Consider the following 144,179-nt stretch of genomic DNA (forward strand, 5'->3'; position numbering starts at 1 on the left):
AAGTCACATACCTGTCCATATACACACATAAGCAGTTTGCAGAATCATTAGCCATTTTTAAGATGAAAACCAACCAGAATTAACTTTCAAATTCAGTATTTGCAGGTATAAACAGTTTACTGACCTTTTACATCATAGCTTCATATAGGGAGTGACATTTCACTCTTGGAGCCAGAACCTGATCAGGTTTTAGCTCCAGGGCAGGTCTTGGGAGTCCCATTCAACAGCATGGGAGATTCCATGCCCTGGCTGGGCCCACAGACCTGTGACCCTGGAAGGGCAGTTACTTTTCCACCGTCCCCCACATTCTGAGCTCCTCGAGGCTCCAGCTGGCTCCTGGCCAGCTCTGCCCCTTGTCCATATGGGAGCCCAGCCAGAACCTGCCAGTCGTGCATACAGCCCGTGCTCACAGCCCGCCCTAGCACACAGCAATGCCTAGTTCCCATGCAGCCAAGCCTCTACTCCATAGCTTTCTGAGTGAGCTGGGGTCCCTGAACTTGCTGCATCCAGGCCCCGTGATGCTTACAGGTTGCCCAGCCCTTTCAGCGGTGTCTTGGGTCCCCGAAGCAGCCGCTCGCTGTGCAGCCACAGCTTGCAGGACCCATTGTAGAGCTTTCTGTTACCTGCTGCCTGCGCTCTGGTCAGAGAGAGGGCAAGGAAGCAATGGGGAAGTTTGGTTAGTGCCCACCCCCGCCCCAAGCAGAAGGGAAAAACCTGTGACACCCCAGTGTCTCTTCCCTCCCCCACCCTATCACGGCGGGAGCCGAGGCGGCTGCTTGGGGGAAGGGAGGGAGTGGGAAACGGTCGGTTGGAGGGCAGCCGGGGCTGAAGGGACAAGGGGAGTAAGGGGAGTTTGAGAAGGAAGAGGTGGGGGTTGGAGCCCCAGAGTTGCTGGGGCAGGCAAAGCAGTGAGGAACGGCTTCACCCAGGCACCTGCGAAATGACATCAATCAATGTTAAAAGTCCCGTCTCCCGGCCAGCCGACCTCAAAGGCCGGCAGTTCCGAGGAACAGAAGGTGATCCATTTCTTTTTCTTGACTTCCAGAGAGGCGTTGTGAGCCCGGGCGAGGACATCTCTCCAGTTATCTAAAGTCAGACTTAGAGGGGTAATTAGTTGTTGCCCCATGGAAAGGAAATTAGAGAGCAGTAAAGAGCAGAAACAGTCAAAGACACAATCCGCGTGGTGGCTGATTTGGCTCCACAGGCCCAAACCGAAAACACAAATTCAAATGGGAGTGGCCGCGAACAGCCTCGCTTCCCCAAGGAAGGAGAGACTCTTCTTCCTCAGATCACTCTGGAGGAGACCTCCAGAGTGGGGGCTGGGGGGCCCTTGAGCACATCTGCTCTCCCACATAAGTCCTAGACACAAGTCCTGCACACTTCTGCAGGCACCAAATACAAATGCCAAATCAACCAGACAAAGGACAAGACATAATAACATAAAACAGATCGAGCTCGTTTTTACCTCCAACTGGCAGAGTGGGGGTCCAGGGGCACCCCAATCTCGGTGGAACCTCCAATTGCTTGACCCCAAAGTTTAGGGTCTCAAGTGGGCGCCCCAAGAACCCAGACTCCAGTCCAGTTGATGCAACAGCACGAGGATTTATTAAGCTTCTATATAGAAGGGCTCCTCGGCTCCCAAGAGCAAGAGTCGCATCTTACTGCAGCCCCATAAGGGCTTTTAAAGGAAAAACCCACAAACCCCACAAGATTACAATTCCCATACAATTTCATGGCCTGATCACAGGATGATCACAGAGTGGGTACAGTCACATCCGCATGCACATTCTTCCTGAAACCTCAAGGGGGGTATCAGGGCTGGAGTGGAGTTTACAAACATCACAGTGGTCCTTCCTGGAACACTTGTAACTATCCCAGTCACAGTTGAGCACATCTCTTAACAGAAATCTTTTTACATTGTTATATTGTTACAGGGGTGATTGAGTAGTAGCTGAGTCAGGTGGCCCTTGGAACTAGATTTTTAGTTTCTCATTTCCTGGTGCTGGAAGTTTCTCTCTTCCTGAGGCTTGGGGGTGTAAGCCTGAAGGGCTAGGGTCTTTCACATACTACATGCCCCCATTTACTCTGTCTCAAACTGGTTGTTTATCTTTTGCTCTTACTATTGCATATATATTTATGTGTCTATGCACAATAAATAAATATGAGCTACTGAGTCCATTTGATATTTCTTCTATTTATATGATTTTAGGACACACCACTTTTTTTTTTAATGACCAAGTAGGAGGCTCATCCTTGGGAAAAAAGATTCTCCCCCTCCATAGCCATTAGTTTCCTGTAGTAACTGGTCCAGGGAGAGAGTCTCATTAGATCCTGCCAAACCTATGTTAGTATGTGTACTGACCATGTTTTCTCTTCCACATGAATTCTTCTTGCAGGGCTCAGGGTTTGCCTACTTTTTCAGCTGTGGCTTTGGGTTTCCAGCTTCTGTATGATTCCAGTTCTGGAGGTCCAGGTCTCCATTTCCAGAACCCAGTGGTTGTAGTGGATGGATTTCCCTGTGGTCTCCACTGGCCTTGTGTCAGGGACAAGGACAAAATCTCTAGTTAGTGGAAAAATACAGACCTCCCCCCCCATAAGACAGGGAACTAGATCATCTTACAGTCAGGTTGCCTAGCAACAGGACATTGAGTCAGAGCCCTGGACCCTTTCACCCTGTAAACATCCTACATAAACATCCTGTTAGCTTGCCCCACCCTATGCAGATAACAGCTTCTTGCTCCCCCCAACCTGCAGGAACTATATAAACCCTCCTGGAGAAAAATAAAGTGGCACCTTGATCAGAATATTGTCTTGGTATATTTCCTTTGTTTCCTGTCCCTATCATTCCATCCTTAGGGTGGTTGAGAACCTGTTGAAGTCCTGCTGGCTGGGGCAGCCTTGATCTTAAAGCAACTGATCACTCCACACTCTGCCTTTTTTCTCAAATCTGAGGTCACCACAGGATTCCCTGGTCCTCTGAGTCAGGCTAATATTAATGTCTGGAAGGGCATTACCAGAGATGGAGAATATCTGTGAGCATGTTCTCTCTCTCTCTCTCTCTCTCTCTCTCTCTCTCTCTCTCTCTGTGTGTGTGTGTGTGTGTGTGTATGTGTGTGTGTGTACTATGTAGACCAAATTCAAAGAGATCTACTTGGCTCTGCTACCATACTCAGCTATACTCATTTCTATGCTGACTCAGATCGCCTTAATCCCAGTCTGTTTCTCTCTATAGCAATGACCTTACTATCCTCTATATTACACCTTCAACATTATTAAATTAAATGATATAGAACTTCAGAGTTTAAAAATTATCTACTTGAGTCATGTAGTCTGCTCTCCATTGCAGTCACAGGAAAAAGATTTGTATGTGATGCTCAGCATCTGCCTTCAAATCAGAATAGGAGGAATAGTTTATTGTATATTTATTATGTCCCCCTGCAGGGGGAAACAGGGTAGGCAATCAACTGCTGGAGTCATCATAAAAATGAACCTGATTGTGGGAGGAGGAATGATAATATAATTTCTCAGCCTATTTTAATCAATGTTACATGAATGAACACAAACCAGGTTGGTGTGTGTACAGTTTATAATTGTTAACTTGAGCCAAAAAAATATTGTATTTTCAATTAGGGAACTCTCCAATGCAGATGTATTCAATCCTGCTTGACACTATTAAGTCAACACAGAAGATTGAGAAATAGCCATTTGACTGTAACTTTTCTTGTGTGTCAGGTTACTGATCTCGGCAGCCAACATGTGCCTTGGGGAAAGGTCAATCCACCTCTCATATATGGCATTCCCTCTAATAAGGTAGGGCCTAGTTTTTTCCAATGTCATTATAGTTACATTTTTTATCTAAAGAATGAATTATTATGTTTTTATTTTATAAAGTGAATTATTGTTATCTTTTTAAAAAAATTCAGTTTATTTAAATGCATTGCTGCTCTAGTTTCTATTTCTTTTCTCCAGTGTTTCTCAGTCATTAAAAATATCATTGCATTTTGTCAAGTTCTGTTGATTATTTATAACTGTGTAATGTCTCCTGTAGCTTAGGCTTGCCTTGTGCTATGTAATTGCGAATAGCTTTGAACACTTAACCATGCCTCTGCTGACCATTGCTGAGAAGACAGTCCTGCAACTCCTTCCAGACTGGTCCTTGACCAGCAGTGAGAAGGAAAAATAGACAAGTTAATGGGTGACTTCCAACCTCTTTGGCTTTTATTGGGGACATGAAAAAGAAGAGAGACCTTTGCAAAAATCCAGTTTATTGAACAACTTTGAATCTGGTGTAGTGTGACAGTGCAGAAATGGAGAGGCAGAAAGAAGGATGAAAGAATGCTTTACTGCTGGTCCTCGACTAGTCAGTGAGAAGGAAAATTGGACCAGTAAATGAATAGTCTCCAATATCTCTGTCTTTTATTGAGCACTTACAAATGAAAAGGGACCTGTGCAAGGATTGAGTTCACTGACCAACACTGAAGCTGAAGCAGTGACAGTGCAGAAAGGGAGGGACATGCAGGAGGGTGAGGTCTTTTCTGATGTGACAGCAGTTGAGATAAGCAATATGAGGTCAGGTAATCAATTTTACATGATTCATAAATGTCCTGACTGGTCACCTGTTAGGATCCATAGACAAGGGAATTAAAAAAATCTGGATAAAGGACTGACTATATTGTGAAACGAAATTACTGCCATTGTATTAGTTCAACCAAAATTGAATATCTGGGTAAAATGTTGTGGCCCTGACTAACAGTACTAATTTTCCTAGTTTAAGATGTATAGCCAGAGAGAAAAGGTGTGTGTAATCCTTGGTGTGCTCTCATACAAATCCCTAGTCTTTTGAGTTCATGGCCATGCATCCTGTTCCAACTTTTCAAAATAATTCTTTGAGATTATAGCTACTTCATGTCCACAGTCTCTTTCCTGTCTTCAAGCCCTTTCTTGATCCCTTGTTATTTTCTTATTGGTGGCCTCTTTTTGCTTTAACAACAATTACACCATAACAACAGTTACTGTATACTGTTTGAATGTGACCTGTGTTTGGCTGCAGGTCTTCCCAGCTATGAGGCAATGAGTTGCAATAGGATGTTCACCTAAAGACCATATTTCTTGGAAGAGGAACAGAAAGTGCTCTGGGAGGTTGGAACTATTTCTACTAAAATACAAATTCTCCAGATTAGGACCCTGTCTGCCTTTAGGGTGGAAGGGCAGAGCTGGAAAGGACTGTGTTGTCTGAGTCATTTGATCACCCAGTAGGGGAGCTGCTAAAGTCCTGATGCTCAGCTGGGTGAGTTTAGCTAATGTGGGATTCTCAGAATTAGCAGTAGCAGTGGGAGGTAGGTTGCAGGTTCTTTCCAGGATTCTCCTCTGGTTCTGATGTAAGTAGCTTTGAGGGAGACCACAAGCCTTCTCAGGGGAAATGTCGGGGCCACTGACTCCAAACATGGAGGAGCACTTCTACTAAGCTGTCAGAGCTGCTGAGATTGGAAGGAACCATGAGTCAGAATGTAATTCTCTTGGTTGATTTGGTTACCTAGGCTATGATCCTTCTCTTCTGAGCCTTCTTGGATGTGGATTCCCTGGGGAGGAGGGGACTCTGTCACCCTGGCTATGGAAGGGCATAATGCTTGTAATACATGTGTCCAGTGTGCACACACAGGCATTATTTTGATGTGCAATGGGAAGACAAATTTGAAAACTGAAGGTCTGGTTTCTGGAAATTCTGTGCATTGCATTTCACTTTCAGGTTTGTCTTATAAATGTTACAAATAGTTTAGAAACTGGTAGAAAAAAAATGGTGGGGATCATCCTTCAGAAATATGTGATTGGAATGTTTTTAAATTTCTAATATAAGGTTGACCTGATTTAGGGAAGTGTAGTTCCAGAGGAGTAAAGAAATTCTGAGCTACCAAATACTTCAGGTATGCATGGTGTTGGGCAGGTGTTGAGCAGACATATTTTCTCTGACAATTGGATATCCCATTTCTTATTTGTAGGAAGCTTGTTCCCTCTAGCAACTATGGTATATGATCTATCATATCCTTAGTTTATGGCAGGAAATATCAGGAACTCATTTATTATGTGGCTCTTAATTTTCTGAGTCTAGGAGTAGCACATCCTCTGGTGGGTTTCCCAGGGCCTGCTAACCCCCAATCTGACCCTTTTCTAAGATAGCTATAGTAGAGTGTCCCAAGAGCAAGGAAAAGAGTCAGAGACACCCCCTTACACACACTGTTAGGAGTCCTATAAAAACACCAAGCTACACAACCATAAAATATATGCACAAGACCTGCCACAGATCTTTGGAGGCACCATAATTGCTGCTTCAGGTTCTGTGAGCCACTATGATGCCTGCTAAGATTCTGTGCGCTATGTTTTTCTTGTGTTCTTGACCCTCCTGGCTCCTACAATACCTCCTCCTCCCATCTTTAGCAGGGTTCCCAGTACTCCAGCTAACATTTTATTAGGATCTTTGCTTCTGTTCCAGTCAGCTGCCCAAAGAAGCTCCTCTGATGACAGTTGGGTAGGCATCATTCTCTGATTATAGGAGAATATAGTTAGGAATCATTTCATTGACTTTTTTCTTTTTGGCAGGTTGTATTTGGTTCTTCCCTAATTCTCTGAGCCATTCAACTTCCAGTTCCTGTTCATCCAGAAAATGTTGGGCATGGGCTCCCTCTTGTGGCCTGAGCCACAAATTACACCAGTCATTGGTTGGCCATTACACAAGCTTTGAGCTGCTATTGCCCCAGCATACCTTGCAGACAGGACCAGTGTAGGTCAAAGATTTTGTTGCTGGGTGGGTGTCCCAGTCCCACCACTGAGATCCTTGTGTGGTTACAGAAGCTGGCCAGTTCAGGTTCTGTATTCTCAGTTTCTTGGATGTTTCTACTTAACTAAATTTCCACATTGGCCCATAAAATCTCCCCTCTTCTAAATAGGTCTCCCTGTATTCTCTTCCTCTGTTCTTCCCTTCCTCACCTGATGATTCCTGCTCCTGCCCCCCATCCACCAACAAAATAAGTTCTATTTCCTCTTTCTAGGGAGATCTGTACATCCCTCTCTACAGCTTTCCTTGTTATGTAGCCTTTGTGGGTTTGTGGATTATACTGTGATTATTATTTACTTAACAGCTAATATCCACATATAAGTGAGTACATATCATGTGTGCCTATGTGGTTCTCAGTTGCTTTGCTCAGGATAATAAAGAACTCAGGAAACTAGATATGAACAAACCAAATAATCCAATATAAATGGGGTACAGATCTAAACACAGAATTCTTAACAGAAGAATCTAAAATGGCTGAGAAACATTTAAAGAAATGTTCAACATCCTTAGCCATCAAGAATGTGCAAATAAAAACTATTTTGAGATTTATCTTATACCTGTCATAATATCTAACATCAATAACACAAGAAACATATCATGCTGGCATGGGTGTAGAGTAAGGAGAACACTCATCCATTGCTTCTGGAAGTGCAAACTTGTACAGCTTTGAAGTCATTATGGTGTTTCCTGAGAGAACGGAGAACTGATCTATCCCCAGATCTATCTATAACACTCTCGGGCATATACCCCAAAGGCACTCCTCCATCTTGCCCCAAGAACAATCACTCAACTATGTTCATAGCTGCTTTATTCATAATAGCCAAAACCTGCTGTGTCTCTGAGAGATTGTTCCTGGTATTGGTTTGCATAATTCCCTTGATGTTGTTTGTTTTTCAGCCTGGCTTGGATATCCATATTTAGTCAGTAATTCATTTGAACCCACAGTCCTTATGTCATCTTCCTGAGTACAAGTCCAATGGTAGATGATGTACCCCCAGTGTGTGCTGTTTTATCAACATGTTTCAACCATGTTGGCATTAAAATGCCTAATAGAAGAAAATATAAGAAACTTTAAATACCTCATGTTTATATTCAAAGCATCATTTTTATCTGTTTTGTAGAGATGTAATAGTGTAGTATAACCAGCAATGAATTGTAAATTTTGCTGGAGATCTGCTTGGGGAGAGGGGGTTCTGATCCTAAAGCTGATTTGTGGATTCAGCAGGGGTGAGAGAGAAGGAGGAGACTGACATGATATGAAGGTGAACCAGATGACTGCCAGCAGTGTTTCATTGAAAAAAGAGACACCTTTTATACTTTCTAGTTTCATGTATGATTAAACAGGAGAAAAAAGGGCTTGTGAGCTTGTGTGTGGTTTGAAATCATGGGTTAAATAAGCTAAACTTGACCTTGACCTTCAGCGCCAGCCATATGTTAATGAAAGTACCCAAGTTTCTCTTGTCATAGTAAGGAAAATGACTGCTTTAGCAACTGGGAACTTTCCTCAAGCCCCAGAGGGAATGGAGACCCTTATCCAAATGACTGATCTTGGGAAAATGACTTCTTCTGCAGAACATACACTATACTACAATTTCATAGTCTTACTATAAGGGCCTGTTCCCCTTGTAATGATCCCCAAAGGCAAGGTCCTGATGTCTTACTCTTTCCCATTAAATCATACCATTCTAATTTCTCTATATTTATTAACTCAATCCTTACCCTTAATTAACTCAGACTCTGGATCTGAGCAGTGGGCATTTCATCTTTGGGATCAAGTGTGTCTAGTAAATCTTTAACTTTCCTGTTCTTGGTGTAACTAGGAGGGCACAATGGAATTCCTGGTTCCAAGGTGACAGGGATTTTTTTTGTTTTGTTTTGTTTTTTTTGAGACAGGGTTATTCTGTGTAGTTTGGTGCCTGTCCTGAATCTTGCTCAGTAGACCAGGCTGGCCTCAAACACACAGAGGTCTGCTTGGCTTTGCTTCCTGAGTGCTGGGATTAAAGGCGTGCACCACCACCACCTGGTGACAGGGATTTTTTTTCCAAAGAATTATTTTGTGTAGAGAGTCTACCAGTGTACACACTTTTATTCTTTACCAAAACCGTCACCAAATATCTTAGAGGGAAAGTCATTAATAATGAATATCACTAAAAATGAAAGTAAAAAGTGCTGGAAAAGTGTGATCAGTCTATAATATCAAAATGCTGGAACTTTGTCAAGCAGCAATGTTCACCATGTTTTCCACACCAATAATTTACAACATAGCTTGATGTGCTATGTATATGTATATAGTATTTGAAGTTCTATGTTTCTTCATGTCCTCATTAATTTCCCATTTGACACTTCATCTTGAAGTACTGCCTTCCAGGGATTATCTAGAGATGCCAGATAATATAATGGCAGTGAGATTTATTAAAAACAAAATAAAACAAACAGAAAACATTTCTGTTGTGTATGTGTAATGTGAATATGGGTTTTTAGGTCATGACAGATATGGGGAGACCAGAAGGCAACTTCGTGGGGTCTTCATATGGTCATCAAGGTCAGGTCCCAGACTTGCACAGACATTTCTCAATTGTCTTACTGGTCCTAAAATAAAATTAGTTGAAATATTACATCAGTAAAATATAACCTTCTTTTCAGATTGTAAACATATTGTCATCTAATAATAGAGGAAAACAGGACAATTTTGAATAATAGATCCTATTTGCAAATGGACATGATATACTGCTATCTCTTTTGTTTCCTTTTTAAGGAATGTATTTTTTCCCTTGAGGATTAAATGCTTGTTCATAACACTTTCACAGAACCACAATCTGATGCCATAGAATTGTCTCAGTGGTATAATTGCTGCTGAGCCTAATGACCCAAGTTCATTCTCTGGAAGACTCAAATTTCTCCAACAAATTGTTTACTTATTTTTATACTCAGGCTATGACATATGTACACTCTCACACCAGCACATACATAAATAATTTTTAAACCCAAATAAGTGTAATTGAGGTCACTTGCAGGCAAATGACTCTCTGGGTTTCATCTTCAGAACTCAAATAAGAGAAGTAGATAGTAGACACCTTTATGTTGTCCTCTCACTGCAACATACACATGATGGCACAGTTATATACACACAAACATGGTTCAGTTATTTTTAAATGGATAAACTTTACAAAATAAATAACCCAGTTATTGAGAATATATGAAATGATATCCAATTTTGTATTATTATTACAAAATTCCAGGAATTATTACTGTTCAACAGAACACCGATGGTGTCTTTTAAAATCTTATTTTGCCCTTTAATTCTCTGATTTGAAGATAGGTCATTTAAAAAACACATCTTAGCTGGGCTTAGAGGTACATGCCTATAATCCCAGAACTTGCAAGACAGTGAGAGTCCAATCTCTTTGAGTTTGAGGTTTGAGGTCAGCTTAGTTCAAACAGTGAGTTCCTGGACAGCCATGGCTATGTAGAGTTACCTGTCTCAAAAAATTCCAAAAAAGAAAAGGCGTATATTGAACTATAGAACTTTTATTTTTTTTTCTTGGTTTTTCTAGACAGGGTTTCTCTGTGTAGCTTTGCGCCTTTCCTGGGACTCACTTGGTAGCCCAGGCTGGCCTCAAACTCACAGAGATCTGCCTGGCTCTGCCTCTCGAGTGCTGGGATTAAAGGCGTGTGCCACCACTGCCCGGCATTAGAACTTTTCTTATATAATCTGACTCGACACTGACTGGTTTCAACAAATCAGGTTTGTTATCTTTACTCACATCAAGAGAATTATGTTAATAATTAAAATAAAAAGCAAAGTAGAGAGTCCATTCACAGAGGGATAGAAAGCCATTGAATCCTTTGACAGCCATCGAGATAGGACTTTCATGACCTTCAAGTGATAGAAGACAGAATGTTTTATTATGATATTTGAGAGCTGGAGAGTTTACTGAATAGTCATTCTCCTCTTGCACACCCAAGTTTGGTTCCTAGTGTCCACATCAGATGCCTCAGTACTATCTGTATTTCTAGGTCCAGGGGGTTTGATGTATCCTTTGGGCTTCCTAATTTAGAAGATATACAAAAGGTAAAAAGGCAGATATACATGTGATTCCATATTTTAAAAATGGTTTTCTTCATGTATGTTATTTTCAAAAGAAATAAAATTTAGCTGTGTAAGTGTAGCCAGTGTATATCAAGTGCATTCCAGGTACCAGTTGAAGTCATAAGAGAGTGTGTGATCCCAGCTGCCTATAGTTACAGACAGTACTGAGCTGTCTTTTGGGGGATGGGAATGAGCAGTCAATATTCTGTGGTGTTGAGCCATCTATTCAGCCCCATGAACATGTCATTACAGCAGTAAGGTGTGAATGGATGATCCTGATTTCATCTTTACCTCAACTCTAATCACCCAAAAGAAATACAAGATTGATGGCTTCCAAAACTAACTTAGACATGGTTCTTAAAGAAGTTTCCAAGCCCAAATCTTCACAAAATGAGAGACAAATACAAAAAATAATCAAGAATGTCATTGACAATACAAGTCTTAAAAAGTGTCTGACTTCTGGATCAAGGCCACAAGACTTGAGTTTATCTCCAATGCCAAAAATAGAGGAGCAATGTGAGCCCACAGGGACAATTGTCAGATGTAGATGTATCCAACCTTCTTATTAAATAATAAACACAGAACCAATGCAAAGAAGAAAGCCAAGAGGTCAGAGCTAAGAGCTAAAACCTTACCCTTCCTCCTGCGGTGGTCCTACCTCTCCGAACCAGAGCTACCCCTGTGTTAAAGTCTTTATATAGAGTTCCTGTCCTGCCTTCTCATTGGTTGTAAACCCAACCACATGACCGCCTCCTCACAGCCTGTCTGTATAGGCCTCCAGGTTTTCCATGATTGGTATTAAGATTAAAAGCATGTGTATCCAATAATGGCTGTATCCCTGAACACACAGAGACTTACCCAGCTCTGCCTACCAAGTGCTGGAATTACAAGCGTACGCTACCACTGGCCTGGTTTCCTATGGCTTGCTAATAGCTCTGACCCCCGGGCAACTTTATTTATTAACATACAAATAATATTTTAATACAAATAAAATATCACCATATTTCCCCTTTTCTATTTTAATAAAAAGGAAAAAAAAGAAAAAGCTTATAACTAATATAAGAAAAACTATATACAAAAGTACAATAACTATATACAATATATACAAGTAATAAATACCTAAACAATGTCTAGCCCATTTGTATTTGACAAATTCAGAGAAAATAATTTCATTATCTATCCTATTTTGGTAAGTCCAAAATGTATCCTAATTAATCTTCAACTATAACTAACTAAACTTCAACTATAACTAACTAATCTTCAACTCCCTCAGAGACCCAAGAAGGAAATAATATTAGCTAACAAAAATAAAAACAGGAAGTGCACATAAGCAACTTCCAAAAAATTTGTGAGTTGACAGAAACAGACAGCTGTCTGGACAGTCACCTGAGGTTTCTCCGAAGTGCTGGGGCATCATCTTCAGCCTATAGGCTTAGCATATCTGACAGACTCATTTGTGAAGTAGGATGTACACAAGGTCAACAGTTCAACCTCACATTGAGTGAGAGTAGTCCATGTACCAGAAACACCTGAATTCCGCTAGTGTCATGTCATGATTCAGGATTTTAAATTCTGGAAATTGTTGATGGTTTTTTAATTCAGCTGTCCATTCTTCTTGGCTGTGTATATATGGCTTCATCTCAGCATCCCATTCTTCTCCATATCCCTCCATCAAATGCCAGTCTACTATTGAGAGGCGTGAGCTTAGTTACTCTTCAAGAATAACTGTTTCAGCTGCTGTTCCATTGCACATCAGAGGCCATTGGCCCACTGCCTGTTCAGCTGCCTTCGAAGAAAAGGGCACTGTACCTTTTTTGAATTGCGAAGGCCACTTCAGGGATGGTGCCATATTGTCCTGGCCTCTGAAGATGCCTTTTGATAAAGCCATAACCACACTTGTTTTGGCAAGAATCAGTAATCCTTTGTTTTATGTCCTGTCTGTCCATTTTGTCCTGTTGATTCGAGGATACTTTGTTGTCCAGTGGCTAACTTTTGTCACAATGAAAGTTAACTCCATATGCAGTTTCTTCAATGCCCATATTTTCTCTGAAGTAGATTGGTACTGCCAGGAGCCGACATGTCTCATAGTCATAACAAAAAAGAAAAATTTTCTAAGTTATTAAAACATTTTAAATGCCATATTCTGTAGATCTCTGAAGGGTTTGAAGATAACCTGTCTATCTAAAATATATCTACTCAATCTTGAAAACATACCTAATATAACTACAAGTTCTATTATAATATCTAACTACTAACTTTCATTTCTTTATATCCTAATAGTTGGTAATAACATTCAAGGATCAGAAAATTGCATTACATTGTTAGATGAAAGGTACAATTAGAAAAATATATATAACATTTTCTAACAATATCAATTTCAATATATATAATTTGTATACAATATAAAACAATCCAATCCAATGTAAAGTATTTACATTTTTCTTTTCTTTCTTTCTTTCTAATAAGAACCTTAAATCTAATCTCCTTTGCTTAGCCTTTTTCCTAACCCTTGACAACAACTTGTAACCAACCCCCCTAATCAATGAAAATTATCCCAGACCCAAAACCCATTAAAAGACCAAAAAAAACCAACCGCCCCACACCACCTCTTTGGGAATGTGGGCGTCGTATTCTTGAAATTGCTTCCTGCTGGGTATGGGCGAAGGTATCTTTATCCTGAAAGAAAAATTTTAGGTTAATTGTCAAATTCTAGGAAAGGTAAATATATCCTTCGTTATCCAGTCTGTGTATAATGCCAAAATTCAGGGTTTATCTCAAATCCTTATTCAAGTAGTCTTTGAGACTGGATCATCTCAGCTAGCTCTTCTCAAAATTGCTCTGAGCACTTTGTAGTTCAAAGCTGATCTGTAGATGATGTCTGTCAGCTTAGTGATGTTATTATTGTCCACGTGGAATTGTTGTTGTTGTGGGGCCCCATCTTCTTCCTGGAGACTTCAGTTGATGTTAGGCCAAACCGTGATTTCCTGCAAAAAGCTGATAAGAGACTCGAACACAAAGACTATATATGCAACTTTTTAGAATTAGTTAGTACTCTATATGACCACTTATATCTTAACAAAGTTTAAAATGTATATATATTTATATATATTGATCTTGTAAATTTTGATATAAAATTCATACTTTAAGAAAAGTTTAAAGAATCAGAATAGAATCAAAAAGTTGAGATTCGTAATAGAATAGTCCCTTAATTAATTTGGCTTTTCTCCTGTCCCATAGCAGAAGATGGCTCTTTTCTTCTGGCATGATACAGGGAGTTTGCATTTTCCTTTTAACAACATGCTTGAGTTTAAAGAAGGAGAGAGCCATTCTCCAACTCCAAAGTCAGCTTTAAATTTTAATTGAACTGGGACTATTAGAAGTTAAATAGTGTTAAATCTTTAAAGAAAAGCAGAAACAAACATTTAGGAAGACATAAAATTTTTTTTAGATAACATACCCATACGCCATTTCACTCTGTTTCTTAGGATAGATGATTTGTTCCTTTTCTTCAGTTGTCTCATTTGTCCAGTGTTCTTCAAATTCGTTAACCTTCATTCTCCTAAAAGACAAAAACAAAAACCTTTCCCCAAGGTTTTTTGGGGATGTTCCTTTTTGACAAGTTATCTGATTAAATGAAAAGGCATGTGTTACTGGTGTAAGTTAGTTTAAATTGGATGTTTACGATAGTTGATGAACTATCACCTCCTCTAATTAAGAGGTCTCTCTTGTTCAAATCGAACCTTTATCAATTTTGATGGTACCCACAGCTTATCTTCTCCTGTAGAAACGAAAGCAAAACCTCGTCCCCAATGTAACACATATCCTGGTTTCCATTCTGAGGTCAGCACATCCTTAAAGTATATAGGTTGATTTAATTCTGTAGTTTTTTCTATTATCCAATGTCTCTCTGCAGCTGTTGTTCCTTTCTCATTGGCATTGAGAAAATTCAAAGTTAATAGAGCATTATGTAGTCTATTTCTGGGGGTTTTTGTTACTCCTTTTTGTTTATTTAGCATATCCTTTAGAGTTCTGTTTGATCTTTCTATAACTGCTTGACCTGTAGGATTATGTGGTATACCTGTATCATGGTTTATATTATAATAAGCAAAAAACTGTTTCATTTTAACAGAGACATATGATGGAGCATTATCAGTTTTGATTTGTGCAGGTATACCCATAATGGCCATAACTTCTAGCAAATGAGTGATTACAGAATCAGCTTTTTCAGAACTCAAAGCAGTTGCCCATTGAAATCCTGAATAAGTATCGATAGTGTGGTATACATATTTCAGTTTTCCAAATTCTGCAAAGTGAAACACGTCCATCTGCCAGAATTCATTCCTCTGAGTACCCTTTGGGTTACATCCTGCTGGTAATGGTGTTTGATTGTAGAAGGAACAAGTAGGACATTTCTTTACTATTTCTTTGGCTTGTTGCCAGGTTATGGAAAAATCCTTTTTTAAACTTTTACTATTTACATGATATTTTTTATGAAATTCTGAGGCCTCCAGCACATTTCCTATCAATAATTTATCAATCTCATCATTGCCTTGTGCTAGAGGGCCTGGCAGACCAGTATGGGATCGGATGTGAGTTATATATAAAGGATGACTCCTTTTTCTGATTGTATCTTGTAATTTGAATAAATAATGAAGTTAATTCTGAAGCATCGTGGATAAATTCTGCAGTCCTCAATATGTAATACTACTCTTTCAGCATACTGAGAGTCAGTTACTATATTGAGAGGTTCTGAAAAAATCCATTAATACCAACAGAATAGCATACAATTCCTGATTTTTGAACTGAATTATAAGGACTTTGAACCACTTTACTTAAATCTTCTGATTTGTAACCTGCCTTTCCTTGTTTGTTGGCATCTGTATAAAATGTGTGAACTCCAGATATGGGTTTTTTCCTCACAATTCGAGGCAAGATCCAATCAGCTCTCTTTATAAGATCAATTCTATTGCTTTTAGGATATTTGCTGTTAATTTCACCCAAAAAATTACTACAAGCTTTTTTGCCAAGCTTCATTTTCTATCCATAATTTTTCAATGTCCTCCTTAGTTAAAGGTATGACAATTTCTGCTGGGTCTATTCCTGCTAATTGACGAAGTCTCAATTTTCCTTTCCAAATCAAGTCAGAGATTTTTTCCACATAAGTTTTTAATTTTTTATTTGGTTTATTTGGTAAAAATATCCATTCCAATATAATATCTTCCCTTTGCATTAATATTCCTGTTGGGGAATGCCTAGAAGGTAAAATAACCAAAATGCAATCCAGCTTTGGATCAATACGATCTATGTGCCCTTCATGTACTTTCTTTTCTACCAAGGTCAATTCTTTCTCAGCTTCAGGTGATAATTCTCTTGGACTATTTAAGTCCTTATCACCTTCTAAGGTTTTGAACAAATTATGCAGTTCATCATTTTTTACCCCAACAATAGTTCTTAGATGAGAAATGTCTCCAAATAATCTTTGAAAGTCATTAAGAGTCTGTAGTCGATCTCTCCTAATTTGCACTTTTTGAGGTCTAATTTTTTGAAGTTCTATTTTATATCCTAAATAATTAATAGAATCTCCTCTTTGTACCTTTTCTAAAGCAATTTGTAATCCCCAGCAAGGCAAAATTTTCTTTACTTTTTCAAACATTCTTTCTAAAGTATCTGCATTTGAATCAGCTAATAAAATGTCATCCATATAATGATAAATTATAGATTTAGGAAATTTTTTACGTACCACTTCTAATGGCTGTTTTACAAAATATTGGCACAAAGTTGGGCTATTCAACATTCCCTGTGGGAGAACCCTCCATTGAAATCTTTTAACCGGTTGAGAATTATTATAAGTAGGCACTGTGAAAGCAAATCTTTCTCTGTCTTTTTCTTGTAAGGGTATTGAAAAGAAACAGTCTTTTAAATCAATAACTATGAGAGGCCAGCCTTTTGGTAACAGAGTAGGTAAAGGAATTCCAGATTGTAAAGAGCCCATTGGCTGAATTACTTTGTTAATTGCTCTAAGGTCTGTTACCATTCTCCATTTACCAGATTTTTTTTTTTATAACAAATACAGGAGAATTCCAAGGGCTGGTTGATTCTTCAATATGATGAGCATTTAACTGTTCTTCCACCAGCTCTTGTAAAGCCTGGAGTTTCTCTGTTGTTAAAGGCCATTGCTGAACCCATACAGGCTTGTCTGTTGACCATTTTAAAGGTAGAGCTGTTAATGTTTTTGGAAGATTATCAGTTGTTGTGCCCTGTTCTTGTATGACATGGATGGCTGGTGAGCACTCATTAGAATAATATCTTTTAATATTTCTCTCAGAAACATGTACTAATTTATGATTTGTTTCTGAGATTGGAGGGATATTAATCTGAGTATTCCATTGTTGTAACAAGTCTCGACCCCACAGGTTCATAGCTATGTTAGCCATATATGGTTTTAATTTTCCTTTCTGTCCTTCTGGACCTATACATTCAAGCCATCTTACACTTTGTTTCACTCTAGATAATGTCCCAATTCCTAAGAGTTGAATGTTTACCTCCTGAAGAGGCCAAGTTGGATGCCAAAATTCTGGTGCAATTATGGTAATGTCAGCACCTGTGTCTACCAGACCAGACAACAAAACACCATTTATTTTTATTGTTAGTTTTGGTCTTTGTTCATTAATAGAAGTTTGCCAAAAAATTTTCTTTATGTTTTTTCCTGTATTTCCTATTTTCTCTGTTTCATCATCTCGACTAACATGATTTATTCCAATAGACATTTGGTTATTTAGTTGCTTTGAGTAGGGGTTTCCTCTACAACTGCAGGAAAGGTTTGAACTGGATTTACTGTGGGGGCCTGCCTGAGGCCCCTCTGGGAGTTTCCCGAAGCTCGAGGCAGAGGGTTTCCCTGTCTGTCCCTTGTTGATCTACATTCGTTGGTCCAGTGTTTTCCCTTACCACACCTTCTGCATACTCCAGAAGGAAGGGGCATTCTGTTGCCAGTGTTCCTTGAAGAAACATTATTTCTAGGAATGACCTGTTTACAATCCCTTTTCAAATGTCCTTGCTTTCCACATCCAAAACATCTAACATTGCTCAAACCTTTTGAAATTGCTTTTCCTACCCACATATCATCATGGTCATAAGCCTCTACATTAACTGTATCTCTAATCCAATCTTCCAAAGGTGCAGATCTTGCCTTTATACGGCCTAATTATTCTTTTGCACGCTGCATTTGCATTCTCAAAGGCTAAAGATTCAATTATTATCTGACTAGCCTCTGAATTCGGGACCATTTTTTGTACTGCTGAAGTCAATCTTTGTAAGAAATCTGTGAAAGATTCTTTGGGGCCCTGTATAACCTTTGTAAATGACTCAGTTTTTTTTTCCTGGTTCTTCAACTCTGTCCCATGCATTCAAAGCTGCCGTTTTACATAGAAGTAGGGTTTGGACATCATATGAACATTGTGTTTGTACTGAAGCATATTGGCCTTCGCCAATAAGCTGATCCTGGCAGACTTGTATCCCGCTATCCCTCCATTGTCTTTCTATATTTTTAGCCTCATTACTGAACCACATTTTCCACTGGAGATTTTGTCCGGGTTCAAGAACAGCCTGTGCCAATTCCCGCCAGTCCTTTGGTAGAATCCTATTACAAGTTGACCAGGTGTTTAACATTTGCTTTACATATGGGGAGTGTATGCCATAAGATGCTATTGCCTCCTTAAATCTTCGTAAGTCTAACATTTCAACTGGAACCCAAGTATTTTGTTCATTCTCTTCATCAGGTAGCTGCTGTATGGCTACTGGATAAATTAAGGGTGATTGTGTGAAAACTGGCTTTCTTTCTGTAACCTTACAATCCAATTTTGAAACAACTTCACTATTTATTTCTTCTGTCTGAATTTGAATTTCTCTATAATTCATTTTTACCGGTTTAACAAGTTTTTCTAAAACTGTTATCCTGGCACTTAAGTTGACGATCTTTTTAAATAGTAAAATGAGGATAAGAAAAGTAATAAACTGAATAATTCGATCAATATTAATCTTTTCATATAGTTGTTCCATTGTCAGAGTGCCTAAAATTTCAAACAAAGCCCAATTTTCTTCCAATGTACACATAAAGCCCATTTTTTTTTTTAATGTAGAAAAAAATTCTCTTTTAAATAGATATGTTAATTGACTTAACAAGTCTGGGTAGAACAGTAGAATCCCAGGGAATTTCACAGCCACCTGGTGTTCGAGGTGTGAATCCAGAGAGAGAGAGAGAGAGAGAGAGAGAGAGAGAAAGTGTAGCCGCTTGAGCCGAGTCAAGCCTTGGCTTTACAGGCAGGGGCCCTGTTCAGCAGGGCAGGTCTGAGTTGTTTGTAGCAGTTGCAAGTAGCTCCAGCTGCGGGTCAGTCAGGCCTGGGCCCAAGCTAGGCAGCTGGGCCGCCCAGGCTGGAAACCGGACCTGCCGCCAAGCCAAGCCAAGCGGTTTTAATGAATTCTTGTCACGTTGGGCGCCAAATGTAGATGTATCCAACCTTCTTATTAAATAATAAACACAGAACCAATGCAAAGAAGAAAGCCAAGAAGTCAGATCTAAGAGCTAAAACCTTACCCTTCCTCCTGCAGTGGTCCTACCTCTGCGAACCAGAGCTACCCCTGTGTTAAAGTCTTTATATAGAGTTCCTGTCCTGCCTTCTCATTGGTTGTAAACCCAACCACATGACCGCCTCCTCACAGCCTGTCTGTATAGGCCTCCAGGTTTTCCATGATTGGTATTAAGATTAAAAGCATGTGTATCCAATAATGGCTGTATCCCTGAACACACAGAGACTTACCCAGCTCTGCCTACCAAGTGCTGGAATTACAAGCGTACGCTACCACTGGCCTGGTTTCCTATGGCTTGCTAATAGCTCTGACCCCCGGGCAACTTTATTTATTAACATACAAATAATATTTTAATACAAATAAAATATCACCATAGTCAGATGTACCCATGCTGGAGTTTATACCTCTTTTTTTTTTTTTTTTTTTTTTGGTTTTTCGAGACAGGGTTTCTCTGTGTAGCTTTGCGCCTTTCCTGGAACTCAGTTGGTAGCCCAGGCTGGCCTCGAACTCACAGAGATCCGCCGGCCTCTGCCTCCCGAGTGCTGGGATTAAAGGCGTGCGCCACCACCGCCCGGTGAGTTTATACCTCTTATAAGAAGAGAAGAGGAAATAGCAGGCATGAAGACTGACATGTCTGAATGGGATGGTATTCTGCTTTCTTGATGCTTGTAAAACTTTCAGTTAGGAGCCCTGAATGGGGGTGACTTCAGATGACATTGTCAGGAGATCCTGAGACTCAAACAGAAGTGACTCTAAGTCTGGGGCAATCAGGTATTTACAAAACACTGTAGAGTATGAAAAAATCATTAGGGAAGGAGTTTTGGGTGTGAAATCTCATGATCAAATGACCAGTGAAGAATGCTTGGGGTGTACCTGAGGACAAGCTAGTTTTTATTTTGCTCTCTGTATCTACTCAGTTGTAGTAAATCAGTGCACTCCAGGTCTTCTACTCTTTCCTGTTTTTTGACAACTACATGTAGCTGTCAGTGACAATTTCCTGTAGGCCCCAACTTTGTGTTCCTCACTTGGGCCTTAAAGCTTCTCATTCCCCCCCCCCGCCCCCGCCCCCCCCCCCCCCCCCCCCCCCCCCCCCGTCAAACCCTGTAAACTATGTTCCTGGTAGAAATAAGAATATTCTAAAAAGACATTTATTTCTCTCCCTTTGGCTAACAGCTAGTGAAATAGTGGACCACATTAAATTCTATTTTCACTTAGCATCACATTGTGGGAAAAGACTTGAATCCTCCAGATGAGAATGTGGGAGGATTTTAAAGATGGGAAGAATTAGTTACCTGGCTTCATTAGATTACTTAGTTTTGCATTTCTTTTGAATTCTAGCTAAGCCTCTTAGGACCCCAATGATGGATTAGTTATCTTATATTTTCTTTTATTGTTCCAAATTTGTCAATTTGAATAAATATCATGTTTTAAATTTTCATTAGTAATTTGCTTTTTCCCTTTTCTCTTTTCTTTTTTTGTAAAGAATAGTATTACTATGATTCCCTGGCTGGCCTGGAACACACACTATAGATTCTGCTGTCCTAGGACATCAGAGAGATCTGTCCACCTTGCTTCCAGAGTGCCTGCAATATAAATGGGCATGTTACTCAATGGATAACTTGGTTCATTTAATTGGCTTACTGAGGAAGATTAGCTGACCCTGGCTAGTTAGAGTAGCCAGGGCATATGTTCTGGCTATCTATCTCCAGTAACAGAAGAAGGTTTCTATCAAATGTAGCCTTTCTGCCTCTTTTCCAACTATGAGAAATTTTGTTATTCTTTATCATTGAGTCTGTTATAACTCATCAATAACCTGGGAAGAGTTCTTTCCTTATTCTGCAGATGATAAAACCCAGGCTCACAGAGATAAGTATTTTTTTTAATATAGTTAAGTATAATTGTTCATGTAACTCATCCCTTCATTCTAATGCCTCACTAAATGGATTTGAAGCAACCTAGGCTAGATATGGTGGCTTAGGGTTGTAATCATAATATGTAGAATGTGGAGGGAGGAATTTCAGGTTTTAAAGTCATCCAAAATGAGAATGGTCAATGGGATCTGGTGGGAAGAACACAGGACCAAATGAGACTGTGATTTGTTCTGGAGAGTGCCCATATTCTTCCCCGTAGCTCCAGAATTTCCGGGCCATGGCACCAGAAATTGTTGACTGAGGTATTTACCACCCCATGTTTTCTATTTTTGATAATGTTTTCTGTCCTCGATAATGTTTCCTATCCAAGGCAGCCTAGATCACTAAGGGTCAGACCTTTGTTGCTCATTAAAAAGTTCTCCTGTAGGTGGGAGAATTAACCTCAGGCAGAGATGAGCTTCCTTATTTCATTTCCAATACAATATGCTCAGCCCTGAAATCCCATAAACAACAAAGAGAAATGGACTCATCAGGTCTTATGAATATGTTTGAGCATACATATTCACACATGATTAACAAGGAAGAAATTGGAAGGGAAGAATTTGAGAAGGGATGGACAGAGGACAAGGAAGGGGGAAGTTGATGTAATGCATTTTAATTAAATTGTACTAAAGTAAATTTTAAATACAGAAGCTGCCTAGAATGACAGCTTAGTAGTTAAGAGCACTGGATATTGTTACAGAAGACACAGGTTCCATTCACAGAAATCATGTGATAGCTAACCATTTCTTGTAACTCCAGTTCCAAGTGATCTCATACCTTCTTCTGTCCTCTGCAGATACTGTGCACAGATGCCTGGAGGCAAACACCTATATAGATAAAATAAAGCTTAAAATGGAATTCTCTACAGTGATGACACAGCCCTTAGGTGGACAGTAGCATGGCTAATTAAAGTGCACTCTTTCTAGTCCTGCATGGAAGCAACTGTGTGGCCTACCTCTGAAACAGCATGCTCAGGGGCAAAAAGCAGCCTTATTCTGAGGTTAAAATAGCTCACCTAAGAGCAGCATTCACAGTGCTGATAGGTGATTTTCCTTGATTTTTTTTTGTATTTGTGTTCTCTGCCTTTTGTATGTGTGAATATTAAAGTAAATTATACATCTTTTGAAATTATTAACATATCTTTTAAGTGTAGATTATAATGTATTATCTATAAAATAGATTTTCTTTGTACTTGCAGTCTCCTGTCCCTATTTAAATTGAACAAACTATAACCTGGGTCTTGTAGCCTAAAAAGACATAATGATGGTATTATATATGGGATGCAAAATATGTTTGAGGCTAGCTCCTGTTTGAGTATTAGTCAGAGCTTGATGCAATGTGTTAATAAAGAAATTTTTGTTTATTAATCATTTAAATGTGTTGAGTGAAATCTCCTTAGGAAGGCATATTAATTCTAGAACAACTGTTATATCCAGCCTTTTAGAAAATGTTTCTGACACAAGTTCTCTTTTCCTATATTGACTCAGTTGGCCTTCATTCTAGCTTATTGGTCTCCAGAGCAATGACCTTACTTTACTCTTGATAAAATCAAGTAAATTCTTAAATTCATGGGCTGTTTCACCACTGAGTTTTAAAATTACCTTTTTGTTTCCTGTAATCAAATATCTATTGCAGTCACAGGAGAAGGATTTGTGTGTAGAACATGGCTTCGGCCTTCATATCAGAATAGAGTGAATTGTTTATTGTGTATATTGCTTGGGGTAAATATTGTAAGGCACTCATATTATACTGGAGGTACAACTATGAAAAGGACCTAATTGTGTCAGGGTTAATTTTTTTTAAATTTTCCAGCATATGTTAATTCATGTCATGTGAATGAAGGCAGACCAGATTGGTAAGTAAACAATTGTGGGAGGTTAGTGAACATTGAATTTCCAAACTGGTGACTCTCATCTGCAGATACAGGTCAGAGGTTGGAGACACAGGACATTAGCTGTAGCTGTGTGTATTAGTTTACAGATCTCAGCAGCTAACATTTCACATGGGTCAAGATCAAACAGTATTTTACTAATGTAATTTGTTCTACCTGAAAATGTCAATTATTGATTTCACCTTTTAAATTATTCTCCAAATGCATCACTGGTCTGATCTCTTATTTGTTTTATTCTCCAGTGTTTTCCAGTCATTAAGAATTTCTTGCCATTTTTCTCAGGTACTATTGGTTATTTTTATGTCTGTTTAGAGCCATTTCTCCTGTAGCTCAGGTTTGCCTCATACCTTGTGATTGGAAATTCCTTTGATCATTTAATCCTTCCTCTGATGTCCAGGGCTGAAAAGACAGTCCTGCCATTCCTTCTTACTTGGGCCTTGACTGGTCTGTTACAAGGAAAATATATATCAGTGGATGAAAATCATCCAATCTCTCTGGCTTTTATTGAGAATATATAAATTAAGAGGGACCTGTGCCAAAATTATATTCACTGTCCAACTTTAAAGCAGGTATAATAACAGCACAGAAAGGGTGGGCAGGGAAGAGAGTGAAAACTTTCCTGCTGTGACAGTAGTTGACAGAAGCAATGAGTACTAAGTTAATCAATCTTAGATGATCAATAACTGTCCTGACTGGCCACAGACCAAGCAATCAAGAATCTGGATAAGGAACTGAATGTTCATGAAATCAAATTGCTGTAGTTACTCTAGTTCGACCAAAATAGAAGATCTGGATAAATTGTCTGGCCATGCATAACAGAACTGCTGTTTTCCAGGTTTAAAATTTGAACAGCCTGAAAGAAATGGTGTGAGTATTTCTTGGTGTACTGTAATGCAAATAGCTAGCATTCTTGAGCACATGGTCATAAAGCCTATTTCAAATTTAAACATACTTTTTGAATTATAATTGCATCATTTCCACCTTCTCTTTCCTGCCTCCAAGTCCAAGTATATCAGTCATTCCAGGCTGGGATTTGACTCAATATTGAGAAAGTAAATGAGACAGGGAGTGAATGCTCTAATGCAGTCCAGGCTTTTATTTTGAGTGGCTATGCAGAAATTCTAGTGTAGGAATGTGAATTCATTTTGCATATCTTACAAGCTGGTCACAGTACATAGAGTGAGGGGTGGGAAAGAGCTTTAAAATTTTCCAGTTTTGTCTACATTTGGGATTGCAAATATGCAATCAGTTAATCACTTATAGGCGACCTATAAATACACCAAGTGGCAATTTCTTGGGATCCACAGATCTGATTCCTTGGCCAGGAGATTGACATGTCCCCATTGAAATGTTAAGTCTGTGCTCAGGACATAGATTCTTTTCTCTTGACCAAGGGCCTATTCCATTAGCAAGCCTTCTTTACTACATTTAACTTTTCTCCTTCCTAGCCACTAGGATCACTTAGAATCAGAAACCAGGACTCCCAAACACTTGAAACCGCTAAGTGTCCCAGTGACACTTCTGGCTTTTAGTTATGAAACTACTGGTTCCATTTTTTTAACCCTATACTGCCTAATTTAATTCTTCCATTCTTATTCCACTTCCCTCTGCAGAGGTAACCTAACTGATATTATGGATTGGAGCAATGACTGAACTGGCTTCCAACTGAATTTGGATTACCAGGTGGCAGTATTGGGATACCCTTGCATTGGTCCACTTGTAAAGTCCAAACTCTCAGATATAGACAGGAAAGTAATTCCTATACTGGTGTCTGGAAATGATTAAACTTTCCAAAGTTCATAAGATATTCTTTTTTTTTTTTTTGTTTTTTTGAGACAGGGTTTCTCTGTGTAATTTTGTGCCTTTCTTGGAACTCACTTTGTAGACCAGGCTGGCCTCAAACTCACAGAGATTTGCCTGCCTCTGCCTCCCGAGTGCTGGGATTAAAGGTGTGTGCCACCACCGCCCGGCCATAAGATATTCTTGATGGGCTTACAGTAGTCCCCATCTCTTAGGTATTTCCATTTGACCTCTAGGTTTGGTCTCCAGAATGATAAAGCCACAACCAGCTTTCATACCCTTTTATAGTTATTTCATCAGCCAAAAGTCTTCATGAGGTCCTTCTCATGTTGCTTCTGTATAGGAAAAGAATAGGCATTTAGCATTATTTGGACACAAGAAAAGTGACTGCAAAACTTTGACAAGACAAGGTAGGAAAGTTCTTTAAAATTTCCTACTTCAAAGGAAACTCTATCAGATATGCTAGGCCTGTAGGCCAAAATTGAACGTCCTGATTTTACAGAGGAAACTTGGATGACTGTACAGGCAGTCAGCTGTTTCTCTTATTTCTTACATTATTTTTTTTTGGAAGTCACTTCCTTATCCTTCCTGCTTCCTCAGGTATTATTTATTCCTTCTCAGGTCTTTGATGAATTTAAAGACAAGATAGTTATAGTTATAGTTCCCTTAGTCATGATGAAGAATAAATTAGATATTAAACTTTAGAGTCACCAAGATAGGATAGATAATTGAATGTTTTCTCTGATTTTCTCAAATACAAAGACTAGATGTTGTAACTGTAATTCTTTCTTGATAACTTCACTATGTTAAAATGAAAATCTTCCCTTTGATTACACAGAAAGTGGAAAATGCTGTGTGAGGATACTTCTGTATGACGTGAATGTGTGTTGCTCTTGTTGGTTGATAGTAAAAGCTGATATGGCCTAAAGCCAGGCAGAATAAGTCTTGGTTGGAAAGACAAGCAGAGAGACAGGGAGAAGGAAGGGCAGAATCAGGAGATGAAAGCCAGCTGCCCATGGCATTAGATTCCAGAGACCTGGTAAGCTATGTTCCATGTGGTAATACATAGATCAATAGAAATGGGTTAATTAAAATGTAAGAGCTAGTTAGTAGTAAGCCTGAGTCATTGTTCAAGGATTTATAATTAATATATGCCTCTGTGTGGTAATTTGAAAAGTGACTGCTGGGTATAATTGGGCAAACAGGACAGAAAGCTCTGCCTACATTTATAATCTATTGGATACCTGAAATTAAAATCCCTGGAGTCTGTCTACCTCCAGATTCTTGCAATCTCCATATTGTTAAGGGTCAGTTCACAAACTCAACTTTCCACTGTGTCTCATCTCAGGTTCAACATATCTGATGTAGCAGCATCTGATATAAATTATTTATGATGATTTAAAAACAAGAGCCCGAATATTTGTGTACCTGTGTAACTGTGGAATAATAAAATAAATAGGGAAATGCTCATTCTGTTTCTATTTCACGGAATAATTTGAATAGTTTTGGGGTAAACATTTGGTGCTAAAACCATCAGGCCCTGGTTATTTTTTTTTCTGTAATGCCTTGTTTTATTGCATTTAGGGTTATAGGTGTATTTAAATTGTTTGTGTGATGTTGATTGAACTTTGGTAAGTAGTATCTACTGAGAAAATTATGCATTTTTTTTAGAATTTCCAATTTGGTGGAGTACGGGTTTTTAATATATTTCCTTATGATTATTTGGCTTTCCTTGTTGTCTGTTGTTATGTCCCTCTCTTCATCTTTAATTTTATTAAATAGGTTCATCTCTCTGTGTGTCTTAGTTTGGACAAAAGTTTGTCTGCCTTGTTGATTTTCTCAAAGAACAAAATCTGTCTTTCATTGATACCTTGTATTTTTCTTTGTTTCTATTTTGCTAATTTTAGCTCTTATTTGATACTTTCTTCCTGTTTATTCCTCTTTGTTATACTTCCTTCTTTTTGGCTCTGTACTTCCTCTTTGTAGTCTTAAATTTTTCATTTCTGGAATTCCCTCAGTTTCTGTTTTCTTTATTGTTTCAATTTCCATTTTCAGGTCTTAAACAGTTTTATTTGTTTTCTTTAATGATTAGTTTGTTTTATCTTGGCTTTATTTAAGTTGTTTATTGGTTTATTCCAATTGTTTGTGTTTTCTTAGCTTTCTTGGAGGAATTTATTGATTTCCTCCAATTGTTTGTTTGTTTGTGTTTTCATGAATTTATTTAAGAGATTTATTCATTTTCTTTTTTAGGGCCTTTATTATCTCCATATATTTGGTCTTAAGGTTTTTTTTTCTCCTAGTATTTCAACTATGTTAGATTCAGGGCCTGCTGTGGTAGGATAGGTCAGCTCTGGTGGTGACATATTGGCCTGGCTGTTATTAATTATGTTTCTATACTAGGCATCTGTGTTTGGTGTAATTATAGGTCTATTGCTGGTTTCTGACTTTATCTTGGTTAGAGAGGAATTTTGTTCCTGGGTTTTTGTTTGTTCTTTGGAGTTTTAGATTGTGTGTTGGCTGAGTGTTTCCTTTTTTCCTGGCCGTATTGGCTGGTGTGTTCAAGGGAGAATGCTTGCTGGTGTTTGAAACTAGGGGAAGGGGAGATGAGAGAGAGATGATCTTAGGGAATCTACAGGAGCCATGGAGAGTAGAGAGGGGGAGCTGCATCTGGGGGTTTATTGCAGTAATAGGGGCAACTGTGAAAATCAGGTCTGGGGTAAGACATAATATGGTAGATCTGTGAAAAGCCTAACTGGTCTTTTGGAAGATGTGACAATGAGTTAATCATGGGGTGTCTGCCCCAGTTGGGTGCTATGACACAGATATGAGGTGAGAAGGGAAGGGCAGATGGGGATAGTCTTTGGGATGATCAGGAATTATGGACATGTGGAGGAGAATCTACAAGTGAAGTTTTGTTTCAGTCCTAGAGGCAACCCTGAGTATTGGGTCTTGGGTAACAGATTGAGGAAGGTCTGTGGACAGCCTACCTGGTCTCATACCCAACATCTTGATACTGATTCATGATGTTCCCAGAGATCATTTCTTTACTTCTTTGCTTATTTAGGTTTTTGTTGTTATTAATCAGTGAAAGACTTTTAGTTTATTGGATAAAAAGTACTCTGTGGCTTGCACCTGACAACCAGAAAATATTCTTTTTGGGGTTGAACTGAGTTCAGATCCCAACACTCAAGTTGAGAGGCTCATAACTACCTGCTATTCCAGATCCAGGGATCTGACACACTCTTTGGCATGTCACCTGAGCACATATGAAAAACCTTCCCTCTCATAAGTACAAACATACACATAAAAATGAGAATATTCTTGTTTTCAAAAGTGCTTCTGACTTATAATGCAAATAGACAAAACTGGTTATTTCAGGTATATAATGCAAATCATACTATATTTACTTAAAATGTGCTATCTTTATTTTGTTTAAAAAATTTAATTTCCTCACTCTGATGAAAATTTACATCCAGTCATCAGTCATAGGAAACAAAAGGGTTTTGAAATGATCTTAGCTAACAGACATTCTTTTCTTTGTCAAAGGAGAATGAGATAATTTTAGTACTCAAAACTATTTTCTACAATGTTGATATATCAGGCATCAAGTGACTCTATCCAATTTTGCTGGAACAGTCTTCCTCAATCAGCTCATTTTCTATTACTGGCAAAGGAGAGAAGTGGGGTGCACAATGTGAGTGGTGGTCAGTGATTTCTTTTGTTTTGAGTTTCATTATAGTCTTATAGTTCTTCTTCAAGAGACCATGTTAACTATGTAGATCTGTCTTTGTGTCTCCTTTTATCAGTGGTATGATCTAGGTTTTGTAATTTTTTATTAGTTATATTGTTTCTCTGGAAAATGATAGACTAACACCTATTTTTATTTTTTGAAAAATAGTATGTTATGTTATGAGTTCTTTGAGTTTGTTGGTTAAGAGACTTTTTGTGGAGAAACAGTATTAGTTTTCTCTTCTTGATCTTAGAAGCTTATTTCTCTTCATTTCTTGGCATATCTGCATTTTCCAGTTGATACTATCAATGTTTGCATTTTTGCTATTTAAGTTATTGACATTGTTCATACATTGGCTTTTAGTTTTTAAAACCTTCACATATATTGTTGTCTCTGTATCCTAGTTAATTCCAGCTGTCAACATGTCAGAGCCTACAGTCAACTGTGGGAACCTTAGTTGAGGATGTGACCCATCAGAATGGCTGGTTGCTATGTCTTTGAAAGATTTTGTTGATTGCTGATTGATGTGTGAAGGCCCTTCCAATGAGGGTACAATATCCCTAAGAAAGTTGAACTGTGCTGGATAAGAGAGTGAGCTAAGCATGAGACAATGACCAAGTAAGAGAGAAAACTACTAAACAAAGGTTTCTCATGGTTTTTGCCTCCAGTTGCTAGCTTGAACTTCTATCCTAAGTTCCCATAATGATGGATTGTGATCTGGCAGAATTAGCCAAATAAGCCTATTTGGGGTAGCTTTTGGGTAGAGAATTTAATCACAGCAAGAAATAAGCAAGTTAGAACATAATGTGATACACCGAAAGTGATTTTGTTGCTGCAAAAAACAAGGGAATGATGACTTTTGGCAGAATATTAAATATATTCATCCAGATTTACATGCCTCAGATTGGACCACTTTGAAGAAGGTGCTTCTACAAGGTCCCTGACATCAGTGATTAATGGCCTCATTCTACTCTGCTATCTATTGGGATTCCTGAAGGGCTCAACAGAACAATTTAGCTTGAATCTTGGAATTGGCTAGTGGCTAGAAGAATCACTACAAAGATGTGATGGTGGAAACTCACACAAACATCACTACTATAGGTAATACTGTGAATTTTCCTTCACATTTTAAAATTAGGTGACAACTGTTTCTTGGTTATTGATACTCTTCTGTAATTTTGATTGATTCTGTGGAATAATGAGGTGAAGACATCAAACATGACTTTAAGGATTATTGAAGGGAGTAACTCTAATTTTGTACAATTTCCAATGATGTTTCATACATTTCCTGGTACTATATTTTAGGCTACAAATGGGAAGATAATATTGAAAAGCATTGTCAAAGTTCTTGAGAACATGGAAAGTAATTTTCAAGTGTAAGCTGATATAAATGTGCCTCTGAAGATATTTTAATGTATCTATAACTTTTAAAGAAAAACATTGGTGTAAATAATCAAAATTTAAAGTACATTAATGATTGCTAAATGCTTTCAAAAGTATATATCTCAATGACAAGTGAATTGTGTTTTCATGTCATTCTTTTAAGAATGAAGACAGCTGGGCGGTGGTGGCACACGCCTTTAATCCCAGCACTTGGGAGGCAGAGGCAGGTGGATCTCTGTGAGCTCGAGGCCAGCCTGGGCTACCAAGTGAGTTCCAGGAAAGGCGCAAAGCTACACAGAGAAACCCTGTCTCGAAAAAAAAAAAAAAGAAGGAAGACAAGGAATCAATGCTTTAAAAGATATCATCATTTGAATAAGAGCTCAATCTGTAGAACTGACAATCCATTTAGTTTCATAGTATTCATATTACAAAAGTTATGCTTATTAAATATGTGGTTAGTATATGTCCAAAACCTTCTAATAAGTAAATAATCCATAATAAAAGTATTGTTATTCATATAGTTGATCTAATTTTGCTAAATTTAGTGAGAAGAGTGGTCACAGTCAAGAGTTAAGGGGAAGTTTATGTGGAGGAACCTTAATCCCCATACCAAATGTGGATGAGGAACATAAAGTCCAACTGTAATGAAATGTAGAAACCTTTTAGTTGTTATTCTTCCTTTAACAGGTATATCATATGTCACTTTGAAAATATGAACATAGGGATATGGAAAGGAACAATATATGTTTCTCCATCTGAGAATAATTAGAATATATGTAGCAGTCCCCATGTTGAGTAGACTTGTCAAATGTGATTCAAGTTTACAAACAATTGGTTTTCCAGTTTCATTGGGAATATATCAACAAACACTACAGAAAAGCCCTATGAGGACCAGAATTATGTAAATGCTTGTGTTTGCCCTGGTTCACTTTGTAAATGTAGCATGACTCACAGTATAGAAATATCTGTCAAGGAAATAAGAGAGGTAAAGATCTGAATTCATCCAGTTCTCTTCAAAGGTATGAAAAATCTTATAGAGAAAACAGATGCCATCAATATGAGCCAGGTAAGAAAGGATCTACCATCACAGGCATCTTCAAATATGCAAAACAATCCTTAATGAAGGGGGAAATCATGAGTGTAAATAATGGGCTAAAATCTTAAGATCTTATTACTCTTTACATTTAGACCAAATTGTAAAATAAATGCATACAGATATATAGACTCAACACTGTAATGAATGTGGTAAAGCTTTTACAAGTACTAATTTTTCTTGCAGGCATGAAAGAAGTCATACTAAAGAGAAACCTTCTGAATATACTCAATGTGGTAAAACCTTCACATGTCAGAGTCTTCTTCCAAAGCATGAAAGAACACATACTGGAGAGAAACCATATAAATGTAATCAATATGTTAAAGCCTTTATATATCACAGTCATCCTCAAAGGCATGAAAGATCACATACTGGAGAAAAAAACCCATGAATGTAATCAATGTGGTAAATCCTTTGCACGTAATAGTAATCTACAAATACATCAAAGAACACATACTGGAGAGAAGCCCTACAAATGTAATCAATGTTGTAAAGCCTTTGCACAACACAGTCATCTTCAACTACATAAAAGAACACATAAGGAGAGAAACCCTATAAATGCAATCTTTGTGGTAAAGCCTTTGCATATCAAAGTAAACTTCAACTGCATAAAAGAAAACATACTGGAGTGGAACCCTATGGATGTAATCAGTGTGGTAAACCTTTGCCTGTCGCAAGACTCTTCAAGTGCATAAAAGGACACATACTGGAGAGAAACCCTATGAATGTGATCAATGTGATAAAGCCTTTGTATAACACAGTCATCTTCAAAGGCATGAAATTACACATAATGGAGAGAAACCCTATGAATGTAATTAATGTGGTAAAGCCTAGTCACAACACATAGTCACTCTATAACTGTAAAACTTTCAGTGTGCAAATACTCTCTTAAATTCTTTTAATATAACATTAGACTTTTAGGATCTGAGAAAACTCATACCAAAGGGAATATGAATATATATGAGTTGGTATGATCTTCAGCCAACATACTTACATGCAATTACACAGGATTATTTATTTTGGAGAAAAGAATCAGATACATGTCAATAATCTGCTTAAGCATTATGATGTTTCTATTTTGTTTACACCCACAAACATATATGGATAAAAGGGCTATGAATTTAAATGATTTAGATAATCCTTGTATATCATACTTCTTTTCAATCACATTAGAAAATGAATCCAGGTGTAAAAGTCTATAGATGTGTATTATTGACTTTTGTCATACTTTGATAAAACATCACATCTAAGTGAACGTATAAAAGGGTTCTTTTTGGCCCTTGGTTCCAGAACAATACATGAACCCTGTGAAAGTGGCTTGGAAACTAGTGTCAGACATGGCAACTAAAGCAGGAGGCTAACAATTCACATCTCCATGCAGCATGAAGCAGAAGGTGTAAATTGGAAATGCTGTACAGATGTAAATTCTCAGGTGAACCCCCAGTGACGTATTTCATCCAACAGGGCAGCATTTGCTACACCTTCCCAAATGATATCACTGACTGAGAATGATTGATTTCCCTGACTTTAAGCCTTCATGCTTGCTTCCTGTTACATGAACCAGTTCATGATGGATAAAATCTGTAAGCTTTGAGATGCCTCAAAAGTCATGTAACAAGAATTACAATAGAGAAACATTCATAATTGAAAATAAGTTTAAAGATTTGTTTTTATTTTAATTATGCAATGTCTGTGTGTCTTTGTGTGGTTATATGTATGTGCGTTCTGGTTCCCAAGCTTAGATCCTCAGAGGTTCTTGTTGGAGGAATTGCTGGAATTCATCAAAAATTAGACCTTGATCCAAGGAATGAACTTGAATTAAAAGCTTGGCCATGTCTCTATCCCTGTCAATATTTTAAATCTTTTTTATATAACCTTGATATCAGGAAATAGGGAGGAACTCATACAAAAGGAAAACCCTATTCATGTAAACAATTTGCTTAAGACTTTACAGATCACAGTTGTTTTCAGTTTCAAGGGAAAAACTTGTTTCATGTCTTGTGGTGACATTTTATTTGTGCTGAAATGTGGTGATATTTTATTTGTGCTTTAATAAATAAAACTTGCCTGGAGATTAGAGAAAAAAGCCAGCCACAACACATAAGTCAATCAATGTTAGCACATGCCTTTAATCCTATCACTTGGCAGGCATGATGTCTGTGTTTTCAAGGCCACACTGGAAACAGAGCCAGGTGTGGTGGCACATGCCTTAAATTCCAACACTAGTTAACCATAGAAATCTGGAGGTCTGTGGAATCAGACAGAAAGTGACAGAGCTGGTCAGAAAGAGGAATTGATATAGCAAGACAGAGAGCAAATCAGATGGCAGAAGAAAGGCATATGTGCATGGGTAGACAGGTAGAAACTCACATTTTGGAAGATGAAGAGTTAGTGAGAAAAAAAGAGGGGAAATGTAATGTTTTATTTGTGTTGAAATGTGGTGATATTTTATTTGTGCTTTAATATATAAAGGTTGCCTGGAGATCAGAGGAAAAAGCCATGTTATGCAATGTTAGCACACGCCTTTAATCCTATCACTTGGCAAGAATGATCTCTGTGTGTTCAAGGGTACAATGGAAACAGAGTCAGGTGTGGTGGCACATGCTTTAAATTCCAACACTAATTAGCCCTGGAGGTCTGTGGAGACAGATAGGAAGTGACAGAGCTGGCTAGGAATACAAAGTAATGTAGCTTGACAGAAAGCAAGTTAGATGGCAGAACAGCAAGGCATATGTGCATGGGTAGACAGGAAATAATTCATATTTTGGAAGCTGCAGATTTAGTGAGGAAAGTTAGCTGTAGCTTTCATATTTCTCTGATCTCTCAAGGCTTTTGCTCCTATATTTGGCTTCATGTTTTTTATTTAATAAGATCACTTAGAAATTCATCTACATTGTCTTTTGCATTGTAGCCTTGAAGTAAGTAAATTATTAACTAAGTTCAATAAAGACTGATGTGAACATGACACTGTGGCTTCTATTTTGAAACATTTGAGGTAGATATTTATGTGTACTATATTTGTGGTAAATCCAATTAGTGAAGTGTACTTTTTGGTCCTTATATTCCTGTGGCTTTTGTTCATCTTTTTTTGTGCTTTCATTTAGTGAGAAGTATTTATCTGCTGTGATGCATAGAATGGGATGGCCATCATGCTGTGGGATGTTCTGTATGGCAAATGTGTTGCTAATTAGTCAATAAATAAAACACTGATTGGTCATTGGCTAGGCAGGAAGTGTAGGCGGGACAAGGAGGAGAATAAAGCTGGGAAGTGGAAGGCTGAGTCAGAGAGACACTGCCAGCCACCATGATGAGAAACAGCATGTGAAGATGCCGGTAAGCCACGAGCCATGTGGCAAGGTATAGATTAATGGAAATGGATTAATTTAAGCTGTAAGAACAGTTAGCAAGAAGCCTGCCACGGCCATACAGTTTGTAACCAATATAAGTCTCTGTGTTTACTTGGTTGGGTCTGAGGGGCTGTGGGCCTGGCAGGTGATAGAGATTTGCCCTGACTGTGGGCCAGGCAGGAAAACTCTAGCAACACCATCATCTAATTGTTTCATTTTTATTTAACTCTCAGGCATTATGTGATCATATTTTTCAAGTAAATGTGTCTGTGAAAGGGTGGCGGGTTTTGTTCCTGATTTTATTTTTCATATTTTTTTCACCAATACCCTTGAAATCTTGTTCATTATCCAGCCTGGCTTGAATGTAAGTAATTAGTCATGGATACATTTGAATTCATGATTCTCATGTGTTAGTCTCCTGAGTACAAAACTAAGGAAAGTAGATATACTTCCAATGATTGTTATTTTGTCAAAATATTTTAATGATGTTAATGTTAAAATACTTAATAGAGAATATAAAAAACATTAAATATGTCATGTGTGCATCCAAAGAAACATTTCATCTTACCGGAAAAGATTTAATAATTTAAGTGAATCAGTAATTGACTGTATATTTGACAATATAACTTGATGTGCTATAGATATGTATATATAATTTGAATTTCCATGCATCTTCATGTACTCATCAGTTATCCATTTGATACCACCTCATCTTGTAGTACTATCTTCTAAGGGAAATATCCAGAGATGTCATATAATGTAATAGCTGTATGATTTTCTTTATAATTTTTCTGTTGTTTGTATGTGTGTAAGAGACTATGGGTTTTTAGTTCATTAAAGATATGTGGAGAACAGAAGACAATTTTATGGGGTCCACTTTTGTCCATCTTCATATGGTGATCAAGATGAGGTAACAGCCTTCCACAATACAGCCATTTCTAGCAGAGCTGTCTCATTGATGCTCAAATAGGATTAGTTGAAACATTAAATCAGTAAAATATTGTCTTTTCAGATTGTAAACATATTTTCCTTGAGAGATAATGGAAAATAGGAGAAATTAAATAATAAATATTATTTGTAAATGAAAGTGAAATGTTGCTATCTCTTTTGTTTTTCCTTTTATTGCATGTGGAATGAGTTAGTTTATTCTCAGGACCAAACATTTATTCATAACACATTCTCTGTATTACAAATGAATTACAGAGAATATTTTCCATGAGTAAAAGCAGTTGCTGCTATGACTGGTGTCCTAAGTTCATTCTCTAGGAAACCCATATCACTCCTAGAAATTTTTCTTATTTTTACACTTGTAGTGTGGCATATGCACACTCATGTACAAGCACATAAATAAATAATTTGAAAACACAAACAAGTGCCATTGAAGTCATGGGCAACCAAATGATTCCCTGATTTTCATCTCTAGAACTCACATAGGATAAGTAGATAACCGACACATATAAGTTGTTTGCTCACTGCCACATATACATTATGGCAAAATGATATACACACAAATATAGTTAAAATATTTTTAAATGGATGAAATAAAAAAGCAAATAAATTAACCCAATTATTTAGAACATATGAAGTTATTTTCCATTTTGAATTATTAGTATAGAATTTCAAGAAGTATTACTGTTCATCAAAGTGTTGATGCTTCCATTTTAAATCTTATTTTACCATTTAATTCTCTGATTACAAAATAGGTCATTTTAAAAGCAAATTTCAGTTGGGCTGAGAGTTGAATAACTGTAATCCTAGCATTTGGGAGATAGTGGAATGTCACTCTCTCTTAGTTTGAGGTCATCTTGGTCAATATGGTAAGTTCCAGGACAGCTAAGGATATGTAGTGATATTTCCAAAAAAATCCAAAAAGAAAGAATATTCTCAAATTATAAAACTTATCCTAATATAACCTCACTAGATTCTGATGGGTTTCAACCAAAACTTTTGTTATCTTTACACACTTTAAGGGAACTTTGTTAACAATCAACATACGACACAATGTGGAGAGTATTTTTACAGAGATATAGAAAACCATTGAATCCATGAAAAACATGTAGTGGGGATGTAGATGTAACCAACGGTCTTATTAAATAAGAAACACAGAGAAGATTCAGAGAAGAAAGCCAAGAGGTCAGAGCTAAGAGCCTCACCCTTCCTGATTCAGGGATCCTCTTCAGCCAAGAGAGCTCTCCGAAAAGGACCTACTTCCTGTGTGTATGTCTTATATACTCTAGGTGTTCTGCCTACTCATTGGTTGTAAACCCAAACATGTGACTGCCTCGTCACTGCCTGTATGTACCGCCCTCCAGGTCCTTAAAGGCATGCGCCACCACCGCCACGCACTTGCTATGGCTCTAATAGCTCTGACCCCCAGACAACTTTATTTATTAACATACAATTAAAATCACATTTTAGTACAAGTAAAATACCACCACATGGGGAAGTTCATAACTTTCAAGTGATAGAAGACAGAAGGAGTAATGGGGGCATTTTCATCTTCGGTATTTTAATGACATGTTTGGGAGCTGGAGAGTTTGTTCAGTATTACTGTTCTTCTTAGGTTCCTAGCACCTACATCAGATGGCTCAGAACTACTTGTATTTCCAAGTCCATGAAATTTGATGTATTCTTCTGGCCTTACAGTGCACCAGATATACAAATGTTGAAATGACAGTTATTTTTGTGATTCTACATTTTATAAAATGTTTTCCTCATGCATATATTATTTTCACAAAGGATGAAATTTAGTTTAGGTGTATAAGTTTTGCAAGTGTGTATATCAATTGCATGCCAGGTACCAGTGGAGGTGACAAGAGTGTCTGATCCCCAGTGCCTGCAGTTACAGACACTTGTGAGCTGTCTCTTGGTTGTTGGAAATCAAAGTCAGGCCCCAGGTGGATGAATAGCCAGTTATCATAAGTGTTGAGCCATCTATTCAGCCACATGTACATTTCATTACAGCAGTAAGGTATGAATGGATGATCCTAAATTCATCTTCACCTGAGCCCTGATGATCCAGATGAGATATATGCTAATAGCACCATTAACTCACTTCCATTGCATGCTTAAATACGTTTGCAAGCCTAAATATCCAAAAATGAGGGAAGAGTACAAAAGTGATCTGGAGTGAAACTGACAATACAAATCTGTAAAAAGTGGCTGACTGCTTAACCAAAGCCAAAAGAATGAGTTTATTGCCAATGTTATAAATGAGCAGCAATGCAAGCTGAAAAGAGCATATGTCAGGTGTACTGTTGCTGGACTTTATACCTCCTGTAAGGAGACAAATGAACTTGCAAACATGAAAACTGATTTGTCTGAAGGGGATCATTATCTGCTTCCCTGATGCCCACAAAACTTTCAGGTAGGATTCTTTTTTTTTTGTTGACTTCAGATGACATCTAGTTGTCAGGAGATTCTGAGATTTAAACATAAGTCCCTCTAAGAGTGGGACACACAGGCATTTACGAAGTGCTGTGAAGTATGGAAGGACTGATAGGGAGGGAACTTTTGGTGTAAAAGCCCAAAGATCAAATGCTCAGAGAGCAATTCTTGGTGTGTGTCAGAGGACATGTTGGTTTCTATTTATTTATCCACTCACCTGTGGTGGGCTAGCCACCTCCAGGTCTTCTACTCTTTCCTTTTTTTTTGGACAACTACCTGTACCTGTCAGTGACAATACCCCACAGCCCCCAGTTTTTATTTCTCCTTGCTCCTTAATGTGACTCAGTTTCCACCCTGACATCCCTGTAATCTGTCTGCATAGCAGGAATAATCATGTTCTAAGGAGTCATTTATATCACATTTTTGGACTAACAACTAGTGTAACAGTGGGCCCCATGAACTTGTAATTTTCCTGGGAAGCTTGTTGTGGGAAAAGACTGAGTACTCAAGATGAAAATGTCTCCACTGAAGAAACATTCATGCCTTAGCTGACCACATGGCTGTAGAGATAGGACCTGAAAATGGGGGAGGGTTTTAGAGATAAGAAAATTCAGTATATGACTTCATTAGATTACTTATTTTTGTTTATCTTTTGCCTTCTCTCTAAACCTTTTATGACCTCAAGGATGGATTAATTACCTTATATATTCATTAACAAATTAGTAAAACTGAATAAATTTCATGTTTTCATTGTTGATTAATAATGTGTTTTTTTCTCTTTGATTTTTTTTTCTTTCTTTATTTTTTTTTGAGACGTAGTTTTTGGTGTCTGTCCTGGATCTTGCTCTCTGTAGACCACGCTGGCCTCAAACTCACAGAGATCTGCCTCTCTCTGCTTCCTGAGTACTGGGATCAAAGGCATGTGCCACCACTGCCCGGCTCTTCTTTTTGTTATAAAGTATAGTCTTACTATAAATCCTTGTCTGACCTGGGACTTACTCTATAGATTAAACTGTCCTAGAACATCAGAGAGATCTGCCCACCTTGCTTCCAAAGTCCCTGCATTAAAGGTGGGCACATCACAATTGGATAACTTGGTTCACTTAAACGGCTTAATAAGTATGAGTGACTGAGCCTGGCTGGTTAGGGTAGCAAGGGTACAGGCTTTGGCCCTAACTACAGTAACAGCAGGAGGCTCCCATCAAATTCAGCCCTCCTGCTTTAAAGTCCACTGTCTTCCAATTATGAAAAATATTGTGTTACTTTATCATTGATTCTGTGATAACTCACCAAGGGAGTACGATAGGGGTCTGGTCTTTTTCTCCAGATGATGAAACCCAGATTCAAAAAAATATTTGATTTTGAATATGGTTAAGTGTAACTACTCATCTCACTTATCCTGTCATTCTAATTTCTCACTACATGAAGTTGAAGCCACCCATGTGAGGCATGGTGGCACAGATATGTAATCATAGTATTTAGAAATTAGAGGCAGAAATTTCAGGGTTTCCAAAGTCATCCAAAAGTGAACATGGTCAGTTGAGTTTGTCATGGACAATGGAACTAAGAGAGACTGTGACTGGTTCAGGGCAGTGTCCTTAGTCTTATCTGCAGCTCTAGAGCCACAGAACCATATCTCCAGCAAGTGTATGCTGAGGTATCCATATCCCAGGTTTTCTATTCTTGGTAATGTATCCTGATTAAGGCAGCCTAGGTCACTTTGGGGCAGACTCCTGATACTCATTAAAGAATAGAATACACCTGCAGTTGAGAGAATTAGTCTCAGGTAAGGATAAGCTTCCTAGATGCTTATCTAATGCTGTGTGTTCAGCTCTTTAATCATATACACACAACCAGCAGAAATGGATTTAGCAGGTTTTGTTCATTTTTTATACATACATAATCGCCCTTGCTTAACAAGGAAGAAATTAGAAGGGAATAATTTGTAAAGAATGGAGAGATGACAAAGAAGATAGAAAGTGATGTAATACATTTTAATTAAAATATATGAAAATAATTTTTAAATAAAAAAGCATGTAGTGAGCAGGCTTAGAAGAGCACTGGGTGCTTATACAGAGGACAGAGGTTCCATTGCTATAAACCACCTGGTAGCTAACTAGCTCTTGTAACACCAGTTCCAAGGGATCTGATGCCCTCTTTGGTCATCTGCAGGTACTGCACATAGACACTTGGCAAGTAAATAGCAATATTCATAAAATAAAAATAAAGCTTAAAATAGAGAATTCTCTACAGTGATGTCACAGCCCTGAGACAAGCAGCACTCAGGGCTAGTTAAGATGAATGCCTTCTGTTCCTGAATGGAAGCAACTGTGTGCTTCCTCTGAGGCAGCATGCTCACAGCAAAAAGCAGCCTTATTCTGAGGTTAAAATGGCTCATCAGGACAGTTCATGTAAAAACAGCATCCACAATACTGATAGTTGACTTTTCCTAGATGATTTTTGTATTTGTGTTCTCTGCCCTTTGTATGTGTGAGAATTAAAGACAATGATACATATTTTTAATGTATTGATACATACTTTAAATACAGATTATGATTTATGATCTAAAAGATAGATTTTTCTTTGTAAATCTTCATCTGCCTAAGTAGCAACACTTGCAGTTTTCTGACCCTATTTTAATTTTTCATAGTATAACTCAGGGTCTTATCCTAAAGATATATAAGGATGATATCATATATGGAATACAAAATGTGTTCTAGTCTGACTCCTTTTGTAGCATTAGCCAGAGATTGATGCATTCTGTTACTAAATAGATTTTTGTTTATTAATAATTTAAGTATATGGAGTGGTGTTTTTCTAAAAAGACATTAATTGTACAACAGCTATACCTCCTGACATTAAAAAATGTTTCTGAGACAAGCTCTATTATGTTGATTCAGGTAACCTTGATCTGAGTCTGTTGCTTCTCAGGGCAATGACCATATTGTCCTCTTGTTCAAACAAACTAAATTCTTAAGGGGCTCTATCTCCAGTGAGTTTTAAAATTACCCATTTGAGTCATGGAGTCAATTGTCTATTGCAGTAATTGGTAAAAGATTTACATGTGAAGCATGGCTTCTGCTTTCAGAACAAAAAAGGAAGAATAATTTCTTGTGTACACTGCAGGAGAAAATAGCATAAGCATTCAGCTGCTGGAGTTACCATTATGAAATAGGAACTGATTATGGCAAGGTTAGTCATTTGTACTTTCCTACCATGCATTATTTCATGTCATGTGAATAAGGGCAGATCAGGTTGGTGGGTGTATAATTTGGGGAGGTTATTTTGAGCCAAGGAAGACTGAATTTCCAACTAATGGACTCTCCTTTGCAAATGTGCTCAATCCAGTTTTGCACCAAGACAGCAAAAAGGGTTCAGACATAGGTCATTGACTGTAGATTTGTGTGTCAGTTTACAAAGCTCAGCACCTGACATAGCACATAGTGGCAAGTTCAAGCAGTAGTATATTAATGCCAGTCCCCTACCAGCAAATGACCTGCTCTTTTTCAAAGTATTGATAGCTATGTGTTTTTCAATCATATTTATATTTTTAAAATATCAATTATTAGTTTACTTTTTTTGAGACAGGGTTTCTCTGTGTAGCGTTGGAGCCTGTTCCTGGAACTTGCTCTGTAGACCAAGTTGGTCTTGAGCTCACAGAGATCCACCTGCCTCTTGCTACCAAGTGCTGGGATTAAAGGTGTGCACCACCACTGCCTGTCTTAGTTTTACTTTTTAAATTTGATTTTCTTTAATTATATCACTGCTCTAATCTATTGTTTCTTTTATTCTATGTATTTCACAGTCATTAAGGGTTTCTTTACATTTTTCTCTGGTGTTGGTTTTTTTTAAATTTTTTTTTTATTTAGAGAACATTCTTCTGTAGCTTGGGCTTTCCTCACACAATATAATTGAGAATTGCTTTGATCATTTAATCCTGAAAGTGCTGCTGTGGGCTGGGAAAACAGTCTTGCCACTCCTTCTGGTTTAGGTCTTGACTGGTCAGTGAGAAAGAAAAATAGACCAGTAAATGAGTATCCTCCAAACTCTCTGTCCTTTATTGGGAACTTACAAATGAAGAGAGACCTGTTCAATAATTGAGTTCACACACCAACTTTAATCAGATTTAGACAAAGCAAAGAAATGGGTGTACAAGAAAGTTGGTGAAAGCTTTCCTGCTGTGACAGTAGATGACATTAGCAATTGAGTACTGAAGTTATCAATGTTAGATCATCAGTAAGTGTCCTGACTGCCCACAGACCAGGCAATCAAGAATCTGAACTTTCATGAAACCAAATTAGTATAGTTACTTCAGTTGAAACAAAATAGATCTGGATATAATTGTGTGATCCTGACCAACAAGACTGTTATTTTCCAGGTTTAAGATGTTTAGCCTTAGAGAACAGGTGTGAGTAGTCTTTGTTGTGCTCTAATACAAATCTGTAGTCTCTGGAGCATATGGCCATAAAGCCTGTTTCAACTTCTTACCATAATTTTGGGAATCATCATTACTCATTTCCACCATTTATTTCCTGCCTCTAAGTTCAAGTTTGTCAGGCATTCCTGGATGGACCTTGCCTGCTTGGTGAGAGGACAAAAAAAAAAACAAAAAAAAAACAAAACAGGGCAATGAACATCCTAGTGCAGCCCCAGATTTTTATTGTTGAGTGGTGTTGCAGAGATGCTTACGTACGAATTAGAATTTATTGTCCATGTTACAAGTAGTTATGGTAAAAGTACAGAAAGGGAGGAGTGGGAAGGAGCCTTAAAATTTTCCAGTTTTTTTCTGCAGTTTGGGTTGCCAATGTACAATCAATTGATTATAGGTGATTGATAAATGTCCTAGGTTCCTTGGCCAGGAGATTGACCTGTTCCCATTGAAATGTTAGCTCTGAACTCAGGACAGAGATTCTATTCTCTTGACCAAGGGCCTTTTTCTTGTAACAGGCCTTCATAACCACTTTTAACTTTCCTCCTTCCCAAGGTCCCTAGAATCACTTAGCATCAAAGATCAGAGCTTCCATAAATATTTTTTTCATCTTTGGCCTCTGTCAAGAACAATACTGCTGAGAGTCCCAGTGAAACTTCTGACCTTTAGTCAAGAAAGCAACTGTTTACTCTTCTGTGAATGTTTTTACCCCAAACTGCTTAGTCAATTTCTATGTCCAGTTCTTATCCCACCTCCTTAGAAGATGTAAATCTAACTGCCATGCTGCAATTGTAACAATGACTGATCTAGCTTCTCTCAGCTGAATTTGGGATATGAAGGAGGCAGTATTAGGATAACTTTACAGAGAACCTCTTTTTTTTTTCCTGGAGCTGAGGACCAAACCCAGGGCCTTGCACTTGATAGGCAAGTGCTCTACCACTGAGCTAAATCCCCAAACTTTGTTTTTGGTCTTTCGAGACAGGGTTTCTCTATGTAGTTTTGCACCTTTCCTGGAACTCACTCTGTAGCCCAGGCTGGCCTCAAACTCATGGAGATCTGCCTGGCTCTGCCTCCCAAGTGCACCACCACTGCCCGGCCAGAGGACCTCTTGTAAAGACCAAACATTCAGATATTGACAAGAAAGGAATTCCTTTACTCCTTTATTGGTGTCTGGCAAGGACTAAAATGTTCAAATTCCACAAGACATTATGGATGGGCCCACAATGGCCCCCATCTATTGGATGTTAAATTTTGACATCTATACTTGGCCTTCAGAATGATGAGCCCACAATAATATTTCACACACTTTTATAGGTGTTCCATCAGCCAAAAGTCAGCATGAAGCCCTTCCTACTTTGCTTCTGGATAGGGAGATAAATGATATTTAGCATTATTAAATTAGGGGATTAAAACAACCATGGACTTGTCTTCCTTGGTTATGGGCAAGTGCTCACTGAGCCAATATCTGATGTCTAGGAAGGTTCAAATTGTTTGTGTTAAGATAGTGCTGAGCAATAAGAATTAAGCAAAAGAAAACTGAATAAAAACTGTGTATAAGATAATGGAATAAAACATTATTTTCTTGTTAAAATCTGTTAAACTAAACCTTAGAGAAAACATAAGACAGTTTTCATATAATATATGGCCTCACTACTATAACCATGCATTTGTTTTTAATGGGTATATGATTGAAATAAAAAGAAATAGCAAATACATAACCAAATTTCATTGAATTGATATATACACCCTCTAGTACAACGCAACTAAAAATGCTTCTTTAAAGTACAATGCTCTAGCTTATTATAGAGAGATCTTTACATAGAGGGTCTCTTTGTCTTCTTCATGAATGAGCATCCCATTACCTGTTTTTATTATAGATATCTGATCAATAAAAGTATACAAAAAATGTGAATGAATATTCATATTCTACCAATCTAATTATTAACAGCCCTGGCTAACATACTGCTTATCTTTGGGTTATTTTAGAAGCATCCCACCCTTAGCTAAATTCTACTTCCTGTGACTATTTGCTAATCATTGGTAAATTCTTTATATCACCAATTCAACCCTTGTATATTACAGCTTAGTAATAGAGTAATATCTAGTATATGAGATGAGTATTTAACTCCAAGTGAATCTTACATATAACTGTCAAATTCAATGTACATACCTTCTAAAAAAGACTAGAAACTGGGCCTTTTTGAGACTGGCAACCTGTATAGGCTGTGGAAGTTTTCTCTAAGTCCTGATATATTGAGAAAGAAACAGAGCTCCTTCTCTAAATCAGGGAATTATAGCTGAAGTTTTCCTGTGTCCCAACCCACCAGTACTGCAGACACTTGGACCAAAGTAAACACACTGAGGCTCATATTAATTAAAACTATTCCACCTTTAGCTCAGGCTAACTATTGACTAGCTCTTACACTTAAATTAACCCATAATTCTTATTTATGCTTAGTCATGTGGCTTAGTACCTATTCTCAGTTCTGCCTTCACACCTTGCTTCCTCTATGTCTGGCTAGTGACTCCGACTCAGCCTTCCTATTCCCAGAATTCTCCTCTCTGCTTGTCCTGTCTATACTTCCTGCCTGGTTACTGGCCAATCAGCATCTTATTTATTAACCAATCAGAGCACCACATTCACATCATACAGAGCAATATCCACAGCACTTTCCCTTTTCTTTTTTTCAAAAAGTAAGATTTTAACTTTAACATAGTAAAGTTACATGTAACAAAGCAATTATCAAGCAAAAATTACAGTTACAATATCTAGTGTATTTATAATATCTAGTCTATTTGTATTTGGCAAATTTAAAGAAGATATCCTATCTATCCTATATTTGTAAGTCTAAGGTTTCATATCAAACTTATCTTTTATCATAACTAAGGTAATTATATCTAGTCTTTAAATACATCAAAGTCCTCAGAAGGGTATAATATTACCAAAGTAAACAGGAAGTGAATTATAAGCAACTTTCAAAAATCTAGAATGACAGAGACAGCTGGCTACCTGGACAGTCATCCACAGTTTTTTTTGTAAAGTTGGGGCATCTGTTTTCAGCCCACAGGCCTAGAATCTCTCAGTCACTTCTCTCTGTGTCCTGTAGAATGTCTGGTAGTTTCCTCCATGAAGCAGGAACCTGAAGGACCACTTCGCCAAACAAAGTTTAGTGGTCCCCTTCCTATGGTCCTGCATGTCCAGTCAATACATCATTTTGTCAAGCAGTCCAGGCAAGAACAGTTTCTTGCGCAAATGGCTATTTTTGCCAAGAAGAAGATAAACTCCATATAGAGTGTCTTCAATGCCTGTCTGGTGATATTTTATTTGTATTAAAATGTTATTTGTATGTTAATAAATAAAGTTGCCCGGGGGTCAGAGCTATTAGCAAGCCATAGGAAACCAGGGCAGTGGTAGCGTACGCTTGTAATTCCAGCACTTGGTAGGCAGAGCTGGGTAAGTCTCTGTGTGTTCAGGGATACAGCCATTATTGGATACACATGCCTTTAATCTTAATACCAATCATGGGAAACCTGGAGGCCTATACAGACAGGCTGTGAGGAGGCGGTCATGTGGTTGGGTTTACAACCAATGAGAAGGCAGAACAGGAACTCTATATAAAGACTTTAACACAGGGATAGCTCTGGTTCTGAGAGGTAGGACCACTGCAAAAGGAAGGGTAAGGTTTTAGCTCTTAGCTCTGACCTCTTGGCTTTCTTCTTTGCATTGGTTCTGTGTTTCTTATTTAATAAGAAGGTTGGTTACATCTACAAATGGCGCCCAACGTGGTGGCAAGAGTTTCCATCTAAAAACTGAGAAAAAAGATTCTAAAACGGAGCTAAAAACAGTTCCTAATTGTCTCTCTCAAATGAGCGGCAGCTGCCAGTTTGAGCTACTGGTGGGTTCCTGGAGTGTGCGCTCAACCTGCAGTATGGCGGGAATAAGATCTCTGCAAGTGGCACATTAAGCTGCATGGTGGATTTAGACTTTGCTAGTACAAAACAAAAAAAGAGGTTTCTGGGCTACACACTGCTTGGCTAAAAGCATAGACCCACGATAGCTCCCAGAGCTGGTGGTAAACCACCGCCATGTTGGGAAGCTGAGGTGGGCAGAGCCAGCAGCCACAGCTGCTGCAGTTTAAGGCAATAGATTCACAATAAGACAGATTCAGATGCAATAGTTTACAATGTGTGTAAAAGATACGTAGGCTTGAAAGAGACAAAAAAGGTGATATGTAGAGTTATAGAAACAAATACATAGTTTTAAAAAAATAAAGTCTTTAAAGAGACAGTAAAATTAATATAGAAAATAAGCCATGTAAAGATGAATATTACACAGAGAATCTGGATTGTGTTGTCTTTGGGATTTTTAACTGCAGAAAAACATTTGATTGTAAAAGCTGTTGAGTTATGCTGAAATGTATATTTTAAAGGTACCTTGACTTCAAAATTTGGATATAAGGATATGTTGCTTTGGAAAAGAGTCTCTGCTTTTGTTCCCACAGAAAGCCAAAGGCTATGGATTTGTTCCAGATTAAGATGCATCAGGTTTGACCAGCCAAGACCCCCTGAAATGTCTCCGATGACACCATGGCCCAGATGACCCAACATCCGGAATGGTTTCAAGGCAACTGGCTCAGACGATACACCCTCATGAACTATTCCATAATCCTAAAATTTTCTTTATGTCCCCATAAGATACAGCGCTCCCCTCCAGCAGGAAGTAGTAAGAGACGCTACGCCCAAATTCCCAAATTACATGTAATTTTACTTTGTTAAGGTTAAAACCTTCCTTTTTGAAAAAAAAATGGGGGAAGTGCTGTGGGATATTCTGTATGGCAAATGTGTTGCTGATTAGTCAATAAATAAAATACTGATTGGCCATTGGCTAGTCAGGAAGTGTAGGCGGGACAAGGAGGAGAATAAAGCTGGGAAGTGGAAGGCTGAGTCAGAGAGACACTGCCAGCCGCCATCAGGACAAGGAAGATGTAAAGTACCGGTAAGCCACAAGCCACGTGGCAAGGTATAGATTAATGGAAATGGATTCATTTAAGCTGTAGGAACAGTTAGCAAGAAGCCTGCCATGGCCATACAGTTTGTAACCAATATAAGTCTCTGTGTTTACTTGGTTGGGTCTGAGGGGCTGTGGGACTGGCAGGTGATAGAGATTTGTCCTGACTGTGGGCCAGGCAGGAAAACTCTAGCTACACCTGTCCTCCTCTCTAAAGTAAATCAGTGCTGCTGGGAGCAGACACGTATCACCTTCCAGAAAGCCTACATTTTTAAAACATTTTAAATGCCATATTCTATAAGCCTTTGAAGATTACCCACCTAATTGAATTATATCTATGTTTATCTAGAAAACTTAACATGACTATAAGTTTGACGATCATAGAAGACTAATTATTAATCTGTATTTTTAATTATCCATTACAATCTAAATGATTTACATAAACATAATACCTCAAATGAGAGTAGAGATATATATATATTATACATATATATATATATATATACACAGTATAACAATATTAAGTTTAAACTTGTATCAATAAAGCAAAATCCATAGCAATGTAAAACATTTTTAAACAAGTTGTTGCTCTTTAAAAGTAGGTTCATTAATCTACCCTTATATCCCATCATATTTATACTATCCCCTTTTCTTCGTTAGAAAGAGATTGTACTTATCATCAACCTGTTTTAAATAAAAATATTGGTTTTCCTCTGTCTCACACCAAAGGACTCTTCAGATATGGGACAGAAGAATCTCTCAACCTTTCCTTTTAGAAATATACTTAGGTTTAGAGAAGGAGTGAGCCAGCTTGGTATATTTGGGAATTTGGGCATAGCTTCTCATACTACTTCCTGCTGCATGAGGGCACTGTATTCTTATGGAGACACATAGAACAATTTTACGATTATGGAGTAGTCTGTGATGCTGTATTGTCTGAGCCAGTAGCCTTAAAACCATTCTGGATTTTGGCTCATCTGGGCCATGGTGTCATTGGAGACCTTTCAGGGGGTCTTGGCTGGTCAATCCTGATGTATCTTAATCTGGAACAAATCCATAGCCTCTTGCTTATTGTGGAAACAAAAGCAGAGCCTCCTTTCAAAAGCAACATATCCTTAGATCCAAATTTTGAAGTCAAGGTGCCTTTAAAATATACATATTGGTTTAACTGAGTAGCCCTTACTATCAAATGTCTTTCTGCAGTTAAAAATCCCAAAGACAACTCAATCTAGAGTCTCTGTGTGATATCCATCTTTACATGGCTTATTTTTTATATTACTTTTACTTTCTCTTTAAAGACTTTATTTTTTAAAACTATTTTTCTTTATATAACTGCATATATTAATATTTTCCTTTCTTCCAAGCCTACATATATTTTTATGCATATTGTAAACCGTTTGGAGGTTTATCTCATCTGAATCTGTCTTATTGTGAATCTATTGCTTTAAACTGTAGCATTTTCTGTCCACCTCAGCTTCCCAACATGGTGGTGGTATGTTTACTGCCAGCTCTCCATCTGGGAGCTATTTGTACCATCAACATTCAGAAGCAGTGCGTCTATGCTTCTATCAAAGCAGCATGTAGCCCAGAAACCTCTTTTTTTTAGTAGAAAAAGCTATATTCACCATGCACCATGTTGTGCAGCTTGCAGAAACCTCTGTTTAACTTGGTGGTAATGTGCCATGGTTTAGCTTCAGCCTGTATGCCACAAACCTACCACATGTTGTAGCGGCTCGCTGCCCACATTATACATGAAGCAGGAACCTGGCTGCATTTAGAATTGCTTATTAAATATTCCCAGGTTTCAGGTGGAAACTCGAGCTGTTGGGCACCACTGTAAGTGAAGTTTTCCTGTGTCCCACCTGGCCTGTGGTCTGGATAAATCTCTCTTACCTGCCAGTCCTGCAGCCACTTGGACCCAAGTAAACACACAGGGGCTCATATTAATTAAAACTATTCCACCTTTAGCTCAGGCTAACTATTGAGTAGCTCTTACACTTAAATTAACCCATAATTCTTATTTATGTTTAGTTATGTGGCTTAGTATCTTTTCTCAGTTCTGCTTTCACATCTTGCTTCCTCTGTGTCTGGCTGGCAATACCTGACTCAGCCTTCCTATTCCCAGAATTCTTCTCTCTGCTTTTCCCACCTATACTTCCTGCCTGGCTACTAGCCAATCAGCATTTTATTTATTAATCAATCAGAGCAACACATTCACAGCACACAGAGCAATATCCATAGCAGGGAATATTCCGTGTAGAGCTGGTAAATGTCTGGGACAAAGGTCTTTGGGGAAAGGGGTAGCTTCTGATAATGAGAACCCACTACTTTCTACACATGGGACTGTGGTTATCAGTCCCAAGGCTATGGTGGATTTTTTATATAGTGTCCTTGAGTTATCCTGTATTCCTCTTGTGCAATATTATCTGATTTGCCTCCTTCTGAATTTATATACTTCCTTTTAAAACTGAACCCATTGTTTTACATTAACAAGTAACTTGCTGTTGAATTTGGCACAAACTTCCAGCCAAGGTTATATCTGTCCTTAGATTGAAAGCAAGGGCTAGGTACTAGTGTGCTTCGTGATTTCAGCTCACTGGTTCTGTCACTCAGGCCTCACTATCCAATCAGAGCCTCCAGGAGACCCACCAGTGAGATGGGAGGACACTTCCAGGAGCCATGCTTCTGACTCAGCTCATCACCTGAGGAAGTCAGAAGTTGTCCTGTGTGTTGTGCCTTGTCATCCACTGTGGGGAGAGTGCAAGTCAGCTTTCCAGCTGCACTATGGTGGGTGAAGACCTGCATTCCATAGACAGGGAGGTGGGGTTGTCATTAGGGAGTGAGATACCACTGTCCTCATGTCAGGAGGAGTGGCTGGCCATGGTGAGTGAGGGGCTGCTGTCTTCAGACTGGGTGGGCCAGTTGAGCATTTAGAGCTGATATGGTTATTCCATCCCTGGTTAGGTGGGAGTCGGTGGCTAGAAAAAAATTGGCATGTTCCTGCTGGTCCTGTATGGTTCTTGCAACTCCCTTGGACAGGGTGACAGCCTCTGAATAACCTCACTCTGCTGGCTGTGTTTGTGCAGAGCAGTGGGAGCAGGACTGTGCTTAGAAATATTCTTGTTTTTGACATCACTGTGAAATGATGTTGCCTATAGTGCTTGTACTGTCACTATGGAAGGCAGATTTACCAAACTCAGAGATCCCTGGTCTCTCTAGTATCTTCCAAAAGTTCTGCAGTTTTAACATTAAACATTTAGGTTTAGGGTCAATTCAGAGTTAATTTTGTGGAGCTTGTAAATGGTATCTTGGGTTTACTTTAGCACTCCCTGTTAAACTGTGATGTAGAAGAGTAGAATAGATCATAATAGAATTGATAAGAATAGGATTTACTCATTCTGTAAAGACATTAAGTCACAAAGTAAAATTTAGGTAAGGCAGGGCTCCATCTCAAATATCCCAAAGATAAGTAATATGCTAATCATGCCTGTTAGAGAATAGTATGATAAAATGGAAATGTTCATTAACCAGGATTAACCAGGATTAATGCTTCATTCCCATAACAAAGAAGATACAAACTATCTGAGCATTTACATTTAGACATGTAGAAAACAGCTTAGTCATGAACCCTACTACACTAAAGCTGTATCTGATAACAAGAACCCAGCTATATCACTCACATAAAATAACCGGACACAGTCCTAGAACCCCATGATGCCCAGTAGACATTATATAAGCAAAGACCAAAACAACGCTCTGTTCTGCACATGTAGAAAGATCACCATGATCAGCAACTGTGTCTAGAGCAACTCCCCCAGGATCCTGACCCTTAAATTAGAGACTTCTGTTAGTGACTAGGCTTGAACTTCAGCTAACATGCATTGCACAAGTGAGCAGACTTAGGACAATACTGGGGAATTTACATTGTGAACCTTATGTGATGACTATTAGAATAATAAAATATAAGTTTTGTTGTACTAACTATGCAACTATATCTATCTCCTTGCTCACAAAGTTAGGATCACTTTTCTATGATTGATGATTAGATATAAGTCTGCATCAGAGTGAACAAAGGAAAACTTCTACAAACCAAGTGCAACATAACAGAGCTTTAGAGAAAAACAATGTATGATATGTATTATATACCTAAAGCAACTTTTTTTGCTCTAGTTGCTTTATAAGTCATAAGAAAAAATTTTAAAAAATTATCCCAATTTTTCTGTGTATGTTTGTATGTTCAAAAGAATGTCTTCCATATGTTTAGAGGTGACACACCAGAAAAGAGGTTATTAGATCCCCTGATCCTAGAGTAGCAAGTAGTTATGAGCCTCCTGATTTGGATGCTGGGATTAGATCTGAATTTAAGCCATCCCCAAGAAGAATATGTGCTGAGTCTCCTGCCAAACTTAATAATACTTTTTACCCAATAATCTAGAAGACTTTCACAGATTAACAACAACAAAATCTAAATAAAGCATATAAATGATCCTATGGAACATGATTCATCAATATTAAGATTATTGTATGGTCAATTTGCACCATAAATCAAATACAATCCAAAGACAATGTCCAACAATTTATAACAGAAAAACTGATTACAATGCTACATGCAAAATGGAAACACCCAGAATGCTCAATGGGATTATGAAAAAACAGTACACATACTGACACAGTGTGACTACTATGTTTACCACAAAAAATACAATAATGAAGATTGTGTACAATATTTGTGAAAGAATATAAAGGAAGGAGAGAAAGGCCAAAAACAAAAGCAGGAAAATATACCTAACTTTTAATCAAAAGAACAAAGGAAACTCAGCCACGAAAACTGTCATCTTGACCAATGTTACCCAGCTACCTTTCATTCTATGTCTATAGATACAAAATAAACACAGATTTCCCAATTCCCTCAAAATTAACTCAAAGTGACCCTTAAACTGTTGGTTGGTTTTTGCGCACCAATGTTGGTTTTATGTGGTGGCGCAATGTTATTCATTAAGTGGCGCTATTACTGTGTGAGAAAAGCCACAAGGCATAACAAAACCCACTACCAGAGTTTTATTAGGAGAAGGGAGGGACAGAAGAGAATGTGATCAGGCCTGTGAAAGACAAGTACAGGGATGAGGTAGAAGAAGAAGAAGGGAGAGGAGTCTGTGACTCCCTTTTTATGCATTCTCATGCATATGTGCATATGGGTTTATGGAGCTACACCACACATGTGCATAGATTGTGAGATTATGCTGGATGCAAATTATGCAACCACACAGCGCATGGATTATGTAGGATGTAAAGCCCTGGAATGACTAAACATCTAAACAGCAAATGTGTGGCCATGTACCTGGGGGAGTGGCCAGGAATTCCAACATTCCACATTCTTCACTTATTATTAAAAAAAAAGGTGGGTGAACAAGAGTGGGGGGACCGTGTCTCCCAAAAACTGCTTCCAGCTGATTTGGTGGGTGTCAGTTAACCCCTGGGAAGGTAGAGGAGGGCGCTTCTGAGGTAGCCAGGCATCCTGGGATGGTGGATTGTTATCTTCTGCTTTGGAGCCATCTATCATCTTTCTTGGCTTGGGACTCTGGCTGCTTGTGTCTGAGAGGGTGCTGGTAAGACAGAGAAAAGCTTAGAAAAAAAAGAATTTTTTCCTTTGGGGGGTGCCAGAATGAGGGAGGGGTTCCCATGACCAGGAAAGTTTGGGTTATATTTATCTGAAGCAGATCTGACCTGTCCAGATTGATTCAAGTTGGTTCTGGAGCTTGGAAGAATTTTTAAACATATTAAGAAGCAGTCATGGGAAATTTAAAATCTTGTGCTGGTGACCATGATATTGTAATATTATAGGACTCTGCTGTATTGGTTACTGTTAGTGAGAGAAAGGGGGAGGGAGAGGAGGATATTTGGAACCTGATTTTAATTTTTACCTGAGATCAGCCTTATTTGAGAGAGATTATTTTAAGTCACCTGTTTCCATTATTAGTTTAGCATTCAGGAGATACAGACAATCAATTGCTGAGGGCTAACAGTAATAAATTGTTATATTAAAGTCCCTTTTTTGCAGAGCCCAGACCGCTGTGGGTCTAGGGGTATAAATTCCTTTGGACTCTTACTGTTCCTTATCACCTGGATATACTTGATGATCTTTGTCATCTGTCTCTATGGTGGTCCTATAACAATTAGCTGAGTAGTTAATTAGAAGAGGGAACAAGGAAGGAAGACCTTGTAGTGTGAGACTTCATTCTTCTGGAATTGGTGACAAAGCAGTGGATCCTGGTGTCCTCTGGAACTTGAGAGAAAGAAGGGTCATGTCTGTTTCACTATGCATGAGGAGGAGAAGAGGCACTGTTGACAGGTCTGGAGTGAGGCAAATGTGGGGAGCAAATAAAATAAAACTCCTACCTCAGCTAGAAAATCTCTTCATTAGGTACCCCTGAAAGTACAATTATGTGGTGGGGTCTGGTGAGGTAGGTAAGTCTGTCCCCCTATCCTGACAATAGGGAAATGAGGAGAGGTAGGAACCCAAAACTCCCTAAGGATTAAGTGGCTCAGTGTCCAAAAGGAAAAAAAATGGACCACCCCAATATTGCAATGGCTATCCTGAGTTCCCTGTGAGAGATGGTATCTTTAATCTTTGGCTATGCCCAAGCCTAGTAGGTCTTCTGGGGGTCTTTGTTTGATGTTCCCATTCCATGAGGTACACATGGGGCAGTCAGCTGACCAATGGCACTTCAGACAAGGCACAATTGATGGCCCACATGGGGCAGGGCACACACAAACCGAGTGGCCTTTTCTACCACACTTTAAAATGGGCACCTAAAAGACTTTTTTCTGCATTTGAGATGATTCTTTTTTTCCTTTCAGTTTGTTTCTATGGTGGATTACATTGACAGATCTTTGTATGTGGAACAATCCCTGCATCTCAAGAATCAAGGCTACTTGATCATGGTGGATGAATTTTTTCATGTGTTCTTGGATTTGGTTTGCAGGTATTTTATTATCTTTGCATCAATGTTTATGAGGGAGATTGGTCTGTAATTCTCTTTCTTTGTTGCATCCTTGTGTGATTTGGGTACCAGGGTAACCAAAGCTTCATAAAAAGAAGTTGGCACTGTTCCTTTGGTTTCTGTTGTGTGAAACATTTGAGGAGTATTGGCATTAGATAATTCTTTGAAATTTTGGTAGAATTCTACACTGAAACCATCTGGCCCTAGGCTTTTATTGGTTGGGAGACTTTTAAGTACTGCTTCTATTTCCTCAGAGGATATAGGTCTATTTAAATTGCTTATTTGGTCTTTATTTAATTTTGGTATGTGATGCCTATCAAGAAAATTGTCTGTTTATTTTAGATTTTTCAATTTTGTGGAGTACAAGTTTTTGAAATATGATCTAAATAATGTCTTGATATCTTCAGTGTCTGTTGTTATAACCCCCTTTTGTTAATTTGGATATTCTGACTGCCTTTTGGTTAGTTTACATAAGGATTCATCTCCTTTTTTATTTTCTCACATCTAAATATCCTACTAATTAAATCAAAGAGAATTTTTAAGCTTGCTCACTTTTGGGGTATAGGCAATAATGTTTCTGATTTGAGTATAGCTGATAATGTTGGACTCCATCTATCTGTACTCCTAGGGTCTCAATATCCCTAGTAATGTCACAATCCATTGCATTTAAATGTGGCATGTTAAAGGAAAGAACAGTGGAAATGTCATCAATAGCTTCCTAATCTTTCCTAGCAAGTCATCTTCTGGTTAATTATTATATGCAGTACCTGAGTCAAAATCTTCTCTCTGTTCAAGGGTTAGACTGGAGATCCTGGATATGTTTTCCTGCTCTGAGAAAAGAGCTGTAACTTAGAATTTTTGACTGGACACTTTGGCTTAGTGACGGTTTAGTTACTTATATTTTTGTATTTTTTTCTTAATTTTTGTTTTTCTTCATAAATGAACTAACCCATAACTACTTCTTGGCCTTGTTTCCTTTTCATGTGTATTCTTGTTGATTACTTCCATTTGCAAGCAGTTTGTTAGTCATTTTCAACCATAGTCATTTGCTAAATTGTACCTTGCTTTGTAATTAATTTCCACTATTTATTTGTCTTTTCCTGGAATATAACAGATACCAAAATTCCATTCTTTCAAAGTCCTTCATAACAGGAATGAAACATACCATAAAATATTTTTTATTCAAAATTTCATTCTTAGTATAGAACTGGCTGGAATGGATCTTGATATTTTTAGAAAAGTCTGGCCCAAACCCACAAAGACCCACCTGCTTCTCATAAAATTACTCTTTATTCTAGAACTAAGTATATCTTTGAAGGTTAGTATACATTTATATGTAATGTATATATTTTTTGTCTTTCATTGAGACAGAGCTTTATTATGATTACTCCACTGCCTCAGCGTACTTAACTTAGAAGAACAGTTCATGGTTTCTGTATCTGTTTTTATTTTCATTGTGTTCAAAAGTAAAAGAAAAGATAATCTTTACAGTATCCTTGCAATTTTCAAAAACTTAAATAAGAACTCAAAAATGGTACAGATATAATAGGAAAAAAGTCTGTGATGCCTTTGTAGGAATTCCATGGAACCATTGACAGAACATCAGTCTTAGAATATCCATTCTTATCCTCCAGGAATTAGTGTGAAAAGTTATCTTTAGAGTTTGTGGTAGATGCCATTTTTTATATTGAACAATGGCACAATTGATTATTGAAGATTCCTAAATTTGTGAGAATTCAGAAAATTCCAAAAATTAATTCATTACTTAAATTTGAAATTGTTTTATTAGATAGGTTTCAGACAAGTATTGCTTCTAAGATCGTGAAGTTTCTAGGTACATGTTTTTTTTATCCCATTTTTCCCCTGGAAATGTGTTCTCATCCTCTTTTATATTAAATTGATATGTAGAGCATGCCTCATCAGAAAATCTGAAATCTTGTTAGAATATTTAAAACCGTATGGATGATAGAAGTTTAGCTGGTAAAGTCTAAAGACACCCCAAATATCAAAAAGTACTGAAAACTCCCATGTTATACACTAACATCTTTGTAAATTATTCATTACTGATCATTAGAAGTAATTTGTTATATAGATATAATTGAATAATACCTGAGTCTTTTTATTATAATATTCAGTGTGACCTTATGCTCATCGAGGTACATTTAAATATGGTTTTGAATGAACAATAGAAACTGCTGAGATACATTTGACATTCTTGTTGACATTTGAAAGTAGCCTAAATAGTATATTATTACAGTTTTACAAAGAAGGAAATAAAATGGAAAGTATTGATAGGAGGATCAAAAAATTCTCTCTATGCTGGTAAGTTCTAAACTCAGAAGTGAGACAAACTGAACACATATTTGGTAGTGTTTGCTATGTAATAAATTAGATTAAAACTTGTCTTTGATCTTTATAATACCTTCATTATTTTTCCCTCAGTGTTTAGTTTTTATCTACTTAATTTGAAATGTCAAATTTAGGACTGTAGGCATTATAGTATAATATACATGTATAGGCCAAGTTGTTACATGCCTGTGGGTGCTAATATTTTGTTTGTGCTCTAACAAGTTAAGCCTGCCTGAAGATCAGAGATTGGATCTAGGCACTAGTTAACCATAGAGGTCTGGAGATCTGTTCAGACAGGAGTGAAGAAGTAATATAGCTGGGCAGAGAGAGGAAGTAATATGGCAGAATGGAGACAGGAGTTCCCCTCTTTTTGACTGAGGTGTTGGTGGGGAAAGAGGTGGCTGTAGCTTACTCCTATGTCTCCTCTGATCTTTCAGCATTTACCTCAATATCTGGCTCTGGGTTTTTACTATTAAGACTAATTAGAATTCATGTTACATCTGGCATCCAACTTGTGGGGCACCAATTCACAAAAATGCCATTTTCCTGTGGCTCTGCAGCTACCAGCCCAGGCCATAGCTACATGGAACCAGAGTCACTACCCCACAAACAAGGTTTTCCTCTCTTCATCTGAATCATCATCATCATTGGCAGATTTGGTGAAACAGTTGGGAATTTTTAAAGGGAGCAATTAGTTAAAAGAGAAAGTTTTTTCCTCACTTTAAAAATTGGAAAAACTATTACAATGGAGAGAGTTAGGTCTCTGTATGATAATATGCTGGAGAGTTTGAAAATGGAGCATTTAAATATGAGGATAATGAATTTAGATGGTATTTATATAATGCCAATTATAAATATTATCTGTTTGATCATTTTGTTTTATCACTAAAAAAGTTGGTTAATGTGAGTGCCAAGATACAAGTCTTAGAAAAACTTATTAAAACAGATCATAGAGATACTCAGACCTAGAAGGAGGAATTTTTTTAAGTGACAATATGGTTATATTCTGTTTCCAAGTGAATTATTACAATTAATACAAGTAAAAAGCAGCATGTTTTCCATATCCCCTACATGATTAAACAGTTTACATATTACAGGTGAAAAACAAATTATACCAAGAACCCACATACATTCATACCCAAGCAACTTGTTTTAGACTAACAGAGTGTAAGCAAGCAAGACATTCTTTTACTGTCAGGCTGCATTTTGCAGTTACAAAGAAAGGACCAATCACTTTATCACTTATCTTGAAAGATATTCTTAAAAGAAATCTTAAAAGAATCACAAATTTAAACTTTTACTTATGAAAAAGAATCAGTCAGTTCTACTTGAAATCTTTAGTGTATGTACCCACTCATCAATGGTTTTTTACATCAGGAGATTGAGAGCATAAATGGGTATAAGTAATTAATCATCACCTTTGGTTATCAACCAAGTAAAGTAAGCAAGAAAGGCACATCAGCTAATGATAATTGGGCTGCTTTGTTCTTGTTCCCTGACCTTTATGAGTTCCTCTTTCAACTATATGCCTTTCTAAAACTTGATATTGTCTTCTTGGGTTTTTCACCTCGAAGCTATTTGAGAAAAACATTTTAGTCTAACTTTAAGTTATTTTCAAAGCTTTGTTTCAGCTATGATGCCCCCCCCAAAAAACCTATGAACACATCTCCCAATATTAAGATTAATAGAGTTTAAGCTAGTTGGGCTACTGGGACTCAATTATTTTTCTTTCTTTTTTTTGTTCGTCATTTTATTTTTTTTCATCTTTTTATTAAAAATTTTTCAACTCACTCCACATGCTATCCACAGACCCCTCTCCCTCATCCCACCGCCATCCCTCTTTCCCAATCCACCCTGCATCTCCACATCCCCCAAAATGAGGTCTCCCATGGGGAGTCTGCAGAGCCCAGCACACTGATCCTAGGCAGGTCCAAGTCTTATAAGGAGGAATTTAAAGGAGAACCAATCTCAACATTGCATTATAATGTTACAGAAGAACACCCTAAGTTTTTCAAATAGCCAACTATAGTTTATCCAGTAACTTTACAGAAACTGCCAGAGGACAGATATCCCCAAAGCTGTGAAAGAGCTGAATGGACTCAAAACCCATCCTGCACCAATTAGGAAAAGGTAAGACTCCACCTTTGGACTTGGCAGACCAGGTCTCTAGCTCCCAGGCCACAGAGGCACATTCCATGGCCCTTCACCAGCCATTGGAGCCCCAGCCCCCTTACCAAAAAACCATCCCCTGTGACACCAGTGACCACCAGACTCATAAGTCCACACTGCACCTATTGGAAACAGTTAAGACCCCATCTCTGGACTGGGCAGACAAGGTCTTTAACCCCCTAAGCCCTGAAGGCACATTCTGTGCCCATCACCCCACACCCCAGCCAGTGCAGCCCTAGAGACTTTGCAGCAGATTCTTCCCCTATCCCATTCACCATACCAACCATCCACTATGGCACCAGTGACAACAGGACCCATAAACTCATCCTGCACTGATTGGGAAATGTGGTTCCCTGAGACAAAGCCCACTAGTGCTGACTAGACTAAGAACTGCTCACTGAGACACAGAGTCCATCAGCACCTATTGGGCCAAGAGCCTTAATTAGACCAAGAGCTCCCATTGGACCAAGAGTATCAATTGGACCAAGAGAAGCTTCCTCAGACCCAGACACCACTTGCAGATGATATAATAGTATACACAAATGACCCCCAATATTCTGCTAGGGAACTCCTATAGCTGATAAACACCTTCAGTAATGTGGCAGGATATAAGATTAAATAAAAAAAATCAGTAGCCCTCTTATATAAGTGATAAAAGGGCTGAGAAAGAAATCAGAGACACATTACAATTTTCAGTAGCCACAAATAATATAAAATACCTCAGGGCAACTCAAGCTAAGCAAGTGAAAGACCTGAATGACAAGAACTTTAAGTCTCTAAAGAAAGAAATTGAAGAAGATATCAGAAAATGGAAAAATATCCCATGATCATGGGTAGGTAGGATTAACATAGTGAAAATGGCAATCTTACCAAAAGCAATCTACAGATTCAATGCAATCCCCATTAAAATCTGAACGCAATTCTTCACAGACCTGGAAAAGAACAATACTCAACTTCATTTGAAAAAAACAAAAAACCCAAGATTGTTAAAAGAATCCTGTACAATAAAGCCACTCCTGAGACATCACCATCCTTGACCTCAAGATATATTCTAGAGGTATAGTAATAAAAACAGCTTGGTACTGGCATAAAAACTGATGTATGGACCAATGGAATCGAATTGAAGACCCTGACATTAACCCACACACCCATGAACATCTGATATTTAAAAAAGAAGCCAAAATTGTACAATGGAAAAAAACTTCAACAAATAGTGCTGGCATAACTGGTCATAAACATGGAGAAAATTTAAAATAGATCCATATCTATCACCATGCAGAAAACTCAAGTGCAAGTGTATCAAAGACCTCAACATAAATCTAGCTACATTGAACTTAATAGAAGAGAAAGTAGAAAGTAGTCTTGAACATATTGGTACAGACAACCACTTCCTAAATATAACACCAGTAGCAAGACACTGAGATCAACAATTAATAAATGGGACCTTCTGAAATTGAGAAGCTTCTATAAGGCAAATGGCACAGTAAATAAGACAAAACAGTAGCCTATAGAAGGGGAAGAGATATTCACCAACTCCACATGTGACGGAGGGCAGTTCTCCAAAATATATAAATAACTCAAGAAACAAGACATCAAAATACTGAACTATCCAATTGAAAAATGGGCTACATAGCTTAACAGAGAATTCTCAATGGAAGGATCTCAAATGGCTGAAAGATGCTTAAGGAATTGCTCAACATCTTTAGTCATTAGGGAAATGCAAATCAAAACAACTCTGAGAAACCATCTTACACCTGTCAGAATGGCTAAGGTCATAAACACTGAAGACAGCTTATTTTGGAGAGGATGTGGAGCAAAGGGAACACTCCTCCACTGTTGGTGGGAATGCAAACTTCTACAGTCACTTTGGAAATCAGTATGGAGGTTTCTCAAAAAATTGGCAATCAGTCTTCCTCAAGACCCAGCTATACCACTCTTGGGCATATGCTCAAGTAATGCTCAATCTTACCACAAGGACACATGTTCAACTATGTTCATAGTAGCATTACTCATAATAGCCAGAACCTGGAAACAACCTAGATGCATGCCAACTGAAGAATGGACTAAGAAAATGTGGTACATATATATGGTGATATTTTGTTTGTATTAAAATGTTATTTGTAGGTTAATAAATAAAGTTGCCTGGGGGTCAGAGCTATTAGCAAGCCATAGGAAAGCAGGGCAGTGGTGGTGTACTCTTGTAATCTCAGCACTTGGTAGGCAGAGCTGGCTAAGCCTCTGTATGTTCAGGGATACAGCCATTATTGGATACACATGCCTATAATCAATACCAATCATGGAAAACCTGGAGGCCTATACAGACAGGCCATGAGGAGGCAGTCATGTGGTTGGGTTTACAACCAATGAGAAGGCAGAACAGGAACTCTATATAAAGATTTTAACACAGGGGCAGCTCTGGTTCGGAGAGGTAGGACCACCGCAGGAGGAAGGGTAAGGTTCTAGCTCTTAGCTCTGACCTCTTGGCTTTCTTCTTTGCATTGGTTCTGTGTTTCTTATTTAATAAGAAGGTTGGTTACATCTACAAATGGCGCCCAATGTGGTGGCAAGAGTTTCCATCTAAAAACTGAGAAAAAAGGTTCTAAAATGGAGCTAAAAACAGTTCCTAATTGTCTCTCTCAAATGAGCGGCAGCTGCCAGTTTGAGCTACTGGTGGGTTCCTGGAGTGTGCGCTCAACCTGCAGTATGGCGGGAATAAGATCTCTGCAAGTGGCACATTAAGCTGCATGGTGGATTTAGACTTTGCTAGTACAAAACAAAAAAAGAGGTTTCTGGGCTACACACTGCTTGGCTAAAAGCATAGACCCACGATAGCTCCCAGAGCTGGTGGTAAACCACCGCCATGTTGGGAAGCTGAGGTGGGCGGAGCCAGCAACCACAGCTGCTGCAGTTTAAAGCAATAGATTCACAATAAGACAGATTCAGATGTAATAGTTTAAAATGTGTGTAAAAGATACGTAGGCTTGAAAGAGACAAAAAAGGTGATATATACAGTTATAGAAACAAATACATAGTTTTAAAAAGTAAAGTCTTTAAAGAGACAGTAAAATTAATATAAAAAATAAGTCACGTAAAGATAAATATTACACAGAGAATCTGGATTGTGTTGTCTTTGGGATTCTTAACTGCAGAGAGATATTTGATTGCAAAGGAAGCTGAGTTAAACCAATATGTATATTTTAAAGGTACCTTGACTTCAAAATTTGGATATAAGGATATGTTGCTTTGGAAAAGAGTCTCTGCTTTTGTTTCCACAGAAAGCCAGAGGCTATGGATTTGTTCCAGATTAAGATACATCAGGTTTGACCAGCCAAGACCCCCTGAAAGGTCTCTGATGACACCATGGCCCAGATGATCCAACATCCACAATCCTTTCAAGGCAACTGACTCAGACGATGCAGCCTCATGGACTACTCCATGATCCTTAAATTTTCTTTGTGTCCCCATAAGATACAGAGCCCCCCTCCAGCAGGAAGTAGTAAGAGAAGCTATGCCCAAATTCCCAAATTATATGTAATTTTACTTTGTTAAGGTTAAAACCCTCCTTTTTGAAAAAAAAAAGGGGAAGTGCTGTGGGATGTTCTGTATGGCAAATGTGTTGCTGATTAGTCAATAAATAAAACACTGATTGGCCATTGGCTAGGCAGGAAGTGTAGGCGGGACAAGGAGGAGAATAAAGCTGGGAAGTGGAAGGCTGAGTCAGAGAGACACTGCCAGCCACCATGATGAGAAACAGCATGTGAAGATGCCGGTAAGCCATGAGCCATGTGGCAAGGTATAGATTTATAGAAATGGATTAATTTAAGCTGTAAGAACAGTTAGCAAGAAGCCTGCCATGGCCATACAGTTTGTAACCAATATAAGTCTCTGTGTTTACTTGGTTGGGTCTGAGTGGCTGTGGGACTAACAGGTGAGAGAGATTTACCCTGACTGTGGGCCAGGCAGGAAAACTCAAACTACACATATACACATTACTTCTCAGCAGGGAAAAACAATGACATCATGAAATTTGCAGGCAAATGGATAAAACTAGAAAATATCATCCTGAGTGAGGAAACCCAGACTCAGCGGGACAAACATGGTATGTATTTACTCATAAGTGGATACTACATGTAAAGCAAAGGATAATCAGAATAAAACCCACAGCTCCAGAGAATCTAGCTAACAAGGAGGACCATAAGAGGAACATAGATAGCCCAGTGAAGGAGAAATATATGAGATCTGTATGAGCAAACTGGGAGTTAGCGGGAGTAATGGAGGGCAAAGAATGGGCGATGAGAACATAAAGAAATGAGAGGTTTGAGATGAAACAGGGACAGAGTGGGAGAGCAAGAAAAGAGATACCCTGATAAATGAAGATATCATGGGAATAGGAAGAAACAGGGTACTGGGGAAGTTCCCAGGAATCCACAAGGGTGACCTCACCTTAGACTACTGGCAATATTTGAGAAGGTGCCTGAACTTGTCTACTCTGGTAACTAGATTAGTGAATACCCTGTCATCATAGAACCTTCAACCAGTTACAGATGAAAGCAGATGCAGAGATCCACAGCCAGGCACTAGACTGAGCTCTAGGAGTTCAATCGATGAGAAAGAGGAGGGATTCTATAAGCAAGGGACATTGAGATCATGATGGGAAAACATACAGAGATGACCAGCCATACTAGTGGAAACACATGAACTGTGGACAAATAGCTGTGTAGCCCCCATGGGGCTGGATTAGGCCCTCTGTATAAGTGAGACAGTTGTTTAGCTTGAACTGTTGGGGAGGGGAGGTGGCTCCAGGCAGTGAGATCAGGATCCATCCCTGGTGCATTGTCAGGCTTTTTGGATCCTAGTGCCTAAGGTGTGACACTTTGTGCAGCCTTGGTGCAGGGGCGGGGGCTTCAACATGCTTCAAATGAATGTACCAGGCTCTGCTGACTCCCCATGGGAGACCTTGACCAGGAGGAGGTGGGAATGGGGGGTGGTTTGGGGTGAAGGCTTGGGGGAGGGAAGAGAGAGGACAGGGTATCTGTGGTTGGTATGTAAAATGAATAGAAATTTTCTTAATTAAAGAAAAAGAAAAAGATCAGTCCATTTCCTGGTAGAGGACTGGCATTAATAAAATACTGTTTGATATTGCCTATATGTTCAATGTTAGCTGCTGAAATCTGTAACCTGACACACACTGCTACAGCCAGTGACCTGTGTCTCAACTTTGTGAGATGACTTAACTATGCTGAACTGGATTGAACATATCTGCAAAGGAGAACCCCCTAGTTGGGAATTTATTATTCATTGGCTCAATTTACATGCCCCCCTACCCACAAAGTTGTACAGCCACCAATCTGGCTTGCCTTCATTCACATGACATCTATTAATACATGATGGGAAATTACAAAATGACTAACCCTGCTACAGTCAGGTGATATTTCATAATGGTAACTTCAGCAGCTGATTGCCTATGCTGTTTCCCTCTGCAGTGTACACAAGAAATTATTCCTCCTATTCTGGTCTGAAGTAGAGGACATGCTCCATATGTAAATTCTTTAACTGTTACAGCAGTGGACATTTGACTACATGACTCAAATGAGTAATTTTAAAACTCAGTGGTGGTACAGCCCTTTGATTTAAGAATTTAGTTGGTTTAATCAAGAGGACAATAAGGTCATTTCTCTAGGAGGCAACTGACTGGAATCAAGGCCACCTGAGTCCATATAAGAATGCTTGTCTTAGAAACATTTTCTTAATTTTTGGAGGTACAACTGCTTAAGAATTAATATGTCTTCTCAGGACTAAGTCACTCCACATACTTAAATGATGAATAGGCAAAAATCTCTTCAGTAACGGCATGCACCCATCTCTGGCTAATGCTAAAAGAGAAGCCAGCCAAAACAGATTTTGCATTCCATATGTGATATCATCCTTAAGTCCCTCTTAGGATCAAATCACAAGTTAACTTTAAACAATTTAAACAGTGTCAAGAGACTTCAAGTGTTGACAATTATGGTGATGAAGATTTAGAGAGAAAATCTATCTTTTAGATCATACATTATAACCTATGTTTAAATGATATTCAAATCAATACATTTACAAGATGTATCATTACCTTTAATTCTCATACATACAAAGGGCAGAAAACCAAATACAAAAATCATCAAAGAAAAGTCACCTATCGGTACTGTGGATGCTGTTGTTAGATGAGCAGTTCTAACCTCAAATAAGGCTGTTTTTTGCCACTGAGCATGTTGGCTCAGAAAAAGCAGGCAGTTGCTTCTATGCAGGATGGGAAGGAGTTCATTTTAACTAGCTCTGCCTGCACTTGTCTCAGGGCTGTGATATCACTGTAGAGAATTCTATATTTTTTAAACTTTATTTTCATTTTATGAATACGGTATTTGCCTGCAAGTGTCTGTGTGCAGTACCCTCAGAGGCCAGAAGAGGGCATCAGACCTTTTCAGACTGGTGCTATAGAAAATGGTTAGCTACCAGGTAGTTTCTGGGAATGAAAACTGTGTTCTCAAGAATAGCACAAAATGCTTTTTACTTCTAAGCCATCACTCTAGCTGCTTTTTTATTTAAAATTTATTTTTATATATTTTAATAAAAAAATTTTACATCACTTTCCTTCTGCCTTCCTTGTCCTCTACACTGTACTTGCTGGGAACAGACGCGAGTGCTATTTGCACTGTGTATGGCAATGGGAGCGCACTAGTGATTCTCCTTACCAGAAAACAACTCTTGGTGCTAGGACCAGAAACTGCATGTGATTCAACTCCGTTTATGAAGGGGGAAACAAACACTAGCTCGCCTTACAAGAAACACACTCTGCTTTTGAGAAAGGAGCACTCTTCTACTCTACTGTGTTTCCTATAGGGCCAGAACAGTGAGCTTGCTCAGAACAAAAGAACTGTGCTTCCTACACACACCGGCCATATCTACTTCAACTCTGCTTAGGAAACTGACAAGAAGGAATTTGTGAAATTCCTTCACAAATTCTTCCCTTCCAATATCTTCCTTGTTAAGCATGTGTGATTAAGTATGCACAAATAGATGAATAAAACGTGCTGAGTCCATTTCTGCTGGTTGGTGCCTTACAGCCTGGCTCGCCCTCTCTGGTGGCAATTCCTTCTGGGTACCATAAAATTGTTATTGATCTCAAAGATTGTTTTTTTTACTATTCCCCTACACCCTGAGGATAAATCACATTTCGCTTTTAGTGTCCCCCAAATTAATTTCCAGGGACCAATGCCACATTTCCAATGGAGGGTCCTACCCCAAGGAATGGCAAATAGTCCCACTCTATGCCAAAAATTTGTGGCTCAAGCAATAGATCCCATCAGAGTAAAGTGGCCTTCCATCTATATTCTCCATTATATGGATGATATTCTTTTGGCAGGTCAACATCAAGACCAACTCTTCCAGTGCTATCAGGAGCTAACCTATAGCCTTTCAACAAGGGGACTTCAAATTGCCCCTGGCAAAGTCCAATTAGCAGATCCCTATCTTTACCTGGGTTTTGAGCTTTATCAACAACGAGTCTTAACCCCAAAGATTCAATTACGAACTTCCCATCTTCAAACCCTAAACGATTTCCAAAAATTATAAGGCGATATTCAATGGCTCAGACCTTACTTAAAACTTACCACTGATGAACTGGTCCCCCTTAATGAGATTCTAAAAGGAGACTCAAACCCTTCATCCACCAGAAAGCTTATGCCTGAGGCCCAGGCCTCTCTGGCTCTAGTCAATAAAGCTATTCAAAACCAAACTGTTTTCCAGATATCCTATTCTGACCCCCTGTTATACATTGCTTTTGCAACATCCCATGTACCCACAGGAGTCTTCTGGGAACAAATAACCATCAGAAAAGAAAAAAGAGGTAATCCCCTACTCTGGGTCTACCTATCCACCTCTCCCTCAAAGTCCTAGCCACTTGTCCATCTTTAATGGCCAAGCTAATTATTAAGGGCAGAGAAACAAGTCGCCAATACTTTGGAAAAGATCCTGATTCCATAGTTGTCCCCTATACTCGAGAACAATTAGATTGGCTGCTTCAAACAAATGATGAATGGCCCATTGCCTGCTCATCCTTCCTTGGTACTATCGATAACCATTATCCTAGTGATCCTTTGTTACAGTTTGCCAGAATTCATTCCTTTGTTTTCCCCAAATTAACTGCCTCACAACCTATAAGGGAGGTTCCCTTGATATTTACAGATGGCTCAGCTAATGGAGTTGCTGCCTATGTTGTGGATGGAAAGGCTACCTCCTGCCTCTCCCCATATTCCTCAGCACAGCTTGTTGAACTTTATGCAGTCATTCAAGTTTTTCAATTATTTCATTCTCAACCCTTTAATTTGTATACTGATAGTGCTTATGTTGCCCATTCTGTTCCCTTATTGGAAACTGTTCCCTTTATTAAACCCTCTACCAATGCAGCTCCACTTTTTCTTCAGCTGCACTCCTTGATTATGGCTAGACAGTGCCCCTTTTTTATTGGCCATCTATGGGCCCATTTAAAATTGCCTTGTCCTTTATCTGAAGGAAATGTCTTGACTGATGCAGCCACACAATTAATTTTTCCTGTTCTTTCAGGATCCCTTTCTCAGGCTGCCCAAGCACACTCTCTTCACCATTTAAATGCTCATTCCCTTCGTTTGTTGTTTAAGCTTACCCGAGAACAGGCCCAAGAAATTGTTAAAAATTGCACTGACTGTGCTGTCTCCCTCCCTGTTCAACATCTGGGAGTTAACCCCCGGGACTTGGCTCCCAATGAAATTTGGCAAATGGATGTTACTCATTTAATTGAATTTGGCAAACTTAAATACATACATGTTACAGTTGATACCTTTAGTGGTTTTATATTTGCCTCTCTCCAGGCCGGAGAGGCCTCCAAAAATGTTATTTCCCATATTTTACAATGCTTTTCTGTCCTAGGAAAGCCTAAAGTTATAAAAACTGATAATGGCCCAGGATATACTGGAAAAAATTTTCAATCTTTTTGCCAGCAACTTCAGATTAAGCATGTCACTGGCATTCCTTACAACCCCCAGGGCCAGGGCATCATTGAACGTGCTCATCAGACTCTAAAATCCATGCTTCATAAATTAAAGAAGGGAAGCCTGTATGATACACAAGGCAACCCCCGAAATCTTTTACATCATGCACTTTTTGTCCTTAATTTCCTTACCTTGGACAAGAATGAAAGGTCTGCAGCGGATCGCTTTTGGCATCCACAAACTCAAAGCCACCAAGCATTGGTCATGTGGCGAGACCCTTTAACTGCCCAGTGGAAAGGGCCTGACCCAGTCCTGATTTGGGGTTGAGGGTCAGCATGCATCTATGACCAAACAGAGGGAGGCCCTCATTGGCTCCCTGAGAGATTAGTTAAACAAGTCAACTCTAACCAATCACCCAGGGAAAAGGATAGCCCCTGAGGTCATTTTTCCCTTTCCTTCTTCTTTCTAGATGCTGATGAAGAAAAAACTGGGAGAATTTCCCTGGATATTCTGGATCTTGCTGCTGCCTGTACCTTCTTATCAGGACCAGAGACCGGTCGACACATCCCCATTTGCATGGCATTTTTATTTGACTGAAAATTATACTAATTATGCTAAAACACAGACCTTTGGTTACCTATTGGTTACCACTGATTGCTCCTTGCAAGGATGTCAGAATCCCATTTTACTCAACTTTACTGATTTTCATAATTCCCCTGGCAAGGTGGTTCCTGCTATCTGTTTTTTGTATGATCAGACTGTTCACAATTGCAAAACTTATTTGAAAGAGAAAAGTGTAGGATGCCCCTATTCTTACTGCAAAATTCATGATGCCATTCCTCCTGCTAAGGGACAGGTAATTGAGAGAGAATGGAGTGGCCCTAAAATTTATAAGACATCTACAGGATATTCCCTAGTGGTTTGGGATCCATGGGACTCACGATGGACTAGTCCAATAGATGGAGCCATGTACACGGCCCAAACGGCCACATGGCCTAGCTCCAGACTTTACATTTGGCGCTCTTATGTACAAGTACAATTTACGGTCCATCATAATATTCTTATACAAGAAAAAATTTAATGACACAAATATCATCCCCCTCCTCTCCATTTTCTTGGCTTTCCCTCCTCCAAGAAGGTCTTATGCTTGCCAATGTTACCGGCATTGGGAATCTCTCATCATGCTTCCTATGTGCAGCCTTGGGACGTCCTCCCCTGATAGCAGCACCCCTGCCTCAGATCCCTAATTGCACCACCACTGATAATTTCCATGGCTTCCACCCCATCCCTGAAGTACCCTTGTTTCTTGATCCAGGCTGCTCCAAGTTTGATTTTTGCTTTTCTAGTGTTTCCCTTCCCTTTTGCAACCAGACTGTATTACCCAATCATCCTTTTGCACCTCCTGGATTTTTCTTTTGGTGCAATGGCACTCTATCAAAAAATTTGACCATCCCTATCCCACAGGACATGCTCTGTCTACCTGTTACTCTGGTCCCACAACTTATGCTCAGGACCCCTGCGGAGTTCTTGGGATGGGACTCCCCCAAGCCCAAGCAAAAAAGAGCTGTCTTCTTGCCCCTTGTGGGTGGAATTTCCCTCGCCACCTCACTGGTCTCTGCAGGCTTGGCGGGAAGAGTTCTTGGTCATTCCCTCATAACAACAGATTACCTATCCAAGCAACTTCAGGTAGCAATTGAGGCTTCTGCAGCATCCTTATCCTCCCTCCAGAGGCAGTTAACCTCTCTTGCACAGGTTGCCCTACAAAACCGACAGGCCTTGGACCTGCTGACAGCAGAAAAGGGTGGGACATGCCTTTTTCTGAGGGAAGAATGTTGTTATTATATTAATGAGTCTGGAATGGTAGAAACCCAGATAAATAAGCTACATAAACTTAGCCTAGAGCTACATAAGCAGCAATTCTCTGCTGCAGCAGATGATTGGTGGAAATCATCCATGTTCTCCCTTTTGATGCCTTTTGCAGGACCGTTAGTCAGCATCTTGTTATTTGTAACTTTGGGTCCTTTTATAACTGGCAGGCTAATCTGATTCATCAAAAAACAAATAGACTCCCTGACATCAACACCTATACAGGTTCATTACCATCGGCTCGAAATGTTGGATCAAGGATGTGATCCCTATGATATTTCTCAGTCCTCTTCTCCTTTAGGAGCAGCATAAAGTCTGAACCTATGCTTATTGGCATCAGCTATTATGGACACCGCTGGGTGCAAGGCCAAGCACTGCAGGGGAAGGCTGATTTAATAGTCCTTGGTTCAGATTCCCTGAGAGACAAACTTGACTTGCATAGAGGTTGGTATCTAGAGGCACCAAAAATGCCTAAGCCCTCTCCTCCCCAAAAGGTACCCTTTTTCTCAAGCCCGCAGCGACTCTAGGAGGATTCAGGTCAATGTCTCCCCCAGCTGGTTAAGGTCCACCACCGTTCAGGTGGGCACACTCCCTCATAAAATAAAATAAAGGGAGGAGATGCCGAGGACAATTTCAAGAGCCATGCCATATTGCCTGCCTGAGTTAAGTTTCTGTTGTCCAGAATTGAGCCACTAATCAGAAACTTTTGACATGCCTGAACAAGTCCTGAGCTATTAGAAAATAACTTAACATTTCCTTATCTTTCTGCTACAGTGACCATTAGTAACAATGTTTTGTGGTTTGGTTGCTTGGTTGGGTTGCTTGCCAACTCAACAGTCCCCTGATCTTTTCCCAAAGAAAGTTTCCTGGTCTGCTTACTATAAAACCCACCTGAGAAAAATAAAATTTTGCAGCTTGATCAGAATACTGTCTTGCTGTCAATTCTTTGTGTCTCTTGTCCCGTCATTCGCCATTCCCTCTTCTAGGGTCTCTGCTGAAGATTCCGCTGGTTGGGACAAGAAAATATATTCAACAGTATAGAAGAAAACTTTCCCAACCTAAAGAAGGAAATGCCTATAAAAAATACAAGAAGGTTACAGAACATCAAATAGACTGGATCCAAAAAAAAGTCCCTTCACCACATAATAATCAAATCACTAAACATAAAGAATAAAGAAAAAAATATTAAGAGCTGCAAAGGAAAAAGGCCAAGTAACATATAAAGGCAGACACATAAGTATAACTCCTGACTTCTCAATGGAGACTCTAAAAGTCAGAATGTCCTAGACAGACGTTATACAGATACTGAGAGACCATGGATGCCAACCTGGACTATTATACTCAGCAAAAATCTCAATCAACATAGATGGAGTAAACAAAATATTCCATGATAAAACCAGATTTAAACAATATCTCTCCACAAATCCAGTCCTACAGAAAGCACTTGAAGGAAAAATCAAACATAAAGAAGTTAGATACACCCATGAAAACATAGGCAATCAATAGTCCCATACCAACAAATACCAAAGAAGGGAAATCTACAACACTACCACCAAAAAATAACAGGAATTAACAATAACTGATCATTAATATCCATCAATATCAATGGTCTCAATTCACCTATAAAAAGACACAGGCTAACAGAATGGATACGAAAACAAGATCCATCCATTTGCTGCATACAAGAAACACATCTTTATGTGAAAGACAGACACCACCTCAGAATAAATGGCTGGGAAAAGACTTTCCAATCAAATGGATTTTAAGAAGCAAGCTGGTGTAGCTATTCTAATATGTAATAAAATAGGCTTCAAACTAAAATCAACTGGCAGAGATCGGGAAGGAGGCTATATATTTATCACAGGGAAAATCCAGCAAGATGAAGTTTCAATTCTGAATATTTATGCCCCAAATACAAGGGCACCGACATTCATAAAAACATTATTAAAGCTTAAATCGCACATCAAACCCCATACACTAGTAGTGGGAGACTTCAATACCCCACTCTCACCAATGGACAGGTCTGCAAGAGAGAAACTTAACAGAGAAATAAGGGAACTAACAGACATTATGACTCAAATAGACTTAATAGATATCTACAGAATATTCCATCCTAACACAAAAGAATATACCTTCTTTTCAGCACCCCATGGAACCTTCTCCAAAATCAACCACATACTTGTTCACAAAGCAAATCTCAACAGATACAAAAAAATTGAAATAACCTCCTGTGTCTTATCAGACCACCATGGCTTAAAGTTAAATTTCCACAACAACAAAAATTACAGAAAGCCTACAATCTCATGGAAACTGAATAATGCCCAGTTGAATCACCAATGGGTAAAGGAAGAAATAAAGAAAGAAATTAAAGATTTCCTAGAATTCAATGAAAACAAATATACAACATAACCAAACTTATGGTACTCCATGAAAGCAGTGCTAAGAGGAAAATTCATAGCTCTAAATACCCACATAAAGAAGTTGGAGAAATCTCACAGTAGTTACTTAATAGCACAATGGAAAGCTCTAGAACATGAAGAAGCAAACTCACTCAGGAGAAACAGATGCCAGGAAATAATCAAATTGATGGCTGAAATCAATGAAATAGAAACAAAGAGAACAATACAAAGAATCAATGAAACAAAGAGTAGGTTCTTTGAGAAAATCAGCAAGATAGATAAGCCCTTATCCAAATTAACCAAAAAGCAGAGAGAGAGCATCCAAATTAACAAAATCAGAAATGAAAAGGGGGACACAACAACAGACAATGAGGAAATCCAGAGAATCATCAGATCATACTTCAAAAACCTGTACTCCACAAAATTGGAAAATCTGAAAGAAATGGATGATTTCCTAGATAGGTGCCCCATCCCTAAGTTAAATCCAGACCCAATAAACTATTAAAATAGACTAATAACCCCTAAGGAAATAGAAATGGTCATTAAGTCTTCCAACTACAAAAAGCCCAGGACCAATGGTTTCAGTGCAGAATTCTACCAGATTTTTAAAGAAGAGCTAATACCAATACTCTTCAAATTGTTCCACACCATACAAACAGAAGGAACATTACCAAATTCTTTTTATTTTGTTTTGTTTTTTCGAGACAGGGGTTCTCTGTGTAGTATTGCGCCTTTCCTGGAAGTCACTTGGTAGTCGAGGCTGGCCTCGAACTCATAGAGATCCGCCTGGCTCTGCCTCCTGAGTGCTGGGATTAAAGGCATGTGCCACCACTGCCCTGCACCAAATTCTTTTTATGAGGCTACAGTTACCCTGATACCCAAACCACACAAAGATGCAAGAAAAAAAGAATTACAGACCAATCTCCCTCATGAACATTGGTGCAAAAATACTCAATAAAATACTGGCTAACTGAATCCAGGAACACACCAAAAAAAATTATCCACCATAACCAAGTAGGCTTCATCCCAGGGATGCAAGGATGATTCAACATATGAAAATCTGTCAATGTAATACACCATATAAACAAACTGAAAGAAAAAAAAACACATGATCATCTCATTGGATGCTGAAAAAGCCTTTGACAAAATTCAGCACCCCTTCATAATAAAGGTTCTAGAGAGATCAGGAATACAAAGAACATACCTAAACATTATAAAGGCAATTTACAACAAGTCGACAGCCAACATCAAATTAAATGGAGAGAAACTCAAAATGATTCCACTAAAATCAGGAACAAGACAAGGCTGTCCACTCTCCCCATACTTATTCAATGTAGTACTTGAAGTTCTAGCCAGAGCAATAAGACAACAAAAGGAGATCAAGGGGATAAAAATTGGAAAGGAAGAAGTCAAACTTTCATTATTTGCAGACAATATGATAGTATACATAAGTGACCCCAAAAATTTTACTAGAAAACTCCTACAGCTGATAAACACCTTCTGTAAGGTGGCAGGATACAAGATTAACTCAAAAAATCAGTAGCCCTCCTATATACAAATGAAAATATGGCTGAGAAAGAAATCAAAGAAACATCACCCTTTATAATAGCCATAAATAATATAAAATACCTTGGGGTAACTCTACCTAAGCAAGTGAGATACCTGTATGACAAGAATTTTAAGTCTCTGAAGAAAGAAATTGAAGAAGATATCAGAAAATGAAAAGATCTCCCATGCTCATGGATAGGTATAATCAACATAGTAAAAATGGCAATCCTACCAAAGGCAATCTACAGACTCAATGCAATCCCCATCAAAATCCCAACACAATTCTTCACAGACTTGGAAAGACCAATACTTAACTTTATATGGAAAAACAAAAAACCTAGGATAGGTAAAAGAATCCTGTATAATAAAGCAACCTCTGGGGGCATCATGATCCCTGACCTCAAGCTCTACTATAGAGCTATAGTAATAAAAACAGCTTGGTACTGGCGTAAAAACTGACATGTGGACCAATGCAATCGAATTGAAGACAGTGATGTTAATCCACACACCTATGTGTAGTGGATGACCATTCCAGCTTTGATCTAGAAGTTCCAACCCCCATCAAGGCTTTGGTAACTGTAACATGAATCTTAAAGAGTCTTATTAATAAAATCAAACCTGAGGCCAGTTATTGGGGTGAATGCTGGAAGATCAGAGAAGCAGAACAAGCCACAGCTACCTCACCTTGCCAGTTCCTCAGCTGGTCCTGTTTCCTCAGACTAGAAGCCTCTGAGTCCTCATCCAAATGGATCTCAGCTGAACTGCTGTTGCTCAAAAGCCTGAAAGCTTAACCAGCCAAATACTTCTAGTTTCTGGTCTTCATGCCTTGTATATCTTTCCTTTCTACCATCACTCCCTGGGATTAAAGGCTCACTTTCTGGGATTAAAGGCATGAGTCACCATGCTTGGATGTATCCTTGAACAGATGGATTTCTTCCTCTGGAATGCTAGGATTAAAGGCGTGTGCTACCACTGCCTATCCTCTATGTTTAATATTGTGGCTGTCCTGTTCTCTGATCCCAGGTAACTTTACTAGGGTGTACAATATTTGGGGGAACACAATACCACCACAGATAACTGTCATGCCTACAAGGTGGGGCTGAGAGAGGACCCTGAATACCCGAGATCTGGATGTGCCAGCTCTCTTGGGTTCTGGACCCTGAAGGTAGACTGAGCATAGTTCTCCAGAGAACACTGTGCAACTGCGCCACACTTTTCCCAGACCCTATTACATATCCCTTCACTTGTAAGTTGTCCCACAAAATAAACCTCCCTTTTAACTATGTGGAGTGGCCTTAATAATTTCACCAATATCTGATGCCCAACATGGGGTATGAACCAACGACTCTGAGATTAAGAGTCTCACACCTGTGAACATATGATTTTCGATAAAGAAGCTAAAACTGAAGCATGGAAAAAAGAAAGCATCTTCAACAAATGGTGCTGGCATAACTGGATGTCAACATATAAAAGATTGCAAATAGGTCCATATCTGTAGCCATGCACAAAACTCAAGTCCAAGTGGTTCAAAGACCTCAACATATATCCAGTTACACTGAACTTGATAGAAGAAAAAGTAGGAAGTAGTCTGGAATGCATTGGCCCAGGAGACCACTACCTAAATATAACACCAGTAGCACAGACACTGAGAGAAACAATTAATAAATGGGACCTCCTGAAACTGAGAAGCTTTTGTAGAGCAAAGGACATGGTCAATAAGACCAAACAACAGCCTACAGAATGGAAAAAGATCTTCACCAACTCCACATCTGACAGAGGGCTGATCTCCAAAATATATAAAGAACTCAAAAAGCTAGACATCAAAATACTGAATAATCTAATTAAAAAATGGGCTACATAACTTAACAGAAAATTCTCAACAGACAAATTTCAAATGGCTGAAAGGCATTAAAGGAATTACTCAACATCCTTAGTCATCAGGGAAATGCAGATCCAAACAACTCTGAGATACCATCTTACACCTGTCAGAATGGCTAAGATCAAAAACACTAAGGACAGCTTATGTTGGAGAGGATGTGGAGCAAGGGGAACACTCCTCCACTGTTGTTGGGAATGCAAACTTGTATAGCCACTCTGTAAATCAGTATGGTGGTTTCTCAGAAAATTGGGAATAAGTCTTCCTCAAGACCCAGTTATACCACTCTTGGGCATATACCGAAGGAATGCTCAATCTTACCACAAAGACCCCTGCTCAACTATGTTCATATCAGCATTATTCATAATAGCAAGAACCTGGAAACAACCTAGATGCCCCTCAACTGAAGAATGGATAAAGAAAATATGGCACATATACACAATGGAGTACTACTCAGCAGTAAATAACAATGATATCATGAAAGTTGGAGGCAAATGGATGGTTCCAGAAAATATCATCTTGAGTGAGGTAACCCAGACTCAGAAGGACAAACATAGTATGTACTCACTCATAAGTGGATACTAAATGTGAGGGAATGGACGGCCAGACTACAAACTGTAGCTAGAGTTTTCTCCTCCTTGTCCCGCCTATACTTGCTGCCTGGCCACGGGCCAATCAGTGATTTATTTATTGACCAATCAGCAACACATTTGACATACAGACCATCCCATAGCACTTCCCCTTTTCTTTTCTTAAAAAGGAAGGTTTTAACCTTTACACATCTCCAAAGTCAGCTTGGTATATTTGGGAATTTGGGCATAGCTTCTCTTACTACTTCCTGCTGGAGGGGGGTGCTGTATCTTATGGGGAAACAGAATATTTTAGGATTATGGAGTAGTCCATGAGGGTGTATCGTCTGAGCCAGTTGCCTTGAAACAATTCTGGATGTTGGATCATCTGGGCCATGGTGTCAGCAGAGACCTTTCAGGTGGTCTTGGCTGGTCAAACCTGATGTATCTTAATCTGGAACAAACCAATAGCCTCTGGCTTTCTGTGGAAACAAAAGCAGAGCCTCCTTTCCAAAGCAACATATCCTTATATCCAAATTTTGAAGTCAAGGTACCTTTAAAATATACATTTTGGCATAACTCAACAGCTTTTGTAATCAAATGTTTTTCTTCAGTTACGAATATCAAAGAGAACATAATCCAGATTCTCTGTGTGGTAGCCATCTTTACGTGGCTTATTTTTTTATATTAGCTTGAGCCTATTGCTTTAAACTGCAGCCTTCTAAGCCTGAAACGGCGCTGGCGCTGTGGCTGCTGGCTCCGCCCACTTCAGCTTCACAACATGTTGGTCATACGTTTTCCGCCAGCTCTGGGAGCCATCAACTCTCAGAAATAGTGGGTCTATGCTTCTATCAAAGCAGCGTGTAGCCCAGAAATCTCTCTCTTTTTTTTTTGTACTAGCAAAGGCTAAATCCACCACACAGTTTAATGTGCCACTTGCAGAGGCCTCATTCCCGCCATACTGCAGGTCGAGCATGCACGCCAGGAACCCGCCAGTAGCTCAAACCGGCAGGCTGCCGCTCATTTGAGAGAGACAATTAGGAAGCTGTTTTTAGCTCCGTTTTAGAATCTTTTTTCTCAGTTTTTAGGTGGAAACTCTTGCCACCACGTTGGATGCCATTTGTAGCTAGAGTTTTTTTGCCTGGCCCACAGTCAGGACAAATCTCTGACACCTGCCAGTCCCACAGCCACTCAAACCCGACCAAGTAAACACAGAGACTTATATTGGTTACAAACTGTATGGCCGTGGCAGGCTTCTTGCTAACTGTTCTTACAGCTTAAATTAATCCATTTCCATTAATCTATACCTTGCCACATGGCTCATGGCTTACCGGCACTTTACATCTTCCTTGTCCTGATGGCGGCTGGCAGTGTCTCTCTGACTCAGCCTTCCACTTCCCAGCTCTATTCTCCTCCTTGTCCCGCCTATACTTGCTGCCTGGCCACGGGCCAATCAGTGATTTATTTATTGACCAATCAGCAACACATTTGACATACAGACCATCCCATAGCAACAACCCACAACTCCAGAGAGGCTAGCTAACAAGGAAAGACCCTAGGAGGGACGCATGGATGACACTGTGAAAGAGAAGTGGATGATATCTTCATGAGTGGACTGGGTGTGGGGGGGGGTGGCAGAGGGTGAGGAGTGTGGTATGAGAATATAGGGAAATAGGAGGGTCAAGCAGAAACAAGGACAGAGTGGGAGAGCAGGGAAGAAGATACCATGATAGATGAGGACATCATGGGAATAGGAAGAGGCAGGATGCTGGGGAGACTCTCAGGAATCCACAAGGTTGACCCCACCTTGGTCTGCTGGCAATGGTCCAGAGGGTGCCTGGAGCAGTCTACTCTGGTGACCAGCCTGGCAAATAACCTAGCTGTCATCAGCCTTTGTCCAGTGACTTATAGAGGCAGATATAGAGATCCACAACCAGGCACCAGACTGAGCTCCAGGAACCCAATTAATGAGAGAGAGGAGAGATACTGCAGTTGAGGAATGTCAAGATCACAATGGGAGGACATGCAGAGATGACCTGCCATGCTAGTGGAAGCCCATGAACTGTGTACTGGTGGCTGTGGAGCCCCCATGGGCCTGGACTAGGCCCTCTGGATACGGAAGACAGTTGTTTGGCTTGATCTGCTTGGGGGGCACCCAGGCAGGGGGATCGGGATCTGTCGCTGGTCTATGGGCAGGCTTCTGGAATCCAATGCCTGTGGTGTGACACCTTGCATAGCCTTGGTGCAGTGGGAAGGGGCTTAGTCCTGCCTAGGCTCAGTGTTCTGGGATCTGCTGACTCCCCTTGGGATACCTCAATTTAGGGGATGTGGGGATGTGGGGTGGCTTGGGAAAGAGGCCTGGGGCATGGGAGGAGGGAGGAGTGGGGATCTGTGGATAGTATGTGGAGTGAGAAGAAAATTTCATAATAAGAAAAAATGAAAAAAAAAGAAGTAACAAGACTGAAAGCATTCAAGAGGGGAGGCCCATTTGTAGCACTCATGTTTGCAAAGTGAGGGAAATAAAGAGTGGCATTCTTCCCCTTCCCCAGCCTCCTGTTTTAGATGACACTAGAGTGGCTTCCACTCAGTTCCAGAAGGGTAGTGTGGGGGCTAGGAAGAAAAACAGCAGAGAGGAAGATTCTCTCTAGAAAAGAACTTGACAAGCATATGTAGTGAAACTTAATGGGAGAAAATTAAGTATGCCTAAGATATCAAACTTGACCAAAAGTACAGTATAGCCACATTAAAACCTTATACCACTGCCACAACTTGGGCTGGAAACAGAATCAGAATGAGAAACAGGCTTGGAAAAGCTGCAGGCCTCCTGAAGCACTATCACCAGCATCCACCACAGCTGTGGCATGAAGAAAACTTCCTAGAGAAGGCAGAGGAGAATGGAGGCCACACAGTGCCTGCCTCCTGGAGTGCAGTGTCCTGAGGCCAGCTGGGGGGTGGTTCTGTGCTCTCAGAGCTGGAAGCTTTTCAGTTGACACATGAGGAAGGTAAAAAAGACAGAACCTGCTCTGAGTTAGTGAATCTCAGAGCAAAGGAGACACATCTGGGCATATTGGAAGAGATGGTATGAATTGAAGGAAGTCTGGATGGCCCTACAGCAGATTTATAATGATTAAAAGAACACTGAAAAGGCAAAAAAAAAAAAAAAAAAGAATTTTGTGATATCCAAAGGCCTTACCACATTGATTACATTCTTAGGATTTCTGTCTAGTATTTGTTCTTTCATGCAGTTGAAGAGTACTACGACATGAAAAGGCTTTAGCACATTAAGAATTTACATATTTCTCTTCAGGTTGACTTCTATCTCTGCAAGGATAATGGCACATGAAAAAGGATTATCACATTTGTTCTGCTGGAAGGACAAAGGTGGTGGTTTAATCATTTCCCTGCTTTCCCTAGCCTTGTCAGTACATCCATTCCTTCACTGGCATTGAAGCCTATTTCTTTGGGATTCCAACATATACAAAGAAAAATGGTGAAGACACACCGACTTGTGGGACTGAGTAGCTAATAGATTCTTGGACATTCCATTTACAGCTAGCTATTGTTGGAATGAAGCCTATAAGGCATTCCAATAAATCCCATATATATATACATATATATATATATATATGTATATATGTATATATGTATATATGTATATATGGAGAGAGAGAGAGAGAGAAGAGAGAGAGAGAGAGAGAGAGAGAGAGAGAGAGAGAGAGAGAGAGGATCTCTAATACACTGGGATTTCCAGTCAATTAAATTTCTATACATTTAGTTCCAAATTTTCAATTATAGTCTAACTTCACATCTGAAACACTCTTAGCAAATACCTCAACACCACATTGCATACATTTGCAGAAAATATCTTTTCTTATTGTATAAAGCTATAGAATATGGGAAACTGAAACATAGGGTTCTGTGTTATTTCTGATAAAAAAAATTATAAAATAGTATAAGCCATTAGATCCATGAATAGACTTGGTTATTTGTTTTGACCAAGTTGATAGCTACTTGTTACTTAGAAGAAAGCTACTTATTTATTAATTCAGTCTTGTAGTCACTCATGCTTTAAACCTATTAAAATTCAAAAATTAAGTAACCAACAAAGGGGAAAGTAAACCCTATCTTCAGTTCTAAAGCTGTAGAATTTAGAATTGTAGTTAAAAGAGTGCATTATGGAGTGGAGATATATCTCTGTGGTTATGAGCACTGACTTTTCTTCCAGAGGATTCAGGTTCAATTCTCTGCACCCACATGGTGACTCATAACTATCTGTAGCTCCAGTTGTAGGGGACCTGACACCCTCACACAGACATACATACAGACAAACCCCAATGCACATAAAATGAAAAAAAATTTAAATGACTGACTGAAATTTAACGTCACTTTCTAAGTGGAGCTATCTTATTCTAGTATCATCCTGAATTAACACCTTTCCCAGAGGTATGTTTATATGGTTCAGTTGCTAGGCGTGAAGATATAAAATTGGAACATAAAAGTGTTAAAACTATGGGATAGTAGTGCAGTTGGATTCTATAAACAATATGCACAAGAAAGTTTTTGGGTTGTTTTGGAAGTAAATCATGAAATTTATTTCACATGTTATTTTACTTTGGAAATGTAAAATAACTTTGACATCTTCAACACAAAATCTCTACTATGCTCTCTCACATACACAAAGTTTGTCATTTAATGGGTATTTGCTGACACTTGCTTTTGCTTTATGTTTGAAATATTTGCTATGTTTCAGGGATTTCTCTATGTGCATAAATTTGTAGTTGGTTGTTTTTCTTTTGTGGACCTGCCACCCAGCTCCAAAATAAATACACAGAGATTTAGACTTAATTGTGCCTGGCCTTAGCTTGACTTGTTACTAGCCAGCTTTTCAAACTTAAATTATCCCATTTCTCTTTAACTACATTTTGTTGCTGGGTTTTTGCCTTTTCTTAATCTATGTTTCTTTTTCTCTTTTTTACTCTGTAGCTGTCTGGGTGTCAGGGTGGTGGGGTGGCTGGGTGGCCAGCCTCTGGAGTCCTCCTTTCCTTCTTTTCTCACTACTCTTCTTTTGAGGTATCTCCTCCTCTTTATTTTCTTTGCCCACCATCCTCACCAGTTTCTTCCTAACTATTGTCTCTTCCACTCTTTATTAGACCAATCAGCTGCTTTCAGCAGGCAAATTAACACAGCTTTATAGAGTTAAACAAATGCAAGATAAAAGAATGCAACATATCTTTGCATCATTATACAAATTTTCCACAGCATAAACACATGTAACACATCTTAAACTAATATTCCACAATATAAATTAGTCCATATCTTACTATAGACAAGACCTGGGGTTTATGTGAAATTTATAGTCACTGAGCTATGCCTGTATTAAGATAGATGTTACTGTGTGAGTTGTAAATCACAGTCTCAGGAGGAAGAACTGCATATAACTTAGTACTATGACTGATAAACTATAATTGAACTAAAAAAATAAATAATTTTAATGGCATCTTGCTGTTAAATCAAATGTGTTTCTGTTTATGTTTTAAGTGGAATTCTAATGTCTTATAGCAATAGGTAGTAAGTACTGTAGAAGTGCTGTTTTACATGACCAGATTCAGCAGGTGAAATGGTGCTGGCTCTCTGTGTATGAGTACAACCTTTGACAAGCTTGGGTTTATCTCTGTAGTTATTTAATTAGAATAAGTTAAAGTATTAGGTATGTACACACTAATAAGTGCATGGGCACCTACTGCAATCCCAGGACACATTTAAGGAGCAGGGACAATTATTCAGGACTGCCAACACCCACTGAGGTCATGGTGACACATACACAAAGACAGAAGACACCCAAAGAGGGACAAGGGCATCTGCTAAGGACAAATAGCACATTCTAAGAGGCAGAGGTACCTGATGAGGACCAGGGCAAACTGGAGAGAAAAATGGGGACATTTATAGAAGATATGGGAATATGCAGATGTTCTGGGACACTTACTGAAGTCACAGTACACATTTAAGGAGTAGAGATAATTATTAAGCAATGGGAACACCTGCTGAGATCATGGGGACTTACATAAAGACAGAAGACACAAGAAGAAAAAAATGCCATCTGGTGAGGACCTGATGAGGTCATGGGGACACTTACAATGGACACAAGGCATGCTGAGTACCTGGGATACCTGCTGAAGGCACAGGACACCTGAAGAGAGGCAAAGGTACATGCAGAGTGGCAGGGCCACCTGCTGAGGGAATGGGAACACCTGTCAATAGCTTGGCGACATCTGAAAACAGAAGCACCTGCTGACCTCAGAGGGCACCTGCAGGAAGTCAGGCACACCTGCTGAGGGACAAGGCTACCTGTACAGGCACAGGAAAACTACAGAGGGCACAGGATACCTCTGTAGGGGCAGTGGAACCTGCAGAGGACACAGGACAGGTTTAGAAACCTGAGGTGTAGGGGAACCTGAAGAGGACACAGGACATCTGCAGAGGACAAAGGAAACCTTCAGAGGTCACAGGACACAGGTCACCTGAAGATGGACAGAAAAACCTATGAGGAGACAAGAAGTGTGAAGAAGGGCAGGGTCACCTGCTGAGGTTGCAGGACATGTCTAATGATCAGGGATGCTTATTCAGGTTGAGCAAAACCCACTGGGGTCATGTAGACACTTACATGAAGACAGAATACACCAAAAGAGGGCTAAGGGCATCTGCTGAATGCAAAGGACACATTCTAAGAGGCAGGGACACCTGTTGAGGACCAGGGCAAACTGGTGATGGCATGGGGACATCTACAGAGGATACAGAAAAAAATCAGAGGTTTTGGGCAGCTGCAGAAGTCACAGGAAACCATCTGAAGTCACAGGACACCTGATAAGATGGAAGTCCACCTGTTGAGATTCTGGGCCACCTTATGAGAACATGAGGGCATACACAGAGAACCCAAGATATCCAGAGTGCCTGGGACATCTACTCAGGTCAAAGGACACCTGATAAGATCACAGGACACTTGAAGAGAGGGGAAATCACATTCAGTGTGTCACAGCTAACTTCTGAGGGTATAAGAACACCTACAAATGGCTTGGGGACATCTTCAGACCACATAAGACCCCTGCTGACTGCACAGGACAACTGCAGAAGGTCAGAGCCACCTTCTGAGGACAAATGACACCTGCCAAGATGCAGGGCCACTGCTGAAGGCACATGGGCACCTGCAAAAGAGCAGAGCCAACTTCTGAGGGCACAGGACACCTGCAGAGGGCAAGTGTCACCTGCTGAGGGCACAGGACTCCTAAAGAGTATGCAGGACACCTGCAAAGAGGAGAGGCCAACTCATTAGAGCATCAGACACCTGAAGAAGATCAGGGTTAACTCTTAAGGGAATAGGACACATGTTAAGGAACAGGATTCACTGCTAAGGGCACAGGACACTTGGTAATTAACAAGGCCACATGCTAAGGGCACAGAACACCTATAGAGGACTCAAAATACCTGAAGACAGGCTGTTGTATGGATGAAAGAGCTTGTTGTACTTAGATTATTTTCTGTCAGATTATTCTCAAACTTGGTAACATCTTTTCTGGAGACCTGGGGAAGGAGACTATTAGAGGTTGGATTCCTAAGAGTTTCCATCAATGAGGCCTTTAATGCTTCTTATATTCTCTTCTATTAAGAATTTTAACATTAACATTGTTAAACTGTGTTGGAAAAAAAATACACACAATGGGAGTATACCCTCTACAGTTAGACTTGTACTCTGCAGGACACATGAGGATCATGAGTTCAAATGTACCCCTAAATCATTACTGACATCCAAGCCAGGCTCAATAACAAACAACAAAATCTCAAGGGAATTTGTGAAATACGAGAAACAAAACCAGGAAGAACAACACAACATCCTTTCACAGACACCTTTACTTGAAATGTATGATCACAGGCTGCCTGATATTTAAATAAGCAATGGACAAACTTAGGTGATGGGAATCTCATTCTATATATTACATCAGAAAAATACCTATCACTATGCAAAAGCACAATGAAAGATGAACAAAAGCCACAGAAGAATTATAAGGACCACAAAATAAACTTCACTAAACAGATTTGTCAAACACATACCACATCTTAACATCAACATCACGTTTCAAAATAAAAACCACAATACAATGGTCTCCACTATTAGTTTTGAGTGAACATGTTAATTTAATTCCTTCAAGGCAATGGTGAAATGTGATTTTTTTCCTTGAAGCTGAAGACAACTATGATGTCTAAAGTCTTTATCAAATCATTTACATAAGTAGGGTTTTTCTCTTGTACATGCTTCTCCCTATTTCCTGACTTCAAAATGATTTAAACAGGCTTTAAAATATTTACAGTACTAGAGACATCACTTGGAAGTTAAGAAATAGTCATTCCCAGTACCAAGGTCTGAGTTTTGACAACTCCCTGTAATCCCTGCTACAAGATACAAGGGTCTAATATTCCCAGGAAGCAGAATGCATAATCACATACCCACACAAAAACACAGTGATATCACATAATTACAACTATACACATAATGTACAAATAACTGTACATGAAAGTTTTTCTGTTGTAAGCATTAATTCTTGTAACAGGTGTTGAGGCATCTAAAGGCTTGCAGAGTTTTTCTTCATCATGAATTGGACCATGTAACAGAAAGCTAACATGTAGGATTAAAGCCAGAAAAGTCAATCCTTCTAAGTTGGTGGTATCATTTGTGAAGATGTAGGAAATGCTGTCCTGCTGATGAAATATGTCACTGGGGGTAGGCTTTCAGAAATTATATCCACACACTACTTCTAGTTCCCACTCTCTGATTCATGCTGCAGTTTAAGTATGTAAGTTCCTAACTTCCTGCTTTAGCTGCCCTGTCTCACACTTGTGGCCATGCCACTTTCATGTTGGTGCTGTATCACTATGGAACCAAGGGCCAAATTAAACTCTTTTATAAATTGACCTAGACAATATATCACAACAGAAAGGGAACTAATGCAAATCCATAAAGTTTTATACCTGAATTAGCTATTTCATGCAATTGAATAGTAGTATAAAATCTCAAAGGGTTGCATTATTGTTTAACTTCACAGTGCAAGTGTTATAGCTCTGGAGATAAATGTACATGGACTTAGAAGTCAGGATATAGCTGCAGCTATGAAGAGAAGGTATCCTGGATACCTATATCTGTGAGGAGAAAGGAATTTTTGACAATCAGTAAGTGAAATTATACTTGAAGCTGTGTTCCAGTGAGGGATTATCTCTCCACAGGATGTAGCAATACTTCTTCTCTCTGAGAGAGAGCCCTTACAACTGGATTCTCCAATGACCTAATGAACTTTCCCAGGAGAGTTGTCCATTGCTTCTCTGCTGCAATCCACTAGGGAGTTTCTGATCTGTTCCAGCAAAAATAGGTCTTCACTAAAACTCATTCAAGACATTTATTTGGGAGAGAGACTGTCTCTGCAAAGGTAGAAAAGGGCAGCTGCAAACTGAACATGCATAGGGCTTATATCCAGCACTTAAGGGGTAAAGTTATTCCACGGAGAAGAGTTCCAGGTTGAGCAATGGTCTGATTTCAATCCTGGAGTTTGAAGAACCTCAGATATTAGCTTGACTTCATGCTCAAGGATTAGTTGGATTTGGGCTTAGTCAAGTGCTTCTTTGGTTTTAGATTCAGGGAAAAAGTATGGTGATATTTTATTTGTACTGAAATGTGATTTTATTTGTATGTTAATAAATAAAGTTGCCTGGGGGTCACAGCTAATAGCAAGCCATCGCAGAAGCTAGGCAGTGGTGGTACATGCCTTTATTCCCAGCTCTTGGGAGGCAGAGCTAGGCGGATCTCTGTGTGTTCAAGGATACAGCCAGCATGGAGACACACGCCTTTAATCTCAATACCAACCATAGAAGACCTGGAGGTCTGTACAGAAAGGCAGTGATGAGGCAGTCATGTGGTTGGGTTTACAACCAATGAGAAGGCAGAACAGAAAGTCTATGTAAAGACAAACACACAGGAAGTAGGTCTCTTGGCTGAAAAGGATAGCTGCAGCAAGTGAAGGGTAAGGCTCTTAGCTCTGACCTCTTGGGCTTTCATCTTTGCATTGGCTCTGTGTTTCTTATTTAATAAGACGGTTACCTCTACAAAAAAGTGTGTTTCTTTCACTGGCCCCTTTTAACATTTTGGGCCTTGTTTGAGAGTCAGTGTGTTTCCCTACTGATTCTGAATTCAGAGACAGTGAATTTTTTTTTATTCTGGTTACCAGGTCAGGGTGTGTTTTTCTCTCTGATTTCATGGCCAAATGATGCATCTTTCACTGGCTATGTTTTCTGGGTCAGAGTGGGTTTTTGTAGCTGGCACTTTTAACCTATACATAAGCTGTCATCATAAATTCATTTTTTCAATGAGTTTGTTGGTGCAAAAAAACATGAAAATGGACATTATAATGCTTGAACAGTTTGTAGACACTGTCAAATATTTTCCTACAGAATACATACTCTTGTGTAATTGACAATAAGTGTTTGATTAAAGATCTTACCAAATGCTTAATAATAAGCCCTCTTTTTCAGATAGACAAAGATTATTGTAGTATGAAAAGGCTTGAACACATTGATTGCACACAAAAAGTTTTATTCCTAAATAAATTTCAAAACTTTACCACACTGACAATATTTACAGATTTTCTCTACAGTATGTTTTTTTCTTTCATGATTTTGAAGATTACTGATATATACAAAGGCTTTAACAAACTGATTACATTCATAGGGTTACTCCCCAGTATGTGTTCTTTTATGCATTTTAAGATGACTGTGACACCCAAAGGGTTTATTACACTCACTACATTCATAGTGTCTCTCTCCAGTATGTGTTCTTTTATGCTTTTGAAGAATACTATGACGTGCAAAGGCTTTACCACACTGATTACAATTATAGGGTTTCTCTCCAGTATGTGTTCTTGTATGTCTTTGAAGATGACTGTATTGTGCAAAGCCTTTAGAACATTGATTACATGCATAGGGTTTTTCTCCAGTATGTGTTTTTTCATGCCTTTGAAGATGACTAAGATATGGAAAGACTTTACCACACTGGTTACATTCACAGGGTTTCTCTCCAGTATGTGTTCTTTTATGCAGTTGAAGATGACTATGATATGCAAAGGCTTTACCACAATGATTACATTTATAGGATTTCTCTCCAGTATGTATTTTTTTATGCCTTTGAAGAGCACCATGACACACAAAAGCTTTACCACATTGATTACATTCATATGGTTTCTCTCCAGTATGTGTTCTTTTATGCTTTTGAAGTTTACTGTGACATGCAAAGGCTTTACCACAATGATTACATTCATAGGGTTTCTCTCCAGTATGTGTTCTTTTATGCATTTGAAGATTACTGTGTTGTGCAAAGGCTTTACCACATTGATTACATTCATAGGGTTTCTCTCCAGTATGAGTTCTTTTATGCATTTGAAGATGACTATTATATCCAAAGGCTTTTCCACACTGGTTACATTTATAGTATTTCTCTCCATTATGTGTTCTTTTGTACATTTGAAGATGAATGTGTTGTGCAAAGGCTTTACCAGACTGATTACATTCATAGGATTTCTCTCCAGTATGTTTTCTTTTATGTATTTGAAGTGTACTATGTTGGACAAAGGCTTTAACACATTGAGTATATGTAGAAGTTTTCTCTGCAGTTTGACTTCTTTCATACCTGAAAAAATAACGGAACATGTAAATGCTTTACCATATTCAATACACTGTTTGATCTTTATATCTGTATGAAGTAATTTTACATTTAATTATAAAGAGGAATTAGATCTTAACCTTTTATCGCTGTGTTTTCAATCATCTTCCCCTTCATGAAGAGTTGTTCTGCACCTTTTATGATGCCTTTGGTGGTAATATTCTTTATTACATCATCCACATTTACAGAATCTTTTTTTCTATATGAGAATTTCTACATATTTGAAGAGAACTGGAAAAACTTAGAGCTTTACCATGCTATTACATTCATAAATTTTCCTGCACTGTGAGTCATACTGCATTTGCTAAGTTAACTAGTACAAACAAAGGTAGTTATGCAGTCCTCATACTCATAAAGCTTGTCTGCCATGTGGGTTTATTGATGTTTTAACAATTAAACCAATTACTTGTATACTTGAATCAAATCCAACAAGAATACTCAACATGGGGACTGCTATGTATCTTCTAATTGTTCTGAGACATGGAAATGTTATATCTTTAATATCCCTATGCTGATATGGCTTGTATCCAGAGTGACATATGATATACCTAGTAAAGGAAAAATGACAAAAAAAAGGTTTCCACACTGAATTCAGTTTGACTTTATGTCCTCATAGACTTGTGGTATAGGGATTAAGGTTTCTCCCTAACAATGCCCCTTGACTCTGACTCTAACTTGCTCTCTCACTAAAAGCAAGTCACAACAAGTTTATGAGTTACACTAGCATTACTATGGACTATTTGCATATTAAAAGGTTTTGGAGATATACTTATCATCTCTTCAATGTGAATGCCTTTTGTAATATGAGTAGTGTGAAATAAATACACTGACAGTTCTACAGCACAGCTCTAATGTTGCTACAATTCAAAATGTGATAAATGTTAAGGCCCTGCTTCCTAGTCTTCTTTCTTAAAAGAATGCCTTGGAAATGCTATTCACCTACCTGAAATTGAAGTATATGGTTCTGTGAGAATTTAACAATTATCAATGAAGTTTAAGCTATGCTCATTTACACTGTTGCTTCTGTTTAAAATTCCAGGACACATTACAATTTCTTTACAGGTACATTTTTATCAGCTTGCACAAGATAATTACCTTTCTTGTCTTTTAGAACTTTGACAATGTTCTTCAATATTATGGTCTTCCCAACTGTATCCTAAAATATAGTACCAAAAATTATGTTATAATATTGAAAACTGTGCAAAATTTAAGTCATTATCTTCAGTGAATCTAAGAACCATGACTGATTCCTTCACCCCATTCTTCTTTCTCAATCAAATTACAGATGAGCATCAATAATCATGGAGTTGTTATCCCCTTTTACTAAAACAAGAAGGAAAATTCAGTATTACCTATAATAGTGAGATTCCTGTAGGTCTCCAGCATCACATCTTTGTAGAGATTCTTCTGGGAATTATCCAGCAAAGTCCACTCTTCCCAAGTAAAGTCAACATGCAAATCATCATAGGTCACTGCATTCTAAAATATCCCATACATGTATACAACAGAAAGCATGATATTGACAACATTGTAAATGTGTACTTCTTTGACAGTATAGTCATATAATACTGGTGGTCCCTATACTTGTTTCATGACATAGACATGATAATGTAATCAACAATTCACTTTAGAAGGAAACTGAATGGGGACATTCATCGATGTCATTTCTGTATCCTTTGACTAGAACAACAAACACACAGAGAAGCAAACAGATCAACAGTACAGAGTACACATGGGAGAAATTGTATGAATAATTACTAACTATAGAGAAGAAAAATAAGATGGACAAACTATGTATATTGGCTCATGCTTTTAACCCAGCCCTCAAAAGGCAGAGGCAGGTATATCTGACTCTGAGTTGAATGCCAGGTTATTCTATGCAATCAGGTCTAGGAGAGCCTAGAAAGACATATTAAGAACCTTGCTCCCAAGCAATGTCAGTAGAACAAAAAAAGATAGAAAGAACTCAGGTTTTTACTGAAGTTTCTACAAAGAGTTATGCATTCACTCCAGTTCTGTATTCATCTTCAAGAAACCTGAAGTGATGAAATTCAAACTGTAAAATCAATAAGATTTTACTAAAAGGCACTGCATTTTAAACAGTTATACATGAACAAATGAAAATATTAGCCATATAAATGCTGATCATAAACAATCAACACAGAGCAAGAGAGGTGGCTAAGTATTAAAGAGCTCTTGCTGGTCTTGCATAGAAGTAGGCTCAATTACCAGTACTTATATGGGAGATATGAACTATCCATTATTACAAGTTCAAGGTTATTGAGACCATCTTTTGATCACTGTGAGGACCTGGAACCAACATAGTGCATATCCATGCATTCAGGTAAAATACTCATATTCATTTAAAAATTCTAAAAAAATGCAATGGGCAGGAAGAAGTTCATGCACCTGCAAACCAATGACTCAGAAGGCTCAGGCATGATTAATATTATGAATACATGTCATTCTGGAAAGCGGAATGATTCTCTCTGCCAAATTTTAAAATTCAAGATTTGTGTGAAGCTCAGTACAACAGCATAAGCTTGACTTGCACAATAACCTACATCCTAGGCCCATCACCCAATAATATAAAAACAAAACAGTCAGGAATGTTGGCCCACTTTAATTCCTGGACTTGGGAGCCAGAGTCAGGAGGAACTCTGAATTCCAGGCCAGCCTAGTATACACATCTCCTTTCAGGACACCTAGGGCTACACAGACAAACCTTGTATTCAAAAACAACCAAAAAATAAATAAATAAAAGAGCAGGTTAACAAACTGCCTTAGCACCGAATAGCATTTGCTTCTACTGTATCTTATGTGATTTAGAGATAGAGTCTATAATGGTGGTGAAGGCATGACAATACAAGGAAGCTATCTGATTAGTTTCAACCACAATACAGTAAACACAAAGAACAAGAAATTGGTTGAGGCTATAGACATTCATATCACACACCTAGTGAGGAATATCATCCCAAAAGGCTCTCCCTACTAAAGCTGCAATCAAAAGAAAGTCACCAAGGAGAGACACATGTTCACATACATCATTGTATCTGGGAGGTTTTTCATTCAGTCAACAACATTCTGACTATAGGCTCATGGTCATCTATGAAGAAAATATATTTACTCACTTCAATTATTCTCATAGTCTGCAATAGCCCCTACACTGTTTCAAAAGTCCAAAGTCTCTTCTGAAAGTCAAGACAAACTCTTGACAGTGACATCTTGTAAAATCAGAAACTGAGTTATATCTTTCCAACATACAATGGCACAGAATACCATTCACATTCCAAAACAGAGAAGTGGATACATAGTAAGGGAAGATTGGACCAGGGCAGGACAGAAGCACAGGAGGACAGACATCAAATAACTCTGTCTCTGTCTCATATGCATGGGAATTCAGTTTCAAATGGCTCAGATGGTCCTATCCATTCAACTTCTTATACATCTCTCTATTTGGTTACTTCCACTTCCTATATGCAGCTAGGTCTCCATGGGAGATGTCTCATACCTTAGGAATCCCAACATCATCTGGTCACAAAATGCAATCCAGGCTGTTATGGAATATTATTTTAAGATGTGTTACATTTTTCTATGCTGTGGAACAATTGTTTTTAATTATGAAAAGGTGTGTTTCATTCTTTTATGTTGCATTTTTTAACTCTGTGATGCTATGATACTTTGCCTGTCTAAAATACTTGATTGGTCTAATAAAGAGTTGACTAGTCAATAGCATGGCAGGAAAGGATAGGCAGGGCTGGCAGACAGAGGGAATAAATGGGAGGAGAAAAGTGAAAAGAAAAAAGGAAGAAGGAGCAAGGAAAGGAGAGGACACCAGGGGCCAGCCACACTGCTACACAGCAAACCATGGAGTAAGAAGTAAAGAAAGATATACAGAATAGAACAAAGGTAAAAGCCCAGAGGCATAAAGTAGATGAGATAATTTAAGCTTAGAAAAGCTGGCTAGAAACCACCCAAACTAAGGTCAGGCACTTATAAGAAAGAATAAGCCTCCCTATGTGTGATTTATTTGAGAGCTGAGTAGCAGCCCCCCAAAAGAATAAGGAGTTAAAAAACTAAAACCAACAACACCAGGCCACATCCTCATAGCTTCATGCAATGAACTCTCACAGTCTCCTCACTGGGTTTCTGACTCTGCCAAACATAGATGCCTGCAACAATGCTGAACCAAACCCCCAGACCAAGAATCCATAGCTTAAATTTTGATTTCTTCTTGTTTCCAGGACCAGTAGATGATGGGTGATCCTCCAAAATTTGACTTAATTGGGATGGAATCTAACATGCTTGGACCACAGGTGCAACAGGTTTTGTATGAAATTGCTCCCTAGGACTAAGAATTACTTTGCTTACTCCTTCTATGAATTGAAGGTGTAGCTGGATGCAGTCTTACCCTTAGAACACCTTGCTAGGCTTCCATTCCATAGCAAGGGCCTTCTCTGTAATAGCCATAAATTCCTAGAAAATTCCCACCTATTTCAGCACTGGACTGCCATCTGAAACTACCTTTTCATTTTCGTTTATTTCTACCACACTTGTTTTTTTTAACCACTGTAGACCTGAATGTCTCATCAGTAATAAACATCTAGCAGATTCTATTTAAGAAACTAGTCCATTAATTTTTAATCATGCATTACTAAATTTTCAGGGTATGGGCCAAATAAGATTTTTGAGCCAAAAATATTACACAAATGACCTCTAGTTTAATTTTTATTGATTCTAATTTTAACTGAAATTCTATAATCTCAATATCTTCCTGGTCATACAAGACAGGCCGATAAAGTTCTTTGTGCAACTTTCTATGATTTTTGCCACCTAAAGTCCTGATATTTTTCACATTCTTTCAAAAGAAAACATTCCCAGGTCCTACCTAGGAACACCTTTGGTGTTCCGTTTTGTTCTAACTTGCTTTTTATGCTGCTGTGATTAGATCTTCTAACCAAAAACATCTCAGGCAATGAATGTGTTTGTTTGGCTGACTGTGTCAGATCACACTCCATCATTCTGGGAGCTTAGGATAGAAACTCAAGCTAACAATGAAGGCAAAACCCATGGGCAAAGCTTGCTTCCTGGTGCTCTCTTGCCTGTCTAGCCCAGGTCTTTCTTTTTTCTTTTTCTTTTTTTTTTTTTGATTTTTCCAGACAGGGTTTCTCTGTGTAGTTTTGGTGCCTGTCCTGGATCTCACTCTGTAGACCAAGCTGGCCTCAAACTCACAGAGCTTTGCCTGCTTCTGTCCCCTGAGTGCTGGGATTAAAGGTATGCACCACCACTGCCTGGGTCCAGGTCCACTTTCTTAAGGATATTGCCACCCCAGGTGGAGTAGCCATCCCTGCTACCCTAGGTAGAGGAGCCTTCTCATTTCAATCATCAATCAGCAAAATCTCTCAGACAAAACAGTTTTTGGCTATTATGAATAAAACTACTATGAATCTAGTTAAGCAGTTTTCCTTGTGGTAGGACCATCATATGGGTATATGCTCAAGAGTGGTATAGCTGGGTCTTTTTTGCTTGTTTGTTTTTTGACACAGGGTTTCTCTGTGTAGTTTTGGTGTCTGGCCTGGCTCTTGTTCTTTAGACTAGGCTGGCCTTGAACTCACAGAGGTCCACTTGGCTCTGCCTCCTGAGTGCTGGGATTAAAGGTGTGCACCACCACTGCCTGGCATAGCTGGGTCTTGGTGTAGACTGACTCCCAATTTTCTGAGGATTGCATATTGATTTTAACAGTGACTATACAAGTTTTCACTTGCAACAGCAATAAATCCCCTTGCCAGCATTAGCTGTCAGTTGTATTGTTGATCTTAACCATTCTGACAGGTGTAAGACAAAAGCTCAAAGTACTCTTGATATGTATTTTATGATGGCTAAGAATGCTGAACATTTCTTCAAGTGTTTCTCAGCTTCTTTATACTCCTCTACTGAGAATTCTGTTTAGAGGTATACCCCACTATCATTGGATTATTTGGTTTGTTGCTATCTAGTTTCTTGACTTCTTTATTATCCTGAGTGAGGCAACCAAAAAGTACATAAAGAAACATCGTATACTCATTTATATGTGGGCTTTAGCAGTTAATTAAAGTCCAATCACAGTAAACACAGTTAATCACAGTACAATCCATAGATGCAGAGAGGCTAAATCATGAGAATGGCTCTAAGAGGGATGCATCGATCTCCCTGAGAAGAGGAAATAGAATATATTTTGTGGGTGCACTTGAGACAGGGGGGAATGGGAACACATAAGGTCAGGTGAGTAAGGAAGGGGCAAAGCGGGAAAAGACATGGAAAAATGACTGGAAAAGTGTATATTTTAGCAGGGGACATGGAATCAGTACAGTGGAAAGTTCCTGGAAACTATCAGGGTGACCCCAGTGAGGACTACTAGTAATTTAGAAAACAGAGACTGAAAACAGAGACTGAGCCGGACAGTGGTGGAGCACGCCTTTAATCCCAGCACTCGGGAGGCAGAGTCAGGTGGATCTCTGTGAGTTGAGGCCAGCCTGGTGTACAAAGCAAGTTCCACAAAAGGCTCAAATCTACACAGAGAAACCTTGTCTCGGAAAACTAAAAAAGGGAAAACAAAAAGAGAAAGAAAACAGACTGAACCAGCAATTTTCTAAAACCACATAAGGCTCCTAGTTGTGGGGCTGGCACACCAAGCCAGACACAAAACATTCAGCTGATACTTGTCTTCCCTATAAGATATGCTGGGGCAATGGTGGCTCAGAAATTCTATAGTGCCCAACCAATGACTGGTCTAACTTCAAGCCCAAGCTGTGAGAGGCTCCAGGTCTTCTTGGATAATCAGAAGCTTACACACAGCCCCTTGCTTGCTCATGAGAGGTTACTTAGATATGTTGCCTGAGAGTTGTCAGGATGTCTCTGTTTTCACTTATGCCTTGATTTAGGAAATAAATAAATAAAATGACTTTTATTTCCTAAGTTTGTTGAATATAAGAAGTGTAAAAAGACATGATATGACAGAATAATGAAAGAGAACAACATGGTAGAGATCAGCATGATCAGAACAAAAAAGAAACCATCAGGATAATACATGAGTGTTTTTACTTTCCCTAATAACCCTCAGATAGAAAAGTCATAGTTTCACCTTGCTGTGGATTTCCCTTTTAGCCCTTAATGCTGTTCTAAAGGTGAGACCTTTGGGGCAGTTCCAGAAAAATATACTTGGAATGTATTGTATGAAAGAAGAAGAAATTCTCAAATAAAGGAAAAGATGTGGGCACAGTGAGGGAGGATTGAATGAAGGCAAGACTAAAACTCATCAGGGCAAACAAATCCTGTATGTAGCTCTGTCTCATATAAGTGTGGCTTCATTATCAATGGGTTTAGATAACTCTATCCCTGAAATTTTCAATACATGTCTCTTCTTTGCTACTTCCACTCCCTGTATGCAGCTCTCCTTGGCAGATGTCTCATAGCATGGGTATTACAACATCCTATCATCTCAAAATACAACACTTGTTTCATCTTCACAGCTTCATGCAATGATGTCTTTTCACTGGGTTTCTGACTCTGTCAAACATAGATGGATACAACAGTGCTTAACTGAAACCACAGAGGAAGAATCTATGACCTATAAATTTTGTATATTTCTGGTTTCCAGAACCAGTACAACATGGGTTAACTCCCCAAATTTGGCTTCTAAGTTGTGATGGATTCTACCATGCTTGGACTGAGTCACAAAATGTTCCATATGAAGTTCTTTTTGGGGGTTAGAAATCATGTTGCCTATTCTTTCCATAAATAGAAAGCTTAGATGGATGGAGTCTTACCCTTACAGTACCTTTCTAGATGTCAAATGCTGAGAAGAACCTTCTCTTCAATAATGCTATATTACTAAGAGGGATACACAGATCACCTTGGGAAGGGAAAACAGAGATCTCCATGAATAAACTGAGAATGGGGTGGAAACAGAGGGGAGGGGATGGGGGATGACAATATGAGAGAATGGGATGGTCGAGCTAGGGCAAGGATGAAGTGGGAAAGCAATGAAAGAGATATCTTAATAGAAGAAGACATTATGGGATAAGGGAGAAACCTCTTGCTAGGAAAATTCCCAGGAACCCACAAAGATGACACCAGATTAGACTACTATCAATAATGGAGAAGGTGCCTGAACTGGCCCACCCTGCTAAGCATATTGATGTATACCCTAACTGTCATCATAGAACCTTCATCCATATCTGATGGGAACAGATGTAGAGATCTATATAACCAAGCACCAGGCCAAGCCCCAGGAGTCCAGTTGAAGAGAGAGAAGAGGGATTCTATGATCTATGGGCATCACGATCATGATGGGAAAATCTACAGAGACAACCAAACCAAACTAGTGGAAACTCATGAACTTTACACCAATAGCTGTGTAGCCTACATGACACTGGATTAGGCCCTCTGCATAAGTGAGACAGTTGTGTAGCTTGATCTGTTTAAGGGGCCGCAGGCAGTCGGATCAGAATCTATCCCTGGTGCATGAGCTGGGTTTTTGGAGATTATTATCTATGGCAGGACACCTTGCACAGTCTTGATTAATGGGGGAGGGGCTTGGAACTGCCTCAACTGAATGTACCAAGCTTTAGTGACTCCTCATGTTAAGCCTTACTTTTTGGAGAAGGGAATGAAGGGTCAGTTGGGGGGAAAGGCCGGGGATAGCGGGAGGAAGGAGGAGAGGGGCATCTGAGCTTGGTATGTAAAATTTATAAAAAAAATTACTAAATAAAGAAAAAAAAGCAAAAAAGTAATAAAATTAAATAAAATAATTGCTGGCACCTAAAGTCAGTGCAAATATACTGTGTTGTGTAATTGCTTTTCGAACATACAAGAACCAACTCAGGTTTACTACTGAAACATTTTAGGTCAACTTCATGAGTAGGGAGATTTTGTTGCTTAAAATAATTTTGTCTAAAGCAAATTCACTATATCCACTGGTCTATGTAGCTGCTAACAACAGTTTGAAACTTATTTAGTACTAAACATTAGATAGATGCCTTTGTTGCAGGACAAAGTTGGCAACTGAAGATGCATACAAATTATAATACCACCCATTAGTATAAGCAGGTGACAGGGAAGTCCTTATATTTTAAAATACACAAATTACATGTACTAGCAAATGATCATGCTAGTGTGGAGATTTCACATGGTGCCATATTGAGAGTTCCTCCTTTTGTGAAGCTCTCTAGAACTGCAAATTACAAATACCTACATTATATCATTTTTATTTAAAATTCCATTTTCTAGGATTCATCTCCTAACTGCTATGATTTGGAGTAACTCAGATGGTGTTGAGTAAGCTGGAGTAAGCTCCTCTTGCAATCCTGACAAGCAGCCAAACTTGATTATCATTACTCCACACTTATTGAGTATTGAAATCCCATATATTATCCACCCTCAATACTGTGAATGGCACAATGGATGTGAACAAATGCCCTCAGTCTCTGCAGATTCTGTTATATAGCTTGCATTGGCTGAACCACTTTCATTTCTAACTCTACAAAATGCAGTAAACCTAGTTCTTCTGATCTAACACTAACTTTTTATGATTTGTAGGAGTACATGGCATATAACCACATCACTCAGAAGCTAGGAGGAAAGATGCCATGAATCAGTGGCCACCCTGGGCTAGATTTAAAAAAAAAAAGACAAAACAATTCCATTCAGGATACTGAGGTTAGGCCTAAAAATTTCAAGTCCTTTGCAGTAAGAAAATCACATTTCAGGTAATATTATTGCTCCAACTTTCTTCTCTATTGCTGTGATTAAATTCTCTAACCAAACACAACTCAGGTAATGAACAGGAGTATCTGCTTAATATACATAGGTCAAAGTCACTCCTTGTGGGAGCTTAGGATAGAAACTCAAGCTAATACCTAAAGGCAAAACACAGAGAAACATTGTTTCCTGCTTTCTCTCTTACTTTCTTACTGTCTCCTGCTCAGCTCACTCTCTTATACAGCCCAAGCCAACATGCTTATAGATGTTGACAACTCAGTGAAAGAGACTTCAATCATAACCACCTCAATCTATCTGAGAAACAGCAATCAGATAATCTGATCTAGGCACACCCTCAATTGATGTAACCTTAGATGACTCTATGCTATGTCATGCTGACAGCTGAGGCTAATTAGGAAAAAGAGACAAAAATATTCAAGAATGTTTTAAAGATCCAAAGCCAATGTATTAATCCTATCAATCACTAAGCAGCAAAAACACAAACAAGAAGATAGCAACAACTTCAAAACACAGATATGCCAGGAAAGGGGAAGAGACAAGCATCTAAGATCAAAAAGAGAAAACTAAAACTGTCTCTCCACAGAAACTTCCCAAACCAACAAAACTCAAGGAACTCAAAACGTAAGAAATTTTCTGAATATAAAATTGGTGAAACTCCACCATTTTTTAAAAAATGAACAATATAATTTAATTATAATTACTAAAATCAACAACATAGATGGCACCACTGACCATATAAGATACAAAGACAGACCTACAAATATATATTATGGTCCCTTAAACAAGAACAGCAAGATTCTAATACAAATTAAACCACAAGAAGTTACTGGCCAGCACTCAGCCTCTGCATTTCTTTTTTGTCCTTTGTCAATAATAGAAAATGGATAGGGCAATAAGAGCTGTTCCACCAAAGTTGGAGAGATTTGCTTGAAGATTTCTGACATTTTAACTTTGTAAAAAATAATTCTCATTATTAAAAGAGTCTCATTCTCTTATAATAAAGAAAAAGATACTTTGTTAGGATCACTTGGACAACATTGTGTTTCCTATGACTAATGATTGGTGGTAAGCCTGCATCAGAGTGAGGAAATAAAATCTTTTCCAAACCAAATACAAGATAACAAATTTTTAAGATTCAGTGTATGCCTACAGCAACATGGTTTACCCTATTTGCTTTTTAAGTCATAAGTACTTCTGATAGCACATTGTTTGTCACTATTTTTGTATATGTTTGTGCATGAGAGAGAATGTCTTCCATAGGTATACAGGTGACATACAAAATAAGAGGTATCAGAACCCATAGATCTGGACTAGGAAAGTTATGAGCCTCCCAACTCGAGTGTGGATATCTGAACCCAGGTCATCCCCAAGAAGAAGATGTGCTGAGCTGCCTGCCAAGACACATATGACTTTTTATCCAATAAACCAAAAGTCTTTCACAGATTAACAACAATGAGAACAACAAACCCTAAATAAATAAAGAAGCAACTAAATGATCCTTGGGAACATGATGCATCAAAATTAAGATGTTGCTTATGGTAAAACTCTAGCATAAAATGAACACAATCCAATAACAATGCCCAACAATTTATTGCAGGAAAGCTGATTACAAAGCTATATTCATAATGGAAACACTCAGAACAATCAATGGAGTTATGAAAAAATAGTACACATATTGATATAATATGACTTCTATCCTTACCACAAAGCTACAACAATCAATAATGTGTTACTATATTTGTAAAATAATAAAGAGGATAGAGAGAAAAAGCCAAGAAGAAAGGAAGGAAAATATAGTCAACTATTAATCAAAAGACCAAAGGAAACTTATCCAAGAAAAGTGTGATATTGACCAATGTTACCGAGCTACCTATGATTCTGTGTGCATAGATATTAAATAAGCACAGTCTTTGCAACTACCACAAAATTAACCTAAAGTGACTCTTGAGCAATTGTTTCTGACCCTCAAGCTACTGATATTTCTTACAAAGACAGAAGCCCCATGCTCTAGAGCTCTAGCTGCAAAAGGAGGTGATCTCTTGCTGCCTCCTTGTGGTTTCAGGTAAACCCAGCCCCACTGATGCTCAATTTCAAAACAACATAGAAGAATAATTTCAAATCTGCTTTCTGTTACATGAATTATGACACAAAATGTGGATTCTACCCTATCTATCTGGCCAACACCATGCACACTGGAGAAACCTCTGCAGCTCAGAAACATCTGTTATCCTTGGAACTAAACTTTACTAAATCAAACCATTGCAGCAGGTGGTAGCAAAAAACTAGAAGCATTCTAATCACTAATTGCTGAAAGACAATTCACATCACCATCTTTTTATCATTTTCTAAACTACTGGAAATGTTTATAAAGTCAAACTTGAAAGTGGGATGCAATATTCAGAACTTTGAGAAACCAGACATGCAGTTTTCCAATCTGTCTTCCAACTGCGCACCATAAACAGTGCCCATGTGTGCACACTGGACAATGATATTACAAGCATCATATCCTCCCATGCCAGAACTGCAGTCTCTACCCACCCATGAAATTCACTCACATTGAGGCTCAAAGTATGAGGACCACTGCCCAGTTCATCACATTGACCAACAGAACCACAGTCTGGTTCATGGTCCATCCAAATACCAACAGAAATAACAGCTCAGCACACCTTCTCTGAATACCCTATACTCACCATGGCATAGCTTGTGGACTTCCTTACAACTCATTACTAGAGAAGCAGAGGATAATCTAGGAAAGAATCTGCAAATTACTGGCCACTCTTACTACTGATTGCAAAGCACTCTTAGAGTTCCTCATTGGCTAGGGCCACCCAGCTGGGCCTCAGAATATTAACAGCTCACCTACTGTGTGATCAGAGATCAAATGAATCAGAGAGCAGAGTCCTTCCAGCTTTGCCCTTCCAGCCCAGCAGACAGGGACCTAGTCTAGAGAGTATCTATTTTTTGTAGACATTTTTTTACTCTCTTAGAGCATATCCTGTTCCTCATTCAAAGCACAGGCTTCTTTGTGTGCACAATCCATTATACACTCAATGTGCAATGCTGCCAGCCCATTAACTAATATCTGGGAAATTGTGTAGTCAAACAAAGGTTACATTCACCCAGTAACTGTTGTTAATGAATAAGTTTTGTTAAAGAAAAGCAGACAAAACAACAACAAAACAAAAAAACAAAAACAAAAGCAAAAACAGGCCATGAATTAGAAAACAATGAGTAGTCAAGGTATGGCTAAAAGACATGAAAGAGAATGTGGATATGAAGCAGTTATGACCTCAAAACATTAATTTGAAAAGTTGAAACAAACTTTATGGCCATGTGCTCCACAGTATAAAGATTTGCATTAGAGCACATGAAAGACTTCTCAAACATTTTATCTCTGGCTGTACATCTAAATCCTGAAAAATAACAGCCCTGTTATATGGTGATATTTTATTTGTATTAAAATGTTATTTGTATGTTAATAAATAAAGTTGCCCGGGGGTCAGAGCTATTAGCAAGCCATAGGAAAGCAGGGCAGTGGTACGTACGCTTGTAATTCCACCACTTGGTAGGCAGAGCTGGGTAAGTCTCTGTGTGTTCAGGGATACAGCCATTATTGGATACACATGCCTTTAATCTTAATACCAATCATGGAAAACCTGGAGGCCTATACAGACAGGCCGTGAGGAGGCGGTCATGTGGTTGGGTTTACAACCAATGAGAAGGCAGGACAGGAACTCTATATAAAGACTTTAACACAGGGGTAGCTCTGGTTCAGAGAGGTAGGACCACCTCAGGAGGAAGGGTAAGGTTTTAGCTCTTAGATCTGACCTCTTGGCTTTCTTCTTTGCATTGGTTCTGTGTTTCTTATTTAATAAGAAGGTTGGATACATCTACATTTGGCACCCAACGTGACAAGAATTCATTAAAAACCACTTGGCTTGGCTGGGAGGCAGGTCCGGTTTCCGGCCTGGGCGGCCTGGCTACCTAGCTTGGGCCCAGGCCTGACTGACCCGCAGCTGGAGCTACTTGCAACTGCTACAAACAACTCAGGCCTGCCCTGCCGAACAGGGCCCCTGCCTGTAAAGCCAAGGCTTGACTCGGCTCAAACGGCTACTCTCTCTCTCTCTCTCTCTCTCTCTCTCTCTCTCTCTCTCGCTGGATTCACACCTCGAACACCAGGTGGCTGTGAAATTCCCTGGGATTCTACTGTTCTACCCAGACTTGGTAAGTCAATTAACATATCTATTTAAAAGAGAAATTTTTTCTACATTAAAAAAAATGGGCTTTATGTGTACATTGGAAGAAAATTGGGCTTTGTTTGAAATTTTAGGCACTCTGAAAATGGAACAACTACATGAAAAGATTAATATTGAACGAATTATTCAGTTTATTACTTTTCTTATCCTCATTTTACTATTTAAAAAGATCGTCAACTTAAGTGCCAGGATAACAGTCTTAGAAAAACTTGTTAAAGCGGTAAAAATGAATTATAGAGAAATTCAAATTCAGACAGAAGAAATAAATAGTGAAGTTGTTTCAAAATTGGATCATAAGGTTACAGAAAGAAAGCCAGTTTTCACACAATCACCCTTAATTTATCCAGTAGCCGTACAGCAGCTACCTGATGAAGAGAATGAACAAAATACTTGGGTTCCAGTTGAAATGTTAGACTTACGAAGATTTAAGGAGGCAATAGCATCTTATGGCATGCACTCCCCATATGTAAAGCAAATGTTAAACACCTGGTCAACTTCTAATAGGATTCTACCAAAGGACTGGTGGGAATTGGCACAGGCTGTTCTTGAACCCGGACAAAATCTCCAGTGGAAAATGTGGTTCAGTAATGAGGCTAAAAATATAGAAAGACAATGGAGGGATAGTGGAATACAAGTCTGCCAGGATCAGCTTATTGGAGAAGGCCAATATGCTTCAGTACAAACACAATGTTCATATGATGTCCAAACCCTACTTCTATGTAAAACGGCAGCTTTGAATGCATGGGACAGAGTTGAAGAACCAGGAAAAAAAAACTGAGTCATTTACAAAGGTTATATAGGGCCCCAAAGAATCTTTCACAGATTTCTTACAAAGATTGACTTCAGTAGTACAAAAAATGGTCCCGAATTCAGAGGCTAGTCAGATAATAATTGAATCTTTAGCCTTTGAGAATGCAAATGCAGCGTGCAAAAGAATAATCAGGCCGTTAAAGGCAAGATCTGCACCTTTGGAAGATTGGATTAGAGATACAGTTAATGTACAGGCTTATGACCATGATGATATGTGGGTAGGAAAAGCAATTTCAAAAGGTTTGAGCAATGTTAGATGTTTTGGATGTGGAAAGCAAGGACATTTGCAAAGGGATTGTAAACAGGTCATTCCTAGAAATAATGTTTCTTCAAGGAACACTGGCAACAGAATGCCCCTTCCTTCTGGAGTATGCAGAAGGTGTGGTAAGGGAAAACACTGGACCAACGAATGTAGATCAACAAGGGACAGACAGGGTAACCCTCTGCCTCGAGCTTCGGGAAACTCCCAGAGGGGCCTCAGGCAGGCCCCCACAGTAAATCCAGTTCAAACCTTTCCTGCAGTTGTAGAGGAAACCCCTACTCAAAGCAACTAAATAACCAAATGTCTATTGGAATAAATCATGTTAGTCGAGATGATGAAACAGAGAAAATAGGAAATACAGGAAAAAACATAAAGAAAATTTTTTGGCAAACTTCTATTAATGAACAAAGACCAAAACTAACAATAAAAATAAATGGTGTTTCGTTGTCTGGTCTGGTAGACACAGGTGCTGACATTACCATAATTGCACCAGAATTTTGGCATCCAACTTGGCCTCTTCAGGAGGTAAACATTCAACTCTTAGGAATTGGGACATTATCTAGAGTGAAACAAAGTGCAAGATGGCTTGAATGTATAGGTCCAGAAGGACAGAAAGGAAAATGAAAACCATATATGGCTAACATAGCTATGAACCTGTGGGGTCGAGACTTGTTACAACAATGGAATACTCAGATTAATATCCCTCCAATCTCAGAAACAAATCATAAATTAGTACATGTTTCTGAGAGAAATATTAAAAGATATTATTCTAATGAGTGCTCACCAGCCATCCATGTCATACAAGAACAGGGCACAACAACTGATAATCTTCCAAAAACACTAACAGCTCCACCTTTAAAATGGTCAACAGATAAGCCTGTATGGGTTCAGCAATGGCCTTTAACAACAGAGAAACTCCAGGCTTTACAAGAGCTGGTGGAAGAACAGTTAAATGCTCATCATATTGAAGAATCAACCAGCCCTTGGAATTCTCCTGTATTTGTTATAAAAAAAAATCTGGTAAATGGAGAATGGTAACAGACCTTAGAGCAATTAACAAAGTAATTCAGCCAATGGGCTCTTTACAATCTGGAATTCCTTTGCCTACTCTGTTACCAAAAGGATGGCCTCTCATAGTTATTGATTTAAAAGACTGTTTCTTTTCAATACCCTTACAAGAAAAAGACAGAGAAAGATTTGCTTTCACAGTGCCTACTTATAATAATTCTCAACCGGTTAAAAGATTTCAATGGAGGGTTCTCCCACAGGGAATGTTGAATAGCCCAACTTTGTGCCAATATTTTGTAAAACAGCCATTAGAAGTGGTACGTAAAAAATTTCCTAAATCTATAATTTATCATTATATGGATGACATTTTATTAGCTGATTCAAATGCAGATACTTTAGAAAGAATGTTTGAAAAAGTAAAGAAAATTTTGCCTTGATGGGGATTACAAATTGCTTCAGAAAAGGTACAAAGAGTAGATTCTATTAGTTATTTAGGATATAAAATAGAACTTCAAAAAATTAGACCTCAAAAAGTGCAAATTAGGAGAGATCGACTACAGACTCTTAATGACTTTCAAAGATTATTTGGAGACATTTCTCATCTAAGAACTATTGTTGGGGTAAAAAATGATGAACTGAATAATTTGTTTAAAACCTTAGAAGGTGATAAGGACTTAAATAGTCCAAGAGAATTATCACCTGAAGCTGAGAAAGAATTGGCCTTGGTAGAAAAGAAAGTACATGAAGGGCACGTGGATCGTATTGATCCAAAACTGGATTGCATTTTGGTTATTTTACCTTCTAGGCATTCCCCAACAGGAATATTGATGCAAAGGGAAGATATTATATTGGAATGGATATTTTTACCAAATAAACCAAATAAAAAATTAAAAACTTATGTGGAAAAAATCTCTGACTTGATTTGGAAAGGAAAATTGAGACTTCGTCAATTAGCAGGAATAGACCCAGCAGAAATTGTCGTACCTTTAACTAAGGAGGACACTGAAAAATTATGGATAGAAAATGAAGCTTGGCAAAAAGCTTGTAGTAATTTTTTGGGAGAAATTAACAGCAAATATCCCAAAAGTAATAGAATTGATCTTATAAAGAGAGCTGATTGGATCTTGCCTCAAATTGTGAGGAAAAAACCCATATCTGGTGTTCGTACATTTTATACAGATGCCAACAAACAAGGAAAGACAGGTTACAAATCAGAAAATTTAAGTAAAGTGGTTCAAAGTCCTTATAATTCAGTTCAAAAATCAGAATTGTATGCTATTCTGTTGGTATTAATGGATTTTTCAGAACCTCTCAATATAGTAACTGACTCTCAGTATGCTGAAAGAGTAGTATTACATATTGAGACTGCAGAATTTATCCACGATGCTTCAGAATTAACTTCATTATTTATTCAATTACAAGATACAATCAGAAAAAGGAGTCATCCTTTATATATAACTCACATTCGATCCCATACTGGTCTGCCAGGCCCTCTAGCACAAGGCAATGATGAGATTGATAAATTATTGATAGGAAATGTGCTGGAGGCCTCAGAATTTCATAAAAAACATCATGTAAATAGTAAAGGTTTAAAAAAGGATTTTTCCATAACCTAGCAAAAAGCCAAAGAAATAGTAAAGAAATGTCCTACTTGTTCCTTCTACAATCAAACACCATTACCAGCAGGATGTAACCCAAAGGGTACTCAGAGGAATGAAATCTGGCAGATGGACGTGTTTCACTTTGCAGAATTTGGAAAACTGAAATATGTACACCACACTATCGATACTTATTCAGGATTTCAATGGGCAACTGCTTTGAGTTCTGAAAAAGCTGATTCTGTAATCACTCATTTGCTAGAAGTTATGGCCATTATGGGTATACCTGCACAAATCAAAACTGATAATGCTCCATCATATGTCTCTGCTAAAATGAAACAGTTTTTTGCTTATTATAATATAAACCATGTTACAGGTATACCACATAATCCTACAGGTCAAGCAGTTATAGAAAGATCAAACAGAACTCTAAAGGATATGCTAAATAAACAAAAAGGAGTAACAAAACCCCCCAGAAATAGACTACATAATGCTCTATTAACTTTGAATTTTCTCAATGCCAATGAGAAAGGAACAACAGCTGCAGAGAGACATTGGATAATAGAAAAAACTACAGAATTAAATCAACCTATATACTTTAAGGATGTGCTGACCTCAGAATGGAAACCAGGATATGTGTTACATTGGGGACGAGGTTTTGCTTTTATTTCTACAGGAGAAGATAAGCTGTGGGTACCATCAAAATTGATAAAGGTTCGATTTGAACAAGAGAGACCTCTTAATTAGAGGAGGTGATAGTTCATCAACTATCGTAAACATCCAATTTAAACTAACTTATACCAGTAACACATGCCTTTTCATTTAATCAGATAACTTGTCAAAAAGGAACATCCCCAAAAAAACTTGGGGAAAGGTTTTTGTTTTTGTCTTTTAGGAGAATGAAGGTTAAGGAATTTGAAGAACACTGGACAAATGAGACAACTGAAGAAAAGGGACAAATCATCTATCCTAAGAAACAGAGTGAAATGGCGTATGGGTATGTTATCTAAAAAAAAATTTTATGTCTTCCTAAATGTTTGTTTCTGCTTTTCTTTAAAGATTTAACACTATTTAATTTCTAATAGTCCCAGTTCAATTAAAATTTAAAGCTGACTTTGGAGTTGGAGAATGGCTCTCTCCTTCTTTAAACTCAAGCATGTTGTTAAAAGGAAAATGCAAACTCCCTGTATCATGCCAGAAGAAAAGAGCCATCTTCTGCTATGGGACAGGAGAAAAGCCAAATTAATTAAGGGACTATTCTATTACGAATCTCAACTCTTTGATTCTATTCTGATTCTTTAAACTTTTCTTAAAGTATGAATTTTATATCAAAATTTACAAGATCAATATATATAGATATATATACATTTTAAACTTTGTTAAGATATAAGTGGTCATATAGAGTACTAACTAATTCTAAAAAGTCGCATATATAGTCTTTGTGTTCGAGTCTCTTATCAGTTTTTTGCAGGAAATCACGGTTAGGCCTAACATCAACTGAAGTCTCCAGGAAGAAGATGGGGCCCCACAACAACAACAATTCCACGTGGACAATAATAACATCAATAAGCTGACAAACATCATCTACAGATCAGCTTTGAACTACAAAGTGTTCAGAGCAATTTTGAGAGAGCTAGCTGAGATGATCCAGTCTCAAAGACTACTTGAATAAGGATTTGAGATAAACCCTGAATTTTGGCATTATACACAGACTGGATAACGAAGGATATATTTACCTTTCCTAGAATTTGACAATTAACCTAAAATTTTTCTTTCAGGATAAAGATACCTTCGCCCATACCCAGCAGGAAGCAATTTCAAGAATACGACGCCCACATTCCCAAAGAGGTGGTGTGGGGCGGTTGGGTTTTTTTTGGTTTTTTAATGGGTTTTGGGTCTGGGATAATTTTCATTGATTAGGAGGGTTGGTTACAAGTTGTTGTCAAGGGTTAGGAAAAAGGCTAAGCAAAGGAGATTAGATTTAAGGTTCTTATTAAAAAAAAAAGAAAGAAAAGAAAAATGTAAATACATTGGATTGGATTGTTTTATATTGTATATAAATTATATGTATTGAAATTGATATTGTTAGAAAATGTTATATATATTTTTTAATTGTACCGTTCATCTAACAATGTAATGCAATTTTCTGATCCTTGAATGTTATTACCAACTATTAGTATATAAAGACATGAAAGTTAGTAGTTAGACATTATAATAGAACTTGTAGCTATATTAGGTATGTTTTCAAGATTGAGTAGATATATTTTAGATAGACAGGTTATCTTCAAACCCTTCAGAGATCTACAGAATATGGCATTTAAAATGTTTTAATAACTTAGAAAATTTTTCTTTTTTGTTATGACTATGAGACATGTCGGCTCCTGGCAGTACCAATCTACTTCAGAGAAAATATGGGCATTGAAGAAACTGTATATGGAGTTAGCTTTCATTGTGGCAAAAGTTAGCCACTGGACAACAAAGTATCCTCGAATCAACTGCTGATAAAATGAACAGACAGGACATGAAACAAAGGACTACTGATTCTTGCCAAAACAAGTGTGGTTATGGCTTTATCAAAAGGCATCTTCTGAGGCCAGGACAATATGGCACCATCCCTGAGGTGGCCTTCACAATTCGGAAAAGGTACAGTGCCCTTTTCTTCGAAGGCAGCTGAACAGGCAGTGGGCCGATGGCCTCTGATGTGCAATGGAATAGCAGCTGAAACAGTTATTCTTGAAGAGTAACTAAGCTCACGCCTCTCAATAGTAGACTGGCATTTGATAGAGGGATATGGAGAAGAATGGGATGCTGAGATGAAGCCATATATACACAGCCAGGAAGAATGGACAGCTGAATTAAAAAACCATCAACAATTTCCAGAATTTAAAATCCTGAATCATGACATGAATCATGACACGACACTAGTGGAATTCAGGTGTTTCTGGTACATGGACTACTCTCACTCAATGTGAGGTTGAACTGTTGAACTTGTGTACATCCTACTTCACAAATGAGTCTGTCAGATATGCTAAGCCTATAGGCTGAAGATGATGCCCCAGCACTTCGGAGAAACCTCAGGTGACTGTCCAGACAGCTGTCTGTTTCTGTCAACTCACAAATTTTTTGGAAGTTGCTTGTATGCACTTCCTGTTTTTATTTTTGTTAGCTAATATTATTTCCTTCTTGGGTCTCTGAGGGAGTTGAAGATTAGTTAGTTATAGTTGAAGGTTAGTTAGTTATAGTTGAAGATTAATTAGGATACATTTTGGACTTACCAAAATAGGATAGATAATGAAATTATTTTCTCTGAATTTGTCAAATACAAATGGACTAGACATTGCTTAGGTATTTATTACTTGTATATATTGTATATAGTTATTGTACTTTTGTATATAGTTTTTCTTATATTAGTTATAAGCTTTTTCTTTTTTTTCCTTTTTATTAAAATAGAAAAGGGGAAATATGGTGATATTTTATTTGTATTAAAATGTTATTTGTATGTTAATAAATAAAGTTGCCCGGGGGTCAGAGCTATTAGCAAGCCATAGGAAAGCAGGGCAGTGGTAGCGTACGCTTGTAATTCCACCACTTGGTAGGCAGAGCTGGGTAAGTCTCTGTGTGTTCAGGAATACAGCCATTATTGGATACACATGCCTTTAATCTTAATACCAATCATGGAAAACCTGGAGGCCTATACAGACAGGCCGTGAGGAGGCGGTCATGTGGTTGGGTTTACAACCAATGAGAAGGCAGGACAGGAACTCTATATAAAGACTTTAACACAGGGGTAGCTCTGGTTTGGAGAGGTAGGACCACCGCAGGAGGAAGGGTAAGGTTTTAGCTCTTAGATCTGACCTCTTGGCTTTCTTCTTTGCATTGGTTCTGTGTTTCTTATTTAATAAGAAGGTTGGATACATCTACACTGTTAGGCATGGCCACAACATTTTGTCCATATCTATTTTGATTGAACTACTATAACTATAGCAATTTGTTTTTAAGACAAAGTCAGTCCTTTATCCAGATTCTTGATTACCCTTGTCTGTGGAACGTAAGAAATGGCCAATCAGGATATTTATGAAATATCTAAAATTGATTACCTAATTCCACATTGCTATTCTCAAGTACTGTTGAAGTAGGAAATCTGTAAACCCCCATCCTGCCTCTCCCTTTAGGAATTATGACTCCACCAGCTTCAAAGTTGGTCAATGAACTCCATTCTTGCACTCTTCATTTATAAGTTTCCACTAAAAGCCAGAGAGATGGGGGTCACTCATTAGATGACTTATTTTTCCATCTCACTGACCAGTCAAGGCGCAGAATGGAAGAAGTTGCAGTACTTTTTTCCCAAGCACTGGGCAGCAGAGCCAGGTATAGGTATTCAAACCAATTCTCACTTACATACAATAAGGCAAACCTAAACTAAAGGAGACATTACTCTACACAGAAATCAGTAATCAACATCACTTGAGAGAAAAGAATTAAAACTATTGATTACCTAGAGACATTGGAGAACAGAAACAAGTAGAGAAACGAGCAGTAATGCACTAAAAAGGGTGTTAAAAATGATACTAATAAGTGATATTTAAAATGATAAAAATCATGTATTTTTAAGATAAAAAAATTCAGCCATATTGATTTTGAAAGAGAATAGGTCCTTCCCTAATAGAGGGAATACCATTAATATGAGATAGATTGATGTTGCCCATATGAATATGTTGACTGCTGAGATTTATAACTTGACACATACAGTTACAGTCAATGGCCTGTTTTTCAAACCTCAGAGCTGACATAACTGTGTCAAACAGGATTGAACATATCTGAATAGAAGAGTTGCCTAATTGCAAATTCAATATTCATTGGCTCAAGATAACCTTCCCAAACTTTCCACTCTTACAATTTGGTCTGTGATCATACCTGACATGAATTAAAACATGCTTGGAAGTTACAAAATAACTGCTGCTACCACAGTCAGATCCTTTTTCATAATAGTGACCCCAGTAGATGAATGCATACCCTGCTTCCCCCTACAGTGTACACAATTCTTTCTATTTGGTCTGAAGTCAAAAGCAATGCTCCATATGTGAAACCTTTTCCTGTCATTGCATTGAATAGTTAACTACATGACTCAAATGGATAATTTTAAAACTCTGAGGTGGTACAGTCAATTAATTTAAGAATTTGAAGGTGTAGTATAGAGGACAGTGAGATCATTGGCCCAGAGAGGAAGAGAATAGAAGCAAGGCCACTGGAGTCAGCATAAGACAGCTTGTCTCAGAAACATTTTATTGACAGGATGGAAAAGCAGCTGTTCTAGAATTAATATGATTTCCCAGGCACAAATCACACTTAGGGTATTAATAAAGAAAAATACCATTAATAACAGTATGCATCAATCTCTGGCAAATGCTCAGAAAGGAGACAGTCTAGACACATTTTGCATTCAGCATATGCATGTACTGTCATCATTGTGTCTTTTAGCTTCATGATCCAGGTTGTACTTTGAACAATTTAAATAGAGAAAGGCAATGTGTAGGTCTAATCATATGGGCAGATGGGTGAGTTAGACAGCAAAAATATTCCCAGGATTGTTTCTTAAATATACCAGTGATCTGAAAGAGCAGATCATTCTTTAGTGACATTGTGTGGGGGTGAAGCTAAAAGGGGTTGAGAATGATGGGAAAAGTGGAAGTAGTAAAGATAACAGCCAGACTAGGGAGGTCTTGCCTAAGCTATGTTGTTATGTCATGTAAGCTTCTGAAGAAGAATAACATCTTGTACAGTAATTCCAGGGGGAAAATGGAAGAGAACGGATGACTTCCATGAAGTTAGCAGAAAGTATCATACAATGGGACAGACTCAGGAGGAGGCTAATCAAACAATGCTATAAAAGGGAACACAGGGCATTTCAAGATTATTGAGTAAGCCCACCTGTATTCTTGGGACTGATAACCATAGCTATATGTGGGATGTGAAGCAACCCCACCATATAAGTCCTGGTTCCAGACCATTACAAATTCACCCAAACATATTCCTGATTTTAGGGAAGGAGCTCTGTATTATTGTCAAAAAATCAGGTACTTAGGGAAAGCTCCCAAGGCCTGGGCCCTGACCTATTACCAGCTCTCCCAAGAATGTTTCTCCTCCTTGACTGAGGGCCTAAATGAAAGCCTTGCTTGATCAGGCCAGTCCTTAACACACAGTGTTTTTCAAAGAAAACTGGAACTTTAAGGCACACCAGGCCTTTCGGTGGTTTGTGACCCTGTAATGCCTCAATAAGCAGCTTGTTAGAACTCATGGTAAAGGTTTGGGCCTAGTGTCTGGTTATACATAAGCGTTGGCTTCTTTGTGGTGTTTTGGAGCCAAATGTCTGGACAATCCTGATGAACAAATGTGTATCCTACTGTCCTAATCTCTAACATGCCTGGCTAGAATATATTTATTTCTGGGGTATTTTAGAGGGAGTCCTCCCTCTGCTAAGTTCTATTTTGTGAGACTTTCTATCTCCTAAGCATTAATAAATCTTTTAAATCACTAATTCTACTCATCTATATCACACCTTAGTAGTGGAGTGCTACCCAATGCATGAGATGCTTTTTACAACCCCTCACAAATTTAACTATGAATGGATCTTATGTAAAAATTAAATGCAAAATACTGAACCTCTATATGGTACTAGAAGGTACCCTCCAAGTTTAGCAACCTGCTTTCCATGGGTGCACCAAAAGTATATTGAAGTTCAAAGATTTTTGAGGGGAGGGGGTTAGGCTTTTTTGAGACAGGCTTTTCTCTGTCCAGTTTTAGTGCCTGTACTGGATCTCACTCTGTAGACCAGGCTGGCCTTGAACTCTCACAGAGATCCACATGGCTCTGCCTCCTGAGTGCTGGGATTAAAGGTGTGCACTACCACTGCCCAGCTCATGCACCACCACTGCCCAGCTTCAAGGATGTTTTTAAGCACAGCTCCCTATTTTCAATTCTGTGAGCAGATTCAGCCCACAAATCAAAGTTATTCAGAGGCCTGCCCCTGGGTCCAGGGAGTTTCAAGTATCACATGGAACCTCATAGGACAGAGATTGTGCAGGCAAGTTCCAAACCAGATCCAGGGAGAACCCAACACACTGGATCCTACACCTAACCATCTGCTCTACCTCATCTGGAAACAGCAGCCCCTCACTCACCATGTCATGGTTTCCCAGGTCAGCCATGCTCTCTTCTCAGCTCCCTGTAGCAGCATTCACAGCACAGCACACAAAACCAATAGCACCAGATCCTGTTGAAAGCCAAGTATGAAGCCTGTGGCATCAGGAAAGACCCTGTAACACTTTTGACTGGCAGATCACCTCTGGACCTGATTGGCTAGTGAGACCTGAGTAACAAGAGCAACTCCCATAGGGTTACAAAGTGAATAAAAACACAGCACAATGTTTTCTGTTCCTCCCTTCCACCCCTGACAAAGACTTTTTTTAGATCAGCAGAAATATGCATATCAATAGCACTTGCTCCTGGCTGCAAAAGCAGACCTTTCTCTTTTTCTGCTCTCCATAGGCACTTCTCCTTCTTCCTCCTGGACAGAATGTGGCTAGCTAGCTTGTACAGACCACTATACAATGTGGGCTGGAGTGATTCCCTGCCACAAAGGTAGAAGGGTGCCTGGAATATTAACAACTAAAGAAAGATTTAAACACACACAAGGATAGTATTTGTTGTGTGACAACACTGACATCAGGTGAACTGAAGGTATTTTTTACCTAGTTGTCACAGGGACTTCAGACAACCAGCAAAGAAAAGCAGGAACTAGATCACAAACAAGATAATATGCCTTTCTCTCATCAGAAAGCTGGATGATGCCTCCATTGCTTTAGGAATTTTATTCCTGAAATTCAGAGCACACTGTGGGCAAATTAAATAATAAAGAGTAGTTTACATGGAAAGATGAATACTTAGAGAATAATGGAGCTAGGAAGAATGTATTTATGAGCACCATTGTTAGCCAGTACATCTTCCTCCATAGGTAGGTGAAAAAAGAACAAAATTCAACTGTCTTATTCAAGCTTCTGCACAGGATCAGGACTGGTAGAATGAATCTCTCCATGTATGCAGAAAATTTATTTCATAGAATGAATTTGCTACAAGCATGCAGGATGTGAAGGGGATAATTTTAACTAGCCCTGCCTGCTGTCTGTTTCAGGGCTGTGACATCATTGCAGATAATTTCATTTTTAATTATTTTATTTTATGTATAAGGGTGTTTGCCTATAGGCATTTGTGCAGAGTACTTGCATAGGCCAGAAAAGAGTTATAGGAGATGGTCAGGTATAATGGAACCTGTGTCCTATGTAACAACACCTGGTGTTACTTTTAATTGTTAAGCTATCTCCCTAGGCTACATCTTTATTTCAAATTTGTTTCCATACATTTTATTTAATATGTATTAATCAATTCCCCCCTCCTTGTCCTTTCTCCATCACTTCCCTAATTCTTCCCTTCCAATTTCTTACTTGTTAGGCATATGAGAATATGTTTGCACAAATAACATGAATAAAACCTGCTGAGTCCATTTCTTTGGGTTATGTTTATAGGGATTCAAGGATGAACACATTGCATTGAATATTCAATTAGGGAGCTCATCCCAGTCTGAGGCTAATTCTCCCACCTGCAGGAGAATTCCACTATTTAATGAGCAACAAGAGTCTTTTCCCCAAGTGATCTATGTGCCTTGGCCAGGAAACATTATCAAGAATAGAAAATATTATCAAGAATAGTAAACTTGAGGTGGTGAATACCTCAGTGAACAATTGCTGGTGCCAAGGCCCTGAATTTCTGGAACTGCAGGGAAAACTATGAACATTGTCCTGAGCCAATCACATTCTCCCTTTGTTCTATGGTCCTTACCCCATACCCCAAAAAGCATTCTTATTTGCATGACTTTGAAATCCAGTAATTTCTACCTCCAAATTCTAAGTACCATGATTACAGGCCTGTGCCACCGTGCCTGGGTTAGATGGCTTCAACTGCATTTAGTGAGGAATTACACTGATGTATTAGTAACAAAAGTAGTTATACTTAACTATATTAAAAGCTACTTATCTCTGTGAGCCTGAGTTTCACTACCTGCAAAATAAGGAAAGAGCTCTTCCTAGGTCATTGATGAGTTATAACAGACTCAATAATAAATAAAAACAAAATTTCTCATAGTTGGAAGACTGGGCAATAAGGCGGGAAGGCTACATCTGATGGGAACCTTCTTCGGTTACTGGAGATAGGACCAGAACCTCTCCCCTGGCTACTCTAACTAGGCAAGCTCAGCCATTCATCCTCAGTAAGCCAATTAAATGAACCAAGTTATTCAGTGAGTGACATGTCCACCTATAATGGAGGCACTCTGGAGGCAAGGTGGACAGATCTCTCTGATGGCCTAGGACAGCATAATCTATAGTGCAAGTTCCAGGCCAGCCAGGGAATCATAGTAATACTATTCTTTACAAATAATAAAAAAGAGAAAATGGAATAAAGCAAACTTTAATGAAAATTTAAAACATGATATTCAATCAAATTGACTAAGTTGGAACAATAAAGAAAATATAATTAATACATCCTTGGGGTTCTAAGCAGTTTAGATAGAAGGCAAAAGATATGCAAAACTAAGTTACTTAATGAAGACATGTAATTTTTTCCATCTTTAAATCCCTCCCACATCCTCATATGGAGGATTCAAGTCCTTTTTCACAATGAGATTTCCAGTGAAATTAGAATTTCATGTGGTCCACTGTTTCACTAGTTGTTAGCCAACGGGAGAGATATAAATGTCTCTTTAGAATATTCTTATTTCTACCAGGAATGCAGGTTACAGGGACTGACAGGGTGGGGATGGATGGGCTTTAAGGCCCAAGTGTGGACCACACAGTTGGGACCTGCAGGAACTTGTCACTGACAGCTACATGTACTTGTCTAAAACAGGAAAGAGTGAAAGACCTGGAGGGTAGTGATCCACCACAGCTGAGAGGATATAGAGAGCACAATAGAAGCCATCTTGTTCTCAGGTACCTCAGGTACACCCAAAGCATTCTTCTCTGGTCATTTAATCCTGAGCTTTCACACCCAAAACTCCTTCCCTAATGATTTTTTCATACTCTATACCTCTTTGTAAATGCCCGATTTCCCCAGACATAGAGTCACTTCTGTTTGAGTCTCAGGATCTCCTGACAATGTCATGTGGACTCACCACCATTCAGGGCTTAACTGAAAGTTTTATAAGCATCAAGAAAGCAGAATACCATCCTATTCAGAAAAGTCAGTCTTCATGCCTGCAAGTTCCTCTTCTCTCTTTACAGGAAGTAAAAACTCTAGCATGGATTCACCTGACAATTGTTCTTGTGGGCTCACATTGCTGCTCATTTTTTTGGCATTGAAGATAAATTTAATCTTCTGGCTTTGATCAAGCCATGAGACACTTTAAAGGCTTGTAAGTTTCTTTCATGATCATTTTTTGTTCTCTTCCCTCATTTTCTGGAGATTTGGGCTTGGGAACTTCTTTAAAAACCATGTCTATATTAGGTTTTGGATGTTGTCAAACTTGTATTTCTTTTGGGTGATCAGGGCTGAGGTAAAGATGAAATCAGGATCATCCCTCACACCTTACTGTTGTCATGACATGTTCATGGGGCTGAGTAGAATGTTCAACATGACAGCCCTTGCTACTCATCCACAGGGCCTGACTTTGTTTCTCAGCACCTAAAAGACAACTCACAACTCTCTGTAACTACAGGCACTGGGGATCAGACACTCCCTTTTGACACCCACTGGTACCAGGCATTCACTTGGTATACACACAGGCAAAACTCATACACCTAAATTAAATTTCACACATTTTGAAAATAGCATATACAGTATCCAGTACAGCCAACACTTTACTTCATAGCTGGGAAGTCCTACAACCAAAGTCAAGTCACATTCAAATGGTAACTGTTGTAAAACAAAAAGAGGCCATGGATTAGAATACAATGAAGGGTCCATGGGAGGTTTAGAGGCAGGAGAGAGAGTGGAAATAATGTAATTATAATGCCAAAACATCCTGTTAAAAAGTTGAAACAGGGTATGGCCATTGCTTCAGAGACTAGTGATTTGTATTAGAGCACACCAAGTTCTATTCACATCATTTCTCTTGGGGTATACATTATACATCTTAAACCTGAAAAACACAGTCATATTAGACAAGGTTACACCATTTTATCCCATTTCTTCTATTAACTTTGTACTGGTGTAACTACAGAAATTTGGTTTAATAAAAATTCAGTTCATTTTCCAGATTCTTGATTGCCTTATCTGTGGACCCAAGAAATGGCCAGCAGAATATTTATTTATGGTCTAAAACTGATTACCTTAGTACCCATATCTCATAGCAACTACTGTCACATCAGGAAAGCTTTCACCCTCTTTCTTGTTCCTCCTTTTCTGTGCTGTGACTATACCTGCTTTAAAGTTAGCAAGTGAACTCAATTTTTACACAGGACCCAATTCATTCATATATTCACAATAAAATCTAGAGAAGTTGGAGGATACTCATTCACTGATCTATTTTTCCTTCCCACAGTCCAGTCAAGCCCCAGCCAAGGAGTTTCAGGACTGTCTTCCCAGCACTGGGGCCCAGAGGCAGGATTTAGTGTTCAAAGCAATTCTCTTTTTTTTTTTTTGGTTTTTTGAGACAGGGTTTCTCTGTGTAGTTTTGCACCTCTCCTGGAACTCACTTGGTAGCCCAGGCTGGCCCCAAAATCACAGAGATCTGCCTGGCTCTGCCTCCCGAATGCTGGGATTAAAAGCGTGCACCACCACCACCCAGTAAAAGCAATTCTTAATTTTATGGTGTGAGACAATACTGAGCTACAGGAATCAGTGATCTAAACCAGTGGTTCTCAACTTTCCAAATGTGTGACTCTTTAATACAGTTCCTAATGATGCAGTTGTTCCCCTAACTATAAAATTATTTTCACTGCCACTTTATAACTATATTTTGCCACTGTTATGAATTATATAAATATCTGTGTTTCCCAATCATCTCAGGCCAGTCCTGTGATATGATCATTTGATGCCCCAAATGGAGCCATGACCAAGGTTGAGAATCACTGCTCTAAACTGATATAAATACATAAATAAATAAACAGCATTTAAGAAAAAAATGGAATGAAATTCTTAAATGGAGAAACATTGAAAATAGGAAAAAAGCAGTAATGCATTTAAGAAAAATGAATTTTTAAAATGATATCAATAATTGATGTTTTTAAATGATAAAAATATTTGGAATAAAACTTAGCTATACTGACTTTGAAATGGAGTAGGCACCTCCATGATAAAGTAAATACCATTAATACAAGACTGTGTAACTTTGTACCATGTAAAGTATTAGCCTCTGATTGTTATAAGCTAATACATAGAGTTACAGCCTTTGGCTTGTGTCTCAAACCTCTGAGCTGACTTAACTGTGTCAACCAGGATTACACATATCTGCACAGGAGAGTTCGCTAACTGGAAATTGAATACTTTATAGTTTAAGATATTCTCCCTAAACTGTACACCCACCAACTCTATCTGTTTTTATTCACATAAAAGGAATTAATAATGCAGGAAAATTACAGAGAAAGTCACTCTCCCTGCCCCATCAGTCCTTCTATGTAATGGAGAACCCTGAAGCACACTGTCTTTAACTTCAGTTTGTGATCTAGCTATTGTCTAGTCTGTTTCCTCCTGCAGTGTACACAGTATACTGTTCCTCCTCTTCTGGTCTGAAGGGAAAAGCCATGGTCCACATGCAAATACTTTCCATGTTCTGCAATGGATATTGTACTTTGTGACTCACATGGGTCATTTTAGAACTTTGTGGTGCTGCAGACATGTAATCCAAGAATTTAGGATCATTTTAGAACTTTGTGGTGCTGCAGACATGTAATCCAATAACCTCTTGGTTATTCAAGAGGATAGCAATGGCAATGTTCTGTCAGGCTACAGAGAGGGTTCAAGTCCACCTCAACCAATGTAGGAGACCTTGACTCCAAACTGCTTTTCAAAAGACTAGAGACACCCTTGTTCTAAAATTAATATACCTCTGTGGCACACCAGGGCTTAATGTTTGTTGTGACCTTGTAATGGTCATTTGAGCAGCATTTATAAGCCAGTTTTTTAATGGAGGGATGGGCCTTTCTGCTGGTTATAAATCAGGGTTGTCTCCTTTGTTATGGGAATGTAGCTGGTTAATTTTGGGGAAAACATATTTACATCTTATCATATTAATCTCTAACAGGCATGGTTAGCATACTACTTATTTTGGGGGTATTTTTTATGCACCCCTCCCTTACCTAAATTCTACTTTGTGAATTAATGTCTTCTAAGAACTGGTAAGACCTTTATCTATCAATTCTACTTTTCTACATCATAGTTTAGCAGTGGATTGCTACTTTACACAGGAGATACTGTTTATGAGCTCCACAGAATTAAGTCCAGATGAATCCTAAACCTAAATGTGGAAGGTTCAAAGTGCAGTACTTCTGGAAGATACCAGACCATGGTTCTCTGAATGTGGCAAACCTGGGTTCCATAGTGACAACATAAACACTAAGGGTGCCGGCACTTTCACAGCGGTTATTTCAAAGCACAGTCCCACTGCCAATGCTCTGCACGGATACAGCCAGTGGAGTGAAGTGACATAGAGGCTGCCAGCCAGTCCAGGAATTGCAAACACTACAGAGAACCACAAAGAAGCACACTGGCACATGCAGGACAAGCTGAACCATGCTGGATCACGCAGGACCAGGCAAGAACATGCGGAACTCCATATTCAGCCACTGGCTCCCCACCCAGCTAGGGAAGGACTCACCAGGCTGGCTCCCATGACCGAAATGACCACTCCTCCCAGTTTGGGGACAGCAGTCCCTCGCTCACCATGTTGTGGTTTTCCAGCTTGTTCAAACTCTCTGCTCAGTTTCCTGCAGCAGCTCTCACAGCACAGCAAACAAAACCACTAACACCAGATCCTCTTCAAAGCCAAGCCTGAAGCTGGTGACCGGAAGGAACCTGAACCACTCTGACTGGCAGGTCACCTGGAGCGCCTGATTGGCTAGTGAGGCATGAGTGACAAGAGCACCTCCCATAGGGTTACAGTGTGCTTAAAGACACAGCACAATGATTGCTGACCCTGTCTTCCACCCTAGACCAAGACTGTTCTGAGCTATCAGAGATTTGCATTTCAATAGCACCTGCCCCTGGTTCAAATAGCAGACCCTGCTCTCTTCCTGCCCTCCATTGGCACTTCCCCTTCATCCTCCTGGACACAATGTGGCTAGCTAGCTTGTACAGCCCACTATACTATGTGGGGTGGAGTGATTCTCTGTCATGCAGGTGGAAGGGTACCAGAAATATTAACAACTAAAGAGAGATTTAAAGACACAAAAGAAGGTGTTTGTTAGGAGTCTTCACAATGAGGTCAGGTGAATTGAAGGTACTTATTACCTGCTTGTCACAGGGACTTCAAACAACCAGGAAAGAAAATCAGGAACAAGATTAGAAGCAAGATAATAAATAGGTCTTTCTCCCATCAGAAAGCTGGATGATGGCTCCATTGCTTAAGGAATTTTATTCCTGAAATTTAGGAAAAAGTGTTGGCAAATTAAATAATAATAAAGAGTAGTCTTAATGGAAAGTTGAATAATAGAGAATAATGGAGCTAGCAAGAATGTCTTTTTGCGTACAATTGTTAGCTAGCACATCTTCCTCAGTAGGCAGGTGAAAAAAACACAACTGTAATATTCAAGGTTCTCTACATGAAGAGTACTGGTAGAATGAATCTCTCCATGTGTGTAAAAAGTAAATTTAATACAACATCTCACAATCTGGGGTTCAGGTAGTACAATTTTGCCTATCAATGGAAATTTGAAGAGTCTAGTAGTTGTTCAGTTCATGGGGTTAGATATCTCAGCTGGTCTTCAGAATACAACAAAATAACATGAAAGTAGGCTCTAATGTTAGTAAATGAATGAGCTTGGTGTCCAGTACTAACGCAAGCAGGGACAGAGCTTCCTTCTTTAATATACTTTATATATGTAGGCTGCTTACTGAGGTACAATCCAGATTAAAGATGGATCTTAAAATTTCTTTTTTTTTGGTGGTTTCAAGACAACATTTATCTGTGTAGCCTAGGAATTCATTTTGTAAACCAGGCCAGCCTCAAACACAGAAAAATCTAATTGTTTCTGCCTCCTGAATGCTTGAGTTAAAGGTGTACACCGCCACCAAGCAGCTGTAATTGAATTTTACCTTAAATGATCCAAATAAAAGATGTGTCTTTAGGCTGGGTGGTGGTGGCGCATGCCTTTAATCCCAGCACTCGGGAGGCAGAGACAGGTGGATCTCTGTGAGTTCGAGGCCAGCCTGGACTACCAAGTGAGTTCCAGGAAAGGGGCAAAGCTACACAGAGAAACCCTGTCTTGAAAAAAAAAAAAAGATGTGTCTTTAATTTCAAAACATTAAAAGAAAATCCTTCACAGATATACCCAAATCTTTGGATTTTTAGTTTATACCAGCAGTAGTCAGTTTGACTGCCAGGAATAATCATCAAAACAGCTAAGAATGAAGAAATGTGAACAATTTCTTACCAGCAGGGGCACGGAAAGCATGCTGTTCCTAAACAAAAGAAGGATTTTACTTAGGAAGTCTGGACAGGTTCATGTAGAATTCTCCCTATTCCTAAACAGGCAAGTAAACAAATCCACTTCTGAACATTATCACAATGTAAAAGCAGAGACATTTAGGGGTATTATTACTGCAATGCATGTAAGAATGTCATGAAGAAACTAATGTAAATTACAAAAATGATGAAAAGAAATGCTACTGGCATGTTCATCTTGTACCAATAGTTCTTAGCTGAAAATCAATAAATGACAGAGTGAAAAAATATTGCTTTGAAGCCTATGTAACCTGTCAACATTGATGTTCAATCTATCAGATAACTGCACAAATACCATTCTCACAGATGGAAAAGATAAATAGCACAAGGACAGAAAACTTCAAGGAAATGTCACTTAACAGCACTGTACACTCTGCTCTTAGAAGAATGTTTACGATGACCTATGTTGACCTCAGAATGAAGCTGCTTTTCCTCTGAGAAGGCTGGATCAGTAGACAACCACTACTCCTTACATGCAAGACCATAGGGACATCATTATAACTAGCCTTGGCAGGTGTCTGTCTCCAGACTGTGATATCACTGTAAAAAATTCCATTATTTCCTTTTTCTAACTTTAAAAAAATGTATATTTTATGGGTGTTTTCCATGAATGTTACAATGCACAGTAATTACTGGGGTCAGAGGAAGCCAGGAGACACTTGGGACTATGGTTACAGCAAATGGTTAGCTACCATGTAGGTTCTAGAAATGAAACCTCAGTCCTCTGTAACAACAGCCAGTGCTCTTAATTGCTGAGCCACCTCTCTAGCCCCTCTTTTTATTAAAAAAATATTTCCATAAATTGTTAATTAAAAGCTATTACATCCCTTTTTCCTTTTATCTCTTCATGTAGTCCCTTCGCCAATCCCTTCTCAATTCTTCATTAAGTGTGGGAAAATAAGCATGCTGACATACATGAATGCAACCTGCTGCATCCATTATTGTTGGTTGTATATATATGGATAATTGGATGACCATGTTGTATTGGACAGATAATTAGGGAGCTAATCCCTGCCTTATTATCTCAAATGGAGGAGACTTCTACTTTTTAATCAGTATCATATGTATGATCCTGTCTAGACTGCCTTGGACAGGAAACATAATCAAGAACAGAAAACTTAGGGTAGAAAATGCCTTGCGATATAAGAGCACTGAAGATTCTTTCAAAGCATCCAGCTTCCATTCCTAGTACATGTAGAAGATCACTATTAGGCAGAGGCAGGCAGATCTCTTTGAGTTCAAGGCCAGCCTGGGCTACAGTGTGAGTTCCAGGACAGGCTTCAAAGCTACGCAGAGAAACCCTGTCTCGAAAAACCAAAAAAAAAAAAAAATCACTATTATTTGTAACTCTAATATCAGGGGTTATGACACAATCTCCTGGTCTCTCTGGCAACCTTAAGAAGAGGAGACTTAGACCACAAAAGCTATTTATCAAGCTGTATGTGGTAGTACATTTTTTTAGTACCTGCACTCCAGAAACAGAAGTAGGAAGATCACAGTGAGTTTTACAGCCTGTGCTACATACTCTAAACACACACACACACACACACACACACACACACACACACACACACACACACTAAAAGTACAAACTTTAATAAAATACAAGAATAGGAGCATTGGAAAATTGGAACATTACAATACCTATTAAAGTCATTTCAAGTGTCTGCCACTGGTAACCACATAATCATTTATAAAAATAAATATGGCCTACCATATAAACACATGCCATCAATTCTAGCCACTGAGAAAAACTGAACATTTCAAGATGGGCCACCACCTTACCATGTGAACTAAACTGCTCATCATGAGCTGGGTGTTTTCAGACCCACCAACTCATAAATTAGGGCATGCACAGCTGCAATCTGTTATCAAACCAAGTGGGTCCTTAAGGCACAAGCAAGCTACATGAAGAAGGTGCCCAAATGCCTATGGGTTCTATTCCTGGTACAGTGCCTTCTGCTGCCAAGCATGCACCTATAGGCTCACGGGGGTATTCCCCATGATTGGTTAATGGAGTAAGAGAAGACTAGTGTCAGTTGATGGTTCTGTACATCACAGACACCATCCAGAAGTGGAGAGCTGCAGTATTTCAACCCTATTTGGCAACAAGCCTGAAAGATATTAGGCAAGGGTGTAGGGCGCCCAAAACAGCTTGGCCACACTGCTGCCTACAGGATTAGGGATCAAGGGATCCAGACACAGCTGCCATGACAGGCTTATTGGTAGACAACATTTGGATCTATAAACTGATACCACACAGACAACCACCCAAGGATGGGCCAGCAACTAAGGAAAAGTACCTGACATTCCAAACATTCCAACTATTACATAAGAATAGATCAAGATTGCCAGATTTCTGTGTGAGGGTGTCTTGCCCACTAGAACTGGTGCTATAGATAGTAGTGATCTATAATAAGGGTGTTGAGATTTGAATCCAGATCTTCTAGAGGAGTTAGTCAGTGCTCTTTAACCACTGAGCCATCTCCCTGCTCCCTCATTCAGTCTGTTAACTACAATTCTATTTTTTAAAATATTTTTATTTTATAATTAATTTAATTTTATATATCAGCCAGGGATTTTCCTGTCCTCCCTCCTCCCACCCCAAATTTCCCCCCAAGCCTGCCCTCCCATTCCCACCTCCTCCAAGGCAAGGTCTCCCCTGGGGAGACAGCCCAGCCTGGTAAATTTAGTTGAGGTTAGTCCAGTCTCCCTCTCTCTACACCAAGGCTGAGCAAAATGTCTCAGCATAGGCCCTAGGTTCCAAAAAGCCATCTTATGTACCAAGGACAGGTCCTAGTCCCTCTGCCTGGGGGCCTTCTAAAGAGTTCAAGCTAATCAACTGTCTCACTTATCCAAAGGGCCTGGTCCAGTTGGGGGCTCTTCAACTATTGGTTCACAGTTCATGTGTTTCCACTAGTTTGGCTTTTTATCCCCGTGCTTTTTCCAAACATGGTCTCAATATCTCTTGCTCATATAATTCCTCCTCTCTCTTGCTGATTGGACTCCTGGAGCTTCACCTGGGGCTTGGCTGTGGATCTCTGCATCTGCTTCCATCAGTTACTGGATGAGAGTTCTATCATGACAGTTAGGGTGTTTGGCCATCCAATCACCAGAGTAGGTCAGTTCAGGCATTCTCTTGACCATTGTCAGTAGTCTATAGTGGAGGTATCTTTGTGGATTTCTATGCACCTCTCTAGCACACTGCTTCTTCCTATTCCCATGGGGTCTTCCTTTATCATGGTATCTCTTTCCTTGTTCTCCCACTCTGTTCCTGATCTAGCTGGGACCCCGCTCCCCTAAGCTCTCTTTCCCTCGACCCTTGCCCTCCATTACCCTCCTCACCCCCAGTTTGCTCATGTAGATCTTATCCATTTCTCTGTCATTGGGCAATCCCTGTGTCTTTCTTAGGTTCCTCTTTACTAGGTAACCTCCATGGAGTTGTGGACTGCAGTCTGGTTATTCTTTGCATCTAGTATCCACTTATGTGTGAGCATGTAGCACAAATCTTAGAAGGTCTTATTAATAAAATCAAACCTAAGGCCAGTTATTGGGTGAATGCTGGAAGATCAGAGAAGCAGAACAAGCCACAGCTACCACACCTCGCCAGTTCCTCAGCTGATCCTGTTTCCTCAGACTGGAAGCTTCTGTGTCATCCCAATGGCTCTCAGCTGAACTGCTGCTCAAAAGCCTGAATGCTTAACCAGTGGAAAGCTTCTAGTTCCTGGTCTTCATTCCTTATATATCTTTTTGCTTTCTGCAATCACTCCCTGGGATTAAAGGCTCACTTCTTGGGATTAAAAGCATGAGTCACCATGCCTGGCTATTTCCAGTGTGGCCTTGAACTCACAGAGATCCATGCCTCCAGAAGGCTAGGTTTAAAGGTGTGAGTGCCACCATTTTCTAGCCTCTGTATCTAGTGGCTGTTCTGTTCTCTGACCCCAGGTAAGTTTACTAGGGTGTACAATATTTTGGGGAACATAATATCACCACATGAGTACATACCATATTTGTCCTTCTGAGTATGGGTTACCTTACTCAGGATGATATTTTCTAGTTCCATCCATTTGCCTGCAAACCTCATGATGCCATTGTTTTTCTCTGCTGAGTAGTACTCCATTGTGTATATGTACCATGTTTTCTTTATTCATTGTTCAGTTGAAGGGCATCTAGGATGTTTCCAGGTTCTGGCTATTACAAATAATGCTCCCACGAACATAGTTCCCCAGGAACACCTGCCCAACTCGGCCCCAGTTGCCAGTATAACTACAATTCTAAATGGTGGCTTTAGAACTGGTGACAGAATTTACATTCGCCTCTTTGGTGACTGGAGCATTGATGTTGATGTTTCCCTTTAAGCATCATTTTATTTAATATTTAAATTTTAATAGATTACAGAATAAATGCATACTAGATTAAATTAAATATTGCTTTCCACTAAGTAACAAGTGCCTATCAACTTGATCAAAACCAATAACCTAATCTTGCCATGTATCTAAGGGCTCATACTATTTCATAAAATTTTCATCAGAAATAACATCCAACCCTATGCTTTACTGTTTTCCATGTTCTTTAGCTTTATACAATAGGAGAGATATTTTCTCCAAATGTATATAAATTACTACTGAAGTATTTGCTAAGAGTGTTTCACATATGTGGTTAGAGTATAAATCAAAAATTAGAACTTAAAAGTATAAATTTTTAATTGAATGGGAATCCCAGTGCATTAATCAGGGTTCTCTAGAATCACAGAACTCATGGAATAAGTGATATGGATTCACAACACACCCCCATGGTTGGGCGTGGTTGTGCATGCCCGGCAGGACCTAGTCTCTTCCGCCTAGTCATTTCTGGGTCAAAACATTTCACATGACCAGGACCCCGTGGTTTTGTGTGGTTGCTTAAAGCACGCAGTGCAACCATGTGATCTATGCACATGCATAGAATAGCCACATGGGACTGTGTGCACTAGTGCGGCCCAGCCTTTATAAGCCAGTGCCATGATTCCCGGCCCCATCTTTACTCATGTGTTTTTCCACAGGCCTGTGCACATCTGTGTCTTTCCCTTATCTTAATAAAACTCTTGTTAGTGGATTCTGTCGTGTTCTGTGATGTTTCTTCGAAGGATAAGAGTGTCGCAAATAAACCAACATCTGGTGCCGTGACCAAACGGGCCCTTCTGGGTGCTCTGTGCCTGGAAACCTGTAAACTGGGGAGTCTGCTCCATCCATGACAGACCAGTGTCCATTTGCCTGGCCTCAGGAATCTGCATGCAACACCACTGCTTCGATGGGTGAGTCCCCCACTTTTCAGCCAGCAAAATCAGTTTCCTGAATCTGTGGGAATGACCATTGAGTGTCTGGCATCTCACTGAGTATTTTTGAAACTGGGGGAACCCCCAACTATGGTCTTTATTGGCTATGGTCAGTCCCTATCTCAGGCTTAGATTTCTAGCCATCTCCTACATCAGCAGTTTGAGATATTCCTCACTGTTGGACCACTGCCATTGGGTGCGTCCTGAGGCTGTGGGAGGCGGCACGTTTTTCCGGCTTGATGAAGTGGTAGATGCTGTTCCGGATTCCCAGGGAATCCTTGCTTTACACAGCATAGGCCCCTGTGTTATGAGCCATCTGATGAGCCATCTGCCAGCCTGTTCCTGGTGAAGATCTGTCCTTGGCCTTAGGGATGCCTGGGGCCTTAGCTCCAGATCACTTTTGTTTTTTTAAATTTTTTTATCTTTCTGGATTTTTTTTTATTTCCAGACATGGGAAATAAGGCTTCCAACCCCATCAGTCCTACATCTCCCCTAGGCTGTCTTCTTGAGACTTTAAAACCTCTCAGCTTAATGCCTTACTTAAAGATTCTTAAGCTTATCCATCTCTATACTAAGAGATGGCACAAATATGCTTTAGAAAATAACAAAAAATGGATGCTGAGTGGCTCCTTAGATCCTGATATTTTACAGGAATTATCTAATTTCTGCTAGTGAACAGGCAAATGGAAAGTGTTGCCCTATATCATAGCTTTCTTCTTTCTCAGTGCTAAGCTGTCTCTTCTGGATTCCTTCTCTCCTGCTCATATGCTCCTAGCTATGCCTAAACTGGAGGATTCTCTGACTCCAGAATCTCTGACTCTAGATCCTGCTAACAAACCTCCACCTATCTGACCTTCTGCTCCCACCCCTACTCCTAGTGTGTCTGTTCCTTCAGCTCCTCTTCCGGATTCCTCTTCTTCTAAATCCGTTTCTTCCCCGACAGTGGCTGTTTCCAAAGACCCTGCCCTGGCTCCAACCTTCACTCCTCCTGCCACTCGTCTCAGACTGCAAAAGGGCCTGACTCCAGCCATTCAAACTCATCAGCCATTTTCCCTTTGTGAGAGGTGGCCAGTGTGGATAGACTGATTAAGGTCCATGTTCCATTCTGTCTGGCAGAACTCTCTCAGATAGAAAGCAAGCTGGGTTATTATACCTCTAATTCTGCTTCCTTTATTAAACAGTTTTAATATATAACTCAATCTTATAGTCTCACCTTTCATGATATATACATGATACTTTCTAATAATTTACTTCCTGAGGAGCATAGGCATGTGTGGGAACTAGCTAGGACTCATGTAGATGAGGTTTACCAGACTAATCCCTCATACCCTCCAGGGCCTGAGGCAGTTCCTGACCAAGAACCACACTGGGACTGACTATAACACCCAGGGTGGCTCTTTAGCCAGAGATAGGTTTATTACCTTTCTCCTGACAGGCCTCTGTAAGGCTGCCCTAAAACCAGTAAACTATAAAAAAACTAAAAATGATAATTCAAGATAAGGATGAAAATCCGTCTCACTTCTTAGAGTGGCTCACCAAGGCTCTACTTAAATTCACTAGCTTAGACCCAGAAAGCCCTGAGGGCAGGCAGCTCCTAATGACCCACTTTGCCTCACAGAGCTTCCCCAACATTAGGGCTAAACTTCAACGTTTAGAGAATGGCTCTCTGACCCCACAAGCAGATGTGCTAGCAATATCATTTAAGGTATACAATGGGAGAAATGAGAAGTGCTCCCCCCAAAAAAAATAAAAACTGCCAGATGCTAGCAAACACTATCTGACCGGCTCCCTGAAAGCCATTTGGTCCCTGTTTCAAGTGTGGGAAAGAAGGCCATAGGGCCCAGGCTTGCACCAGCACCCCAGGAAGGGCACCGATAGGGCCTTGTCCAAAATATTGCCAAAAGGGTCACTGTTCAACTGACTGTCCTAATGACCCAAGTGACACAGGAATGCCATATGAAGACCATCCTCTGGCTGACTTTCTAGGCTTGGCCTACAGCGATGACTGAAACTGCCCAGTTTCCACCCCGGCCACTCCCATCTCACACAGGGAACCTAGGGTAGTGGTAAAAGTAAATGGGCACCCCATCTTGTTCCTTTTGGACACTGGAGCTATTTACTCTGTCCTGAGAGAGTTTTGGGGGCCTACCTCTCCTTCTCGTCTCCCTATTGTCAAGGTTGGGGCACAGCCTTATCTACCTCATCAGGAACCACCACCACTTAACTGTATTTTCAGAGGTATCCCTCTCACACACATATTTTTAGTAGAGCCAAGCTGCCCTATACCTTTAATGGGAAGGGACCTTCTAGCTAAGGTAGGAGCATCCATTTCTTTTGCTCCCTGCATTTGCCTCACCCCAGATGTGCCAGCAGCTCTTCTTCTCCTAGCCACTCACTCTACTGACTAACAATTCTTTTCCCTTGCCAGCCTCTCATGTAGACCCCAAAGTCTGGGGTACCCAGTATCCCTCTATTGCTAGACACCATCAGCCTATTACTATCCAGTTATAGGGCCCTACCAGATATACCACTCAAGTTCAGTACCCTCTCTTACTCCAGAGCCTAAGAGGACTTAAGCCTATCATTTCTGACCTTCTCAGGAAAAAGCTGCTCCACCCAACCTCTTCACCTTTTAACACTCCCATACTTGCAGTTAAAAAGTATAATGGAACCTACCACCTGGTTCAAGACCTCTGGCTCATTAACTCTGCATTTAGTCCCCCTCCATTCTGTAGTGCCAAACCCTTATACTCTCCTATCCACTATCCTTTCCGGAACCTCTCACTTCTCAGTTCTAGATCTCAAAGATGCCTTCATTTCTATTCCCCTCAGTCCTCAGTCTCAAAATATCTTTGCTTTCACCTGGACTGACCCTGACACACACCTGTCCACACAGCTAACCTGGACTGTTCTGACACAGGAGTTCAGGGATAATCCACACCTATTTGGTCAGGCTCTAGCCTCTGATCTGCTTTCTCTGTCTCTCCCTGGCTCTAAACTAATACAGTATGTTGATGATATTTTACTCTGCAGCCCATAATTACAGGTTAGCCAAACTAACACCTCTGTTCTAAATTTCTTATCCAGCTGAGGTTACTGGGTATCTCCTTCTAAAGTTCAGCTGTCCACTCCCCAGGTCACCTATTTGGGTCTATCCATTACTCCAACCCACAAGGCTGTTGCTGTAGACAGAAAGCATCTAATCCAGCCTCTTACAGTCCCTTCTACTAAACAGGAGAGTCTGTCTTTCCTAGGAATAGCTGGCTTCCTACGGTCTTGGGTTCCAACTTTTTCTCTCCTTCCTTGCCCCTTATACGAGGCAGCTCAGAGCTTGCCACATGAGCCCCTCCTCCATCCTGTCACTAAACCTTTCTAGAAGCTCCAACAGGTTCTTCTCCAGGCTCCAGTGCTTCATCTTTCAGACTTAACCCATCCCTTCTCCATCTATGTAGCAGAGGAGAGATTTGCCCTGGAACTCTAGGGCATCAGCTGGGACCCTCCTTTGCACCTGTAGCCTATCTGTCAAAGAAGTTAGACCTTACCAATCAGGGCTGGGCACCTTGCATCTGTTCCTTAGCAGCTGCAGAGCTCCTTATTCAGGAATCAAAGAAGTTAAGCTTTGGGTTACCTATTACTGTCTTCTCTCACCATAACCTGCCCCATCTCTTAGCTTATAAAGGCTTACACATTTTACCTCCATCCTGGGTTCTTTCTCTCCAGGTGGCATTACTAGAGGATGCCACACTTACTTTCCAGACCTGTCCACCTCTTAATATTTCAAGCCTCCTCCCTCAACCTAATGCTGACTATTCTCCTTCTCATTCCTGCACTGACACCTAAGAGGAACTGTTACCTAACCCTTCACACATACAGGAGGGTACATTGCCTCAGGCTACTTATATCTGGTACACAGATGGCAGCTCCTTTTTATATGAAGGGACCTGTAAAGCGGGTTATGCCGTAGTGTCAGATACTGAGATAGAGGCACAGGCATTACCCACACATACCACTAACCAACAGGCTGAGCTGATAACTCTCACCTGTGCCTTCCAATTGGCACAGGGATAATCTCTAAATGTTTACACAGACTCCAAATATGCTTTTTATATCCTCCTGTCCCATGCCACTATTTGGAGGGAGCGTGGCTTTCTCACAGCAAAAGGGGGATCCATATCTAACTCAGGCCAAATAATGGTCATGCTGGAGGCTTCCCACCTCCCCAACACTATAGGAATTGTCCACTGTTGGTCTCATCAGACCGATAACTCTATCATCTCTAAGGAAACAACCAGGCTCTATTATCTCAGTTAGAAGAATTTATCATTTTTATTAGAAAAACTAGCCCTTGTTTACCTAATAAAGGAATTCTAGATTCTAAATTGTGGAAAAAGGTAGGAAATGATATAAGAAACTGGCTGGCTGAGCACAAATGGGAGATTGTATATATGTATGTATATATATATATATATATATATATATATATATATATATATATAGAGAGAGAGAGAGAGAGAGAGAGAGAGAGTGTTTGTGTGCATTTGTGATTGTGTGTTTGCATGTGTGTTATATATGTGTGTGTGCATATATGTGTGAGGGAATTTATTGGAATACCTTACATGCTGCAGTCCAAAGTGACTAGCTGTGAATGTAAAGTCTAAGAATCTAGTAGCTGCTCAGTCCCACCAGGTTGAGTATCTCAGTTGTTTGTTTGTTTGTTTATATGCTGGAATTCCAACAAAGTAGGCTTAAATGCCAGTGAAGAAATGGATGTGCTGACAAGGTAAAGGAAAGTAGACAGAGAACTAACACACAACCTTCCTTCTTCCATTGTCCTTCCAGCAGAAGGTGTGACCCAGATTAAAGGTGTGCCTTCCAGCCTCAAGGTCTGGATTGAAGGCGTGTGTCATCCAACCTCAGGATCTGGATCAAAGGCATGTTATCTTCTTGCCTCAAGATCCAGATCACAACAGTGCCTCCATTTCTGAATTATAGTTCATTCCAGATATAGTCAAGTTGACAACCAAGGATATCCATTACAATCTACCCCCTTCTCATCTTGACACACAATAAATATCTCTTTATGTCATGATTAATTTCCAAATAAAAACAATAATCAGGTCATGATTATGCATAAATATAACATAACTATCCAACATACAATCACAAATGCATTATATATTTAGAACAGTGGCAATATCCATTTTGGGACATCTTTCTAGTATCTCAAACTTACATCTGATAACCACTGATATTCTCTTAATTGATGTTGCAATGTATGATAAGGAAACTGAAAGAACATACAAGTATCTGTACAAAGTACAAATGCATTATTAACAAAATACAACAGGAGCACTCATGTCAGTTATAATCCTCATTTCCACAACTAGTCACATTGCCTTAGATGGTATTTAGAATTACCTTCCTCTACTATCCATTCTGTATTTCTTCCACCCTCTGCAAGCACTTCTGTGGATCTTGGTTCTTTTCCTGGAGAAGTGAGCACACCTCCATTCCCTATAAGTCTGTGCCCTTTGTCATCCTTCTTGGATCAAATTGTTGTAATTTTCCATTAACTTTAATCACAGGTCACAGTAGCACCAAGAGATGCCCTAAAAGATCTTTTGCATTCCAGACATAATCCTTCCTTCCTCCATTGTGGAGAGACAATCCAATTTCCCTATGGTAATCTGAATATATTACCCCTCCTAAAGGTGTTATTACTTTCTTTGTTTTTTTTAAGGGTATTTGAAGCCCAAAATGACCACGGGGAAGTCTGAGTTTCCAGTTCAATGGAAAGTTTGTTATGCCTCTGGCAGGAGCACAAGGGCCTCTGAACAAAAACTTCTAAGGCAGCAAAACTTAGTGTTGCAGAAAGAGGAAGCAAAACTGTCCTAGTCAGTCACTAGGGCAGCTAGTGAATGAAACTATTCCCTTTTCCACCCCTTGATTCCTGGACCCATGGATCCTGGCTGTAGGGGAAAGTGTACCGTATATTGGATGCTGACTCAGAGCGTATACTGCCTTCTGTAGAGCCATGACCCTGCCCTCAAGATGTTGCCACCTAATTGGTGCTATAACAAGGTCTTCAACAGGCCAAAATCAATTCCATCTTTCTATCAGCCCAGTTTCTTCAGGATGCTGTGGGATAAGATACGTGGATTCCATGATGGGCCCACTGTCCTGCTTCTCTGACTGTAAAGTGATTTCTCTGGTCAGAAGCAATTCTATATACAATACCATGTTGTTGGTTAAGATATTCTGTGAAGGCATTGATGGTGTTTGTGACAGAAGCATTACAGTAGTGTGGGGGACCCAAAAGAGCTTGACTGCAGAGCTGATATGACAGGATTAAAGGCACATACACAGCTTCTTCTTTTTTTCAGGCAACACCCAGACACAGGAAATGCCATAAGTTGACCACACCCAATGGGGCCTGCCTCTGAGGGGAAATACCTGAGGCCCAGACACAGTTTCTGACAGACAACACCTGGACCTAGGAAAAGCCATAAGCTGATCCCACCCCATGAACCTGCATCTAAGAGGAAGTACTGGACATTCCAAATATTCCTTATACCCCAAGACAAGTGTCAGCCAATCAGGGTCCCAAACCCTGGAAATTCCCTCATCCCATCCTCTGCTATGATAAAAATCTCCCCTGCCTGGGCCCAGGGCTCTCTGCTCTTACTATTGCATCCTACAGACAGAGAGATCAAGCTCTGAGATTTCTTGACCCCTGGAGACAGCATATGAAAAGCCTGATGTCTTGCCAGTGGAATCTATGCTGGAGGTACCTGAGAATGAGGACATCAATCTTTCTGGGCCTGCCCCACTGGATATTCTACTAATCCTGCCTTCTGTGGGCCAGGGAGAAAACAATTCTTGTGTCACAAGAGCAGACTTTATGGTGCATACATATCATGTTCTCACCCATCCAACTGTTACTGGTTCTTGAAATCCTCCTACTCTATTTGTTCTTTATGATTTTCTTTCTCTCTCCTGTGGTGGTTTCTGTGAAATTAGAAACAATATTGAGATTTGATAATGGCAGCAGTTAAAGCTGTTCTGCAGGTCATTGGAAAAACCCAGAAGGCTGGTGGCAGAAAACTGTAGATGGAGTGACATATAGATGGAACAAAAGACAAGAGTTGTCCAGAACCAGTTAGAAGACAACTTGACAAATTACAGAGTGACGAAGAAGGACTTAGACTGAGAGGAAGCTGGCAGTCTGGCACCTTAAATTACTGCTTGTGCTTTTGTGCTTTCTGAGAAACCACAAGTAGATGGCCTCTGGGGCCATAACCTCAGATTTTTCTAATAATTATTAACCTGCAAAAGAATAACCTGGCATGCTTTGACTTTCTTGCTGGGAACTTCTATGTGCAATCAAGGGCATGGGGTACATTTTGATGATTTCCAAAAACAACTTTTGAAACTATTGTGAAAAACCCAATCACCTGTTGAATTTTCTCATCCCCTATTTCCTTCATTATCACAATAAAAGACTGGGGTTGAGTCAGATCAGGAGAAGGCAGAGAAGACTCATATCTCCAGATCTGACAAGACTTGTCAGCTTGCACCAACTTAGTTCTTTTTGTGTCTTAGTTCTTTTTTGCACCTGCCAGACATCCTTGCCCTTCGAGACACTTGAAACTGCTGAGGCTGGTCCCTGGCAACTGGTGCCTAAAAACGTAGGGCTTGAAGGGAAGACTCTAGGGTAAATATTGTGATTCCAGTCTGGTAAGGAACCCGTGTGGTAAGGAAACTGTCTGGTAAGGACCTGTTGGTGGAACCGTGGACACCTCAGTCAAAGAATAAGGCTGAGGAAGATGAACAGGAATTTAATAAAAATGGGATAGGTATAATCTACTGAAGATCACATGTAGAAGAAAATACTAAAAAAGACTGTTATTTAAAAAGGGAATTCAGTTTGAAAAGGACAGTTTAGAAGAATTTATCATTTTTATTAGAAAAACTAGCCCTTGTTTACCTGATAAAGGAACTCTAGATTCTAAATTGTGGAAAAAGGTAGGAAATGATATAAGAAACTGGCTGGCTGAGCACAAATGGGAGACTGGTGGTTCTGGTATGCCAGAAAATGCTTTATTTTACTGATTCATTGTTAAACAAACAATGACTCATGCTGAGTTGCCTGAACTACCCATGTGAGGGTGAACTTCAGCAGTAGGGGGAAAGTTAGCTTCTCTTACTAATTGCATTTGTATGCTTCTGCCGGGGAGACCCCACCAGTGAAAGGAAAAAAAGAAAAATGAGGTTGTATTGTTGAGGTTTCAAGCTCTGACTCAGAATCTGACTCCACAAATGATGATGATGAGCCATTAGATCCTGGGGATGCATTTGATTTAAAGGAAAAAGTGGCCAAGTATTTTAATCCTGACTGGCCTCCTTTGAGACAGCCCCCCAAAATAAAAACCACTAATAAAAGAGGCCTTAAAAAGGCCTCACTTATGGCTCACTGGTAAAGAAGCTCGAGCAGGAGGAGAGAAGCTGCTGGCCTCCCCTATGACAGTCATGGATAGGGAGTTCCAATGGGAGGCTATTCCCTACAAATTGGTAAAAGACCTGAAGGAAGGTTGTTCAAAATATGGGCCAACAGCACCATCTGTCCTCCCCTTAATAGAAAATGTCTCAGGAAGCCACGGGCTACCCACAGATTGGACTGTTTTGGCCAGGTCATGCTTAACAGGGACACAATTTCTTCTGTGGAGGTCTGCTTATGATGATGAGATAAGGGCCTTGCTTGCCACCAAAGATATTAATCCTGATTAGGTGGAAGACTTGGACTTTCCCTTGTATATGGGACAAGAAAAGTTGGCTTCAGTAGACCAACAGATTAAAATCCCATTGCCCAAACTGAAGGAAGTTGCTTCTGTTGCTATTCAAGCATTGTGCTCATTGCCCTCCAAAGATTCCTGACCCAAGCTGTGGTCTGCTGTTAAGCAAGGAGCTGATGAACCATATTCAGATTTGGGGGCTAGACTCATCGATGTTGTGGAGAAATCAGTGCGCATGCAGGTGCCATTGATATAGTACTGAAACAGTTAGTGTATGAAAATGCTAACTGAACTTGTCAAGCTCTACTTAAACCTAAAAGAAAGAGAGGGATGGTAGATGACTTTATTAGGGTCTGCTCTGATTTTTCTCCCTCTATGGTACAGAAATGACTTTTGCAGCTGCAATCCAGGGAAGGGTACCTGGAATGCCACTCCAACTAAAATAAAAAGGTGGACTCCCTGGACTATGTGGAGCTTGCTTCAAGTGTAGAACAACTGGACATATTAGTAGAATCTGTCCTCAAGGACAGCGGACTCAGTTTGCTACCACCAGTATGGGAAAAGTTCCTGCTACACTTTGCCCATGTTGTCAGAAGGGGGTTCATTGGCAAAGAGATTGTAAATCTAAATTTCATAAGAATGGGCAGCCACTGGGAACAGCTCCTGTGCCTTACCAGGGAAACCAGAAAGGGGTGCTGTCCCATGGCCCCCAAATAATGGAGACATCAGTCAACAATCTATTTCTCCCACAAGGACCATTGACTTCTTGTATAGAGCCTCACCAGGGAGCACAGGATTGGACCTCAGTTCCTCCACCACATTCATATTAACCCCTGATTCTGGGACTGTGGTGGTATTTTACTTGTACTGAAATGTGATTTTAATTGTATGTTAATAAATAAAGATGCCTGGGGGTCAGAGCTATTAGAGCCATAGCAAGTGCATGACGGCGGTGGCGCACGCCTTTAAGGACCTGGAGGGCGGTACATTCAGGCAGTGACGAGGCAGTCACATGTTTGGGTTTACAACCAATGAGAAGGCAGAACAGCTAGAGTATATAAAGACATACACACAGGAAGTAGGCCCCTTTTTGGAGAGCTCTCTTGGCTGAAGAGGATCCCTGAATCAGGAAGGGTGAGGCTCTTAGCTCTGACCTCTTGGCTTTCTTCTCTGAATCTTCTCTGTGTTTCTTATTTAATAAGACCATTGGTTACATCTACATTTGGCGCCCAACATGACAAGAATCCATTAAAAACAGCTTAACTTGGCTTGGCAGCAGGTCCGGTTTCCCGCCAGGGCGGCCAACTCCCTAGCCCGGCCGGGCCCAGGTCGGCTTGGCCTCAGGCTGGACTAACCTTGAGCTACTTGCTTAAAGCCGGTGCTACAGACAACTCAGGCTTGCCCTGCCGAACAGGGCCCCTGCCTGTAAAGTCAATGCACGTGGTTGGAGCTTAAGGTAGCCAGAGCCAAGGCTTGACTAGGCTCAAGCGGGAACACATGGCTGGATTCAAGCTCTTAGGCAGAACTTGCGGCTACGGTTCCTGCATTTTCTCTGTCTCTCTGTCCCTCTGTCTCTCTGTCTCTCTCTCTCTCTCTTTCTCTCTCTCTCTCTGGATTCACACCTTGGACACTAGGTGGCTGTTTTGAAATTCCCTCAGATTGGTACTGCTCTATGAGGACTTGGTAAGTCACTTAACATATCAGATATTTTAAAGGAAACTATTAAAAAGAGAAATTTTTTTCCACATTAAAAAAAAATGGGTTTTCTGTGTACATTGGAAGAAAATTGGGCTTTGTTTGCAATTTTAAGCAGTCTGACAATGGAACAGCTATATGAGAAGATTAATGTTGATCGAATTATGCATTTTATTACTATGCTTATCCTCATTTTACTATTTAAAAAGAGAGTCAATTTAAGTGCCAGGGTGACAGCTTGATAAACTTGAAAAACTTGATAAACCTGTAAAAACTCAGACAGAAGAAACTAACAGTGAAGTTGCTTCAAGATTGGATCATAGGGTTACAGAAAGAAAGCCTGTTTTCACACAGTCACCCTTAGTTTGTCCAGTAACCATACAGCAGTTGCCTGATCAAATGACTACACAAAATATTTGGGCTCCAATTGAAATGTTAGATTTATGAAGATTTAAGGAGGCAATAGTATCTTATGGCATGCATTCCCCATATGTAAAGCAAATGTTAAACTCTTGGTCAACATATAATAGGATTGTACCACAGGACTGGCGGGAGCTGGCACAAGCTGTTCTTGAACCCAGTCAAAGACTTCAGTGGCTAAATTGGTTCAAGGATGAAGCTAAAAACATAGAAAAACAGTGGAGGGATAAAGGAATACAAGTCTGCCAGGATCAGCTTATTGGAGAAGGTCAATATGCTTCAGCACAAACACAATGTTTATATGATGTCCAAACCCTAATTTTATGTCGAACAGCAGCCTTGAATGCATGGGACAGAGTTGAGGAACCAGGAAAAAAAACTGAGTCATTTACAAAGGTTGTACAAGGCCCAAAAGAATCTTTCACAGATTTTTTACAAAGACTGGCTTCAGCAGTAAAGAGAATGGTCCCGGATTCAGAAGCTAGTAAGATAATAATTGAATTTTGGCCTTTGAGAATGCGCATGCAGCATGCAACACAATAATCAGGCCGTTAAAGGCAAGATCTGCACCTTTGGAAGATTGGATTAGAGACACAGTTAATGTTGAAGCTCATGAGCATGATGATACGTGGGTAGGAGAAGCAATTTCAAAAGGTTTGAGGAATGTTAGATGTTTTGGATGTGGAAAGCAAGGACATTTGAAAAGGGACTGTAAACAGGTCATTCCTAGAAACAATGTTTCTTCAAGGAACAATTGCAACAGACTGCCCCTTCCTTCTGGAGTATGCAGAAGGTGTGGTAAGGGAAAACACTGGACCAACGAGTGTAGATCAACAAGGGACAGACAGGGTAATCATTTGCCTCAAGCTTCGGGAAACACCCAGAGGGGCCTCATGCAGGCCCCAATAGCAAATCCAGTTCAAACCTTCCCTGCAGTCATAGAGGAAACCCCAACTCAGAGCAATTAAATAACCAAATGTCTATTGGAATAAGTCATGCTGGTCAGGATGATGAAACAGAGAATAGAAAATTCAGGAGAAAACATAAAGAAAAATTTTTTGGCAAACTTCTATTAATGAACAAAGACCAAAATTATCAATAAAAATAAATGGTGTTTTGTTGTCTGGTCTGGTAGACACAGGTGCTGACATTACCATAATTGCACCAGAATTTTGGCATCCAACTTGGCCTCTTCAGGAGGTAAACATTCAACTCTTAGGAATTGGGACATTATCTCAGGTGAAACAGAGTGCAAGATGGCTCGAATGTATAGGTCCAGAAGGACAGAGAGGAAAATTGAAACCATATGTAGCTAACATAGCTATGAATCTGTGGGGTCGAGACTTGTTGCAACAATGAAATACTCAGATTAACATCCCTCCAATCTCAGAAACAAATCATAAACTACCACATGTTTCTGAGAGAAATATTAGAAGGCATTATTCTGAGTGGTCACCAGCCATCCATATTATACAAGAACAGGGCACAACAACAGATGATCTTCCAAAAACATCAACAGCTCTACCTTTAAAATGGTTAACAGACAAGCCTGTATGGGTCCAGCAATGGCCTTTAACAACAGAGAAACTCCAGGCTTTAGAAGAGCTGGTAGAAGAACAGTTAAATGCTCAGCATATTGAGGAATCAACCAGCCCTTGGAATTCTCCTGTATTTGTTATTAAGAAGAAATCTGGTAAATGGAGAATGGTAACAGACCTTAGAGCAATTAACAAAGTAATTCAGCCAATGGGCTCTCTACAATCTGGAATTCCTTTGCCTACTCTGTTACCAAAAGGATGGCCTCTCATAGTTATTGATTTAAAACACTGTTTCTTTTCAATACCCTTACAAGAAAAAGACAGAGAAAGATTTGCTTTCACAGTGCCTACTTATAATAATTCTCAACCGGTTAAAAGATTTCAATGGAGGGTCCTCCCACAGGGAATGTTGAATAGCCCAACTCTGTGCCAATATTTTGTACAACAGCCATTGGAAGTGATACGTAAAAAATTTCCTAAATCTATAATTTATCATTATATGGATGATATTTTATTAGCTGACTCAAATACAGATACTTTAGAAAGAATGTTTGAAGAAGTAAAGAAAATTTTGCCTTGCTGGGGACTACAAATTGCTCCTGAAAAGATACAAAGAGGAGATTCTATTAATTACTTAGGATATAAAATAGAGCTACAAAAAATTAGACCCCAAAAGGTGCAAATTAGGAGAGAGAGACTACAGACTCTTAATGACTTTCAAAGATTATTTGGAGATATTTCTCATCTACGAACTATTGTTGGGGTAAAAAGTGATGAACTGCATAATTTGTTCAAAACCTTAGAAGGTGACAAGGACTTAAATAGTCCAAGAGAACTATCACCTGAAGCTGAGAAAGAATTGGCCTTGGTAGAAAAGAAAGTACATGAAGGGCACGTGGATCGTATTGATCCAAAACTGGATTGCATTTTGGTTATTTTACCTTCTAGACATTCTCCTACAGGAATATTAATGCAGAGGGAAGATATTATATTAGAATGGATATTTTTGCCAAATAAACCAAATAAAAAATTAAAAACTTATGTGGAAAAAATCTCTGACTTGATTTGGAAAGGAAAATTGAGACTTCATCAATTAGCAGGAATAGACCCAGCAGAAATTGTCATACCTTTAACTAAGGAGGACATTGAAAAATTATGGACAGAAAGTGAACCTTGGCAAAGAGCTTGCAGTAATTTTTTGGGAGAAATTAACAGCAAATATCCCCAAAGCAATAGAATTGATCTTATAAAGAGAGCTGATTGGATCTTGCCTCGAATTGTGAGGAAAAAACCCATATCTGGTGTTCGTACATTTTATACAGATGCCAACAAACAAGGAAAGGCAGGTTACAAATCAGAAAATTTAAGTAAAGTGGTTCAAAGTCCTTATAATTAAGTTCAAAAATCAGAAATGTATGCTATTCTGTTGGTATTAATGGATTTTTCAGAACCTCTCAACATAGTTACTGACTGTCAGTATGCTGAAAGAGTAGTATTACATATTGAGACTGCAGAATTTATTCCTGATGCTTCAGAATTAACTTTACTATTTATTCAATTACAAGATACAATCAGGAAAAGGAGTCATCCTTTATATATAACTCACATTCGATCCCATACTGGTCTGCCAGGCCCTCTAGCACAAGGCAATGATGAGATTGATAAATTATTGATAGGAAATGTGCTGGAGGACTCAGAATTTCATAAAAAACATCATGTCAATAGTGAAGGTTTAAAAAAGGATTTGTCCATAACCTGACAACAAGCCAAAGAAATAGTAAAGAAATGTTCTACTTGTTCCTTCTACAATCAAACGCCATTACCAGCAGGATGTAACCCAAAGGGTACTCAGAGGAATGAAATCTGGCAGATGGACGTGTTTCACTTTGCAGAATTTGGAAAACTGAAATCTGTACATCACACTATCGATACTTATTCAGGATTTCAGTGGGCAACTGCTTTGAGTTCTGAAAAAGCTGATTCTGTAATCACTCATTTGCTAGAAGTTATGGCCATCATGGGTATACCTGCACAAATCAAAACTGATAATGCTCCATCATATGTCTCTGTTAAAATGAAACAGTTTTTTCCTTATTACAATATAAAGCATATTACAGGCATACCACATAATCCTTCAGGTCAAGCAGTTATAGAAAGATCAAACAGAACTCTAAAGGATATGCTAAATAAACAGAAAGGGGTAACAAAAACCCCCAGAAACAGACTGCATAATGCTCTATTTACTTTGAATTTGCTTAATGCCAATGAGAAAGGAACAACAGCTGCAGAGAGACATTGGATAATAGAAAAAACTACAGAATTAAATCAGCCTATATACTTTAAGGATGTGCTGACCTCAGAATGGAAACCAGGGTATGTGTTACGTTAGGGACAAGGTTTTGCTTTTGTTTCTACAGGAGAAGATAAGCTGTGGGTACCATCAAAATTGATAAAGGTTCGAATTGAACAAGAGAAACCTCTTAATTAGAGGAGGTGATAGTTCATCAACCAGCATGAACATCCAATTAAAACTAACTTATACCAGTAACACATGTCTTTTCATTTAATCAGATAATAACTTGCCAAAAAGGAACATCCCCAAAATTAGTCTTGGGGAAAGGTTTTTGTTTTTGTCTTTTAGGAGAATGAAGGTTAAGGAATCTGAAGAACACAGGACAAATGAGGCAACTGAAGAAAAGGGACAAATCATCTATCCCAAGAAACAGAGTGAAACGGCGTATGGGTATATATTATCTAAAAAATTTTATGTCTTCCTAAATGTTTGTTTCTGCTTTTCTCTAAAAATTTAACACTATTGGTCTTCCCATAGTCCCAGTTCAATTAAAATTTAAAGCTGACTTTAGAGTTGGAGAATGGCTCTCTCCTTCTTTAAACTCAAGCATGTTGTTAAAAGGAAAATGCAAACTCCCTGTATCATGCCAGAAGAAAAGAGCCATCTTCTGCTATGGGACAGGAGAAAAGCCAAATTAATTAAGGGACTATTCTATTACTTATCTCAACTCTTTGATTCTATTCTGATTCTTTAAAACTTTTCTTAAAGTGTAAATTTTATATCAAAATTTACAAGATTAATATATATAGATATATAGTTATATATACATTTTAAACTTTAAGATATGAATGATCATATAGAGTACTAATTAATTCTAGAAAAAAGGCTTCAATTAGCTGCATATATATGTCTTTGTGTTCAAGTCTCATTTCAGTTTTCTGCAGGAAATCACGGCCAGGCCTAACATCAACTGAAGTCTCCAGGAAGAAGTTGGGGCCCCACAACAACAACAATTCCACGTGGACAATAATAATATCACTAAGCTGACAAACATCATCTACAGATCAGCTTTGAACTACAAGGTGCTCAGAGCAATTTTGAGATGACTAGCTGAGATGATCCAGTCTCAAAGACTACTTGAATAAGGACTTGAGATAAACCCTGAACTTTGGCATTATACACAGACTGGATAATGAAGGATATGGTTACCTTTCCTAGAATTTGACAATTAACCTAAAATTTTTCTTTCAGGATAAAGATAACTTCGCCCATACCCAGCAGGAAGCAATTTTAAGAATACGACGCCCATATTCCCAAAGAGGTGGTATGGGGCGGGTGGTTTTTTGGTCTTTTTAATGGGTTTTGGGTCTGGGATAATTGTTGTCAAGGGTTAGGAAAAAGGCTAAGCAAAGGAGATTAGATTTAAGGTTGTTGTTTAAAAAAAAAAGAAAAAGAAAGGAAGAAGAAGAAAAAGACAATTACTAGTTTTAATATTTTACATTGGATTGGATTGTTTTATATTGTATACAAATTATATATATTGAAATTGATATTGTTAGAAAATGCTATATGTATATTTCTAATTGTACTTATACCGTTCATTTAACAATGCAATTTTCTGATCCTTGAATGTTATTATTACCAACTATTAGGATATAAAGAAATGAAAGTTAGTAGTTAGATATTACAATAGAACTTGTAATCATATTAGATATGTTTCAAAAATTGAGCAGATATATTTTAGACAGGTCATCTTCAAACCCTTCAGAGATCTACAGAATATGGCATTTAAAATGTTTTAATAACTTAGAAAATTTTTCTTTTTTGTTATGATTATGAGACATGTCAGCTCCTGGCAGTACCAATCTACTTCAGAGAAAATATGGGCATTGAAGAAACTGCATATGGAGTTAACTTTCATTGTGGCAATAGTTAGCCACTGGACAACAAAGTATCCTTGAATCAACTGCTGACAAAATGGACAGACAGGACATGAAACAAAGGACTACTGATTCTTGCCAAAACAAGTGTGGTTATGGCTTTATCAAAAGGCATCTTCTGAGGCCAGGACAATATGGCACCATCCCTGAAGTGGCCTTCATAATTCAGAAAAGGTACAGTGCTCTTTTCTTCGAAGGCAGCTGAACAGGCAGTGGACAAATGGCTTCTGATGTGCAATGGAACAGCAGCTGAAACAGTTATTCTTGAAGAGTAACTAAGCTCACCCCCCTCAATAGTAGACTGGCATTTGATAGAGGGATGTGGAGAAGAACTGGATGCTGAGATGAAGCCATATATACACAGCCAAGAAGAATGGACAGTTGAATTAAAAAACCATCAACAATTTCCTGAATTTAAAATCCTGAATCATGACATGACACTAGTGGAATTCAGGTGTTTCTGGTACATGGACTGCTCTCACCCAATGTGAGGTTGCACTGTTGACCTTGTGTACATCCTACTTCACAAATGAGTCTGTCAGATATGCTAAGCCTATAGACTGAAGATGATGCCCCAGCATTGCAGAGAAACCTCAGGTGACTGTCTAGGCAGCTGGCTGTTTCTGTCAACTCACAAATTTTTTGGAAGTTGCTTGTATGCACTTCCTGTTTTTATTTTTGTTAGCTAATATTATTTCCTTCTTGGGTCTCTGAGGGAGTTGAAGATTAGTTAGCTATAGTTGAAGATTAATTAGCTATATTTGAAGGTTA

At 39.1% G+C, this 144,179-nt stretch overlaps 1 protein-coding gene and 1 long non-coding RNA gene across 2 annotated transcripts; both read right to left on the minus strand.

Moving 5' to 3' along the window:
- Positions 1-9,221: 9,221 nt before the first annotated feature.
- On the minus strand, positions 9,222-119,757 carry LOC128120194 (uncharacterized). The gene is made up of 2 exons (XR_008221799.1): positions 119,637-119,757; positions 9,222-9,418 (listed from the first exon to the last, which is right to left on the minus strand). It is a non-coding gene; the product is annotated as an uncharacterized LOC128120194 (long non-coding RNA).
- LOC128120192 (zinc finger protein 120-like) lies at positions 86,876-112,927 on the minus strand. Its single transcript, XM_052753889.1, has 4 exons — positions 112,886-112,927; positions 89,367-89,493; positions 89,110-89,170; positions 86,876-87,981 (listed from the first exon to the last, which is right to left on the minus strand). Exons 1-4 carry the CDS (start codon positions 112,910-112,912, stop codon positions 87,030-87,032), a joined length of 1,167 nt encoding a protein of 388 aa, XP_052609849.1. The 5' UTR covers positions 112,913-112,927; the 3' UTR covers positions 86,876-87,029.
- Positions 119,758-144,179: the final 24,422 nt, after the last annotated feature.

Source organism: Peromyscus californicus, unplaced genomic scaffold, assembly GCF_007827085.1.
Source record: "Peromyscus californicus insignis strain IS unplaced genomic scaffold, ASM782708v3 Scaffold_27__1_contigs__length_724164, whole genome shotgun sequence".
NCBI lineage: Eukaryota > Metazoa > Chordata > Mammalia > Rodentia > Cricetidae > Peromyscus > Peromyscus californicus.

Bases quoted from the DNA above. Each gene is read 5' to 3' on its own strand.
- LOC128120192 (XM_052753889.1), bottom strand. From the start codon at position 112,912: ATGGCTGACCTGGGAAACCATGACATG. The intron at 89,494-112,885 runs GTGAGTGAGGGG...GGGATATTTTAG, and splicing joins ACCTGGGAAACCATGACATG to AATGCAGTGACCTATGATGA. The intron at 89,171-89,366 runs GTAATACTGAAT...ACTATATTTTAG, and splicing joins CAGGAATCTCACTATTATAG to GATACAGTTGGGAAGACCAT.